Consider the following 144,179-nt stretch of genomic DNA (forward strand, 5'->3'; position numbering starts at 1 on the left):
TGCCAGTTCATGCTGCTACTTGATTGACTCGCTGCCAGACGTCCTCTGCGAGGCCCTGATGGAATGTTTAAAAAGCCCTCCTGTGAGAAGCAAGGAGATTTACAGTTAATTTTTATTAATGAAGGATGACAGGCATCTCCGCTTAGCCAACAAGATGTTACCAGTCTAAGAAAACACCCCTGTGATTGTAGCTGGTATCTATACTCCAGTACCATCTCTCTCTCATCTCCCCCCCCCCCGCCTTCTCTCTCTCTCTAGCCTCTCTCTCTCTTATGCACACACTTTTTTATTGAATCACCATGAAATAGTTACATAGCTGTTCATAATTGAGTTTCAGTCATACAACAATGGGACACCCATCCATCCAGTAGTGTACATTTCCCACCACCAATGTCTCCAGTATCCTTCCCACCACTCCACTTCATCCCTCACACTTTTAAGCAGACAAACAAGCCCTAAAGAATGAAAAATCAGGGGCCAGAGCGATAGCACAGCGGGTAGGACTTTTGCCTTGCATGTGGCTCACCGGGTTTGATCCTGGCATCCCATATGGTCCCCTGAGCACCTCCAGGACTAATTCCTGAGTGCAGAGCCAGGAGTAACCACCAAGCATTGCTGGGTGTGACCCAAAAATTAAAAAAAAAAAATTTAAGAAAAATAATTTAAAAATCCCACAAATTATTAAACAAAAGAGAACATCTACTTATCAGCATATAGATCCTTTGTATTTCATAAAGTATCAAAATCAGAAAGAGTTAGATGTAAGATAGATGTGGATGTGAGGGCAACCTGGCTGTGATCTCTGTCATGCCTTTGATTGCCAGGCTTGATTCTGTCCATCTGGCTTCCTCTCTCGCTGCTCCCTGTGCTTCCCTCAGTTGAAAAAGACAACCTTCCCCAGTAGAGATGGGTAGATGTTTCTCCTTCTGATCCAGGGTAATGAGAAGCTGCACTCCCTTGCTAGAACCTTCAAATTCAGAAACAGAGTTGATGGTCTCACAGGGTAGGGTAGAGGTTTGGGATAGCAAATGCTTCTCATTTCTCATGTCTTCTCCCATTCTCTGTCTTCTTTCTCTTCACCTCGACCCATTTGTATTCACTCTTGTCATCATCATTACCATCACTTGTCATCCTGTTGATCTTCGATTTTCTCGAGCGGGTACCAGTAAAGTCTCCATTCATCCCTGTCACGTGATAATGTAGCCCAATGGTATCTGCTCATTCCAGGAACAGGAAGAGCCTTAAACTGTTCATTCATGGTTTTGACAAAGAAGCCTGACCATCTTGTAGGCAGGTGGCCACGTGGTCTTTTGACATGCTGTGGAATTCAGTGGATAACAGCTCTAGTTCAGCAGTCCCCTCTGAATCACATGTCCAGCCCATCTGATTTTTGATGCCTTGGCAAACAAATCATCATTGCTGATTCTTGATGGTCGATGGAGGTCGGAACTCCAGATTCATTCTCTCACTTGAGTGAAATGTGAGACTCCAAGCATAACTCTTTCAATTCCTCTTTGGGAAACCTGAATAGCGTTCTCATCCTGTTTGTGTAGGGCACAGGTTGCTGAGGCATATATTAGTGCAGGAAGAAAGGTGGAGTCAAAAAGATGTGCCAGAGGTTCTTTTTTTGTTCACTCAACCACTTCTTCAAAGCTCTTGAAGGCATTACACACTGCTTTCTTCCTCATGGGAAATTCTGGTGCCAAGTTATTCCTCATGATGAGTTTTTGACCCAGGTACACATAGCTGCTGCATTTGGAGATGTCCGTTCCGTTGAGAGCAAATGGAATGTCAAGGACCAGTTTGTTTTTCATGAACATTGTTTTGGTGAGATTCAGCTGCAGTCCGACGTTTACACACTCGCGGTCAAAGTAGGCCAGCATTTGTGCCGCTTGGATAATGTTTTGTGTTACTACAATAATGTCAACAGCGAAGTGGAGGTGGTGTAATTGCCAACCATCTAACTTTACTTTCATTCCATTGCATTCCAGTAGACGCATGAATTTCTCGAGGGTGGCACTGAAGAGTTTCAGTGAAATGGTATCACCCTGCCAACCCCCGTTTTTGACATCAATGATCACTTCCTTGTAGAATGATGAGATCCTGGCCGGAATCTGTAATACAGCTTGTGCAGGATCTTGATGTACTGAGTTTGAATGCCCTGTGTGGCTAGGGCTTCGATAATCACTTCAGTCTCAACAGAATCAAAAGTCTTCTTTAAATCGATGAACCTTAGACAGAGCAGCATCTTGAACCCTCTCAAAACTTTAATGATCTTGGTCACTGTGTGGATATGGTCGATTGTGCTGAATCCTTTTCGGAACCCAGCTTGCTTGCATGGTTGTCCTTCATCTAATGTTCTGCCTATTATATTCAGGATGACTTGAGTGAACAACTTATAAACGACGGATAACAGGCAGATTGAGTGATAGTTGCCATGTTGTGGATATCTCCTTTCTTGTAAAACAGAACGGTCCTGCTTCTTTTCCATTAGGACAGAACCTTGCATTTGGACAGGTAGCGTGTGAAGAGCTGAGCCAGTGTATTGATGAGTACTGGCGGCAGATTCTTCAGGTGTTCAGGTCTGACCTTGTCTTGACCAGGTGCTGTACGAGTCTTTACTGATGAAATGGCATGTCAGATTTTGGAAGGGAGGACGTTGGGAATGACATGTCCATCCTGCAGAATTTGGTATGTGGGCAGGTGGATGTGGCTGTCAAAGAGATCCGAGTAGAAGTTGTGAATAATCCTCTCCATTGTCCTTCTGGGAGATGTGGAGATGTGATAGATCCATCAGGATGTCAGAGGGCAGACATCTTGGTCTTGTAGTTGGCAAAGGACAGGAGAGCATTGTGAATACTTTTCCCGGCTTCTGCCTCAATGGTTAACACTGCTGCTCTTCTCTCTTTGAGGTCTTCCTTTATTGCTTCTCTGAATAGCTTTGCGAGCTCCGATGTTAGCTTGTGGTTGCCTGAAGCTCGTATCAAACCATGTTGGCGAATGAGCTTGAGAGTTTCCAAGGACAGGCATCTGTTTGTGGCTTTCCCACTCTCGGCATTCTTCGTGCAGTCATGGAGGTGCTGAACTAGTTGATCTTATTCCTCGTTGATGTTGTCAATGATGGCATCTTCCCACTTTGCTGTAATAGTGACAAAGAGTTGGTGGTCATTCTGGGAGTTCTCTTCTTAAAATTAAACTTTGCAGATCTTTCTCGCTGCTCTGTGAAGTAGAATTTTGCATAAAGGAGAGAGTGGTCCGATCCCATTTGGAATTTTGGGACAACAGCGACATAGGTCAGGCAAAACCTTCGGTTAAATATGATGTGATCAGTTTCATTGTGGAACTGTCCACCAGGAGACTCCCATGTCCAACATTTATATTCGGCCTTCTGTAACTGTGAGTTACCATGAATAGTCTTGATTGACATGATGAACTCAGACAGTCTCTCACCCTGTTTGTTCCATTCTAGGCCATGGTTTCCAATGTGGGGTTTATCGGGCAATTTTCTCGGTTCTATCTTGGCTTTGCAATAAGCGGCAATAATCTTGTAGAAGGTGTGGTCTTCTTTAGAGAACTTCTCCAGCTCCTTGTAGAACTTCTCAATTTCTTCTTCATCATAGTTGGATGTTGGTGCATAGATGATGAAGATAGAAACTTCCAGCACTGAGCCACATCTATTCATGCGTAATCATCCAATTCATGTTGTCAGCTCACTTCAGACTGATTTAGCAACTTGAGGGTTTTATCCCCCAAGGTAATATTCTCCTTTATACAGTTGACTATTAATATTTTCATCAGTGTTCAGTTCAGGATATATACATATTTTTTTCACTATTGAATGAAGGCCTTGTCATTTAAGTTATAAGTCAAAGTTTAACTTATTCATATTGGTCTCCTATTAATTCTATCCTTCACTGTTCTACACCTACTAAAAAGGTGACTTGTCCATTTCATTCTTTCCCTTATAATAACCATAACACATACTTTGTTGAGAATTTTACACATAATAACGAAATGATTTCCCAGGAATTATTTTTGTAATTTCATCATGTCTTTTTCATACTACTTACACAGTTTTGAAGAATAATATCACCATATTTTCACTTACATAATATTATTTGGTCACTTTGCTTTTCTAACTCTAAACTAGATCTAATATTCAGTTCTTATTACTCCTCCTAATCATTCAACTCTGACACAATAGAAACACATATGTTCAAATATACACCAGACATCCAAGCACTAATTTATTATAGTGTATATTATACTTAATTTTTGATAAAATTCTTATAATTAACTAAAGTAATAAATTGCTTCTTGTTTATACACACCTTTGGATCAATATCACAAAATAGTGAAACATTCAGATAATATGACTTATATATTTATTTTTATTCACTTATTATCAGTAGATTCAATCAATTTGAAGTTCATTTCTCAATCACAGGAAATACAACTTTACTTATTTAAATCCTGAGAAGTGCACACAAAGTTGAAATATTATCACAACTAATATAATGCATGGAATATTTTCATGAACCCCAATGTTTTCTTGTGTACCTCAAGATTGACCCACTTTTTCTCCATGAACACTCTATGCCAGACAAATAAAGATCTAATTGGTCAAGTTTGTATTTCTTAGAAATTCATATAAATGTCAACTAGTCACTGTCATCCCATTGCTCACTGATTTGTTCAAACGGGCACCAGTAGTGTCTCTCATTGAGATATTTATTGTTATTGTTTTTGGCATATCCAATACGCATGGGTAGCTTGCCAGGCTCTGCCGTGTGGGCTCCATACTCTCAGTAGCTTGCTGGGCTCTCCAAGAGGGGCGGAGAAATCGAACACGGGTTGGCCACGTGGAAGGCAAAAGCCCAACCGCTGTGCTATCGCTCCAGCCCACAATATAAATGTAATCTTATTAATTTTATAGTCTTTATTAATCTTTATATATATAAGTTATATATATATATCACTGTATCACTGTCATCCCATTGCTCAGCGATTTGCTTGAGCGGGCACCAGTAATGTCTGCATTTTGATACTTGTTACTGTTTTTGGCATATCGAATACTTTACAGGTAGCTTGCCAGGCTCTGCGTTGCAGGCGGGATACTCTCAGTAGCTTGCAGTGCTCTCTGAGAGGGATGGAGGGATTGAACCTGGGCCGGCCGCATGCAAGGCAAACTGCCCTATCTGCTGTGTTATTGCTCCAGCCCAAATTATATATAAATCTTATTAAATATTATATGTATATAGTCATAACAGACCACTTTAACTCAGCAAACTTTAAACATACCACCATTTTGTTTTGTCACTAGTTTATAGAATTTTTGCTAAATAGTATTCCATTATGTAAATATGTAACATTTTGTTTATGTGTTCACCTGTTGATAGGTACTGAGTTGGAAAATTATTACAAATAAAATGTCTATGAACATTTGGAAATAATTTTTTGTCTATAGATGCTTATATTTCTCTCAGGCAAATAATGAAGAACAAGATTGCTAAATTTTTGGTATATTTTTAACTTAATGGGAAATTGCAGAATAATATATCTAAGTGGTTGTGTCATTTTCCCATTTCTATTAATAAGTATAAACTTTTGTGTTCTGCTCGACCTGGGCGGCCACACTTTAGTGCAGCCGCTTTGCTGCTGATTGACCATGATCCGGAGGCCAGCTAGACTACTTTTGGTCCCAGAAACTGCTTGCAGCCATGTCTCTAGACTGTGAACTAAGCCATTGCCCCATACTGCCCTAGGAAGGGAAATTATGCAATTTCTAACATAAATCTCCCTGGACTTAATTACTAAAATACTAAAATACAGAAATCCTAAACCGCGCGGCCGCTACCGCGGCAGTGTGACTTCATATCTCTTCATTCTCAGCAATGGAAAACTAATTATCAAATGCTTCCTTGTCAGTAGGGTTCTTTTTTTTGCGGGGGGGAACTCTAACAACAATAGTGAGTTTTGTGTTGAAATATGGGATGTAATCAAGGTAAAGAGAAAATGAAGTGCATATGTATAGCAAACTAACATGAATACATAAATAACTGGGTTCAAGTTTTAAAGATAAGCTAGATTGCTTATTAATAGGCTAGGTTGCCACAAACTTTCATAATCTTTAGAAGAGTAAGTTCACAATTTAGTCATTTTAAATTTCCTAGTTCTTTGTGGATTCTGTATTTTATTATTTTGGTTGAAATTCATGTAGCTATTGGTATTTTAGAAATCAAAGCAATACAATATTCTGAAAGCTTTAAAACACTTGTGAATATTTATCAACTACTAATACAAGAAATCTATTCTGAAGGTAGGAACCAGTTGTCAATCTTGATTCTAGATCTTTAAGGACTTCAACAACAGTGTCATATGTCCAAAATCTAGAGAAGGTGGCTTGTGGGGGATATTAGAACATTGTTGCTTTGAATATAGTTGGTTGATCAGTGTGTTTACTCCTTGACCACCCATTAGCATTCTCAAATACCAGTTGGTTCTAGAATGAGTTAAGTCTGAATATGTAAATATTTTTAAATGAGGAAAAGCTAAATATATGCAAATGAATGACTGAAGAGAAATGTACAAATGAGTAGTCTACTCACAAATGAACCCGTTTGATCTCAGGGCTGCAATTCTGTTCCCCTAAGCACTTCCAGGAGTGCACTGTGAGCACTGCTTAGTACAGCCTAATGTCCCCACCCCCAAAATATGCAAATAATCTTTTATTTTTCTCCTACTTATTTTATTCAATGTATACAGAACAGTTATATTATTTGCAGGGTTTAGTGAAAAATTACAATGTGATATTGATTTATACTTAAATTTCTATGAAGTTCTAGAGGTTTAGCTCAGATATGAAATATTTGTATGTATGAGTCCTTAGGTTTGATCTTAGGCACATCAACAGAAAATAAAACAAATGAACAGAAATAATTGAGAACATCACCATTGAAAAAGTAGAATATTTAACTAGGTATGGATATAGTTAACTGTGAGGTTCTGCACAGGTGATATTTCCATGAAGTTGTACCTAAATTCTTATGAAAAGCAAAATAATCACCATTATGCAAATGAAGAAACAATAAAAGAGTTGTCCAAATCATCTTATATTAGGTGATAGTCATGAAAGCTGCAGAGAAAGGCTTATAGGATCCAAACAAAGACTGCATTAAAACTTGTGTTCTACATTCCATACCATATTTTATTTTATTTATAAAATAAAATAAGTTGAGAAAAGTAAGGAGGAAAAAAGAAAGTGCAAGGAAGTCAAAGAAAGAGAGAATTAAAATAAATAAAAATAAATAAAGTCCACCTCTAAATCGCTTTGGTGCAATTTAAATGTTGGAAACTAACTTTACACTTAACAGTTTATTAGGAAAAAAATAACGTGTCTGCTTACTGAGAGCTTGGAGTATTATATAGATCGTCATTTTTCATGGATGCTTCACTAGTATCATTCATTCAAGCACATGTTGAAAACCAGATTACTGATCTCTGAAATAGACACACAGGATTAAAATACCACTGTTTTACTCAGGAAGCACAAGTAAATGGTAATTCTCCCAAAGAATAATCATGCAGTTTATTGAAAGTTATCATGTCTATACCCAAACTGTGTCAACTGTAATGGAAATGAGGTTTCTACATTTTAGGAGCAATCTTCCACATCATGAAAGGAGCCCATAGTGCACAAAACAGTCAAAATCATGAAAATTTTATGAGCTTTTGCTATTCCAAATATATGAAATAAAAGTAGACATTAAAGGAATAACAATGGTAGAAAAAGTTAAAGTAAAATAAAACCAAATAAGAGAGAACCCAAAAGTTTCTGAGGGAGTTTGCTCAAAGATCAAAGTTTGCTCAAGGATAACCAAGCTTTTGTAGAAATACTTGGATAAAATGAAAAGCACAGAACTCTCCTAGAAGTATTAACAACAAGGAACAATGTTACATCATCTCCTCCACAACAATGCCTCAGCAACACTTGCAGCATTTACTATTGAGCGTATGCACTTTACATTCAGTCTTTCCATAAAGGAAAATACATGTAGAGAAGAAAAATAAAACAAAATAAGGCAATAAAATCACAGCAGAACTTTTGCTCTGTCATTGTCTCTGCTTTGGGGCTTCTTGCACTCACTGGGGAGAACATCGGGGAGCATGTTTGTCAGCCCAATGTGGAATCAAACACGCAGCTTCTCCTCAGAGAGGCTTCATTGGCAGTCACACATGGATCCGCTCCAGAACCAGCAGATTCCAGGCCCCCGGAGAGATGTGAGATTGCAAAGGGCAGGGAAGATTGGCAAAAATATTGACTTTGATATTTCATCACTTCACGTTTTCGAAGAGCAAAATGCACTGACAACTTCACCTTTCTAATGGATGTACCAGATGTACCAGAGGTTCCCAGCTAACACATGCACCAGAGACAATAGTAACAAAGCCCCCAGCAGAATGACTTATATCAGAACACAGTAATCAGCAGCATTTCTGCATGCTCTCTCTCTCTCTCTCTCTCTCTCTCTCTCTCTCTCTCTCTCAATCTGTCTGTCTGTCTGTCTCTCTCTCTCTCTCTCTGCTTGATTTCTCTATATACCTTTTGGGGTAACACTTTACAGTTTCCTAATATGGAACTTCTTAACGTCTGGCCATTTAAAAATTCTAGTTTGACCTCACTTGTCTTATTAAGGCACATATAGTTCCCCTGAATGTTTAGCTCAGCATGGTGGTAAGAAGCATTCCACCTTCTTCTTCTCATCACCTCATCTAGCATTTTTACATGAAGAGGAAGAGAAGTCTTAAATACTACATGCTTGATAGTATGTATTTTTCTGAAAAATAACTTTTAGGGGACTCCATAATTTCTAAGGAGAGAGTTATGAATAAAGTTAAAAACCATTAAAAGGTAGAAACCAAAATCAAGCTACTTCTGCTTCTTATAGGAATTATTTTTGTTATGAAACAATTATAAGTTACTTCTTTTTGTTAATTAAAACTTTTGCATGTGAAACATTAGCTGAGACACTCAAAAATATTCTACTTAAGTTATTTTACCAATAAGATATGAATGATTCGTTTTAATTTTGCCCAGTCATTTTCTAATACATTTTTTTGTTTTCATTAAATCTCATAAAAACATTTCTTTTTTCTATTATTATAGTCTTTCCAGCAATCATTTCTATTATGTTTCTATTTACCAAATAGGGCTATTCTTTTATTCATGCCTCAAAGTCCAGACCTTTTGTCTTTCTAAGGAACATCACCAAAGAAATACTTTGCACATTCCCAACAGTTTGTACATCCCAGTATTAGGCACTAATTCCATTAATAAGAGAAATATTAGAATTTGCTTTTGAGTGCCTGTATCTCATATAAAAGGACTGATCTGTTCTCATTTCATATTGTATGCTCACATAGACACTCTCCAAGGCTTAGTACATACTAGCTGTTCACCATTTAGTTGTTATTTTTACGTTTTCACTTGTAAATGTTTCTCTGGGCTTGAATTGAAACAGCATACCTTGGGAACGAACACCTAGGAGCTCATTAAATAAATTATCTCCATTCTATGCATTCCCTTTACCACTCCCTCCTCATAGTTTTTCGTAAGTTTTGCTGAGATCCACATGCTTTATTTCTAGCATTTCCATCTTTCTCTTATTAAAATCTGTTCTCCAAAGCTGCCATCTGGAAAGAATTTGGAAGGGCCGTTCCCACAAAAATGATACCCCAGGGTAAAATTGCATTTGAACAAGGAACACTGATGAGAGATTTCAAATGGCTCTAGAAGAGTATCTCAGAGCAAGGACCTCAGCCTCTATCCTTCCTAACATGCACAGCTAGCTCTTGGGCCAAGGGTACAAAAAGAGATTGACTCAACATATGTCTAAATATTTATACATATGAATCACGGCAACAAACTTTGAGATTGCATTAGGGACTCCTATTTAAAAAAAAAAGTATCACCTTCACAACCTAAAAATGGTATACATGAGATTGTAAATTCCATTATTCTTTAGTGACAATGTGGGGAGAATTTACTATGCCTTTCTCGTCCTCTCACGGATTTTATCTTGTAGTGCAGCATGACACATAAATATAATCATAAATTTATATAATACCTGCATATCAGCTTTTAATTAATTAATTAATATTTTAATTGGATCACTGAGAGAGAGAATTGCAAAATTGTTCATGGTTGCATTTCAGTCATATAATGTTCCAATGCTCATTTCTCTACCAGTGTAATTTCCCAGCACCAATGTACCCAATTTTCCTCCTACCCCTTCTAACCAACCCCCACCCCAGCCTGCCTCTATGGCAGGCACCACTCTCCTCTCTCTCTCTCTCTCTCTCTATATATATATATATATATACATATATATATATATGTACTCTCTATGTATATGTATATGTATATATGTCCATCTCTTTCTCTCTTTTTCTCATCTTAGGCTTTATGGTTTACGATACAGAGACTGAAACTTTATCATGCATATCCTTTTACATGCTTTCAATACTCAGTTCTTGTCCAGAGTGATCATTTCCAACTAGTATTGTCATAAAGGACCCTCCTCTGTCTTAACTACCCTTCATCTCCCTCACCATTGACCAACGACTGACTAGTCCTCCTGGCCCATTTTCCCTGACATATTAGTATCATACTGTATTTTTCTAATATCCCACAAATAAATGCAGTCATTCTATAACTGTCCCTCTCCTTCTGACTCATTTCACTCATTTAACACATCATGATACTCTTCAAGTCTATCCATTTATAGGCAAATTACATGATCTCATTTTTCCTAACCGCTGTGTAGATGTACCATAGTTTCTTTATCCAAATGTCTGATCCCCAACACTGGGGTTGTTTCCAACTTCTGGCTATTGTGAATAGTGTTGCAATGAACAGAAAAACTGCACATAAACTTTTATCTGCACTTGTTCCAAATAATTTCCTTTTTTCTATGCGTGTGCTTTAAAGGAAAGTGAACTGGTGATTTTCTCAGAGACAAGGTAGATTTGTCTATATAGAGACAAAATTTCATCAAGTTTAAAGTGAAAGAATATGAGTATTTAGACTGTGTAAAAGACTACATTCAAACTTGAGATAAATATTGACAAGAAAAAAATTCCTTCCTTAGACCACCCTAAATATCAACCATGATTTACAGAGTGGAACCGAAAAGTTTGTATAATTTGTTGAAATTCTTCCAAAATCTCTATTGGGGGAATTTAGAAGCAACATTGATTGCTAGAGAGGGAGAAAAACGTGTTAGAATCTTTAGGGAAGGTGGCGCTTCTGCAACAGATGGACTGATTAAATTTTTTAAATGATGATTTTATGCCACTGGCAGAAGTTTTCAATGAAATTCAGGAAAGAGAAAACAGCATAAAGACAACTGATACCATTTTTTAAGAATGGTTTGTAAAGGACATCAACTCTAGTTATTAGAGGTCCTAGGTAGAAATATTTGTGAATATTTGTCGAAAGACCTTGACATCAAAATGGATAGACTAGGTTTCAAATGATGTTAGAAGTTTTGTATTGAAGTTTCACATTGGTGGAATGCAGTTAGGTTTCAAATTGTATTGGAATTCCACATTGTATTGGACAAGTACAGAAAATGAATTTATCTGAGAAGAAAAGTAAGCAAAATAAATAAAACAATGTCTTTCACTAGCTCGTTGACTTTTCTTATTATTTTACCACTTTTAATTGTTGTTGATGACTTTTTTTCTGTTTCCTAAGTCTACGATTTCCTAGTGATCCTCTTAAAAACATTTTTCAAAGTAGAATATGAATTCACTAAGCACTTTGAGTTTAGTGAATTACCAGTTGCATTTGAATCTTAAAATGCATAAAGCATCTTATGAAACAAGCCTCAATACATCAAGTTGGTCAAATTTTCTAGTTTAATATCTTGAGTATTTCCCCTAAATAATAATCAATAATACAAAATTATTGATAGGCATTCCTTTTTAAGTCACTGTTTCTCTGCATACTCTTCCTTTTACCTAGATCACATTTTCCTGCTACACTTGCCCTTTATAATTTTTCATTTACTAATTCTTAGTTTTCAATAATTATGAATAGTTCTGAGCACTTTACCATTCCAAGGGAGAGTTACTTCTTTATACTCTGTACACACATTGGACATATTCCCAGGAGGTCAGCATACTTGCTATTTTAGGTGAATGATTACTGACTCACTGCCTTCTTTCAGTTTCAAAGAACTGTGAAAATTTTATATATGCAAAAACAGGAAAAACTCATAGAGTCAAATGTATATGTTTCCTTTCTCTCTCCTTAATGCAGACTTTAGTTTTCTTTTAGAATCTAAACATTGTTACTTCTTCGATCATGTGTTGTCACATAAGCCTATCACTGTCAAGCTTAGAAGAGTTAATGTGCTTATAGGATTTGGGGTTTTATCTTTTGTAACAGATGAATATAAGCAGAAATATTTTGAGAAAATAGGTAGGTAGATGAATATTAGTAACTTTCAGTATTTATTTTAGACATTAATTTGCTTCATCCAGATGATTTCTACTTGTATCCTCTCATACATGGACATTGCATTGTCACTGTCACTGTCATCCCGTTGCTCATCAATTTGCTCGAGCGGGTACCAGTAACGTCTCATTGTGAGACTGGTTGTTACTGTTTGCATACCAGTCATACTCAGACCACCAACATTACAAACAACAATGCTCAGCAAGCCAGAGGGGTGGAACTCCAGACCTCTGGATACAGTATGCTCTTGTTGTTTGAGCTACCTCCCCAAGCCTTAAACTTCTTAATTTCATTAAAACATGATAAAAGTACCATGATGCTATGTGAAGATTAGTAGTAAACTTTTGTGACAAAAGTTTTCCAGATTTATGGAATACTCCTGTGGTCATTTTTATATAGGAATGATTAAAATGAATAGCATTAGCAGTCTCCAACCGCTCATAGGCCCTGGGCTCTAGGGAACTCAGTGGAAGGTTTGTCTATTATCACTGAAGTAAGAGTTCTGAGCGAGCTGAAGTGAGGGACAAAGGCTAAAGAGTACATTTTTGGGTAAATTCAAAACCAATACAATCTAACATGTTATGGTACGCATTATGAATGAGGGATGTTATATTTGTCTATCCTGTTATTGCTGTTCATGTGCACTTGCATGCATTTTAATTATTCCCTCTTTAGTACACAATAGAAGCTGTATTGGTAGTTAATGTTGCTATGTACTCCATAGCTTATAGATGATCTGGTAACATCTGTGTGGGATTATGATTGAATTATAGGAGAAATATATAACATATGGAGACTGTGGATTTCAAGACAAATAGCACTTAAAGAAGACTGTGAAATTCCCTGTGGATGAAGAAAATAGGGATGTTTTTGAATTGCCTTTCTGCCTCAAGGTAATGATCATATTTATGGTTGTTGTCATAGATTATTTTAGAGAGAAACATCCTTGAAACTCTTATATATAAGAAGAAGAAAGGCAATGGATGATGGACAGACAATCTATATTACTATTTTTGAGAACGAACTAATGAGTCAACAGCTGATAAAAACAGATATATATTGGACCCATTTCAGAAAAATTAACAATACCTATGATTAATTGAGCATCTGTTTCTTTATGAGCTCTATGAACCAATTTTCACAAAATTAGAATGGAAGTGTTCTTCAATCATAAAACAGCCACTGGTTAAATCAGGATAAGATACTCTCGTGATTCAATGATAACTGGGCCTGATTATGCATGATGAACAAAAACATCTTCAGTCTTAAATGAAGGTACTGAATAAAGTTAATGGAAATTAAGTAAGCCAATAAGTCTAGCTTCTCCCATAATTCGGACTAAAACTTGGAGAATTTTATACAAACTGGAAATAAAAGTTAAAAATGAATTAAAGCAGAATTGAAAAAGCAAGTTCCTTTGTCCTCCTTGTCTGAGATTAGAATTGTGTCATTAGGATCTAGGAGGTATTGATAACCAGAGACTTCTTTTACTTCATTTACTTTTTTTACTTTTTTTACTTCATTTTTTACTTCATTTTTACTTCATTTTTTACTTCATTTACTTCATTTACTTTTTCACTCTGGCAAACAAAAGCAAAGAAACATGCCAGTGAGTTTATAGTTTTGTGGATCTAAATCAAAACAGCTTTGAAAATAATTTCCTGAATAAAATTGTTGACATTAAGGTAATAATAATATGTGAAATTGCATGCCAATATGTCCTAGATAATATTTTATTTGTAGTATAGCAATAGAAACTTGGGAAAAATAACTAACTTAATTGGGAAAAATTCAAGATGATGGTGATATATTGACCATACAGTTAAAGAAAATACGTAATCATTACATATATTTACATTCATATATGTATTTACACTTCATTCAGGAAGTACTTATATAGAAAACAATTGCTTGTTTTTGTATCACACTTCCAGAAGTTTTAGGGAAAATACAGAGAAAAAAAATTTCCTCTTCCTGTGGGAGGCACCAGCCCCTCCCACCGCCGAGATGTGATCCCTGGGGCCGCACATGTGTGCGGCCTCTCCGCAGCTGCACAAGAGTGAATCCAGACCCAGCAAAACCTCTTTCGGCATGGGAATCTCCTCGCAGAATGTCTCCAGCCTGAGAACTAAGCCTCGGCCCCGTGCCCGCCCAGGAGGGGAAAGATATTTCTCTTTCTCTCTTTCTCTCAGGGGATGAAGGGCGTGGTGTCCGCCATATTAAGACGACCACAGATTGGGTTTTCAAGCCTGCAATGATCCAATATCTGGAAGAAATCTCCCTGGACCTAGTGTTAAAGTACAGAAATTCAAAACCGCGCGACCTCATTTGTCTTCACAGTAGGTCTGAATCTAGTGGGGTACTCCTAACAACAATAGTGAGGTTTGTGTTGAAATATTGAATGTAACCAAAGTAAACAGAAAGTAAAATGAAACTTAACAGTTACAAGGTAGGGGGTGTGGGGGCGGGATGGGAGGTGTACTGTGTGGGTTTTTTTTTTCTTTTTGGTGGTGGTGGTATATGGGCACTGGTGAAGGAATGGTTGTTTCAGCATTGTATAACTGAGACCTAAGCCTGAAAGCATTGTAATCTTCTACACGGTGATTTAATAAAATAAATTTTTAATTAAAAAAAAATTTCCTCTTCCCTATTTTCTTAAGGTTGTTCAGATCATAATTTATAAAGAAATAAAAACAAGTTTAAGTAAAGTCTAACCCAGTGGATTGATGTGAAGTGATTAAATCATAAAACCATATATATTTTGATTAGGAAAAAATTTAGAGTTCACCTCAATAGAAATGCATGAGATAGATAAAGTGGTAAATGAAAAAATAAATGACTCTAATAACACTCCTTTCTATTGAAGGTATAGATTCTCTTATACCCTCAAATTACTTACTGTCTTATATCTATTAATGAACATATTTATATCCTCTTTCTCACAGTTTTATAATGCTTTATATATGATACTGTTAGTAATTATCTTAACAACAACAACAAAAAGCTTTAACCTCATGGTTTACATTGTTGTTCCTAATGCAATTGTTTCAGTCATTCAATGTTCCAGTAACAACCCCTTCACCAGGGTTACATTCCTTCCATCATTGTCCCCGTTTCTTACCCATCCCCAAAGCCTGTCCTCTTGACAGACACAAAATATTTATTTTATTTTGCTTGTTACAAGTGGCAAATGGACTTATTAAAAATTAGTTTAGTAAAACAAAATTGCTAAATTTTTTTCTATCTTATAACAGGATTGTTACAGTCATTGTCTGAGTGTTTGTTGAGCTAGCTGAGCCTTATATGTTATTTTAATTTGTTTGTTTCTTGAGCTTAGTTGTCTTCCATGCTACTTTCCTGTCTAATTTTCTCTGCTTCTACTGGGTTGATCAGTATTGTGTAATTTGGAAGTGACACATGCATGGCTGCTACATTATCCAGAATGTACAATATCTGTAGAGATGAGATAGCTCTTGGCCCTTCAGCAGCATACTCCCAGAATTTTCAGCCAGAAGACTGGTGTACCCATGAGCTGCATCAGCTTGGTGTGGCATCTGTCTCTTCTGAGATTAGTCCCAATGCTTTGAAGCCGGGCCATTGTTTACATGCCAGTAGCTGTGGAATGAGGATGTAGCTGTTGGGGCTTTCAGGAGTATGGGAGAGAGCCTTCCTGCCCATATTTGGAGAAGATCCCTAATATTTTCAGCTCTAAATCTCTGTATACCTGAGAGTTTTGTCTGTTTTGTGTCTCTGCAGAGAATATTTGTAAAGTAGTGAAGTTGGGTCATTTGAATGGTGGTGGCTGTGGTCTGAGTGTGACTACGAGGGCTTCCACAGGGTAGGGACTTGGCCCACACCCCTTCTGAGGGCCCTTGTGAGTTGCACTGAGTTTGGTTGGCATCTCTACCAACATTCATCATAAAGCTATGAAGCTGGTTCATCACTGACAAGGGACTGCCTGAGTACCTTGTGGTATATCTTTATTAAACTTGTAGTCAGAAGGTCTCTATGACCAAAGAGGATGGAAGAGTGTGGCACATGGTGACAGACACTGGAGCAGATAAAACCTGACCTTGCAAAACAGCTCAGAAACAAAGCCATGCAAGAGGGAGTATCTAGGCAAAGGTGGCGAGCACAGAATGTCAGCCAGCACCAGGTGTTTGGTCTTGAGCCTCACTCAACCTCCTAGTCACATAAGCCCAAGACACAGAAACTGTCATGTGTGCTTAGGAAGTCATCCTAACTGCAGCATCTAGCCTTGATTGGGATTGGACTGGGGCAAAGCAGAGTGGAGAGGTGATAGGCCAATAATGCTTAACTTTATGTGATTGAACCATCCTTCTAAGCCGAGACCCTCTATAAAATATGTGTGTATTTGGCAATAAAGTGAACATCCATCAGGGGCTCCCAGAGGGTGTTTCTCTGTGCACCCATCATCTTTCACCCTGTGTCTGCCCAGACCCAGTTCGTGACATGTCCAGGCCAATGAAAGAATATTTTTTTAATCAATTAATTAGTAAAATTTGTTGACTTTTTTCTGAATGATACTAATGCAAGATACATAAAATAAAATAAAAGATATTATTTAAACGTGTGTAGTTCTGGTATCCCTAAGAAGTCTCAGTCATGGTCCTGATAGCAACCGGCGTTCTGAGACCAAAGTTGTGCCACATCACCGAATATTAATAAACACGTAACAATCAGGCTCACACATCTGGCCAAGTGTCAACATAAGTGGTACTGCAGGATACCTGGGCACTGCTTAAATAACCTCTCCTGAAAAAGAGAGAAAAAGTAAGGAAGAGAAAGAAAGAAAGAAAGAAAGAAAGAAAGAAAGAAAGAGAGAAAGAAAGAAAGAGAGAGAGAGAGAAAGAAAGAAAGAAAGAAAGAAAGAAAGAAAGAAAGAAAGAAAGAAAGAAAGAAAGAAAGAAAGAAAGAAAGAAAGAAAGAAAAAAGTGAAGTAGGAAAAGAGGGAAGGAGAGAGTAGAAGGGAGGGAGAGAGAGGAAGGGAGGGAGAGAGAAAGAGAAACACAGAAATAAACAGGCAATGATTTATTCAATTTATAGCCACCAACCATCAACTTTGCATGCCCTGATCAATAGACTAAAGGATTGGCTAGACACAAAATATGAGAGTAAAATTTAACAAACAGAAGAAATAGAATGCAGAATGACATTCTTTTCATGTTATGTGTTTTGTAATGGCCGACCAATACAGAGAACATCCCATTCAAAGTTAATAGATTTAGATGACCTGTCTTGGCTAATTTTGTTCCTTCACTTTAAAAAAGGCTTTGTAAACTGTCATTTTGCAAATACCATATCAAGCACAAATTAAAAAAAATAAAAACCTATAAATATGTAATTTTATATTTATGGGTATGAACTTGAAATTTCTTCAAAAATCATTTAAATGGTTTTTAAGATTTCAAGAATAAAATAGACTTTTGGTTGTTTTCTTTTTCTTTTTTGGTTATGACATGGGAGATCAGGAAATAGTATTGAACAAACTTTGGAACTGTTAGCCCAAAGAAAACAAAATACCCTAGAAACAAATAAAGTATGTCACAATACTCTCTGATTTACAATCTCTTTCCCAAATAGCCGGTTGCCCCTTAGCAATTCCTAAAGCAGAAACAAACAAACAAATCTTTTCAGCATATCTTCATGAAACTGTCTGAGATGTGACAAAACTTTGAGAAACAGTTTTGTGATAATGGTTTTGTACTTTATTGGTACTTCTCCCGAGAAGTTGGTGAATGGCTGCTTCCAAGTACATAGAGCTATCAAAGGCTAAAGTCAATAAAAGCCTCAGTAGAATAATTGGGGAAAGAAGAAAAAGGGTAAAATAGTTTCAAAGAAATGAAAAAGAAAGGACGAACAATAAATATAAAAATCTAAGAAGTATGTTTGGGGGAAATTGATGATGCAAACCAAAAATGGTATAGTTATTGGAGAAACCAGAAAGGCAAATAAAACAATGAGATATATGGTGCCTATCCTATTGCTTTCAGTCCAGCTCCCAAACAGTTATTCTTTCCATCTAGTGTAGATGAAGGTCATCTGACTATTGCCAGAAGAAAGTGCGTGGATGTGCTGACAGTTTTTCACTGTCAAAAGAAGCAATAGGTTGATGCAATTCAAAGACAGATAATATAAATTCTTCAAGAACAAGACAAAAATATAAATTGAGTTGTCAATGAGTGAAGAGCCTTTCTATTTTTCACATTTTTCCAATTGAAGTAGCACTAGAGTGTCATAGAAGCAGTACAGGAGTTAGGGCACATGCCTTGTGTGAACATCACCAATTATAGCCCTAGAGTCTCCAGCACTGTTGAGTGTATCCCTTGGGGTTCCGAGCACCACAGGTACCAAGCACCACCTAGCAAAACCGTATCCAAAGCCCACAGTCATTAACCTAGGTTCAGTTAACCTAGAAGCACTGATAGTAGATGATTGGACTTCCGGAAAAATGTTTGGAAGATCCTTCAAAGCAAAATTGTGGTAATAATGATAGCTACCACATCATAAAAAATAAAACTTGTATGTCCGTTAAAATCATAATTTGATCGTAATCAATTACCAAAAATATCCTTGATAATTGGCAGGGTAAATGGCAGGAGTTAACTTGGGTAGTGGCATGCGCATACAAATTACCTTAACTGCACAAGTTCAGAGCAGAAGGGACTATCTTGGAAAAAATATGATGCACAGAGCAGGAAGATAACTTGCCAGGTTAGAAAATCAAAGAACCTGCTATGAGTTTCAAGGCAGGCTAACTTAGTATAAACTTGATAGAATAAAAATGATTCTAGCTAACATGAGCACTCAAAAACATGGATCACCAGATGCTTGTGATACCAGTTTAAAGCCAATTTATAGAACATTTACTCATTGAAGATTAAAAGAATTCTATACAAATATCAAAGTAATTCTGATTTCTTCCAGGGAGCAAGAAAAATAGGAATGTTCTCTTGTTGGTGAACGTATAAGGGGATGAACGGACAGAAATACCTTAATAATTTGAAAAGATTGAAAAAATTGGAAAATTGGAAGTAAAATTCTAAGTATAATAAAATTCGGTGATTTCACCTTTGAGTTCACTTCTTGGTTCTGGCATTAACCAGCTCTGTGACTGTGAATAAGTGTTGGAACCTTTTCTATATGACTTCCTCATGACTAACAAGAGGACACAACTAAATATTTTCAAAGTATTGCGGTATGAGAGATATTACAGCATGCAGAGCACCCCATAGAGTCCTGTGAATTCTCCAGGAGTGATTAGTTTCGAGTAGTTTTAAGAGCTGGGCCAGGAGTAAGCCCTGAGCACTGTTGGGTGTGACCCCCCCCCCAACAACAGCAACAACGACAAAAGCAATATATATATGTATATATATATATACATATATATATATTCCCAGACTCAATGACCATTATTTTATTTTCATGACAGTATTTGCAATTACATGATGGTTTGTACTTCAAAATCTATCTAATTGATAATGTTTTTTCTTCCCCACATGCCTGTGTTAGAAAATGAAGACAGAAATATAAGATGACTTTCTCAAGACTCCTTAGCTAATTAGCATCAGAGCAGCCTAGAACTATCGGTTTGCTATACTTGCAACTACATCACTTTATCCTTCAGACATTATTTCAAATATTTATCTAAGTAAAATAATTTAACACTTTCATTTTCTTCTGTTGCCTTATAGTGACAATAACTATGGATGTCCTGAAAAAGATGAGGGAGAAAGTCAAGCTTCAGGAAAGCATGTACTCATATATAGTGTACAAAACTATAAGTTATATAAACAAAAAATTATTCAAAAGATTTTTATTTAGGTAGAAAAGGTGCATGATCTCATGAAAGCTGAGATGTTGACATACACACACATACTCTACACACACACACGCACACACTCATATATACATGTATATTGCTTATATATACATATTTATGAATACTGGCTTTTTTTGGTCACACCCAAAGCATACCCAACAATGTTCAGGGGTTACTCCTGACTCTGCACCCAGGAATTACTTCTTGTGGTTCTCAGGTACTATACAGGATACTAGAAAATTATCCTGGGTTGGCAGCCTACAAGGCAAATGACCTACCCACTATACTATTGCTAAGTCTCCAGTTGACATATATTTTTAAGGCAGCATGTGTGCCCAGAAATAATTTATATAATCTATCCCTGACAAGATACCTGTGGCATATTCGATATGCCAAAAACAGTAACAACAAGTCTCACAATGGAGACATTACTGGTGCCCGCTCAAGCAAATCAATGAACAATGGCATAACAGTGATACAGTGCTACATACTGAATATATTAAGCTATAATTCTGTCACTGTCACTGTCATTGCTCATTGATTTGCTCAAGCGGGCACCAGTTACATCTGATTGTGAGACTTATTGTTACTGTTTTTGGCATATTAAATCCACCATAGGTAGCATGCCAGGCTCTGCCGCGCGGGCGTGATACTCTCAGTAATTTGCTGGGCCCCCCGGAAGGGGTGGAGGAATCGAACATGGGTCAGCCACGTGCAAGCGAACGCCTTACCACTGTGCTATTGCTCTAGCCCATTAAATTATAATTATTATTACTAATATTATTATACGTTGTAGATTCACCATCATGGTGATCAAGGGTTTCTTTGGGAATGTTGCTTGGAAATTCTCCCAGCAGTTCCATAAGAACAATGTGATGCCAGAGGTTGAAGTCTGCCATGCAAACCACGTATTCTAGCACTTGAGCCTCCTCCTCAACTCTCAGATTTCTATGATCTAAAGGAAATATATATATACATATATGTATACATATATGTATGCATCTTTTAAAACATGGAACATGATGTATAGTTTAGCATATATATAATTTTTTAACTTAATTTTAAAATGTCAATAAAAGGTCTAATAAAATTAATTTATAGATTAGTCAGGAAAAAAATTCATCTAAAATTCCAATGTCTAAGGTTTTTGATAAAGTGGGATGTCCTGAGAGTTTTTAGATATAATAAATATGTCAAATTAAGCAACACAGTTTGGTCAATAAAGAAAACCAGAAGTAGTTTACAAGATGTGCTTTAAGAGATGCCCAGAAAGAGAAATTCTATGCAGCTATTTTATAGGAGCGGCCACAAAAGAATATCTCATACAAAATGTTCACATCTTTTCTTATTTCCATTTCTCTTTTTCCTCACCTTTACTAATGAATGAATTTCTGCTTTTAATATATCCTAGAGAAGATAATAATAACCTGCATTTAATGATCCAGATCATCATAAAGGGAAGTCTAAGAGCAAGTTTAGTGAAATAAGATACACTCCACTATAAAATATCCTCAAAGAATTCTTATATTAGTATAAAACATTATAGGTTGATGATCTAAGTAAATCCATCATCGAAAGTATAAATCTTCCTCAGTTAATATTGTAGGGAAATTTAAAGAATGCTGTAGCAATTTTAGGCATTCATAAATAAAGATTCATAAATTTAATTGTAAATTTATATTTTGGAAAAGGAAAAGGCCAATAGTGTTATTATACTTGCATTAGTATGCATATATTTTATTTTGTGAGACCAGTGATGTCTGGAGCAACAGCACAGCAGGTTGGGTGTTTGCCTTGCATGTGGCCGACCTGGGTTCAATTGGTCCATCCCTCTTGGAGAGCCCAGCAAGCTACCAAGAATATCTTGCCCGCATAGCAGAGCCTGGCAAGCTACCCATGGCGTATCCGATATGCCAAAAATAGTAATAACAAGTCTCACGATGAAGACGTTACTGGTGCCTGCTCGAGCAAATCTATGAACAACAAGACTACAGTGCTTGCTATATTTTTATTTTAAAAAAATAACTGAATTAAAAAGAAATACTTTTAATACTTGACTGTTCTGAAATTGGCATGATCATGTTATTCAACATTTATTGAAAAGAATAGAGAATTTGGTTCAAAACTCTTAGATTCAAATTCTAACACTGGCACAAATTAGCCCTTTACACTGGAAAAAGTCATTTCATTTCCTGGACGTCAGTCAAGTGAGCAAGTTGGACTAGCAACAATTTTAAAATCATTCACTGTAAAGCAAGAATCTCAAAAAATGCTCTTTGAAGAGAAAAACAGGTTCTATAATAAATATCTTCAAGTAAATATTCATATATCATTTCTAACTTGTAGATGCTCAAGAAATAATATGAATTAAAATCCCAGAGATGCAGGGCAGAAGAGGATGTACAGTGGATCGGTGCTTGTTTTACATACCTTGAGCCCAGGTTCAATCCCCATCAAGTCCTGGTGGCTGGGGTCGCCTGAGCCCACCAGGTGTGATTTCTGAGTACAGAGCCAGGAGTAAGATCTGAGCATCACTGGGTATGGTCCCAAAATATATAAACAAATAAACAAACACAGAATTACCTTGCAGTAAATATTTTTTAAATTGTATCATAGTATTTCCCACTCATAATACATCTGGAAAATTTTTACTCCACTGATAATGAATATTCTTCTAATAGAGTTTCCAGTAGAACTCTTTATTGGAAACACTATCATTAGAGCTTAAAATCCAGAGATTCTTATGTGTAATATTGCCTTACTCGAAGAATCTAAATGGAATTTGAGATCCAGTACAGCTAGAACAACAACAAAAACAACAACAACAACAACAACAAAAAACCTGAGAGAAGTAGGCAACATCCTATAATTGAAAACTCAGGAAGAAATAAAGAAGTGATAGATTTTTTTGGTCAGCTAACATACTTGAAGTACTGACAAGTGAGCTAAGACTTAAATTTGAAGAGTCAGTGATGAGTTTACTAAGTATTTATCATAGTACTTCTCATGATCACAGAGTAAAAATGTTGGAGTTTTTCACCTTCTGAAAAGTCAGTCAGTACCATGAAGACAGGAGAATTTTGCAACAGTTCTTAAATACTTTCCCAAGAGGCAATATACTTCATTATTACTAACATTTTTTTGCTTAATGCAAGAAACTTTCATTTCGAGGTTGCATTGAAATGCAATTGTCATATGCCCAGGAAAGAGGGAAAATTATCTTGCCTCACCAACCAAGTTCTTTATGATAAGTAAGGAAATATGAGCAAAAATCTCTTAAGGCTAAAATGAATAGCAATTGGTTAATACAAGTCAAACATTTATGACACTGTCCAGAATATGGATGTCATGCAATCAATGCTATGTATAGAAATATATTGTTACTGGAACATTGTTCACCTTATGACTTATGTTGTTCTGCTACCCCATTAGCACTTTGTCTGGAGTTTTGTACCATATAGTTACTCAATAAATATTTGTTAAATTGAATTGAATAGTGTCCCAGCAACATGGCTGGGACCACCCACCAGCTGGCAGACCAGGCGCATGTAGGTTTATCTGTTCCATTTCCCCTGCCAAACACCAATGCACTCCACTAAGCATCCCTCAGCTGTGATTCTCCATTTTGGCAACCTAATTGACCTTAATGTAAATGTTTCCAGCCACATAAAACATGTTGTGAAGTGTACAACAATGGTTGCAGTTGACTGCCAGCAGCCATCAAGCTAAATCAATGCGATTTATTTCCCCATAAGTTCTCGTGAACATAACAAATAACAATGTTTTTGTTAGAAACCACCCAACAATTGGTCCGCAGGACACACGTGCCACATTACCATGGTCAGCAGAAAAAGAAAAGAAAAAAAAAAGAAGAGAAGGAGAAGAAGAGAAGAAAGAATTTAAAAACAAGGACACACAATCTTTTATAGGATGTGGGGAGATTGATGCATATCCAGTGATTCTCAGGGTTGCTTCCGACTCTACACTCGGAAATTACTGTTGTCAGTGCTTTGGGGATCATATGGTATGCCTGGGATTGAATCTGGGTTGGCTGAGTGCAAGGATTATGCCCTATCCATTGTAAGATGACTCTGGTCCCAAGGGCACAAATTCAAATCAAAGTATATAGACACCTGGGTTTGAACTTAGGAAAGTGCCATCACCTTTACAGATGCTATTGGTATATCCTATCCTATACAGCTCCTTTGCATGAGCTGTAACTATGGTCATTAGTTTATGCATCTGTCAAATGGGATCGCAGAACATATTTTCAAATGTCAATGAAATTAATTTAAATAAAAATATGTGAAGAGATCAATTATTTTGTAAATATTAAGACACATTAGTAAAATTATTTATTTTTGTATTTTCTCATATTTTCTATTTTTATTCTCAATATTATACGGGAGAATTTCCTGCCTTCACTTAAAATTATGTGGAATGAGTAACAAGAGAAGCAAAAAGGGATCCCTGATATCAGTTATATGCTGGGCAGAGCCCCTCACATGCAGTGTGCTTAAATGCAAGATCTTAATAATGATAGATAGGCTTGTATAATCTATGTTAGACTAGATGATTTCTTTAATCCCATCTTTGTGGAAAATGTATTTTAAATGATTAATCACTAGTGATTTCCAGAGATGAAAGCAAAATGAAATGTGTGACCACTGAGAAGTGCTGATCACTGAGGAGTGTGTGCATCCAAATGCCAAGGTACTCAAAAGGATGCTTGGTTAGGATGCTTTGTTACTCAGTGGGAAAAATCTTTTCTAAACTTGCTGACTCTTCTTCCATTGGATTTTGACGCTTGTGTATTGCACCCCTTTTTTTGTTAACCTCTTGCTAATCCTACAATTATGTAGTTCTCTTGTGCTGAATTTGTGTTAAACTTCCAATTCCCTTGTGAGGTCTTCGCCTCTATCAACATAAATGCCTCATCTCTGTTTTTTTTTTTTAACTACAATCCACTTTTATGGAGTATTTTGTCTATTAGTTTGATTAATTTGGATTTGGGGCGACTCGAGTGCAGAAGTCATGGCTTACTCCTGGCTCTGCTCTCATAAATAAGTCCTGTCAGGACTTTAGGGACCTAATAGGGTGCCAGGGATCAAACTGGGATTGACCCTGTGTAAGGCAAGCACCCTACCACACGGACTGACTCTCCAGCCCTAAATATTACCTTTTAAAGTAAATCAGTAAGCTATGTTGAACATACCCAGGGGGGGCGGAAATATGGAGAAAATAGCATTGTCTAACAAAAATTTTAAAAGTGGTGGGACAAAGGGATAAGAAGCAGGAAGACATATCTATAGAGAAGACTAAGAAAATAGAAAGAAGTAATGCCAGCAGAGGTGGAGAATGGGGATATAAAGACATAAGATGATAAGTCAGACACATGTTGCTGAGTCTTCTCCAACGTAGCCAGCAGGGAAACAGGGACTAGCATGGAGAAGACAGAAGAGACAAGCAAGTAGGATAAGGAGCACAGTCAATGAGTTTCTGAAAGGAATAAAACTAAGATGTAAGCTGGAAAGGAAAAAAAAACATGCCCTGCCCCAAACCCAGCCTCAAAACTCAAACAATTAAGCCCAGAATTAAGATCAGCCTGAGGTTCAGACTCAAAGTAACAGGGGACCAAACACAAATTAATGACTGGATTTCCTCTGGCAACAAATCCAGAGAAATTAAGTCTGAATTGCACAAGAATCCTTTCTCCTGGACAATACCCTGACAAAGAAATTTCATCTACATAAGAAGCCCTTAACCAGAAACCCTTCAAATTAAATTTGCAAGATAGGCAGTGTGAATTCCATTTTGGAATTACCTGCATCCTAACTTGAAATGCATAATTCACTTCTTGTAGCCAATGAGTCTCCTTTCTCTGTCACAACCGCCCTGCTCATGGCTTTCTTTTTCTCATTTCCACCTACGACTGGAATATTTGAGTAGTTGTTCATAAAATTTGTAAAAACGGTAAGCGAAACTGGTCACACTCAACAACATTGAAGAGGGGGTAGGGTGGATCATGAGAATCTTCAGCCTGATTTTGAGGACCTGATGATTCTTTGCTCTTGTCTGTGGTAGTTGGCGATCACCAGGGTTACATTCAACTGTGCTCAGCAGACGATGCTGGGGCAGTGATTATACTCAGTCCTCACACACCAGGCATATGTTTACCACTTGAGTTATCTGTTTGTCTCTTTGAACAGTTTTATGGTTTCCATTAGAATTGGCTCATCATAGGAATCATTTTATTTGGAATTTGATTATTCATTTCTTATATTTGAACGAATAAATTTCTAGGTAGCTGTATTAAATATTTCTAACATTATTAAACACAATGATTATTTCAAAATCACTACACAGAATTAATTTTTCCTTTGTTCCCTTTTCAATTTTTCAATCTTGCCACTTCACTATCTAAATTTATTTTTCCAAATAATCTTCCTAACAAAAAGTTATTTTCTTGAGAAAACTTTATTTTCTTTTTATATCGTCCTTCTGATACAACTGAAAGCAATGACAAGAAAAAGAAGCACAGTGCATATTGACTATGCATTGTTTCCTAATTGTTGAGTATAGATTAGGCTAAAATATAAGCAGAATGTATGTATGCTGCTATTTTCAAAAAACAAAATCTGAGTGACAGGGTTAACAATATTTGTACTAAATACTATTTTTTTCTGGTTGTTTTGTTGTTATTATTGTTGTTTTGTTTCTTATCTAATAAATATGATGGCATCCATGTGGCCTTTTAAGTCTAAATTCAAGTTAAATTAAAAATATTGTCCCACAAGTGAATCAACCATATCTTAAGTTCACAATTGTTGTATGTACTGAGTGGCTTATTTAGAACATAGGCTTTTCATCTATTTCCACTGATTTTTTTCTAAGGATTCTTAACTGTACGTATGTTAAGAATTTTATACTCTTTTGTGACGAAAATATTTTACTCAAAAAATACCAATCAATCTTTGATTATTTAAATGCAAGGGAAAATGAATTCTGTGATGTTCATGTCTAAATCCTTGGTAGACCTTTGCAAAGTGGTTGGTTAAATTTATGGGCACAGCTGGTTTGCAGTTGTAAAACCCTATATTTTTTAATGCAAAATGGCATCTGTGCCTGCTAATTGGATACTTACGCATACACACATAAATTGACTGGGAATTAGAAAGGTATATTTCTTAAATCCTGCCCACATCTTGCCATTTTAAGAATCATTGCTAGGATTCATTTTTTCTTCTTGTTATTCTTATAGAGAGGGTGGAAAAAAATCCTTCATCTTTCTATAAATAAATATTGCCTGTTGAAATTATACCCTACCTTCTCTTAATCCAACTTAAATCCTTCCAAGCTCTGAACTCTGAAACTACTGTCTGCTGATGGAGCAGCCACGCTAAATACACTTGGATTCTGTGATCACTGCCACCTGTCTGGTGCAAAAGGAAAATTCAGAGCTATAAATGTCATAGCAAACCTCTCTTAGGAGTTAGATTCAAGTGTAATGCAGAAGCTTTATAAAACCAGTCACAACTAAGTGTTGTCTATTCTATGTGTGAGCATTTTAATTCTTCCTTCATATTCTCTAGTTTGGAATGTGTGGCTACATTAGAATCTAAGCATTTTCTAAGCATTTTACACGTTTCATGCAAAGTTTATTAAATTTTCTCTCATAATTATTGTGAGCCCTAGAAAGGAGTTTTTGAGCAAAGGAGTTTATAATTCTCCCACCTCAGCAAATGCTTTATCATTCTTTCCTGCACTGGTAATTTCCATTAGAAAGCTTGCTAACCTAGTATTGACAATTACAAACCATAATCTGAGGTGAAAAAGATTCCCCCACTCTGATCTGCAGCAAAGCCAATACTAGCTATCTGGGAATAAAAGAAACAGAAGAAAGTAAACACCAAACTGCTGGTATATCTGCCTTTGTACTGTGAGCACTACAAAGTGTGAAACATGAATGCAAAGAAAGAGCATGATTTCAGAGATCTAATCCCTTTAGAATAGAGAGCTTTGCTTGCTGTTTAAGAAGCCTTTTCACCTCAAGGTCACAGTTTGAATCTCATCTAGATTTATGTATACTGTTAGCATTCAATTATTTTTGAGCTCTTTCTGCAGTATCCTCCCCTTGCATTGCATATATAGTTTAATGCCCATTGAGCCTTTTGTACATTGGTCCTGCTCATTCTCGTCTACTTTTCTGGTAAATACATGCTGATCATTTAAATTTGCCATTGGGTAATGATGGATGAGTTTATCTTCATTCTTTCTTCACCCCATTATAATCAAGGCAGAATCAGATTTTCTAACCCTGGATACTCAGTATGAACAGGAATATGTCTATATCTATATCTCTATGTGTGTATGTGTGAGTGTGTGTGTGTGCACATACATGTTGTACTCCTGAAATAGGATATAGATTGATGGATCTTGGCTTTTGAAAGTACTGAATACTTTGACTGTTTTCTACCTGCACAGAAGAATCAGATAATTTTTAAATGAATACTTGAAATTTAAAGAGATATATAAAATTATAGAGATATCTGAGGAATATATAGAATAAGAATGAGGCATTTGAGGAAGCTAGAAATTGTAAATATGTGTAGGGTGGACTGTGAACTGTGGAGTAGGTGAAATGATTGACATGCGGGTCAAAGCCTTACAGGAGATAGTTCGGAGGTTTGGAGACAAATTTAAAGCATTACATTTCCCTTTTCTATACACCCAGTCAATCCTTCCCCTCTGTCCTCATTCCCTTGCTCCCCCTACTAATAAAAGACAGCAGATGTAGGACAGCAGCCCATCCTGCAGAATTCACAATCCTTTCGTTCTGAAATGCTGAGATAAACCTTTGAAGGCTGCAAGACAAGGAGCCCAGCTGAGGATTTTAGCAGAAGAGAACCAAGTCTTGCAGTGCTCAAATTGTAGTTTGAGGCTTTACATTTTTCTTCCCCTTTCTCTTAGAGCCATCAATCGCCTTCTACAGACATTGAATTCACTTACAAAGTTAAAACAGAGAAATAAAGTGGAATGCAATGATCAGGAAATTCCATTTGTTTTTTTCTCCCTCCCTTTCATCATTTTGTTGAATGTGTGCAGAGCTATATGAGGTTATTCATTTGTACCCAAACAGGAATATAGGATTTGCCATATTGGATCAGCCCATTGGTCCATCAATGTTGTATTCTCATTGCCTCTGGCACCAGATGATACATGAAGCACTAGAGGAGAGCAAACTTCAAACTCCTCCTTCTCCCCCCACTGCCCCCCCTCCACATACAAAAAAGGAAGTCAATTGTGCGGTGAAATATATGGGGTGAATGTATTAGCTGCATGGAATAGGACTATATGAAAAGGATATGGATTTAAAAATGTCTAAATAGAGCAGAAGCTATATCAATTTAGGCTCAATTTAGGCAGTTCTTACCTCTAGAAATTTTGTCCAATGTCTCCCTTCTCACTTTTAATTATAAGAACTATTATTTATCTTACAATAATAAATTGAAGTAGTGGAACTAACCAGGCCCATTGCAGAAAGATGAAGCACACTATGGTAAGTGACATATTGCTGCTTTCTCTGTAGAGAAAGCATAAATGTAGTCAAAATTAGAATGTGGCCTAATATGCAAGAATCTGATCCCTCTTTTTTGGTAATTATTAAAATAGGTTTGCACTTTGCTTGATTACTTAGCCTATTCATACATTCACTCATCAGGAGCAGGGAAGATTATATTTATAGAAGTTTATCCAAACTGGAGTACTACAAGATAGGAAGCTGGGACTTGATATAGCAGATGTGTTCAGGCAGCATGAATAACTACAATGCTGAAAGGCACAGTCTATGCCATAGTATGGGTCTGCGCAGGAATGCATGCACTGAGAGAAATGAGCAGTCTATTCTTGAAGGGATATGATGGCACAAACATATCCTGATACGTTCTTCCTAGAGTAAAACCTGAATAAAATATAAAAGAATTGATCTGACATGAGCCAGAGCAATAGCACAGTGGGTTGGGCATTTTGCCTTGCACGCGGCCCACCCGGGTTCGATTCCTCCGACTCTCTAGGAGAGCCAGGCATGCTACCGAGAGTATCCCGCCCGCACCACAGAGCCTGGCAAGCTACCCGTGGCATATTTGATATGCCAAAAACAGTAACAACAGGTATCAAAATGGAGACATTACTGGTGCCTGCTTGAGCAAATCAATGAGCAAAGGGATGACAGTGACAGTGATATAGTGATAATCTAACATTGTTCAGAATCAAGTATTTGGGAAAGCTAAAAAATATTATTTGATTTAGCAATAAATTGCCAGGTGAGATTTTTCTTTTGGATTGCAAATAAGATAGTTTCTGAATGTATGTTTTAGTTTTGAAAAAATATAGTATCACAGGGGCTGGAGGGACAGCACAGTGGGAAGGGCATTTGCCTTGCACGTGGCCGACCTGGGTTTGATTCCCAGCATCCCTTTGATTCCCAGCATCCGATATGGTTCCCTCAGCACCGCAAGGGGTGATCCCTGAGTGCAGAGCCAGGAGTAACCCCTGTGCATCATCAGGTGTGATCCAAAAAGTAATATATATATACATATATACATGTAGTATTATCTATCTATGTTATTAAACACAAACCAATTCATACCCATTGCCAATGACAATAATGATAGTAGGGCTAGCTTCGTATTTTGTGTACTAAGTGTAGGCTAAAGTTTCATGGCCCTCAGTTCAAAATGAAGAGAGAAATAGCCATTGGAGATACTAAAATACAAAATGCAATTTTTAAGTTTATGGCCCCTTTTTCAACTTTTTAGACTTGCTTTGTTTTCTTTGTGGTTTAATTCTAATTGTTAGAAAATAAAATTTAAATAATTAGCAAAGTGTTTACTATTCTTTATATTATACTGTGTGAGTTTTAAATGCAAATATAAAGCCCTTTTGCTTGTATGTGAATCACCGATATCATAATTAATATTCTGAGTAGATATATCTATATATTATTTGTTCTTACAAATATTGTAAAAACATTACATAAAACTAACTCAATTGCTTTCATTTCATTTTTTGATATGCCAATACTCTAATTATTACTTGATAGTTTTAAGAAATGGAGTGATTGTGCAGCAGGTAGGACTTTTGCCTTGTATGCGGCAGACCCGGGTTCAATTCCTCCACCCCTCTCAGAGAGCCTGGCAAGCTAATGAGAATATCCCGCCTGCACGGCAGAGCCTGGCAAGCTACCTGTGGCTATTTGATATGCCAAGAACAGTAACAAACAGTCTCACAATGGAGACATTACTGGTGCCCGCTTGAGCAAATCGATGAACCAAGGAATGAAAGTGCTACAGTGCTACAGGTTTACAAAGAGGTAAGTTAAAAAGTCTGGGTTGCAATATCTTTCTTTCTCAGGCATACTTTAGTGTAAGTGGCATATATATACAACTCAGTTAAGAAAGGATATGATATGGCTCCTAGAAAATTGATGATTCCCACACAACAGTTAATCAAGTTCTAGCCAAAACAAGAAAGGTAGCCCGCTGGGAAAAGTATCCTCTCACTTAGTTGTAGATATAACGAATGTACCTTGTATTTTTGAGTCTTACAGAATTTTCATTCACTTGTAGTGCATTAAAATTCCCTATTTTGACAGCTTGTAAGTCATAAATACAAATGGTCACAAAAGTTGTTATCAATGATGCATAGTTCTATGATCTCCTCTGCTCAAATGAATGCCCTATTTCTCATAAAAATTTGCTTTTACAGGTAAGTTCTTTTAAAATATCAGAATTTAAAAATAAGAATAAAAAGATCCAGAGCTGTGGTGTGAGAAACGGACCCTCTGCTCCTAAAGACTATGATCCGAGAGGTCTTCTAACCCATTTTGGCACCCAGAGCAGCTTCTTACAGAAATCCATCTAGACTGTGAGTTGTGCTACAACCCCGTGCCATCCGGGGAGGGATTTTCCTTCTCTGCTCTGTTTTTATGCGTGGAAAATGGCGGCGGTGGCAACATCCACATGGCGAGAGCCAGCTTCTAAGACCCCCAACCCAAAGGTAGAACTTTTCAGTGACGTATCTTGTAGGCGGTCCTGGGGGGGGGGCGTTACCGGCACGCCTTCCGCCCAGATAAGATCCGGAGCTGCAGCACGAGAAATGGACCCTCTGCTCCTAAAGACTATGATCCGAGAGGTCTTCTAACCCATTTTGGCACCCAGAATGGCTTTTTACAGAAATGCATCTAGATTGTGAACTGAGCTAAAATATCAGAAACCCAAAACCTTGTGGATGCTGTTGCAGCCATGGGAGCTCATAGAGTCTTTACTCTCAGCAATGAAAAGAAATTATTAAATGATGCCTTTTCAGCAGGACTGATTGTTGGGGGGAAATTCCAAACAATAATAATAGTGAGATCTCTATTGAAATATTTAATGCATTCAAAGTATTGAGAGAATAAAGTGAAGATCATTAGCTACTTAGGTGGGGGGGGCGTGGGAAGGGGTATATTGAGGTTCTTGGTAGAACATGTGCACTGGTGAAGGGATGGGGGTTTAATCAGTATATGACTGAGACTTAAACCTCAAAGCTTTGTATTTTTTTTTCACGATGATTCAATAAAATAAAAATGAAAAATAAATAAATAAAAATGAGAATATAATACTTTTGAATTAAAATAAATATGGTTCTTTTCAGATTTCTGCATAGCTGCATGGGTTCAATTTCATAAAGATGGTCTGAATAATGGTATTAAAAAAAAGAAAACTAATATTTCTTATTACAGTCTGTATGGTAAAGCAAGATGCCATGCATTCTGTACAATATACATTTAACCTTCAAAACAATCCATTTTGCATATGATAATGTCGTTCACTTATTTACATGTAAAATAGCCAATTGACTATAGATCCTTAATACTTAAAGTATGGCTCTTTGGAATACATCAGTATAAGCTGAAGATTATGGGTAAAGCTGATCTGAAGCTGATCATAGACATCCTAAATAAGAACTTATTTTTAACCAATATCTAGATGGTTTGTGTGTACATTAAAGTTTGAGCAACATTATCTGGGTTACTCTGCTATGAGTAGATGCAGCTGTGATTTATACCAAGGCTTCTCTGTTTTACAAACTCAAATATGAACCAAAACCCTATTGCTTTCCATAACTTAAATTTCTCCCAGTGGGTCCCAGTTATGTGTGTTAAAAGCAAGTCTGAATATGGAATATGATGGAGTATCTTGGATTATGGTGTACCTTCTCGAAATAACCATATCCTAGAAAATCCTGCCCTACCTTTCAGTTTTGCTATCTATGGTAACATGTCTAAGTAACATTCTTACAGTGCCAAACACAAAGATGAGAAACATCTTTATGAGCCAGCACAGAATAGAGCAGCTAGGCATTTGTGGCTGGATTCTTGTCACCCTAGGACCCTATGAGATGTGGGCCTGGAGGCCTCATCCTCACGGGATAGACTGGGTATTCCGGGCAATGTAGAACCTGACTAGCATGGAGTCCTGGAAAGCCTCACATTGAGACAATGGCCATTGACCAGGGGTCACTTCTGGCATCTCCAGATACCCTGATCACTGCTTGGGAGAAACCTCTAAAACCTCCATCTCAAAAGATAAGAAGCAGAGAGGGAGGGTTTTATTTCTGAGGATAATGTGACGGTGATAGAAGATGATAGGCTTAAACTGGGTAATTTCATTTAAGCATGAAAAGGCGGGAGAAATATTTGCAAAAGACCTTTCCAGCTGTGAAGTACTATGCTAGAAGAACAATGACCATATAGCTTTCTACTCTTCCAAGTACTATAAACCTTTTATAAAGGTACACATACTTCCCTCTAAGTGAAATCAGTCAGATGTAGACAGGGAATTTTGAGTCATGGAAATTAATTCACTCAAGTTAATTATATTTTATGAAATATATACTTATATTTCAGAATGCAAAGATTCTGAACATCAATGCATAGATAATAACAGGCATGTTATTAACAAAAGAAAACCCTTTTATCAAACATTCAAACATTTAAGTATCGTATGACGGAAGTCTATACCAAATATTTAACTAATATATAAAGAGCTTTGGAGCTATTAACATATTCAGTTATTATAATATCATTACAAGAAGTAAACTTATTTTTATCATTAGCATCAAAGATTATAGAAAGGTTCAGAGATATTTTATAATTATACATGTCCACAAGATTACACGATTTAACAAGATTTGACAAGATTTAACAAGATTTAAACGCAAAACATGTTGTTTTAGAGTTAATTCTCGTAGCTTTCACTCAATATTGTTCCTAAATCATGTTTATAATTTCAATATAAAATCAAACTACAATAGCATGGTACATTGGGATAAAGAATATATTTAATATAAAAATTGCTATGACAAGAAACAGATATTGTAAGGGACAAAAGGGTGGGCAATTTTATTTACTAATATATAATATAATGATATAATTTGAATACCAACATATTTTTCTTGAAAATTAATGTCACACATGGGGAACTTTAGTTCTTATTTTCATTCATATGTGTATTTATGTATTTACCAAGAAGAATTTTCCCCCAATTTTTACCGACTTGCCTTCTTTATCATATTTGATATGCCAAAACCAGTAACAACAATGGGCCTCATTCACCTGACACTGAAAGAGCCCCCAATAAAGCAGCATTAAGAAGGATGTGTAGGATAACATAGCCTCAGGTAGTTTAGGTTTATTGGGTTATTCCCATCACAGTGCTCCCATTCCTCTGTGCTTATTTGTAGCTTCTTTTTTAATGTTATGTTGACTTGTATATGTTGTTTTCTCTTCTCCTTGAGTCTTTTGCATAGTTTATTCAGAGCCATGTCCTTTTGTATGGATACAGAAAGACTGTAGCAAATGCTATGCTTTTGTAACCTGGGAGTCATTTGACTCTACATGATATTTTCCTCCTGGGCATCTGTTCTCTAGACCTAAGCCTCAGCTGCCCTCTCTCGACCTAAGCCTCAGCTGCTCTTACTTCTTAGCACCCCCAAAAGCAGGGTCCTGATGAGGGATGGGATGGACCCAGGGCAAGTGGTGAGTTGTGTGCTACCCTGGCATCGAGATGGGCCTGGCCAAAGTGCCTAATGCTTAACTGTAAGTTAAGAGCTTGATCATGGACAAATGCTGTCATGATCCAAACAGTGATAACTAGATTCAGACCCTGCTAGGGTGAAGAATGATTAATCTGGCCTGAGTGCTGTAGTTGAGTCTGGCAAGATGTTGCCAGGAGAGCTGCCTTGCAAGCCTCAATATATCTCTTGCTATGTCCATACAAAAATAACTAGTATTAAGATGTTAATGAGTGTTTGGAATAATGAAAGGAGAAAAACACCTTAAGAGTCAGGAAAGACTTTGGAATGCCAGACCCTCAGGAAGGGCTTTCTTATGTTGATTTTACTACCTGGCTGGGTGTAGCCTAGAGGGCAAGGTGGGAGAGACAAGTGGGGAGAGGGACAGAGAGACAGGGGATCTAGAGAGGGCTGCAGTAGATAGAGAGAGAGGATGGAGCTGAGGGTGCGGGAGATGAGAAAGATGGAAGATTGAATAAACGGTAACTAATCACCAACCAATTTGGCCTTCTTCCTTTTGTCGCCTGCCCTTGACCAACAGCCACACACAGCGGTTCCATAGCACCGAACATGGGCGGTGAGACAGAGCCGCATAGAGAGCCCTCGAGTGCACACGTCCTTTGGTGTGCCTTAGTTTTTTACAGGATGAGCAAAGAGAGGCTGATAAAATCTCAAGGATGAATTAGACTGCCAAAACTAAGTAGGACTAAAATGATTGTCTTTACTTTCAATGCATACATGCTGGCATCGGAAACAACCATCGAGGACCTGATGGTGCAAGCACAGAAGATCAAGTATGACATCATTGATCTGACCAAAATGAGAAGACATCAATCGCATCACGCCATTTTTGACACTGGAGAAGGACTGTTCCTCGGAACATGTGAAAATAGGTGGCATTGGTGTCCTTGTCAACACGAACTTGGCCATTGGCATTGATTCATTTGAATGCCTAACAACCTGAATCTGATGATTATGCTTGAATAGATGTGACTCACAGCTGGCAGTTTCTATCTTCGTCCTCTATGCACCAATATTCAACTATGATGAAGAAGTAATTGAGAAATTCTACATGGAGCTGGAGAAGTTCTATAAAGAGACCACACCTCCTTCTACAAGTTCATTATCGGTGATTTCAATGCAAAGATTGGACCCAGAAGATCACCAGAAGAACTTCACATCAGGATCCATGGCCTAAAACGGGACGAACAGGGTGATAGACTGAATTCATCATGTCAACCAAGACCATCCATGGTAACTCACAGTTACAGAAGGCCGAATCTAAATGATGGATATGGGAGTCTTCTGGTGGACAGTTCCACAATGAAATTGACCACATCATATTCAATCATTCCTTTTGCCTGACCAATGTGGGTATTGTTCCAAAATTCCAAACAAGATCAGACCACTGTCTCCTTCAGGCAAAATTCTATTTCACAGAGTGGGGAGAAAGGACTGCAATGTTTAAGTTTAAGAAGAAAACTCCCAGAGTGACCACTGACTGGGAGATCTTTGGCACTATTGTGGCAACATGGGAAGATGCTGTCATTGTTAACACCGACGAGGAATATGAACGACTGGGTCAGCACCTCTATGATTGTGCAAGGAATGCCGAGAGTGGGAAAGCCACAGTCAAACTCTTGTCTTAGGAAACTCTCGAGCTCATTCACCAACATGGTTTGGCCAAGCCTCAGGCAACCACAAGCTAACATCCAAGCTCGCAAAGCTGTGCAGAGAAGAGATAAAGGAAGACTCAAAGAGCAGCAGTGTTGGCTGATGCGGCAGAAGCTGGGAAAAATATTTGCAATGCTCGCCTGTCCTTCACCAACTAAAAGACCAAGATGACTGTCCTCCAATGTCCTGATGGATCCATCACATCTTCCAGAAGGGCAATGGAAATGGATTATTCATGACTTCTACTCAGATCTCTGACAGCCATGTTCAAATTTCGCAGGATGGATAGGTCATTCCCAACGTCCTCCCTTCCGAAATCTGACACGCTATTTTGTCAACAAAGACCCATACAGCACCCTGTGCAGACGAATTCAGACCGAAACACTTAAGGAATCTACCTCCGTACTTATCAATACACTGGCTCAGCTCTTCACACACTACCTGTCCAAATGCAAGGTTCCATCCCAATGGAAAACCAGCAGGACTGTCCTGTTGTACAAGAAGGGAGACATCCATAACAGTGGCAGCTATCACCCAATCTGCCTGTTGTTTGTCACCTACAAGTTGTTCACTCAAGTCATCCTGAATATATTAGGAGAACACTAGATGAAGGACAGCCATTCGAGCAAGCCGGGTTGCAAAAAAGATTCAGCACCATCAACCATATCCACACAGTGACCAAACTCATTGAAGTTTCTTGAGAGTTCAAGATGCACTCTGTGTAATATTCATCAATTTAAAGAAGGCCTTTGATTCTGTTGAGACTGAAGTAGTCATCGAAGCCCTAGCCAAAGAGGCCGCTCAAACTTAGTACATCAGGATCCTCCACGATCTGTATTATGGATTCACCACCAGGATCTCACACGTCTACAAGGAAGTGATTATTGACGTAAAGAAAGGCATTTGGCAGGGTAATACCATTTCACTGAAACTCTTCAGTGCCACCCTCGAGAACGTAATGCGAGGACTAGAATGGGAAGGAATGGGAATGAAGATAGAGGGCCGGCAACTACACCACCTCCACTTTGCTGATGCCATCGTTGTAATAACACCAAACATTAGCCAAGCAGCAAAATTGCTGGCCGACATCGACTGTGAGTGTGGAAAGGTCTGACTGCAGCCAATTTGATCAAGACAATGTTCATGAAAAACGAACTAGTCCCTGATGTTCCATTTGCTCTCAACGGAACAAACATCTCCGACTGCAACAGTTATGTGTACCTGGGTTGAGAACTCATTATGACAAAAAACTTGGCACCTGAACTGCACAGGAGAAAGAGAGCAGCGTGGAATGCCTTCAAGAGTGTCAAAGAAGTTGTTAAGAGGACGAAAAACCTCCGGCACATCTTTTCGACTCCACCGTTCTTACTGCACTAACATATGACTCAAAGACCTGGGCCATATGAAAACAGGACAAGAAGGCTATTTGCATATCCCAAAGAGGAATCAAAAGGGCTATGCTTGAAATATCACATTTCACTCAAGTGAGAGAAGGAATTTGGAGTTCCAATCTCCGTAGGCGATCAAGAATCAGGGACGCTGTTTGCCAAGGCGTCGAAAATCAGATGGGCTAGACATATAATTCGATTTAGAGATGACCACTGGACTAGAGCTGTTACCGACTGGATTCCACGGGACATCAAAAGACTGTGTGGCCGCCCACCAATGAGATAGTCAGACTTCTTTGTCAAAACCCTGAGCAAATGGTTTGAGGCTCTTCGTGTTCCTGGAGCGAGCAGATAACATTGGGCTACAGTAGCATGCGACAGGGACGAATGGAGATGTTACTGGCTCGGGCAAATGTTACTGGCTCGGGAAAATCGAAGATCAATGGGATGACAAGTGATACAAATGATACAAGAGCCTTCTTTTAAACAACTGGTTCTGACAAAGAACTTACCTTGGTAGCTCTAGCTTTAAGACATTGTTTTCTAATGAGCAATTTTTAATTCATTCTGTCTAGTTATAAGAATTATGAATCCATAGCTTTATTTATTTTTTGTTTTGGGGGTTACACCCAGCAATGCTCAGGTGTTATTCCTGGCTCATGCACTCAGGGTTACTCCTGGTGGTGTTCAGGGGACCGTATGGGATGCTGGGAATCAAACCCAGGTCAGCCGAGTGCAAGGCAAATGCCCTACCTGCTGTGCTATTGCTCCAGCCCCCAATGCTTTAAACCAAAACAATGAGTGCATTTATTATCAGAATCATAGGCATTGAACATGCTACTTTAACTCAATGAGTGCTTTAGTGATTCAAAAGTGTAGAGACAGGTAAGTTTCTTTCAAAGACTGAATTTGCTGCACTCTTAAAGTGCATGCAACTTATTCCACACATTAGAATGAAATAGTGACAAAGTCGATGTAGAACAATGTATTTCAGGGCATCGTATTTTAGCTTTCATTTAAAGTTTATGTGAGCACACCCTTGCTTACCCTTTGCTGTGTTAAATAATTACCAAAGAATTCATGCCCACTTAAAACTGTAGATCATAATCTTATTGAAAAATAGACTCTTTCTGGATACAGCCATTTAATTTGAGATCAGACTGGATTTAAAATGGATAAGTTTCAGTGAATTTTATGAATTGCATGAGGAGAGGAAGAGAGATTATAAATGATGCCCCAAATGTAATAGACTATAAATTATTTCCATTATTTTGTTTTATTTGCAGTCACAAATAATATGCAAATTAAACAGATATAAGATATCTGAATGACATTTCCTTTAGGAGAAGAAAGTCAAGGAGCTGGAGAAAGGCAGGAGCTAGAGAACTGTTGACCAACCCTGAATTAGACAAGAAAAAAACTCCAGGTGGGTATGAATGTGTCCACAATCAAGAAGTAACAGAGATGATGGAGGGATACTACAAAGGGTAGGGGTAGGCTCTTGTCTCACATGAGGCCAAACTGGATTGGACCCACAGCACCTTGTATGGTTCCCTAAGCTTGACAGGAGTGAAACCTGAGGGCAGAGACAGAAGTAAGCCTCACATAATGATGATTCTATCCATATACAAACAACATGAAGGGAGAAAGTTTGTGTGTGTGTGTGTGTGTGTGTGTGTGTGTGTGTGTGTGAGAGAGAGAGAGAGAGAGACAGAGACAGAGACAGAGAGAGACAGAGAGAGACAGTGAGAGAAAAATAGAGAGAATTTTCCAAATCTAAGAGTCAGGTACAGTGAGAATCAATGCACAGACACAGACTAAAATCAGATCTTAGGGGTAGAGTTCTGCTACAAACAAACTTCCGAAGAGTAATCATGTCCTATTTGATGGATTTCTTTTGCAAATTAAAAAGAAATCTTCTCTCTTTAAATTTGATGTTCTGAAATAATTTTTGTCATTGCTAAAAAGTAAAAACTTAATCATAAAATGCCTATTTTTAGAAAAAGTAATATTAAAAGATAATTAATATTATCAAAGAGATTCATATTAACAATAGTGATTGTAAGAAAACATAGAACACAAAAGAAAATTCTCCTGCAAACAATGTTTGTCTCTCAATTGTTGCATGGAGGCCTGCAGTCAGTTTCCCAGCTGTAATTCTTTTCGACACCAGGGATATTAAGAATGTGAAGAAAGTGCTCAAGTAGATTATAAATAATAGTGTGAGACCCAGTGAATTATATTTTCTAATAATTGGCATTACATTATAGGATTGGGAGATGAAATAAAGAGAATATGAATGCAGGGAGCCAAGAATTTCTCAATTCTTCTTAGGAGTGGTTGAGTACATGGAGGAAACTTAAAAAAATGAACTGATAGAAAATAAAGACAGACTATGACAGGCAGTGAGAGAGGATATGGTGCCGGGGAGACAGAGAGAGAGAGAGAAGAAAAATAGAGAGAGATTGGTAGAGTAAAAGAGAGCAGAGACATAGAAGTAAAAAGGAAGGAAGGAAGGAAGGAAGGAAGGAAGGAAGGAAGGAAGGAAGGAAGGAAGGAAGGAAGGAAGGAAGGAAGGAAGGAAGGAAGGAAGGAAGGGAGGGAGGGAGAGAGGGAGGGACGGAGGGAGGGAGGGACGGAGGAAGGGAGGAAGGAAGGAAGGAAGGAAGGAAGGAAGGAAGGAAGGAAGGAAGGAAGGAAGGAAGGAAGGATAGAGGAAGGGAGGGAGGGAGGAAGGAAAGGTGGATATTTGTGGTCATTATTGATGCTGTCAAACATCTGACTCAAATATACTAAAGAAAATAGAAATGCAGGTGAGCCTGCAGAGATAAGAATATGTCTGTCACCATAGGAAAGTAAATTCAGTTTCTGTGGAATGAATGATTTCAAGTGTTTTTTCTCTTTGAAAATAAAGAGGACAATCGTAACTTTATTGCATATTAGCAGTTACTATTCCTACTTATGTTACATGAAATTACTTTAATGTAAACTCAGAGGTGACAGTAAAGACAGAGATACAGAATCTGCTCTTAATTAGCATATTTAGTCATTAGCCAAACTTCTCTGAAACAACACTGCTTTACTGTCTCCTTCACACAATTTGAGGGATTATCTAACAATACAGAGAAAGGCACTTCTCAAATGTAAAACAAACTTCCTGTTGGGATTTCAATACATCTGTTTTTTTTTTAATTTTATTGAATCACCATGTGGAGGGTTACATAGTTCTCAGGATTATGTCGGTTATACAATTCTCAAACACCCTTCCCTTCACCAGTGCCCATCTTCCATCACCAACCCCCCCAGTATACATGCTGCCCCCTCCCACCTCCCCAGTCCCCACCCTTGTAAGTGATGTTTCACTTCGTTTACGCCTTATCTCGATTACATTCCATGTTTCAACACATAACTCACTACCGTTGTTGGGGTTTCCCCCAAAAAAGAAAAGCAGTCCTATTGCCAAGGAAGCATTTGATAGTTCTCCACTGCTAAGGATATAGAGATATTAAGTCCCGCTGTTTGTTACCTAACTTTTCTTTTTCCCCCTTGCCCCGCGCCACCGAGTTCACGCCTGTTTAGTAATCGCCACGCTGCCTGACAAGGGAAAAAAAACCCGAAAAGGATGGTTATTTCCCGTCATCAGCAGGCGTGGGGCTCTGGCTTAGTTGATAGACTAGTAGAGTGTCTGCAAGCAGTTTCTGGAACCAAAGGTCTCGCGCTGGTATCGGCTCGGGCTCGAGATTCCACCAGCGTCCCACTGTTCCATGTACATAATTTTTCCCCTTATATCCCATTCCCACGCCACCAGGTCTGTTTGTTTAATGGACATCACACTATGTTTGACACCATGCCGCGTTTCTTCCCGAGAAAGAAGGGTATTTCTTCTCAGACGGCGTGGGGATATAGCTTAGTTCAGTCTAGAGAGATGGCTACCACTTTGATTGCCTTCAGTATTTCAGCAACAGACTATTCTTGATAGGATCTCCCACAAAAGTCCGACCTGTTAAGGAGGAACCATTACATATTGCTGATGCTAAGATGACATTAGGTCGCGCGGCCGCGCGAGCGGCCGCACGGTTTTGGGTTTGTGTATAAAGTCCAGGGAAAGTACAACCAGAAATAACATCACTACAAACTTTTACCCTTATATGGTGCTCATAAGATGGAGAAACCTAGAGAGAGGCTCGGTGTCTCCATTTTGCGCTCAGGAAAACCGCGGGCCCTGCGCTGTGTTCAGAAGGAGTTGAGAGAGAGAGAGGTTAAAAGAATTGGGGGATGCCTGGTTCCCACTGTTTCAGCGCCGTGGGGTCTCTGGTCCCGTGCCGGAATTAGTTCAGTGGGCAGCTTGGAATCCAAGGGCGCTTCCTTGGGCTCTTCCATCGTGCTGGCTCCGCAGCAGGATCCAAAAGGATTTCAATACATCTTAAGAGGGCTGCTTAGGAAGATATTCCTCTTCTAACAAAAGAGTAAAAACATTATACTTTTTTATCATAGCATTATGAAGTGAATTGTTAAAGAAAATCATATATATATACATATATATAAATTTTATTAGTGAATCATGGTGAGTATAGTTATAGACTTACAAACTCTCGTGTGTGTGTTTTAGTCATACAGTGGTCGCATACCCATCCCTCCTCCAGTGCCCATTTTCCATCACCAATGATCCCAACATCCCTCCCACCATCCCCACCTCCTCCCCTTCACGCTGCCCCACTTCTGTGGCAGGGCATTCCCTTTGCTCCCTCTCTCTTTTGGGGTGTTGTGGTTTGCAATAGAGGCATTGAGAGACTATCATCTTAGGTGTATAGTCTACTTTTGGCAGGTATCTTTCAATCCGAATGGATCCTCTTAACATCCTTTACTTGGTGTTCCTTTCTCTATCTGAGCTGTCTTTTCCTCCAGCAGGTGAGGCCGGTTTCCAAGCCATGGAGCAGACCTCCTGGTTTTTATTTCTACTACTCTTGGGTGTTAGTCTCCCATTCTGTTACTTTATATTCCACAGATCAGTGCAATCTTTCTATGTCTGTCCCTCTCTTTCTGACTCATTTCACTTAACATGATACTTTCCATGTTGATCCACTTATATGCAAATTTCATGACTTCATCTTTATCTTTTCTAACAGATGCATAGTATTCCATAGCATAGATATACCAAGTTTCTTTTTTTAATACACCATAGAGTTTATTAATCAATTTGATACATTAATTGGATTTACTGCACACCTCCCTAATTGCTAGAAACACAATTACTTTTTCTCTCCATCCACAATCTTCATTTGCCAATAGTCATGATCTACCTTATAATTATAGTAGAACATGAAATGATTTGGGTAATAATAAAATTGGCACAGAAAAACTGAAGTTTAGTCAAAGTGTATTAATTGCTAAAAATTTAAGTCTTTTAAATTAAGAAAAATAGATTCTTTTATATTTCATGCTAGTGTAATGGAAAAGTTTGTTTTTTGTCTTTTCTTTTTTAGTTTATTTATTTATTTATTTTTTATTAGTGAATCACCATGAGGTTACAGATTTACACATTTTCGTGCTTGTTTTTCTGTCATACAATGTTCGAGAACCCATCCCTCTGTGGCAGGGCATTCCCTTTTTTTCTCTCTCTCCTTTTATGGTGTTGTTGTTTGCAATAGGGGTATTGAGTGGACATTGTGTTCAATCTATAGTCTACTTTCAGCATGCATCTCCCTTCCCGAGTGGGCCCTCCAACAACATTTTACCTGGTGTTCCCTTCTCTATCTCAGCTGCCTTTTCCCCCAGCATGTGAGACCAGCTTCCAAGCCATGAAGCCAACCTCCTGGTACTTATTTCTACTGTTCTTGAGTGTTAGTCTCCTACTCTGTTATTTTATATTTCACAGATGAGTGCAATCTTTCTATGTCTGTCTCTCTCTTTCTGACTCATTTCACGTAGCATGATACTTTCCATGTTGATCCACTTATATGCAAAGTACATGACTTCATCTTTTCTAACAGCTGCATAGTATTCCATTGTATAGATGTACCAAAGTTTCTTTAATCAGTCATCTGTACTCGGGTACTCGGGTTTTTTCCAGATTATGGCTATTCTAAACATTGCTGCAATGAACATATTAGTGTAGATGTCATTAATCATGACTATACTTTTTAGCTTCTCCGGGATATATTCCCAGAAGTGGTATTGCTGGATCAAATGGGAGCTCAATTTCTAATTTTTTGAGAAGCATCCATACTGTTTTCCAAAAGGGCTGAACCAGTCGGCATTCCCACCAGCAGTGCAGAAGGGTCCCTTTCTCCCCACATCCTCTCCAACAGCGGTTGCTTTTGTTCTTTTGGATGTGTGAAAGTCTCTGTGGTGTGATGTGATATCTGATAGTTGTTTTGATCTGCATCTCCCTGATGATTAGAGATGAAGAGCAATTTTTCATGTGCCTTTTGGCCATTTGTATCTCTTCCTTGAGAAAGTTTCTGTTCATTTCTTCGTCCTATTTTCTGATGAGGTTTGATGTTTTCTTCTTGATGAATCAAGTTTTCTTTAACCAGTCATCTGTTCTCGGGCACTCGGGTTTTTTCCAGATTGTGCCTTTTGTAAACAGTGCAGAAATGAACATACAAATGCAGATGTCATTTTGACTATACTTTTTTGCCTCTCCGGGATATATTCCCAGGAATGGTATTCCTGGGGCAAATGGGAGCTCAATTTCTAATTTTTTTTGAGAAGCATTCATACTATTTTCCAAAAGGGCATTCCCACTACCAGTGAAGGAGAGTCCCTTTCTCCCCACATCAGCGCTAACACCGGTTGCTTTTGTTCTTTTGAATATGGGCCAGTCTCTGTGGTGTGAGACCTGAAAACTTACTCCAAAGAAGTAAATGGGTTTCTTTGTGAGCAAAAGTTGGGAATTATTTATTCAGATAATTTTTCTATATAGTCAAATCTCAACAAATGAGGATTACACTTGTTAAATTTTACTATCTTAGCTATAAAAACTAAAGTACAGTGTCAACAGAAGTGGAATCACCCCCATTGCCCACCTAATTCTACCCACTAAGGACAATGATTTCTCCAGTCAAGTCAGAAGGCTTAATGGTATAGGAGACATTTTTACAAGAAAAAAACCCTTCAATCCCATCAAAAAAGGGAAAGAAGAAATAAACAGAAACTTCCTCAAAAAAGAAATATAGGGGCTGGAGTGATAGCACAGTGGGTGGGGCAACTGCCTTGCATGCGGCCAACCCAGGTTCAAATCCCAGCATCCCATATGGTCCCCTGAGCACTGCCAGGGGTAATTCCTGAGTGCAGAGCCAGGAGTAACCCCTGAGCATCGCGGGGTGTGACCCAAAAAGCAAAAAAAAAAAAAAAAAGAAAAAAATATAAATGGTCAAAAGGCACATGAAAAAAAATGGTCTACATCAGTAATCATCAGAGAGATACAAAACGAGATATCATCTCACACCACAAAGACTGGTCCACATCAAAAAGAAAAAGAGCAATCAGTGCTGGCACAGATGTGGGAGAAAGGGACTCTCTTTCATTGTTGGGGGAATTGCAAGTGATCCAGCCTTTCTGGAAAACAATATGGATATTTCTCAAAACACTAGAAATTGAACTTCCATATAACTCAGCCATACCACATCTGGGAATATATCCCGGGGTTGCAAAAAAGCACAGTAGAAATGACATCTGCATCTGTATGTTCATTGCATCACTGCTCATAGTAGCCAGAATCTGGAAACAATTTGAGTGCCTGAGAACAGACAACTGGTTAAAGAAACCTTGGTACATCTACACAGTTAAATACTAAGATGAAGTTATGAAATTTGCTTATAAGTGGATGGACATGGAGAGTATCATGCTAAATGAAATGAGTCAGAAAGCAAGGGACAGACATAGAATGACTGCACTCATTCGTGGAATATAAAATAACATAATATGAAACTAACACCCAAGGACACTAGAAACAAGGGCCAGGAATATTGCTCCATGGTTGGAAGCCTGCCTCATGAGCTGGAGAAGAAGGCAGCTGGGATACAGAAAGATCACTCTGGATGGTAGATGTGTGCTTGAAGTAGATAAAGGACCAAATATGATGGCCTCTCAGTATCTGTATTGCAAACCATCACTGTCACTGTCACTGTCATCCTGTTGCTCATCGATTTGCTCGAGTGGGCACCAGTAACGTATCCATTGTGAGACTTGTTGTTACTCTTTTTGGCATATTGAATATGCCACGGGTAGCTTGCCCGGCTCTGCTGTGGGGGCAAGATACTCTTGGTAGCTTACTGGGCTCTCCAAGAGGGGCAGATGAATCAAACCCGTGATTGCAAACCATAATGCCCACAAATAGAGAATAAGAGGGAAATTATCTGTCATAGAGGAAAGGGGAAGGGTGGGAAGAAGGGACCCTGGGGACATTGGTGGTGGAAAATGTATCCTGATGGAGGGATGGGTGTTTGATCATTGTATGACTGAAACTCAAACAAAAAAGATTTGTAACTGTATCACACAGTAGTTTAATTAAAAAAATGGAAAAAAAAGGAAAAAGTAGACAAACTGGAGAAAAATAATGATATTAAAAGGTGAAGATCAGAGGAAAAGGAGGACACAATAAAATAGATACAGACAACTGGAAGATGAGATAATGCTAGAAAAAGAGCAAAGAATCTAGAACTGGGAAAAAAGCTTTTAAAGACTGGAACACACACTTTGCACAAATTCATCCAAGCACTGCCAGAATTGAGTCATAATGATGTACCAGGAGTGAATGCCTACCACTCCCAGATATAATAACCCCCACGCACCCCAAAAAAACAAATCTATTAAAAGTAAGAGGATAATGAGAGATTGATTGACCATTCCAATGTAAATACAGTCTTCCAAGACTTAACATTAAACTTATTTTTAAAAGTGCCTCAAATCATTGTGAAATCCCATTTTAATTTTCCAATAAACCATAATATTACTGACAAGTCTAAACAGGTTCTGAACTCTAAGGGAAAGGCACATAAATAGAGAACCAGTCCTTTGCTTTGTGGGTTTCTTTTCCCTTTTTGGAGGGTGGGGTTTAGAGGGGTTTGGACCACATCAGGCTGTGCTGAAAGCTTACTCCTCACTTTGTGCTCAGGAATCACTCTGAGGATACTCAGCATCCCATATACGGTGCTGGGGATTAATTTCAGTTCAGCGGTATGCGAAGCTGGCAACTAACCCACTATACCATCTTTCCGGTCCCTGATTTTGGTTGACAGCATTGTGTTACACTCACAGAAGTGTCACCCAACAAGAGTGTGATTTAGAGTAATGTGGAATGGCATCTTTCAGGTAACTTTAGGTAACTCATTCCTGCCTGCATTCAACTTCAGTCCTCTTCCTAACCCTTTTAATAATTATAAAACAGTATACCTGTGGCTATTTAGATGATAAATTCATCCATGTACATAAGAAGCAATCGGTTACAAATAATTAAGAATTCAGTTCAGGAACATTGTCGTAAACTAAAGAGTTTTGTTGACCTTTACCTACTTTGTTCACTTCCCCTCCTCCTCATGCAAACATTTACAAACACTGCTTAATAATTCATCTTTAATTCAAATTTCAATTGAAAAAATAACAAAGTGTTCTATTAGAGACCCCGAGGTAGTCAAAACTGCGTGAGTAGCAAAGGAAACCTACAAAATATAATAATAATTAGAGCTAGTATTTTGACTGAATAGATGTGCAGAATGAATAATACTTTATCACTCCCCCATCCTACATTTACAAACACATGCTTCTTACTGGATTGCACAACTCAGACTTGGGTGTTAAGTTGTTGTGTACTTTACGAAATTTGTGACCTTACTCTGCCACAGGAAATGAATCTTGTACAGTGGCCATATTTAACAAAACATGATGGGAAAAACATTGGGTGTTATAAGATTTATCTTATAGTTTGTACTCACAGACATAGAAAGGGCCAAGTCATTTGCCTCAAAACTAGCTTTTGGGGTATAATTGTTAAAATTATGAGTTCTGAAGTTACCTGAAAGATGTCATCTTTTGAAAAAGAGTGACAAGCTTAAAGATAAAAATGGATAAGAAAATCCCTACTTGTGGATTATTTGTCCTGAAACTTACAAATTCCCAACATCTAAGATTTAAGATTTCAAAGCTCATAAAATAATAAAGCATCTAAAGTTTCTGTCCTAATCTTAATTGCAGAGTTGTTTTTTGTCCTTGCATCTGTGATTACACTGATACAAAAATCTGAAATAGTATGCATGAAATGTATGGAATATTTTGAGTAAGTACACAATGTCTTCAATAAAGTTATTAGTAGTTCTAAGGAAACATTGTACAAAACAAGCATGGCTCTCAATTTTTTCTAGTAATTATTAGGCTGAGAAAATCTAAGATTTCTCAAGTTAGTAGTTTACGAAGACAGATACTCATAGCCAGTATAAGTACCTCATGATCCATCTTACCCATGAACACCATGAACACATGTTTTGCCCAGTAATAGTTATTGGGAATACTAATGTTACTGAAAAAAGTGATAACATGCATTTCAGCCATGGCTTTTATGGCCTGAGGAAAAATGATTCAGTCAAAACAGAACAGGAGAGAATGACAGAAATCTTATTGAAAGAAGAAACAAAACTATTCTGGATTTCCAATCTTTGAATATTCTCCAGGCTTATTACTGCTGCATTGTGTGCTAAGTGTGTGCTGACGTCTTCTCAAGATTCCCTAAGAGGAAGTCACTGGCAGAGTGTGAGAAGTAGGAGAGATGGATTCTGAACTGTGATGTATCACTGTATCACTGTTATCCCATTGCTCATAGATTTTGCTCCAGCGGGATCCAATAATGTCTCCATTGTGAGATTTGTTGTTACAGTTTTGGCATATTAAATATGCCACAGGTAGTTTGCCAGTCTCTGCTGTGTGGGTGGGATACTCTCGTTAGCTTGTCAGGCTGTCTGAGAGAGACAGGGGAATCGATCCTAGGTCATCCAAGTACACGGCAAGTGCCTTACCCGCTGTGCAATTTAGATGAGCTTACTAAGGCTGGGGGTCAAAGTCTGGGCTATTTGTGCTCCGTGGAACAGAGGTTTCCGTGCCAGATAGTCTTCTACTCTTACATCTGCTTATCTATGGGATTTCAACTTTTTTGCCATTCATTGGCTTTGAGCTTCAACCTCTGAGTCCTCTAGTTCTAGGAAACCTGCGTTAACTGTGTCAACATTCCAGGTGGCCTTTAGACCACCGTGACTTGGTGAGCTTCCCACTTCTGCTCATGCAGGACTAAACTACTTACACCTACATAATTATAGCTAAATTATGTTATTTTTTATAACTCGTTCCCATAGCAAAAATGTTCAAAATCTTCTACGTGAGACAACCTTCTTAGTGGGAAACAGTTTTTTTCATAGCTGTATATATTTATTTATTTATTCAAATATGTTTAGACATCCTTCTATTATTATTTACTGACTATACTCATTTACTCACGCACTCACATATATCTAATAAGTTTCCATTTGCCAGATACTATTAAGACTGGAGAGAAGATAAGGAGTAAGGAGAAATTGTCCGGGTCTCACAGAAACTCTACTTTCTCCACTGCCCTTTTCTTATCTCATGTTTCAAGACTAGTTTTGGTAGTTGAGATATCTCTGATGGAGTGTCTGACCCAACTTCCAACAAACACTGCCCCCAATCCAATGAAGCATAAAATAAATTTAGTAACACCAAAACTGTTGCTGATCTTACCATATCATGAATGATTTTGTCATCCTACAGAATCTTTCCCTCCAAGCTATCTATCCTATACACATTTGTTTTGCTTTTGCTTCCCAATCTAACAAAGTCACAGTTTAAGGGCTAAACAATTAACCCTCATTGGAAATAAGCCATTTGTGAGGAAGCTGATACTTAAGTATTTCCCAAGAATTTGCATAGAATTTTGCATTACATCTAATAGTAAAATTATTTTTAAGGTAGACTAAAATAAAGAAGGAAAGCCAGAGGAAACAAATCCTATACTATTCGCAAGATCGTATAGGAACAACTGAATAGAAAGATGGGCTTTATACGCAATAAAAATCATAAGATGAGAAAGAAGTTCACCAAGTGGGTTGAAGAACAGTTTCAAAGAGAGTTAGAGTAAGAGCCTGATTTTGGGTCCAGCAGAGATAGAGTGACTAAATAGCTTATACATACTCTAGTAGAGTTTCAGGAAACTCATACATATTCATGAGGAAAAAAGGCAAGCATGTGCAATTGAAGACCAGTCACCAAACACAGAAATTTTGAATATACAGAAAATGGTAGAGAAAAGTCATGGGGATGGTGTATATTTCTGTATGTTCATGGAGAGCAAGGATGCTAACTGTCTAGAATAGTTCTGCAGTGCAAAGCCCATTGTTTGGTACTCTCCAGTCTGGAGCTTGGGGGTTTTATCTATCTGATAAAAACTAAAGGAATGTGACTGGGCAGCTACTCCCAGAAAAAGGTTGACACATTCCAAACTGTAAGTCTCAGGTTAGACTGTTTTAACTTTTCCTATTCCCAGGAAGATTAGGTGAATGAGAAAGAGTGAAGTTGCAAAGACATTGACAAAAAAATGAATGATAAAGGGAAAAGAAGAAATGAAGGGCGGGAGGGAGAGAAGGGAGAGAGGGAGAGAGGGAACTTGATACTAGACAGTAAAACTCCACACCTGAATATTTACTGTGTTCAAGCATCAGCATCTTGTGTATAACTGAGAAAAGATAAGAAGAGACAGAAGAAAAAAAAACACTTGGCACATTTATATTAAAAATGCCTTCTTCATGAAGGTTTAAACAAATTTACTTGAACAAGAGGGAGTGGTATGCATATCAAAAACAATTCTTAAAACTAAAGTGAACTAAATTTTTAAAGCAAAGGAAAAATCATGTTCTGGCAATATCATGTCATACTAATTTCTTCCCACTACGTGCCCCTTTTAGGAAAGCACTTTTCCTTTTACCTTGGGTGATTATAGAGATGCAATCATCATGAAGGCATTCTTGGGTACTAGAAACAAGGGTAACTGTTGCTTCTCATATTTAGAGTAATTTCTGACTTACTTTGATCTACAAGCTGATATCTAGAAATGAGTGAATCTGACCCTAATATGGATGCATGAGAAAATAGCAGCAGTTGGAAACTTGCGATAGAACTTCATGGTTTTTGCCATCAAATCATACCAGTTCAGCTCATGGGAGCACCATCCAATCTCTGTATGTATGGTATCTCCGTAAACTACAAGGTAAGATTGAAATCATAGGCCATGTTCAAATAGAGAGAACGGTGTTCATGGAAAAGAAGAAACAAATCAATTCTGTCAGGATTTAGTCACAAGATTGAAAGTTACATGGCAAAGTTGGAACGGAGGCAAGAGGTTGAAGAGTAAACAGAAACATAAACATCTTAGAAGAAATGAACATTTAATGACCTCTTACAGTCATCACTGACTCAGTTTCCAAGGGGGTTGGGTAAATGCAACAATTTTGAATCAATGCAAGGATTTGGGGATGAAGATGCTCTGGTTTCAGAAAATTCCAACTGCTTTGAAATCTCCCTCTCACTCATATGCATATTACACTAGGTGCACAATTTCAGAGAGAATGATTACTCCAGCTACTCTAATTTTATTAAAATGATTGCACTAAAGTATAAATATTCTAACTGTTAACTTTTAAAAGTTGCAAAAATCAAGTGCTTGTTTTTCTCATCATTTCTGTTTGATTACCCCTCCCAGAGATAACTATTATAAATAAATACAGATTTAATCTCTGGATTTCAGTACCAAGGGGGAAATGTGTAGTACCAGTGAATGTAAGAAAAGAGACATAAAAAGATCTGTCTGCTGATCAAACCTTTCATTTTCAAGCAGAAATAATTACAGTGATGGTCAGTGGGGAAATTTGAGCAATTTACAGAGGTAGAACAGCAGTTCCTATCAACATGGTTTTATATTCAGGGCAAAGCATAGAAACTCTAGGTCCTGAAGCATTGCCTATAATCTTTATTTCATTTTTAGATGTTATGCTGTAATAAAATGTAAAAAGGGAATACATAAAAAGTTATAGAGGTGGGAAAAAACATGGTTTGAAGTTGTATGGCATTTCTTGACAGGGCATGTTCCTAAGGATATGCAGAGAATAACAAATGCCATTTGAAATAAGTACACTAGAGATCTGAAACTAGATTGAAAACCCAAGTCAATTTTCCTGAGTGTCATTTGATTAGCTTTCTTATATAGAATGGAGGTTTAAACAATGCTGGGATTCTGAGCGCAGAGGTGCTGGAGATCACAGTAAGAAATGGGTTCCACCCACCAATTTCATTCCGATAGCTTTACCACATTATCTTTTCACATTCTTCCTGTGTTTTTGCAATAATCCATAAATGAAGCAATGTCAGAGAAAATGTGATTGATTGTGGTGAAGCACACGCACACATATCCGCACGTGCAGTAAGTTATTTTTCTATTCCCTTTCCAATTTGTCCCAGAGTTGCTCCAGGCAAATACCTGTAGCCTATTGCCGATTTTTGGTAGGGAGATAGAAACAAAGTTCTCAAGCTCGAGGGGAAATCTTTGCACAGGTAACTAACAACTCAATTGTGCCTACTGGCTGTTTTCATATAGGGAAGAATTTCTCCTATGTTTGCCATGACGTTTATTCTAGTTTCTTGAGGCAGATTAAAAAGTCAGGGCTAGCACAAAGAATAACAGTTAGAATAGATTTTGACTGTCATTGCCCAAATCCTTCCATTTCCTTTACTTTGTGACTAGAAGAAGAAAAAGAAGAAAAAAAAGTGGGCTTCATAATGACCTTGCTTGCTAGTCCCTAACCAGTTGCAAAATGTTGACTTTGTCATTAATTTCACAGTTTTTCCATTTATAGCAAGTTCTGAGAAAATATTATTCTCTTAAAAATTTTGATGAAAACACCATGATACATAAAGTTATCTGTAGTTCAGTTTTAGACATACTATTTGCATCACTGATCCCTCCATCCATGTCAACTTCCCTCCACCAATGTTCCCAGTTTCCCTTCCACATGCACCTCCGGCCTGCCCTCTCAATAGGCACCTTTCTATCTTCGGTTGTTCAAGTTTTGGTCTCTTTATTTTAGTGCTGCTGGCACTGTGCTTTGGATATTTGGTTGTATCATTCCTTACCCCCCACCTTTCTGCATTAGTATCCTGATCTGGCCTCTGATGCTCCTCATCTTTCTCTTCTTCCTCTTCTCTTGACTCTGCCTTTTCTTCTTCTCCCTATAAACGGGGGCCCTGGTTGATCTGAGATTCCCCTCTTTAAACCATTGCATTTGCTTGTCCAGTTTTTCTAAACACAACCTATAAGTGATGTCATTCTGTGTTTATCCTTCTCTTCAGGCTTACTTCATTTAACATGATGTCTTCCAGTTCCATCCATGTTGCAGTGAATTGCATGATTTCATTATTCCTTCCAGCTTTGTAGAATTCCACTGAGTACATAACACAACTTCATGATCCACTTATTTGTCTTTGGAAATCAAGGTTGATTCCAAATCTTAGCTATGGTGCTGAGCACTACAATGAATAATGGTGGGTATATATTATTTTGAAGAAATGTGTTTTTATGTCCTATTGATAGTTACCCAAATTGCTAGGTCATATGGGAGCTCAATGCTGAGTTCACTGAATATTCCTCCATATTTTAATTTTGCTTTTTAATTGCAATGGCTTGGGTACCACATCCTGAGATGCTCAAGGGTTACTACTGGTTCTGCACTTGAAAATAACGTCTGGCAGACTCAGTGGACCTTGTGGAATGGTGATGTTTGAACTGTAGTCAGGCATGTGCAAGGCAAATACCCTACCCAAAGTATTATTTCTCTGGTCCCAAAGTATTCTAACCATATTGGTTTCTTCCCTGAGAAAAATATTTGAATTTATGCCTTGTAACAATTAAAACCCTCTCCTGAATTCAAAAGCCCTTGCACCTTTTATGCATTTCCTCAACATTTAATGTGTTCCTGTCCTTAGGATTCTATTCTGAAGGAAATGCTACTATTACTATTATAATCCCACAGACTGAATGTCTATGTCTAAATCTCAATATTTGAATTCTTCCAACCTGTTGATATAAAATTTTGAAACCAATATACATACTCTTCACTAAAGACTACTGAAAGCTTTAGACAATTCATTTAATAACAGTGCTTTCATGTCCTTGATTTCTTATGAAATATCTGAATTTTATTTCACTAAGGTGCTTTCTAAATAAATCTATTACCATCATCAGACTATACTTTATGGAATCTGAGGGAAAACTAAACAAAGCACATTCAATACACACAGACACTCAGTGCTGCAATATCAAGTTGCAGCATTTTAGACAAGATTTTATTTTTTTTTTAATTTAAAATCAGTCTCTGGGTTCAGAAAAAAATATTACATCAGGGTAAGATGCTTGCATTACATGGAGGCAACTGGGTTTGAACCCAACATCCTTCCTGAGTGTATAGCAGAAGTCAGTCCTGAGCACAGCTGATTGTGGCAGAAAGAAAGAAAAAGAAAGAGAGAAAGAGAGAAAGGGAGAAAGAGAGGAAGAGAGGAAGGGAGGAAGAGAGAAAGAGAGAAAGAAAGAAAGAAAGAAAGAAAGAAAGAAAGAAAGAAAGAAAGAAAGAAAGAAAGAAAGAAAGAAAGAAAGAAAGAAAGAAAGAAAGAAAGAAAGAAAGAAAGGAAAGAAGGAAGGAAGGAAGGAAGGAAGGAAGAAAAAAGAAAGAAAGAAGGAAAGAAAGAAAGAAAGAGGAAGAGAGAAAGAGAGAGAGACAGAGAGAGAATGAGAGAGAGAACAAGAGAAAGAGAGAAACAAAGAAAGAGAAACAAAAAAGAAGGGAGGGAGGGGAAAGCGAAGAAGAAAGAAAAAGGAAGGAAAAAAGGGAGGGTGGGAAGGAATGAAGAAAACAAAAGAAAGAGAACTGTTACTGATAACAGAAAGGACATTGTCTAAAATAAAAATATGCAGATGGCATAAAAGAAAATCATCATCATCATTATCATCTCGTTGATCATTGAATTTCTCAAGTGGTCTCAGTAACATCTCCATTCGTCCTAGCCCTGAGATTTTAGAAGCCCCTCTACTCGTCCTTTCCAGTGGTGCCACATTGGAAGCTCTTTCAGGGTCAGGGGAATGAGACCCAGGATTATTATTGTTTTTGGCATATGAATACACCATGGGGAGTTTTCAACGCTCTCCCATGTGGGCAGGAAACTCTTGGTAGCTTGCCAGGCTCTCGCAGAGGCTATAAGATGTAGCTTCTGGGAGCTTGGTTTTAAGTCTCTGGATGTTGGCCATTGGTGGGATTTCACGGTGCCTGGGGCAGTCCTTGAGTGTGACTGCCCAGCTACTTGGAAATGGGAAATCTGGGTGGAAGAGGCCCAGTCCCATTCCGAGCAGGCTTGGTGGTCTCAGCCCTGGGTCCCACACACCTAGGTTCCTCTGCCGGTTCCTTCATGCGTGAGGCTCGCTCGAACATGTGAGAAGGGCCTTGAGCATGGCTGTAGCTATGGGTTGGGAAACAGCCCCCCCCCTCCAGGGGCCCTGGGGAAGACAGCCAGGCACAGTGTGTGTGTGTGGGGGGGGGGGGTAAGAGACTCTCTGCATAAAAGAAAACAAAAACAAATATTCCACTTACTTATACAAACTTCAAAGCCATCTGAAGATTTGACTTTACAAGTAACCAGATTTACAACTATCTGATCTGTAGATATTTGTAGCTAACAGATAGGGGTAGAAGACACAAAAGAGAGGTTAAAGATAAACATTGAGAATTAGGAGTGCCCAGGGGAATTGTTTCTGCCCCCAGGAGCACTTTGGTGGATATAACTTAACCAAAATAAACTCTCTCTGGGAGGAAAAAGGACAACCCAATGTTAAGTCTTAGATTCTTGAAACACTATTCCAACAGAGGGTGAGATAAGGAGTGGGGGGAGGGTGAAAGAAAGGAGAAAAGGAAAGAAGGAAGGAAGGAAGGAAGGAAGGAAGGAAGGAAGGAAGGAAGGAAGGAAGGAAGGAAGGAAGGAAGGAAGGAAGGAAGGAAGGAAGGAAGGAAGGAAGGAAAGAAGGAAGGAAAGAAGAGAGGGAGGGAGAGAGGGAGGGAGGGAGGGAGGGTGGGAGGGAGGAAGGGAAGGAGAAAGGAAGAAAGGAAGAGATAGAGAGGAAGTAAGGAAGGAATATCAATGTCATTCTGTACCACCCCACACTCCTTTGAGGAAGTGAATGCTACTGAACTCCTAAGGTATATGAAATTTGGGTAAATTTCACAGATTGACACTAGCCCGTAATGGTCATTTTTATTGTGGTTTTGTTGTTTATTTATAACTGCCACGGAAATGTACCATCTTCTTTATTCTCACATTAGTAAGCAATAAGAACAAAAATATTCAGTAACTTTTTCCTTCACAGTCTGTTTAGGGGAACAATTACGAATTGTTCTTCTTCATGCCAGTCCACTAAATTGGTCCATGACCCAATGCCTGAGATTCTGCAGTTAAACCAGAACCAGGGACAGGGTTAGATGGCAGCTTGAAAGGGGAAACGACACGTCTAATAACCAACAGAAATAGAGAGTAATTAGCTGAAATGACAAAAATTAACAGAAATGACAAGTCTAATAAATTTTCACTTAAGTGTTGTCATATGGCACTTCGAGATTTTTAAATTTTTATTTTAAATATTAATCTCAATGGAATTTACTTTAGATGAGAAGTCATATCAAAATGGAGATGGAAGCAATTCGATACTCACACTCCATCAGATACTGTTTTATCACTGTCACTTATGCCGTGATCAGTAAAGATAGATTAAGACCTCACATTGTTCCCCTAAACATATATTCTTTTCTGTTTATACCTCATTTATGCAGCTCAGAAACATTCAGCCATAAGGATCAGAGGAAAAGTGGTTGTTTTTCATTTTCTTTGATATCTTCAAAGATAAGAAGTTCTCACCCCTCCCCTTTTGTCCCCTCTTCAGCAACAGATAAAGAAGGTTAAATCTTATTAGCATGTCCTATATAGCTAGTTGTAACCTAAGTGACCTGTCATGGCACTAAATGCCTACTAGAACTTTCTCTGTACTTGCAAGATGGAAATTTTATGCATCAATGCTTTTATGCATGCATCTGATTTGGGAAGTTCACTGCTTTATGGATATGAACATTGTGATCATGTAAATTGATCTACATAATGGGATTTTGTGTGTGTGCGTGCATATATCTATATGGATATGGATGTATGCAAGTGTATTCTAAAAGGAAATATAATACATGAAATGTTAACTTTAATGATATGAAATGCATTAAATTCCAACTACCTTGCATGTGTATGCAGATTCATTATGTCTCTATCATTGTGCTCTGCAGGGATTTAAGACAGAAAGAAATTTTCACCATATAGTCTGATATGCCGTGCTAAATGAGAGTGCAACATGGCACTGTTCTAGGCAGAAAATAAGATCCAAGAAAACCAAGACTTTTGAAGTTTCTAAGGATGGTTCTTATCAAAAATGTGTTTAAAAATAAAATTTTATTCAAGGTAATGCAGTGTTTCATTTCAGGTATCCTGACAAAGATTCCTTCGTCTTAAAACTGTCACCTGCTAGAGACTAAGAGTTCTAAATTTTCAAGTTCTGATAAACAAAAAGTATATTAAGTTGTCAGCTTTCTTCCTGCCAGAATTCATTTACCATCAAGTCTCATTATTTCAAAGTCAAGTAGATGTACTCAGATAAACTAAATGAGATAAAGCACTAATTTCTTAAGACTTTTCCAAAAGCATCCTTCCTTAACTCACATCCTAATATAAAATACCCTTAATACAGCTTGTTTTTGTAACCCTAATCCTTGAAATTAATTTCAGATCATTGATGCTCCAAGACAATTGCATTCAATGCATTTACTACCTTCCAAAGTGAACGTTGCATCCTTCTAATGAGCTGAAAGATGTGTATTATTTTATTTTTCAGAAGTGGATTCAAATTATTCACCACCATACCCACCATCATTGACACTGAGTAGATGCTCTTTTTGTATTAAATAAGAATTCAGATACAGTTAATAATGATAATTTCTAAATAAGGCTCTATTGCAAACTCATCAGAAATGCATCCATATTTTCCATATTAAAAATAATATAATACATAAGATGAAATAAAAGATTAAAGTAAAAATAAGCACGTTTAGATTATATTTCTAGTTTTGATCCTTATTACTATAGCAGCACAATTTTGAAACTGATAATTCCGTGAATTCAATCTTTGAAGATGCTATTTGCTTAAGAATAATTTTATGTATCTAATTACATTGCTCATTTGGGAAATATTTTGTATCTACAAATAAAGTGAAATCAAGAACAAATAAGAATTGCTTTCATTTTTTTTCCTAAGCTGCATAGAAGATCAACTCTAACATAGAATAGAGGCTAAATATAATGTCATAGTCATCTTGTTTGTTACATTGATCACATAATTATATGCATAATATTTGAAACTTGGAACTATATTTCTGGGAGTGCTTGTGTATTTGGTTAGATAGTGTCCTATAAAATTGATATCCAACTAGAAGCTCAGGTTACATTTGACTCTAAATTAGATGACCGCTATACTTATAAAAAAGCCATAAAAAACAACACAAAAAAGAAGTTTCTGGGACTGGAGAGATAGTACAGCAGGGCATTTGTCTTCCATGTAACTCACAAGAATTTGATTCCCGGCTTCTCATGTGATCACCTGAGCACCTCAAGGAGTGATCCATGAGTGCAGAGCCAGAAATAAATCTTGAGTTATGAAAAAATGTGTCCTTGCAAACACACACACACACACACACACACACACACACACACACACTGATCATAGGGAAATGGAGGGTGAGTTACAAGTATGTACATAAAAACCGAAGAACACCAAGAATCATTAGGAGATAACAGTAGCAAAGTAGAGGCAAAATATGATTCTTTCATTAAGTCTTCAGAGGGTGCATATCCCTTGGCAACTTCATAATTTTATATTTCTAGTTTCTTGATCTATAGAATAATATGTGCCACACAATTTCTGCAATTAAATATGGAAGCCTTAAAAATTTTTAGAGCTGATATGGTTTATTGTTGTTAAAAAATACTGTATGCCATTTCTCAATAAATATCTGACTTATATGTTGGGGTGGGCAGAATTTTAGTTTAAGTATAATTTGTCTTCAATTTAGTATTATTCTCAAAAATATATGCAATGCCTATATATACAATTAATTTTGTTTCCATTTAGAGGTGTTTAGATGATGATTATTTCTATTAGTCATAAGAAAGTAGGTTATGCTGTAGTAACAAATATCTTTGTCTTCAAAATTATTACTCTTGATTATGACATATTGCGTCCTTTCTGTGTGAACAGAATTTCATTTGTTGTACAATCACGCTGGAATCCCCTTAAAAATAGATTTCACTCTCTATATTACCAACAATTTTGCAGATTCACAAAAACATAAAACTTGTTGATTCAGAATGGTTAGTAAAATATCTTCTTTCCACTGCAACCTGCTGGATCTACACTGAAGTGGAAACTTGTCTACAACTACAATGCAGGAAGTGTGATTTCAATCTTAACCAAAATTCATCACTGTCACTGTCATTGTTCATCGATATGCTCGAGCGAGCACCAGTAACATCTCCATGTGAGACTTGTTGTTACTGTTCTTGACATATCTAATATGCCACGGGTAGCTTGCCAGGCTCTGCCATGTAGGCGGGATACTCTCGGTAGCTTGCCACACTCTCTGAGAGGGGCGAAGGAATTGAACCTGGGTCAGTCACGTGCAAAGCAAATGCCCTCTCTGCTATGCTATTGCTCCAACCAAAATCTAGGAAGAAAAGCTGTGTGGCAACAGAACATATGCCCATGCTTTTTTGCCCAGAGTCCTCATCAAATCCTCACGTTATATCTTTTACTTCCTAATAATCTATGCTTTAAGGCAGAGTGGTTCTCAAATTTTGTTGATTTAGGTATTGATGGATTGTACTTATCAGGTTGACTAATCAAGGAGCATATTTTACATCTCTGGATAAGAGAAGTTTCTATTTTACATCTGTGCTTGTAATTCTAGATGCCTTAAAGCTGAATTACATTTGATAATGTCATACCATTATGAGAAATATTAACAGGAATTCACATGCAATTTGAGATGTTGATATACAAAGTAATAAACCAGATATTTTCCCCCTTAATCTGCATTTATTACTTCACATTTAGAATTTTTGTAATTGCAGTTACTTTTTACAAGATGAGAAAATAGTATGATTTTTTCTAACAACAGAAACAGTATTATTAAAGAAACTCATAAGAAAATTAGTAAACTGATTTCCTACACCAAAAAATTAAAGTTCTTCTGTGTATGAACAGTGCTTCTTGCAAAAAAAAGGTGCAATATAGCTAGAATTTTAAATTATTATTTTTTCTCCATGTCATAGAAGAAATATATTTAAATGAACACTTACAAATAAACTCACAATAGGCTTTCCAATTTAGATAAAGGTACTCATGAGATGTCACAACAATGCTATAACTAAAGCAATATTAGATAGCAGGTAACTTGTAGAAAGAATCCTCAACATCTTGAAAGAAGTCATCTCCTTCTACTTATTACCAAATAGTAGAATTTGTTACTATTTGTTCAGAGAAAAATAAAACACATTTTCCTCTGTTCTTTCTTGCCTAATACCATAAGATGGTTATCTTATGGAATGTGTTTAGAGGATGTCACAGACTTACTACATAGTAAAATAAAGTTGAAAATTATTTTTGTTTGTATTTTTGCTGTCCAACAATCAAAATTCACAGCAATTGAGAGTAGCAAACAATTTTGACAAATCAAATTGTAATTTTACTCATTATTCTGTGCTCTTAAATAGGAAAAAGATTAGAAAGCTTTGACTTTCCTATCTTTCCCCCGTCTATCCTTTCTTTTCTTATTTTTTTTAGTATCATTGAACCTGCAATATTTTGTTTGTTTAAGAATAAAGAGGCAAAAACCTGGATTTAGAACAACATCACAAATGCATGGTTTTTGAGAAGGCTATGTATACATACATGAGCACAGACAAATTTTATTGGTGACTTTATTTTTGATATACTTATTTTTTTCTAGGTGAGAAGAGAACAAGATTGTTTTAAATATAAATAAGCATTGTTGTTATGATATAACCCTCAAAATAACATCAGCATTTATATCAGTATCAAGGGAGGGTGGAATATTGGAGAATGGTGGGCCAGTTTAGAGGGCAGGCCTCTGGGAACCACTCTTTTCTATGTCATTTACTGCCAAAATGACCTTTGTCAAGTCATTACAGTTCCCTGGGGTTCACTTTCTGTCTTTTTCAATGGCTACATGTAATGAAACTGCTATTAAAATAACTTTACTAAATATCACTTACAGGTTATTCTATACTCTTCAGTCATTACAAGAGCAGGTAATAGGAATGAGGGCCAAGAATGAAAATTTATTATATGTTTCACTTGCCTTCTTTATTCTGAATTATTCTATTTTGATGATAGTATAATGCAACATCCACAGCCCTAGCAAATTCCTGATACTGTATTCTATTCCAAGAGGGTTAAAAATACAGTTGTTTCTAGGAGGCTTTTGTGATCAATACGGAAAAGGCATATGTTTTTAGATATAAATTTCCAACAACTTTCTGTCCTTAGAGTTTGATAGTATAATTAACGTAAAAGGGAGAGACAGAGCAGTAGGGGTATGAAAAGTGGAAGGAAAATAAATAAGAGGAAAGGATTAGGGAATTAGAAAATGAAGAAGCATGGTGGTAACCTATGAACACTTAACAGCCTAATGTCAAAAGCTCCATAAAAACTCTTTGCTTTTATGTAGCACTGCACTGTTGTCCCTTTGTTCATTGATTTGCTGGAGTGGGCACCAGTAACAACTCCATTGGGAGACTTGTTGTTACTGTTTAGGCATATTGAATAAGGCATGGGTAGCTGGCCAGGCTCAGCTGTGTGGGCAGGATACTAGCTTGCCGGGCTCTCTGAGAGGGATGGAGGAATCAAACCTGGGTTGGCTGCATGCAAGGCAAACACCCTACCTGCTGTGCTATTGCTCCTGTCCTATTTTTATGTATTTGAGAAAATTGCAGCTATTTAATATCTCAATTTTATAATAACTTATTACAAAATTTTCAAAATTGTATATGTTTTTATACCTTACCCCGCGGCCAACCTGAGTTCAATTCCTCCGCCCCTCTTGGAGAGCTCGGCAAGCTACCGAGAGTATAGAGCCCGTGCGGCAGAGCCTGGCAAGCTATCCGTGCATATTTGATATGCCAAAAACAGTAACAAATAAATCTCTCAATGAGAGATGTTACTGGTGCGCATTCGAACAAATAGATGAGCAATGGGATGGCAGTGACAGTGACAGTGAAGAAAATTAAAACGAGAAGATTCTTTCAAAATACTTAGTTACTGAATTGAAAATGACTAATCTCAAGGTGAGGGAGTGAGCACATGTGTCTGGGGGCAGGAGTAGAAGAGACGGATATCCCTTTTGTTCTGATGTGTTTTGTTTTCAATTACAGCCAAAGTGGCCTATTGCTTTAATAATTATGTTTTATTTTGTGAATTCACCTATTGATACAAATAATTTACCACATTACATACCAAGCAAGTGAAAGTTTATCATAAAAAAATGCAAGTGGTGCTAGACATTATCCATTTGCCCAAAGAAATTCAATTTGTAGGTAAAACGTGAACAAAATCCAATTCAAGTGGAATAACCCACTTGTGGATATGCTTATTTTACATTTACATTTAAAATTGATAATGTAGGGATTATATTGATAACAGGTAGGACATTTGCCTTGCATGCTGCTGACCCAGATTCGATCCTCAGCATCCCTGAGCACTGCCAGGACTAATTCCTGAGTGCATAGCCAGAAGTAACCCCTGAGCATCCCAGATGTTGCCCCTAAACCCAATAAATAAGTCAATAAATGAAAATTGATAATGCAATCAGACTTGAAGATTCTTTTTCAAATACAGATTTTTCAACTATAGGCAGTTTTTATAATCAACAGTGTTTGAGTCTGGTATGACGGGTGGAAAGTCAATAATATGCAGTGGATAGGATATCAAGTTGTCAGAATGTCATAGGTCTTAGTGACAAGAACTATTCAAACATGACATATAGGTCCAATACTAGCAGAGCAGGAGCAGGCGGCAATAATGTAGAGGTACTGGGTAAGACATCTGGAAGAATAAGGGAGAATCACGTCAAGGGATGCTAATTTTATTTAGTTTCCTATGTAGAAGGTTTTGCAAGGGCTTATATCTAGGTACTAGTGAGCAAAGCTGTGTTTTTAGATTCTTAGTTCAAGTATGTGAAGTATTGATGTGTGAGAGAAGCTTGAGGAAGAGAGATGTAGTATTATAAAGGTCACTCACATATGTGGTCAGCTGTAATTTTCAAGAGCAAAATATCAACTGTGTAGCCATTTGTTTATCATGTTGAGTATTGTGAGAACAATATTTTAAAGCACAAATTCATTATCATATGAAGACCACTTTTTTAAAATGGGAAGGGCAGATAAATCTGTGAAGAAACTTATTTTGGTTCATCTCCCTCCCTTCTTGTCACAAGTTTGAAGACAAATTTCATGATGGAAGAGAATCTAAAGATAAGATATAAATCAAAGAAGTAAGAACACTACTTCTAATTATCCTTAGATTTTTAGCCTTCTAATAGTATAAAGATGATAAAACCTACAATAAAAAGCCAGTGTATGAATAATTAATAATTAGAGGTGTTATACCTGATTGGGAATCTGCCAAAATATGATTTTAGAGAAAATTAATGACATGTAATTATGATTCAATGTAAATCTTAGAGTAATGATTTGAAATGAAGATAATTTTTAATTTAGTTTCATGATTTTTTTCTGTGTACCTTTCCATATATACATATATACATATATATATGCAGCAAAATCATGACATAGAATCTCATTTGACTGTGTATCTTGAGTATTGGCTTCATGTTAAAAATCAATCTTATTCCTTATGATAGTATGTCTTTCACATATCTTAAGCCAATAAAGCCATTTAACCTGTAGCAAATGAGTCAGATTCTCTCTACTATCTTGTCTCTCTTGGTGTCTGTCTGTCTCTATCTTTAACTGAGAACTCCCAAAGGATCAGCACTATTTATAAGAGAAATACAGGTGATATAAGATTAAGTAATTAAAATACATTCATCAATAGCGATTGATGAGCGTACTTTACTATTTGGTTTTCTTAGGCTTCCTCTCTATCTCTTCACTTCCATCGGAGACATGAGTGACTGTTTCATTTTGTTCAGCCAATTTTCTACACAGAAAAGGAAGCAAAGTGCATTTTGGTTTAGTTTAGTTCATTTTCTTTTCCTTTTTTAACTTCGTTGTTTACTTCATAATAGTCAGTGTATGTACAAAGTCTGAACAGAGTGAAATCAGGCTGTCCAGAGGTGCAAGAGCTGAGTGGCGGGCTGGCCTCCTACACCTACTGAATCACTCACTCCAAGCACAAGTGATTCAATTTTGTGCCTCAGCAAAACTGCAGATTACTACATTCTATAGACCAGTGGGTTTCAACCCTGGCTGAAAATTAGAATTCCATTGAGAAGTACTTTTAAATACCAATGTTTAGGCCCTGTCTGTGATGTGAAATCAGATTTGTTTGAATTATCTTGAATTAGTGTATGTATGTGTGTGTGCATGTAGTGTGTATGTTTATGCATGTGTGTTCCTGTTTGCACGTATAGATATGTGAACATTGGTGTGTCTGTGTCTGTTTGGGGTGGGTTTTGTGTGTGTGAGCCTAAGTACTTGGGATTTCAGGTGATTCTAATTTGTTCAATGATTCTAAATGCATACATCTTCTATAGATAATTCCAGTTGTGAAATATTTGACTGGTACCTCTATGTACAATGAATATGCTGCAGCTAAACAATAAATTCAGAATGTAGAGATGAATATATACAATTGATTAATGAGTAAGAACAATGAATAAATTACCACCAAATTAATATTTGGGGCCAAACTCAAGGTTTCCTTAAAATACTTATCTGGAAGAGCAAAGTATCACTCAAAAAGCTGGTTCTATGCTTTACCAGCTGGAGAGCTGGAATCAGTGTGCACCCTCATGGGAGTGACTCCAAGGTGTTAAACCAGGAGTACCCACAACGATTGCCAGTTTGTCTGTGGTGGTGTCCCCATCTCTCTCTCTCTCTCTCTCTCTCTCTCTCTCTCTCTCTCTCTCTCTCTCACACACACACACACACACACTCACACACACACAATGCTTGTCTGCATTTCTCCCAACATGCAAAGAAATGAGTAAGCAGTATCTCCATGTTCTCTATCAGACTCCTTGCCACAAATAAATCTGTCCTAAAATATTTAAAAAGTTTAGTCATAATTATTTACCTAAAACTGAGAAACATTTCAAATAAGTATACTCAAAAGAATGCACATCCTAAAGAGCTTTTCAGAGAGCACTTCTTATTTTACTGTATATTTTTATTGTATTTACACTTGTGCAGTGCATAAAAATTATAGTATGAACTTGCATTTAATTTTTTTATTCTATAGAGTTCAAAGTTGATCTTTCCATATGGTATTATAAAATAATATTTTCTCTGGCTCAATTTGAATACCTGGTCCTCTAGAATTGTCTCATTTCAACCAGCTTCTTTCTTTCTTTTTTTTAATTGAATCACCCTGATATACAGACACAAAACCTTCATGATCGAGTTTCATTCATATAATGATCAATTTCATTCATACAATATCACTCCACCAGTGTACCTTTCCCACCACCAATGTCCCCAGTATCCCTCTGCCATCCCTATTCCACCCCATGCCCACATGGCAGGCACTTTCATTCTGTCTGTCTGTCTGTCTGTCTGTCTGTCTGTCTGTCTGTATCTCTCTCTCTCCTTTTTGGGAATTATGGTTTACAATTCAGATATAGAGAGGCCATCGTGTTTGGTTCTTTGTCTACTTTCTACCCAGCTTCTGATTCATGAAAGTTTCTCTTGGGCAACTAGCACACAATTCATGGTCATTATCTGTGTAATCATGAAGTGACTAGGAAATCCTGTGACTTTTTCTCCTCCTGCTCTCGGTGGTCTCTCGCTGCTCCCCCTCCCGGGACTGTTGATACCATGGGCAGATGAAGGAGGAAACGAGGGCCACGCTGGTTGGTGATCAGTTGCCATTTATTCCATTTTCTCCACATGCCTGTTCCAATTTCACTAAGGCCCCCATTCCAGTCTCACACTACCCTCATTCCTGTCTCCTCAGATCTTCCCCCTTCATCTCTCCTGACTCCCTCTAGCAGCCTTGATCTCTCTAGTACCTCTCAATTCCCCCTTGGTGATAGCAACCACACGCCCAGGTTAGATAGCACATGAACACATCAAAACCCTGCCTGATTCCCCCATCAGGCTCAAGGGCAAAATACCACTTGTGGTTATTTTTCCTTTCATTATAGTCCAATAACTTAGCGTTTTCATTAACATCTTAATTCTATTTCTTAATATTAGTTATTTTGTATGGACATAGTAAGAGATACATTAAGCTTGTAGGGTGGTTCTCCTGGGGACATCTCACTAGAGATCTCAGACTACAGTGCTCAGACCAGATTAATTTTTCCTAACCTTTGTAGGGTTCTAATTCAGTTGTTACTTTTTGGATCATGACAGAATTTGTTTATGACCATGCTCTTAACTTATAGTTAAGTATTATGGTGCTTGGGCCAGGCCCATTTCAATGCCAGGGTAACTCATAGCTTGCCCTAAGGTCCATCCAGTCCCTCACCAAGACCCTGCTTTTGGGGTGCTAGGATCTAAGGGCAACTGAGGCTTAAGTAGAGAGAGCAGATGCCCAGGAGTGAATATCATTCAGAGTCAACTAACTCTGAAGTTATAAAAGCATAATATTAACTGTCTTCCTTTGTCTATACAAAAAGTACATTGCTTTGAATTAACTTAAGGAGAAGAGAAAAGCAATATTTACAAGTTAACAGAGCCTGATTAGGTGATAAAGGTAATTGACCAGTTGGGGAAGCAGAGCACAAAGAAAGAGATTACAAATAAACACAAAGGAATGGGAGCACTGTGATGGGAGTAACCCAATAAACCTATGCTCTCTGTGGCAAGGCAGAAAGGACAAAACCATGTTATCCTATAATTATCCTCTCCAGAATTGTTAGTCCTGAGCTTCTGGGACTATGTTATGCAGTTCAAAAATCATTTCTTTTAACTTTTATTGAATCATTGTGAGATATATACAAGCTTTCATGTTTGGGTTACAATCACACAATGATCACTCATCCCTCCACCAGTACACATGTGCCACCACCAATATCTCCGGTATACCCCTCCCCTTTCCCACCCTCCTCCTGTCTTCATGGGAGACAATGTTCCCCATACTCTCTCTCTACTTTTGGGCATTATGGCTTGCAACAAAGACACTGAGAGGTCATCATGTGTGGTCCATTATCTACTTTCGGCATGCATCTCTCATCCTGACTGATTCCTCCAGCCATCATTTTCTTAGTGATCCCTTCTCTACTCCATCTGCCTTCTCCCCTCCACTCATGAGGCAGGCTTCCAGCTATGGAGCAATCTTCCTGACCCTTATATCTACTGCCCTTGGGTGTCAGCCTCACATTATGTTGCTTTATACTCCACAAATGAGTGCAGTCTTTTTATGTCTGTCCCTCTCTGACTCATTTCACTTAGTATGATTTGTTAGTTAATGTTCAGCTTCTTGTGTAGGTGTGTAGGTGTGAATCCTTATATAGGTGTGTTTTATATGCTTAGTGTTCTCTTGTCCCATGAAGAGAATTTATTTGTTGAAGAGAATTATCCTTTGATCTTATCCCAAATGAACATTGATTCTATCCATGGAACACATCACAGAACTTACTTGGCAAACATGAATTTGCAATCCTCTGGGAATGATAGTACTCTACTTGCTTACACTTGAGACAGCAAAGATTCCATTTCACTTGAAAATCCAGAAACTCAATTGAAGATCATCAAGTGCTAGGTCAAATGTTTTAATATTTGCAGATATTATTTTCCACCTTGGTAGGTAAGTGAAAGAGTAATAAACACTCTATTAAGCACCTAGTACTTTTCAAATTACTCCTTTTGTTACTGTCCCTTAAATACAAAAGCATATTGTATATGCCATAGTATTTTTGATATAAAAGTAATCTCAATTACCGTCCACCAATAAACAAATCTGAGGCAGAACACAGGCTGCCAAACAACCATTTTCATTACTGTATCCTCTATATGTATCTATGTAGCCAATTCATGTATTCACATAAGCAATTCAAAAGCCCAATAAATCATTTCATTCTAGCAAGAACTTTTCTTCAGGAAGTCTGTGCCCCTGACCTAATTGAGACTTGATGTAACTCCTTTCTTTCATGAACTCAAGGTTTAATGGGCCAAACACAACAATGGCACAGATGAGCAATTTCAAGGAGTTCTCATTATAACTAGGATCTGCATTACAGAGATTCAGAGGACACTTGTCAGAACATACCTCCTGCCTTTAAAGGCATTCTTTATGCAAATTATTATAAACAGTGAAGCACGCACACAGCTCTTTCTAAAGGTCAAAAAAGGTTATGACTCAAATGCCTGTGTGGGTAGACATTTAAAAGTTTTATCTTCCAGAAAGTTAACTTCAATAAATGTATGCTCTATTAAAATCTGAGCAGTAAGCTTGAACATCTGGAAGAATAAGATCAGAAAGATTTGGGCTGTAGAGATAATTTTAACTAGACTGAAAGCTAAAGAAAACTAGGGATTGTTTTTAATGCTACAGTACCTCTGAAATGCGTAGGTTTCTATGTTCTCTATGCTCTTCCCACTTTTCACTCTCCTCCCTTCTTTTCTGGCTTCTTTCATAATCTCTTTCCTTGTTTTATCTGGAAAACCACAAATGAGAGCTAGCATTGGTGAAGTGTGCTTTAAGATGAGGCAGCTCTATCAGGAAATGCAATCTGCCCCCCATAGACACAATATCTGTGGAAACTTGAAACAAAAAAAAAAAAACAAAAAAAATTCTTTACTGAATCAATATTAACCACAGTAGCCTACGTGAAGGAAGCAGACACACATTATCGCAAAGGCTAAGGAGCATAAAAACCACTGATCCTGCAGATACCGGGTCATAAAATCCTGTTTTCTATTTGAAAAGCATTTAATGGTGGACATTTTGAATGCCTCTTTGCAGAGATAGCCTGGGTACAAGGGACTGAATAATTTCATCTCACAAAATATGGCGAATTATCATGTCTGATAAAGCAGATGGTCTCCCCACCAAATATCCCAAATCCAAACAAGCTCAGTATTTTTTTTTTGACAATTTGACAGTTGATAAAGAAAAAGGCATTTCACTCTTAAATCAAAAGAGAAACCAGGACCTCTGGAGAAGCTCAAGTGTCTTCGTGAACTGAAGTGTAAATTCCCATCTGCTGATATCTGCTGTGGGTGGGGATAGGACTAGACCGGCCACCCAGAGTGCGCCATGTCTACTGCTACTAAACAGAGCTTAACAAAATCTTCTAAAGGGATGACAGAGTTCATGCTCATTACAAGTCGCCTATCACTTGTGTGAAGAGAGAAGTTTGAGCAAAATTTGAATAGCCAATGAATTTCTTAGTGCAGAATGGTGTCCTGAATATTATAATTAAAGTTATTAAAGTTGCCACCTAGAATATGCTCCAAATCAAAACTCTGATTCTATATTTAAGTGAGCTAAACACATAATGACAGCATATTTGATATTATTAGCAATTATAGAAACAATTAAAAAATTCTCCCTTTGATGATTAGATAGCTTAGATTTCTCAAATAGAGCATTAGAACTATCATCCATAGAACTGATATTAAATCCTTGATCCACATATAGAATAAAATGGACTTATTTGTACCCAAATGATATAGGACCAGAGAATATGTTTGATGTATCTCTGGATTTATCATTTAGATTGTGAAGTTAATTGCCCAATATAGAGAAAGAAGAATATTTCTCCTACATGCAAATATTAAAATTACAAAAATTAAGTGAGAAAATAAAAGTTACAATAAAAACTGAAATTGTGGTTAAAATTTAAATGCCCCCAAACAAAATTATTATTTTCTTTTTAATTATTCACTGCTTCATTGGTAAAGTTGTCCATGTATGAGGCTATGTTCACCACAAATATACTGAAAACTAATGAGCCCATTTCCAAATAAGAATTTTAAAAAATCAAATTATTCATTTACATAGAGGGCCTCCTCCATTTTTCGCACATTCCAATTTATACTTGTAAACATTATGTGACAGATCTCTTTTTCCTCCTTGTTAGGTTGATGGAGAAGGGTTGATGGAGAAAGTTATCCTCACAAACACTTAGGAGAATGTTTGCCTTATTTTTCTTTTATTCACTTTATTTTTCTATTTACTGGAGACAAATATTTTATATCACTTTTGAGAATACTATAACTCATAGGTTTAATGAGATAACTTTTAGTTGCATTAAGATAAAGCAAACATCCTACTACCAAATGAGCCATAGAAAAACTTATTCCACATTTATTACAAAATAGTGTCCTCATCTTGTTTAAGTATCACTTGGTATTTGCTTCTTACCTTAGAAATGGTGTTTATTCTCTGGACTGAAATTCTATTCAAGGAAGTCCTCAAAAACTCTCTCTCCTCTCTCTCCTCTCTCTCTTCTTTTCTCTTTTCTCTCTCCTCTCTCTTTTCTGTCTTCTCTCTCTCTTTTCCTCCCTCTTATCTCTCCCCCTTCTCTCCTCTCTTTTTCTCCCTCTTTTTATCTCTGTCATGCATTGAATTTATAACTGCAGCAAGAGGTCAAAAGGAGGTGTTCTAAAATCTGGGTATCCAAAGGTTATTCACATTTTATTCACTTCAAACAGTTTATTAAAGATTATTGCTCCACTTACACATGAGATGATTCTATCTCATCTAAACCCTGCCTCATACAGTATCTTGATGAATTCTACCTGTCTCTTTCTTACATTTTAATAACGTACAGAGAAAATTCTATTACTTTAAAACTATTTTATATGTTGAAACCATTCTGTCGAAGAAAAAGTTTTGTGTATCTCATTTCAATCTAGATGTTTTTCCCAGCCATTGTTGGCGCATAGATTTGTGGGTAACTTTCCCAAAAGATGGTTCCTCCTTGTAAGTTCTAGCCCTTTCAGAGTTAAGAGCAGGACAAGAAATAGAAGTGGGAAAAATATCCCTTATCTTACAGGTATGATTCCTTGAACTGATGTGATATTAACCTACTAATGTTTGCTAATTTTCGCTGATCCTTGACTGATCAGATGATGATGTTTGGCAGGTGAACATATGTTGCTAATACTCCTGCAGTGTGACTTATCTATGCAATGAATGGGCTTAGTACACCCTCCTTGCTCAACAAGAAACTCAGTAAGGGGCTGGAGCAATAGCACAGTGGGCAGGGTGTTTGCCTTGCACGCAGCTGACCTGGGTTCGATTCCCAGCATCCCATATGGTCCCCTGAGCACTTCCAGGAGTAATTCCTGAGTGCATAAGCCAGGAGTAACCCCTGTACATCACCGGGGTGATGACCCGAAAAGAAAAAAAAAGAGGAAACTCAGTAAGTTGCCCTCAGTTCTCTCTTGCTTTTTGCAATTGGGAGCATTCACTCGTGAATCGACTCAGACAAGGTGAATCATCATTACCTCCCTTGGTGTTCTCTAGTATTCAGTTGCTCGAAAGACATGATCTAGATGTCTGTTAAGCCAGCTGATATAATTCAACATGGTCCATTTTCTCTACCTCCTTTCTCTCTTCAGTTTGCTTCTCTACCTCTTGGATGGAAATTTGACTACTATGTAGGCATTCAACAAATAAATAAGATTCAGTCTCCTTTTCTTATAATCTCCTATATTCAGTAGAGATGTTCTTAGAACTCCAGGAATTCCCCTCACAAGAATACTGAGTGTTTTCTCATCATTATGAGTAGTGATTTTCATACTCTGAGCAAATTTAAAACATTGAGATAACAATATTTTTCCACTTTTTAAAAAACATGGTTTACAAAATTGTTCATGGTAATTTATTATGGCATTCATTATTCCAACACCAGTCCCACCGCCACTGTCACCTCCCTCTATCACTGTTTCCATTTTTTCAACCAGCCCTCAGCCTGCAGCAAAACAGACTCACAATAATTTATTTTATATTGCTTGTTGCCACTAAATGGCTAATGGAATGAGCAAAACACAGTTTAGCAAAAGAAAATTTGTGAAAAACTGTTGGGTCTCACCATGGGGACATTAAGTCCTTGTCTGAGGGCTTGTTATAAGTGAAGCTTCCCGTGTTTATGTTTTTATTAAATATTAGTTGACTTCTATGTTAGTTGACTTCTGTGTCAGATTCCCATCCAATCTGGTGTGTTCCCCCTTGCATGTTAGTATTGTAGAGTTTAGAGATGTGGAGGCTGCACACTACAGAAGAGCCATGATATTTAAGTAGATAGTCCAACCTGTGGCATGGAAACAGGCGTTAGGGTGTGTGTGTGCTTCTGGGGCTTTGGTAGGACAGGAACTTGGCTCACCTTCATACCATGATGGCCTGGGAGGTTTCAGGAAGTACTGAGTATCTCAGTAAATTTTGCTGCTATTGATATCTTTTGGGGGTTTATTTATGAATCCCTGGAACATGGCTGCTTGGTGATCTTACGGGGCAGTAACATTGGGGTGTGGGTGTGTCTGCCAGGGCTTCTCAAAGTACAGGGAGGTGGTGGGGAGGTTGCCCATTGTAACACTGATAAGGACTGGAGTATTTTTCAGCCAAACAAACCCTCTCATGTACCTGAAATTTTTGGCAAGTTAGCATCTTTGTGGTGGTCAGTCATGAGGCAGGAGACAAAAAATACTGAGGCAGGATCATTGTTCTAACTTTTAATAAATTCAAGAGAATTTTTAACCTTAACTTTCTGTGGTCTTGTTTAGATTGTAGGTAGCTTAGTGATTTTCATATTAGATGTATAAAATTATTTATCACATTCATAATCCGACTTCCATAAAGCAACCATGGAAAATATATTAATCACTGTAATAACCAGGAATATCAAGGGATTCTGTTTAGCACTCTGGGGAATATCATTTAAGTTATTTTTCAAATAAATGAACTGTCTTGTATGCATATGTACATAAATGTATGATAGCTCATTCAAAGTAATGCTTTTATATAAAATATAAAACTAGTATGTATAGGATACTCAATATAAATTCTACACAAACATAGGAGTGAGTACAGCACAGCAGGTAAGGTCTTGCCTGGCATGAAGCTGTCTGGGGTTTGATCCCCAACTCTGGAGCCCACCTGAAGTGATCCCTGAGCACAGGGACAGCGGTACACCCAGAGCACCACAGAATTTGACAAAAACTATAGCACTGTAGCATTGTTGTCCCATTGTTTATTGATTTGCTCGAGTGGGCACCAGTAACATCTCCATTGTGAGACTTGTTGTTACTGTTTTTGGCATATTGAATATGTCATGGATAGCTTGTCAGGCTCTGCTGTACAGGCGGGATACTCTCGGTAGCTTGCTGGGCTCTCCAAGAGGGATGGAGGAATGGAACCAGGGTCCAGCGCATGCAAGTCTAATGCCCTACCCACTGTGCCATCTCTCTAGTCCATGACAAAAACAAAAAACAAAATAAATACATTATTCTAGAGTCTATTTCTATGTGAAGTTACATATTACATTTTATTCACAGATGTTTTTCTATTTGCATTTTTTGTTAATTATATTTTCAAGCTATGCTTTGTGATTTTTTCTATTTCTAGGGCAACAGTGTACATCCATTCACCATTTTCAATGTTGTAGCTTAGCCACCCCTTCTAGCTAGAGCCAAGTGAGGTGGTACTAGGCAGCTAGGGATTAATGACCAATGCTTGGCTTACTTCTATGCATTTATAAGTTTTTAGGTTAAAGGACATTCTTTAAGGTCCTTCTCTGTCTTTGTGATGAAGTTAGTTTGCCCCCTTTGCCCTTTTATAACTCACATCATACTTGAAATTACTTGCTCACTGATTCTGTTCTCTGCTCAATTATATGGTTCTTGAGGATAGGGGTCAATTCATGGTTGTATCTTCTTCACTGATAAATCTTTAGCACCTAATCCATTACCCTAACAGCTGCTTATTTATTGAGTGAATTGGTAAATGTATGAAGAATGGAAATACTGTCATTAATTTTTATTAGATTTAGCAAATAATTGTTCAACTCTTCATTTGACTCTGTCCTTAGGGCTAGCAAAAAACTTATTGACTCTACCCTTCTTCACCTGTATTGATTTGCCTACATTTCTTAGTTTCTATGTCAAGAGAGATTCTTTGTATCACTTTACTGTACCATTTTTCCAATATTGAAGAAGTTGAAAATACGAAATACTAAAATTATAAAGTAGCATATGAGTAATTTCAAATTAGATGTATGATGCCAATGAATTTAAGAAGAGATAGTTATGAGTTTCTTATGTCTTCTACAAATTCAATCTATTATTTCTAAGTACATTTTGTTATTGATGTTTCTTAGCCAAACCTGGAGGGCATGTGTGTGTGTGTGGGGTGGGGGGCGTATACTACCAGCTCGCTGTTCCATGGTTGCTTCTCTGTTGATCTAGGAGGACCATGCATGACTCAAGTAATATCCAGATCTCTGGTTTGAAAAGAATATGCTCCGGCCTATTGAGCTATCTCACTGAAAGTCCTCAGTATATTTTTCAAAAAGCTCCTCATAGCATAGTTATTGGGTTGGTATTTGTTTTGTTTCGTTTTTACAAAATTTGATATGGAAGGCTTGAATATAAGCCACAGGTTTTGATGTTTCTTTATGTGAAAAATAAGAAAGTATTTGTTAAGATACCTTCCTTTTATAATCTGTTTTTAATTATTTTATTTTTAATTTCATGTGTTTATTTATTTTGGCTTTTCTGGTCAGACCGGGAAATGCTCAGGGGTTACTCCTGCACTCAGGAACTACTCCTGGCGATACTAGGGGAGATCATATAGGATGCTAGGGATTGAACCTGGGTCGGCCACACGCAAGACAAATGCTCTCCCAGTTGTGCTAGTGCTCCGGCCCCAGAGAAAGTTTTAATTTTACTAAAAAATGAAATTAAAAAAAGTTTAAAAATATTTCTTCTCTCTGGAAAATAGTGAGTTTCTAGAGGATATGTTTGGGCAGTTCAGTGGGTGCTCTGCTGTGGTATTAGGGGGTCATACAGAGCTAAGGTCGTACCTAGACCTCCCACATGCAAAGCATATGGTCATTGCATATGCTCAGCATTGCCAATACTCCACCATCCTTTACCTGGCTTGCCATCATGCCAGGTTTTCGCTCTAAACTTTGTTGATTTACCTAAACCTCAGCATCCTCATTGCTTAGAGCTTCTTCCCACCATCTGTCAAATCTCTTCCCTCTCTCTTTCAAGTTTCCTCTTACTAGTTTTACTTAGATAGTCAGTTAATATTAAATATGTAAACACCCTTACTAGGAAGAATCTCAGAGTACACATCCACTGTCTTTTTTCCTCCCTATTTTACAGATCACTCACCCGAGATCCCAAGGGCAATGCTGGTCTTTTTACAGTTCAGTGCTGGTCAAGGGAATGTTAATGTGGCTGTGTGGGGCTTCTGGTCCTGAGGTCACCCAGGCCAGTCTCTTCATACCATGGCCACTTTGACTGATGAGTTCTGGAAGCAATCTATTGAATCTGACTTGCAGTTTAAGTGCAGATTAAAATGGAAAGTCTCAGCCATTTCAATAGGAAAGCTCGACTCTCACAAAACAGTGAATCAACTTTGCCACGGCACATATAGAAGTAAGCCAAGGACCAGAAATACAGAATTATTGAAACATAAAACACGTGTAGAGAATATCATTCTGTAATTTCAGGTAAAGTAAAAGACAATGAATTAAAAAAATAAGTCTTTCACTGCCCTTAGTTATGACTTTCTGTTTGTCTTGTGTTTTCTGTTTGGTTAAACTTCCAACCATTCAATTGCTCTCTTCTCACTTGGTCTTCAGAGAAAACATCAGAATTCAGCAGCATCTCTGTATCTCCCTGCATCTCCCTCACAGCTGTGTCCCATAAAGGTAATCATTCCCGAACTGTCAGAGAAATACCTCCTCCCAGAAATGGTAGTGGGATATATTTCTCTCTGAAGTTTTCTGGAAGTGGTCAGATGCTGTCACTAAGGATTAACTGTCTCCAAATACCCAGAAACATAAATCAAAGTGGGTGCAGAAGAGACAGATCCTCCCTCACTAAGTCCAGGCAGGAAAAGGAAATGTGTCCTGTAGGCTTCTTTCATCTTCTCCGCCACACCCACACAGAGAGAGTGGGCTGCATTAGCACATTCATCTTCAAAGGCAAAGGACAGCAAAGATTGGGGTGGGGGTGCAAGGAAGAAAAAAAAATCCTGATGACTAATTGGCAAACCATCTGTCTATATGTGTTATCTCCCTATGTTACCTTCACAATTCTCCTTTTTAAGTTCTCATTGATCTGAGCCCAAAGACATTAATGTGTATAATATATTCTGCTCTGCTTATCAGCCTCTTGATGTACCAGAGTTAGACAGACCTGTGTCACACACCGTCACTTAGAAATAAAGAAGAGTCAGGTCCAAAAGTCAGAATGGATCTGAGAATTCCTTTAAATGCAGGACTACAGATTCCATATTCTGACTCTTGTCATTCAGAATTATAGCCAAGATTAGATATTACATATTATTTTATTTTTACTGTACATTGTTCTGGACTAGAGTGATAGCGCAGTGGGTAGGGCATTAGCTTTGCATGCAGCTGACCCGGGTTCGATTCCTCCGTCCCTCTCAGAGAGCCCGGCAAGCTACCGAGAGTATCCCGCCTGCATGGCAGAGCCTGGCAAGCTACTTGTGGGGTATTTGATATGCCAAAAACAGTAACAACAAGTCTCACAATGGAGATGTTACTGGTGCCCGATCGAGCAAATCAATGAGCAACAGGATGACAGCGACAGTGACAGTGACAGTATGTTGTTTTGGGCTGAAGCGATAGCATAGCAGGTAGGGCATTCACCTTGCATGCAGCTGACCCAGGTTCGATTCCTCCACTCCTCTCAGAGAGCCCAACAAGCTACTGAGAGTATCTCGCCTGCATGGCAGAGCCTGGCAAGCTGCCCGTGGTGCATTTGATATGCAAAAAAAAAAAAGTGACAATAAGTCTCACAATGGAGACATTACTGGTGCCCTCTCGTGCAAATGGATGAGCAACGGGATGACAGTGATATAGTATGTTGTTCTGTGTCAGAAAAGCTGCCTTTTCCACCTTTCTAACTTTCTCCCATCTAAAACCCCTTTCTAACCAAGTACACGTCTTGGTCTTTATCCTCATTTCATCAACACTTTGCAAAATTTGAAACTGAAAAAGATTGTGCATCTGTTTTCACCACGAAAGATCGCTAAGAACCCTTCGCCACCTTTCCTGAGGGTGTATTCGTGCTTAACAGTGTACGCTGGGGAGGAATAGATGATTATTTTGTCTCCATTAGAGGATTTGGCAACAGAGTGGATTGGTGAAATGGGAGGGATGCTTTTTGACACTCCAGTCTCTGAGCTACTCGTATGTACCATTAGTAATATAAAATAAACTTATCATGTTAATTTCTACAAAAGTATGTGGGGAATTGGTTAATAATTGTAAGATTGGGATGTTCAATCCCCTAGGGTAATAACTTCCTGGAAAATCCCTTCAGCACAAAACTGCATTCTCCAATGTAATACAGAGCATTCCTACTTTTATAAAGAAGAGGGTAAAATCTCTCTCTCTCTCTCTCTCTCTCTCTCTCTCTCTCTCTCTCTCTCTCTCTCTCTCTCTCTTTCTCACTCCTCTGTCTCCCTCCCTTGTCTCTCTCCCTCTCTTAACCTGAATAAATGTATCTTTTGTGTCATTCCCTTTGTTTCCATTTTAGGGTCTCTCTACTCTGCCCAAGACCTCCTGAGGACTCAGAAGAGGCAACATCTGTTTCTCTGTTTTGCTCCCTTTTACAGAACCTGCTAAAATAGGGAAGTAGCTAAATTTTTAATGTTCCCGAAGCTCTGTGTGTGAAACGATGATATTGGGTTGCAATTGAAGAAGAGTTTTAAGACAGGCAATTTTATACCAACTTACATAATGCATGCCAAAGTGTGAGGCTGTTATGGAATCGCATCTGCAATTGTGTGCTGCATAATACAGCAATAGTATTTGAATATTATCAGATTGTAAATGGCGGAAATGCGGTATTAAGTGTTGTGAGGAGTGAATTATGCCCTATTATATCACAGAGACCCTGGAAGCAGTGGAAACAGCCGGTGAATGGCGGGTTTCTCTGATTTATTACCGAGATGAGTTGACTGGGGTTGGGGGCAGATCATACTGATTTCTATGTGTGACACGTTGATCAGTTCTGAGACTTGACTCTAAAGAGGATGTATACAGTGAGGAGAGGGAATGGTCTCATACCTCCTCTCCTGCTCGCCACAGCAGCTGGAAGAGCCAATATTTAGATCTCTTTAAAAGGAAGTAAGAAACCTAGAGAAATAAAGAATGGAAACTTCTGTAACTAGCCAGAGAGGTTGTAGAACATCAGAGATGTGGAAAAAGAAGACACAGAGAGAAAGTGATCTCAGATTTTAAGTACATTTAAGGTGGTCTTATATACAAAGCGTAAAGTTTCTGGAGAGCCTCTGATGGTTGTTGGAATTGGTACATGACCTAGAGGAAAGAAGGAAGACTGGGCAAGACCAGAAAGAAGTAAAGTTTCTAACAGAAAAAAAAAAAAGACAAGACAAAGCAATAGATTGCCAAGAGTCATTGCAGATACTCAAGTAATAAGGTAGGTAAAAGGCAGAATAGGAATTAGATCGTGAGGATGAAATGGAAGCAATAACTGGGCTTTAGAGTATTTGTTTCTAAAGATATTGTTGCAGTAATAGAAGCAAATAATTTCCCAACTGAATGATTTACTAAATCTTTACTTTTGCGTGTCACTGTCACAAATAAGCAGCAAGAATTACAAAGCTTGCCAGGTGAATGCTGCAACTAACAGCCATAATGACATTTTTTTAAATTTTTTGACATTTTTTAATTTTTAAATTGTTTTGGTTTTGGGATCACACCTCTTTGACATTTTTTAATTATTTTTTTTTGGTTTTGGGATCACACCTCTTTGACATTTTTTAATTATTTTTTTTTGGTTTTGGGATCACACCAGTTGATGCTCACAGATTACTCCTGTCTGTGTGTTCAGGCATCATTCTTGGCAGGGCTCAAATTCACACCTCATAGGGTTGCCTGACCTCATCAGGAGTGACCCCTGAGCACACAACCAGGAGTAATCCTGGAACACCACTGGATATAGTCCCTAAGCCCCTTCAAAAACAAATACGTTGAAGTGACTGTAACCGCGAGCTGTCAGGAGCAGCTATCGGCGATTGAGGAAGTGATCCAGTGGCATGATTTTTCTTCTTCATGTTTCCTTGCTCTCAAATCTTTGTCCAAGAAGTGAAACAGCAGTGATGCCTAAACCCAACAACCCTGATGAGTCTGAGCACTTGCGACAATGACAATGACAAAAGACAGTGACTTAGGCAGTTGTTAAACCTCAAGGTTTAACATAGAATCTGCCATGGCAGAAAGTTAACAATGGATCCTCAAACAAAGAAAAACACAAGCCAATATAATGTATGGAAATACACACCATAGTGAAAAAAAAAGGAATAAAAGCAAATCGATAATCATAGACTCAAAAACAGAGTAACAATAAGAAGCAAGATAGTTCAAATAAGCAAATTCTGTATCAGTCCTCTGAGGAAAAGGCAAAGCTATTCTGAAATCGTTTAGGTTTGATTAAAAATTTAGCAATTGAAATTTTAACTCTTGGAGAAAATTATGAAAAAAGTTTTCATGTTTATAGAACAAATTGAATAAAAATTGAATTAAAAGTTATCCAAATGTTAAAGATTAAACACATTTTTGGCAGCAAGAGAGATTGAGAAATTCTTGCTACTCCTAGAATATAAAATCCCAAACGCATGAAAACAGATGTGCTTAAATATAGACATATGTCCTGTAGTATCTAGAAAGGATCATCTAAAATGATAAGGCAAGTAGATAAAATAAAATGTCTCAAATCTGAAAAATAAATGTTTCTGGAAGTGAAGAATCCACCAAATGCTAAATAAAAGATATCACAGAGAAATAAGATGCTGACAATTTAAAACTCTGAAAAATAGGGACTGGAGCAATACCACAGCAGGTAGGGTGTTTGCCTTGCATGCAGCCAACCTGTGTTCGATTCCCAGCATCCCATATGGTCCCCTGAGCACCACCAGGAGTAATTCCTGAGTGTACAGCCAGGAGTGCACCCTTGTGCATCGCCAGATGTGACCCAAAAAGAAAAAAAAAGCCTCTATAAATAAATAAATAAATAAACAAACAAACAAACAAACAAATAATAGAGCGACTTTAAAAGAGAACTGGTCTTCAATAGGAAGCTTGCCACTGGGACAGGGGGAAAGGAATAGTTTAGGGAAGGGGATACTAGGACAATCCAAGGGAAGGTACGCCTGCCACAGAGGCAGACTGAGGGGGGGCAGGAGGAAAAGTAGGAGGGCCACTGGTGGAGGGTAGTGAAGTGATGGCTATTGGAACATCGTATGCTTGAAAGGCAATCACAAATATCTTAGAAATGTTGCAATTCATGGGGATCCAACAAAATAAATGTTTTTTTAAGTTTTTAAAAATAAATATTTTTTTTTTAAATTTAAATTTTATTGAATCACCATGTGGAGGGTTACAAAGTTCTCATGATTATGTCAGTTATACAGTACTCAAACACCCTTCCTTTCACCCGTGCCCGTATTCCATCACCAACCACCCCATTATACCTCCCGCCCCCTCCCACCCCCCCAGTCCCCGCCCTTGTAAGTGATAAGTTTCACTTCGTTTACGCTTTATCTTGGTTACAGTCCATGTTTCAGCACATAGTTCACTATTGTTGCTAGGGTTTCCCCCCAAAAAAGAGAAGACAGTCCCACTGTCAAGGAAGCATTTGATGGCTCTCCATTGCTGAGAATGTAGAGATATTAAGTCCCGCTGTTTGTTACATAACTGTTCTGTTTTTTTCCCCCCTCGTCCCGCGCCACCGAGATCACGCCTGTTTAGTAATCACCACGCTGCCTGACAAAGGGAAACAAACCAAAAGAGATGGTTATTTCTCGTCATCAGCCGGCGTGGGGCTCTAGCTTAGTTGATAGTCTGGTACAATGTCTGCAAGCAGTTTCTGGAACCAAAAGTAATACGCTGTTATCGGCCCCGGCTCAAGGTTCCACCAGCGTCCCGCTGTTCCAAGTACATAATAATTTATTCCCTTGCATCCCATTCCCACGCCACCAGGTCCGTGTCAGCTTAATGGACATCATACTATGGTTAACGCCACGCCGCGTTTCTTCCCGAGAAAGAAGGATATTTCTTCTCAGCCGGCGTGGGGATATGGCTTAGTTCAGTCTATAGAGATGGCTACCACTTTGGTGGCCTTCAATATTTCAGCAAAAGACTTACTATTCTTGTTAGGATTTCCCACCAAAGTCCGACCCGTTAAAGTCCAGGGAAAATTCTGCCTAAAATTCTATCGCTACAATCTTTTACCCTTTAACAAAAAACTTAGTACTATTGTTTGGAGTTTTCCCCCACGATAAGCCCTGCCAAAAAGGAACATTTACACGTTGCTGACAATGAAACAATCAAAAGATATTAGGTCACGCGGCTGCTATCGCAGCCGCGCGGTTTTGGATTTCTATATGAAGTCCAAGGAAGATTCTTTTGGTAATTGCATCTCTCGCTGGCAACGCCTGGGCCAGAAGTTCCCAGCACACAGTTTGGAGGCATTTTGGGGGCGCCGCTCGTGTCCAAAGTGGTTCAGTTGCCTCCGGGGTCGATCTCGCGCGGGGCCGCAAAGGAGCGTCCCCACATGGCTCTCTGCTTAAATGTCGGCCGGCACAGGGCGGATCCGGGAGTCCCGCCCATCGGCTATCCCGGGCTTCCTGTAGAGTCTAAAAACCGGCTATAGCCTCGCTGCGTTCAAACAGAAAGAGTTGAGAGAGAAAAGAGCATACCCTGCCGGCAGCGCCTGGGCCAGAAGCTCCCAGCACACAGTTTGGAGGCATTTTGGGGGCGCCGCTCGTGTCCAAAGTGGTTCAGTTGCCTCCGGGGTCGATCTCGCGCGGGGCCGCAAAGCAAAAATAAATATTTTTTAAAAAATAATTGCCTGAGGGACTGGAGCAGTAGTGCAGATAAGGAATTTGTCTTGCAGTGACTGAGATGGATTTAATCCCTGACCACCCATATGGTTTCCTATACCCTGTTTCTGAGTGAAGATCCAGGGAGGAGTTAAGAGCTGAATACTGCTGGGTGTGCCTCCTTCTCCCCCCAAAAAAAATTATAAAAGAAGTGAAGTATGTAAATGGAAAATTAAATAAAGCATCTTAGCATCACCTCAGATTTTCATAGAGGACACTCTATACAAAACAAAAAAAGCCTCTTCCTCAAAAATTCTTGGAAAAAATATGCTTTATACTATTATTTACTATTTAGGGAACAATAAAGACATTTTTCAGAGGTTTTTTCTTTTTTTTTTTAAGAATATTGGTATTTTTACCCTCCATAATTCAAGTCTGAAAGAATTACTAGAGCATACATTTCAGCAAGTAAAATAAATGAATTCTGGAGAAAGAAATAGAGTTTTAGAAATAGCATTGAGCAAAGAAATCAATAATATGAATTGCTAAGTCTAAATAAGCATTGATACAAAATATCCTTCTACAACTAAAATCACATATGACACTGATGTAAGATAATATCGCTAAGCATGTAGCAAAGAAGAATTTACACAGCAATGTTTATTCAACTGGTTGATTTTTGTTCTTTTTTATTCTTTCTTTTATTCATGGACTTGGAGAGTCTCATTTCTATTTTTCTGGTCATAGAAAAATTTTTATTTCTCTGATAGACTTGCAGATAAAATTCAATTTGTTTTTAGATGTTTCATTTTCTATTTTTTTAGTGATTTTAGCACCATATCTATTATAAACATACACAAAGGAAAACTGATTTTTAAAAATGCAGCAATTAAAATATGGAAGAGTATCTAAATGAGCATTTCACCAAAAGGACATGCAGATGGCCAACAAGGACATGAAAAGATGTTCTAAATTACTTACCCTTAGAAAATGCAAACCAAGATTAGAATGAGAATTCACCTCACATGAGTATTAATGGTTATTATTTAATATTCAAGACTTATTAAATATTCAAGAATTGTATATATATATACATATACATGTATAATGAGTCCTTCATTATATGTATAAAATGAACCCTAATATAGAACGGAGACATTCACTGATTGGAATTCAGTATGGATTTTTCTTTAAAAATTAAAAACTAAAACTATCATATGATTCAATAATCTCACTTGAATTTCCACAGAATGTGAAAATGTCAAAAAAGATAAAATGCACCCCTTTCCATTGCAGTGCTATGCACATTAGCCCAGATGGAAACAACACAAGGCCTCAAGGATGAATCAGTAGAAAAGGATATGGCATTATAGTGACAGTGGAATACTACTGAGCCATAAAAACAGACAAATGGTTCTAGATGGGATCATGGTAAGCAGAATCAGCAAGATGGGAAAGATAGTGATATGATTTTGCTCACCTATTGGATGTAACAAAACTTTGACAACTGTACAGTGGTTGAAAGAGCAAGGGGACTAAGGTACGCAGATGTCCCAACTTCCTGATTCTTGCATTTTCCCTGATGGTTTTAATAAAGAGCTCACAGGATCAACAGCAAAGCAAACTTGAATTAAAAAGAAAAAGGAAGCAAATCTAGCATTTATTTAAGAAGAAAGAAAAACATCCCATGGAATGTGTGGATCACCTGAAACGAGAAAGGGAGACTTGGTGGGGTGATCTATACTACTATCTTTGTTTCTCTTCTTCTTATGCTTTGTGAATTCATGCCAGCCCTATATTGCCCCACTCTCTCCAGCAAATGGGTGGGCTCTAAGGCTCTGACCATATTTGGCCACTTCTGGGAGTAGCCATGGCAACAGGAATCATCACAGTGCTGCTGGTATGATCTTTCATAGGTGGGCGTGATTTTTGATATGTTAAAGTATTATAATGATTGTATAATGAGCTAGAGTTCACTCGGCAGTCACTTAAGGCTCACCAAAGTTCCCTCTTTCTGAAACAAAGGGAGAGATCTTACATGTGGTCATCAAATTTTGGTGAAGTTTTCTCATTATCATGAATTAGATTGGATACCTGGCATGGACCTTATTGCCCGGCAATCTTCTAGCACTGCTATTCCCTCTTCTGCTATTACCTCAGGTCCTCCTGGCTCCATTCATTCCGTTTGCTAGCTATGGACAATGCGGTGATTACTAGATGAAAAGCATCTGATAGCCTGAGGAAGAAGATATGGGGCAGTGCTTGAAACTGGTAAGGGATTTATTAGATGATCCAGAGAATGATAGTGGCTATCACTATCACTGGGGTGATGTAATTGTTGCTGTAAGAAGAAGCTATAAGCCTGATTCCAATACAATATTATAAATTAATGTTACTTTAATTAAAGAGAAAATCTCTGTATGAGAATTGTCATTGCAAAGGTCCTGGATGGCAGCTTAAAAAAATAAGTAATTTGAGAATTGGACTGGAGCATAGCACAGTGGGTAGGGCATTTGTCCTGCATGCGGCTGATGCGGCCGACCCGGGTTCAATTCCTCTGTCCCTCTTGGAGAGCCCAGCAAACTACCAAAAGTATCCCGCCCACACAGCAGAGCCTGGCAAGCTACCTGTGAGTATTCAATGTGCAAAAAAAAGCAGTAACAACAAGTCTCACAATGGAGACGTTACTCAAGCAAATGGATGAGCAATGGGATAACAGTGCTACAGTACTAATTTGAGAATTAATGAACTAACTTATAAAAGGGAATGGGGAAGAAGTAAGGATGGTCACAGAGGTGTCCCTCAATTCCCATTCTCTGCAGACCAAGGGTGAAAACTGGCTTTCCTGGGGACTAGTTAAAAAGGCAGCTCTGGGAAGGAGCCCTGACCAGCTGTTAGGAGAGATAAAGTCATGAAATTTGCTTATAAATGGATAGACATGGAGAGTATCATGCTAAGTGAAATGAGTCAGAAAGAGAGGGACAGACATAGAAGGACTGCATTCATTTGTGGAGTGTAGGGTAGCATTACATGAGGCTGAAACGCAAAGACAGTAGATACAAGGGCCAGGAGGATTGCCCCATAGCTGGAAGACTGCTTCATGAGCAGAGGGGAGAAAGCAGATGGAATAGAGAAGGGATCACTAAGAAAATGATGGCTGGAGGAACCAGTTGGGATGGGAGATTCGTGCCAGAAGTAAATAATGGACCAAACATGATGACCTCTCAGTGTCTGTGCTGCGAGCCATAATGCCCAAAATAGAGAGAGAATATGGGGAATATTGTCTGCCAAAGAGGCAGGGGAGGGTGGGAAAAGGGGGGATATTGGTGGTGGGGAATGTGCACTGGTGGAGGGATGAGTGTTTGACGATTGTGAGATTGTAACCCAAACATGAAAACCTGTGACTATCTCATAGTGATTCAACAAAATTTTTTTCAAAAGGGGGGGTGGGGAAGGATGGCCACAGCTTCTTTATATAAACAGTAGTCAACAATGAGGATAGTGGACAATGCCTCAAAATCCCCAGTTCCCCTAGGTAGAAAATGAGTTAAATATTTCCTATTTGATTTAATGTTACACAATTAAAAATGGAATATATTCTAATTTGAAAAATGTAAGGAAATATTTTTTATTTGTACTTACTAAGAATTCAACTTCAAGACTGGAGTCAATCAAGATATGACTAAAAAGCTAAAATTAAAATCTTGGCAGTGTGCAATGTCTGTATCTAACTATAGGTTTTGACTAAAACAAATATGGGACTTAGGTAATAGAATAGAGGTAAAGTTATAGGTGTGAAAATATAAAGTTATGTAAATAGCCTATTTAAAAAATCTATGTAATTGGAAAATAGAATGAAAATAAACTGCTTGAAATTTTTTAATTAATGTGAGGTCAATAGGAAATCATAACTGTCAGAATTATTAGTAAGTAAAATTTATTAAAGGAAACTATTTGAAAGAATTATCTAAAATAAAATACAAATACAAGGGGTTGGAGTGATAACACAGCAGGTAGGACGTTTGTCTTGCATGTGGCTGACCCAGGTTTGATTCCCAACATTCCATATGGTCCCCTGAATACCGCCAGGCATAATTCCTGAGTGCATGAGCCAGGAGTAACCCCTGTGCATTGTTGGGTGTGACCCAAAAAGCAAAAAAAAAAAAATACTAAGCTCATGTATGATTATCATGCCAATAAATTTAAATCGGTTAAATCATCCTTTAAAGATAATCATAAAATTTCAGATGCACTTATCAAAAATTAAAATTCCAACTCCATGTATTTTCTGGCAAAGCAAAAAAGACAAACACACACAAAAATAATAGGCCTGGGTGGTAGTATAGCGGATAGGACACTTGCCTTGCATTCAGCTGATCAGGATTCCATACCTGGCATCTGATATGGTCCACTGAGCACCACCAGTAGTAATTCCTGAGTGTTGAGCCACGAATAATCCCTTAGCATTGTTGGGTATGGCCCACAAACAAAAACAAAACAAAAAACCAATGTTGTATGAATAGGATCTGCATAGATGGTATTTATCTTTGGAAAGATATTTCCAAAGATAAGGAGAAATTAGATAACTAAAAAAAAATTAACAAAAGTAGAAATTTAAAAATTACCACAGGAACAAAAATACAAATGTCCCAAAAAAAATATAAACATTGTTGCTAAAAGATAGTTTTGGTTAAACTAGCCTCCCTTGAGAGCTGAATTCAAACTTAGAATGAAAAAAGGAAATAAAATAAAGGACAAACTAAACAAAGATTAGTAAAGGAGGTGGGGGTGGACATGGCAACACAGAAAAAGAAAATGTGTGGGAAGGGAAGGGAAGAGATGTGAAGACAGAAGGGGAAAGGGAAGGGATGGGACGGCAAGGGGGAAAGGCAAGAATAAAGAACTGGAAAGAGGAAAGAAATGGAAAGGAAAAACAAAGGAAAAGAAAAGGAAAAAGAAAGGAAAGGTGAAGGAGAGGAATTGAGAGAAGACAAGGAGAGGAAAATTAAGGGATGGAAAGAAAGTGAAAGGGAAGGGGAGGGCAAAGAAGGAGAGAAGAGGGGAGGGGAGGAAGGAGGGGAGGGGATGAGTGGCCCATATGTGATTCTGGGGACAGATTTCAGGTCAGCTTCATGGAAGACCAAAGGCCCGCCCATTGTATTATCACTCCAGCACCTAACACTTTATTTTGATTTGCAGAAAAGAAGCAGTATACCAACAGGCACCAACTTACAGGGGAATTGATCGTTAATTATGGTACGCAAAGGCCTGCAACCTACAGAAAAACCTACTTCTCCATTCTCTTTTTCTATAACAATCACTTCTTGTGACTATGCATACAAGACGGTTAATTTGAATGTCGTTCACTCTTTTCCAACCTGCTGGCTTTTTTGCTGAATGAAATTCCTTCTCTTCCATTGCATTATCTCTCATATCTTTACTCATTGAGTAACAGTGGAACCTGAGCTTCGGATTGCATTTAAACAAGACCAGCCACTGGTGGTGAAATGTAAAGAAACTTTTTAATGATCAGGTGTCTCTGAACAAACAGCAAGTTTATTAAAATGAAATGACAATCTATTTCACAGTAATAGGAACATATAAGTAGAGAGAAGAATGCCCAGAGTAGTTGTGGTAAGCTGCTTTTTTCCCCTCCTAAAATGAAGAGATGAAATAATGAATCAAGGGTGCATAGTAACTGGGCTTTCTTGGTAAACACCTTCATGTGATTTAATTAGGTTCCCACCACTTTTCTATCCATTCATGAACTGCCATGGGGTTTTTAGACTGATGCAGGAAAAGGAAAAGTTTCTTGCTTGATGCTAGAGGAGTTAGAACCCTTGGTAAATTATTATGATGGGTTGAACTTTTGTAGATAATTGTAGAGGTTCTTCCTCTCACTCCTGGTGTATGTGTCATGGGTTGGCGATTCTTTTCTTTTTTCTTTTTGGGCAATGCACAGGGGCTATTCCTGGCTAATGCATTCAGGAATTACTCCTGACGGTGCTCGGGGGACCATATGGGATGCTGGGAATCGAACCCGTGTCGGCCGTGTGCAAGGCAAAAGCCCTACCCTCTGTGCTATCACTCCAGCCCCGAAGGTTTGGCAATTCTTTATCAAGATAGCAATGGTTGGGGACTCAGTTAACAACGAATCTGTGGGATGGCTTTTCTACCAGAACTAGAAGTTGGATATCTTCACAATGAGATTAAAGTACCCTCTTCCTAAGGATAGAGTTTCTTTTTCTAGAGTGGCACATTTTTCCTATTCCTGTAAATAGAATATGTGTATAGATAATGTTTAAAAATACATAGAATATATTAAAATAAGTATAATGATGGGATTATGTGTGCTAAAATAAGACAAAAATAAAACACAGAATGTAAAAGAGAATAAATAAAATTAACTTAGAATGCATAAGTATAGAATAATAATCATGTAACAGGGAATATAGTTTCTCATAAGTATCTGTGTCACATTCACAAAAATTGATCATAAACCAATTTAGGTAAGCATCAGCAATTTTCATAACTTATAAATAAGCACAAAGCTCTGACAGTATTAAAATAATACTACCAATTAGTAATAGCAATAGAACCAAAAATAAAAGGTGTTTCCACAAGGAATACTTAAAAAACATTTCTATTAACTAACTCTTTAATAAATGAGGAAAGAAAATTTAAATTTCCAATTTTTTTGGAAAAGAATAATTATGAAAATACTCCAACTCATAAAGTGTGGCATGAACTCAGAATGTTCTTGAGGAGTAAGTAGTGACCAGAGGAAAATTCATAGCATTCAGTCTTTATATCAGTCAAGGTGTAAAAATTCATAAATAAAATGGATTCCCGCTTAAAAACTAACTCAAAAAATGAGAACAAAGAAAATATTCCTTTCATGAACAATAACCCATGCTTTAAACTCATACATAAACACACACACACACACACACACACACACACACACACAAGAATAGGGAGGACAGGGGGCTGAGTGATAGCACAGTGGGTAGTGGCCAACCCTGAACTCATGAGCCAGGAGTTACCCTGTGCATTGCCCGGTGTGACCCAAAAAGAAAAAAAAAATAGGGAAGATGGAACAATAGTAGGAAATATAATAAAGAAAATTGAGAAGTAGATCTAAGGAATAAATCAAAACATAGTTTTATGGAGGGAAATAGAAAAAATAGATAAGTCCCCACCTTAAGAGTTAAAGAATGCAAAATATACAGTATAAGTCATGAGAAGACCTAATGATGGCAGTAAATGGAGTTTTAAATGTCACAAGAGACTATATACAGACATCTTAGCAAATAAATTTCAAAGCCTAGGATGGTATTTCAGAAAAAAATACTCGTGGTGCACAAAAGGTAGGGTTTTATCATAATCAAGTAAATTGCTCTAAAATAAAGTGAATATACATCAGAAAATAAGGAAACTTCTGAATGTTTTTCTGAAATATATACATATAAATTTATTTTAATCAGGATATAGTCAAATGCTTATATTTATTCCTCTTCCTGTTCCTTGATCCAATCAAATCCATGATTATCATGAGCCTTTAATCCAATCTTTATTCTGAATATCTCTTGGACCCTCTGTATTCTGGAGAGTGTCCTTCCATTCTTCACTTTGTATTCTGTGAGATAGAGGAATACAAACACAAGCTCCTACGATGAAGATCAGTTTAAGAAGGGAATGGATTTACTCTACTAACATGCAAAACGTTAGTGACCGTGTATATGAAATTCCCCAAAGGCTATTCATTAAGCCCAAAGAAGACCCCCTGCTGTGGCTCCTCTGGAAGGGATGACAGGCCAGTGTGTCCTAGAAATGGTTCTCCCACTGGGAGTGAAGGACATTCAAACTGATTCTCTGCCCTCAGGGCAGGAGTCCCCTGAAAGACCCCATGAGAGGGCTTGACTTTCACATCTGAGTGGTATGAATATATTTTCCTGTCATTTCCATGTTAGTCAGCCTACAGCCATTGAATTGTACTTTTTAAAGCCACCAGGTAATGCTGAAGGTCATTAATATTTAATGAAAAGTTATTGACCAAAATGAAGTGATCCTTGAATATAACTAATAATTATTAAGACATTACTAATATTTACTGAGCCTTTGCTGCGTGCCAGACACATGCAATTCTTTCTTTCTATTATCTTGTATAATCTTCAGTGTAGTTTTATGAGGAAACTGAAACACAATTGGTATTAGTCCATTTTATGTTTGTAAGTAGATGAAGAGTTATTATTTTAAAGGATAATTTTTTTGGTACCACTTCAAGTTTAATGAGTTATTTGGTCTACCATTTTGATTTTTTCCCCTAAGAGTTTATGTCATCATTATTTAAAATAATTCTATAGAATTCAAAATCCATCAGTAGAGACAGGTGATTCCACTAGGTACATGAAAAGGCCATGAACACACTGAGGCATGGCATTACACAGCTCTCTGACATTGTTCAGTGTATGTTCAATGGAAGAATGATAACTTTGGCTCTTCCCTTGGTGTTTAAGTAATACCATGTTTTATGAAAAACAACTGCTTATTCTTTAAGAAGAGAAGATGGGCAGAATGTACTTTCTAGTTTTAATTCAATGGAGTGGAGGTCAATCAAGTCTCCTTATTCAAGATTTGGTAACTCTTATGATTCAGAGTAAAACTTAAAAGAATGAAGTGGTCACTGATAACTCAATTAGGAAACAAAAAAAGAATAAAGATATGTGCCCATTTTAAAAACTATTTAATACTGAATTTTCTCTTATTGTACTTTTTTGAAATATCCCCCACACTATTTAGCACTCTACAGAAACCCTACCTGGATGGGATTAAGAGAGTAGGAGAGTTCCAATTCATACTCAGTTAGCAAGCTAGATCCATTGTGTCTTTCACATTAGTCAAGCTGCTTCTCATCATTGAAAAAAAAGAAGGAAACTCTGAGTACTAACAGAGACTTTAAAGGACATATATATATATATATATATACATATATTTTAAGTGAGTCTAGAAGAGTACTTATTTATCTCACTGTGAAATTATTAAAATTTACTTTTTAGTGTTTTTATTGACCATTTGTATTGTTATCAGAAATTATAATGCTGTTAATTATACTTCTCATGTCTACATGATTCTAATACAACACCCGACACTCAAGTTCCCTCCTCTGTCCACCAGTGTCTTTGGGCCACTCCAACCCATTCGCTTTTCCCATTTAAACTCAGTTCTACAGGGAACCCCCTCCCAGCTCTGACTATGTTTGCCATTGAACCTCTTACTATGTTGAGATATATTCCATATATAAGAGAGACTAATTTTCTAATTTATTGTGAAGTTGGTAACACCCACACACATATAGATAAATAAAGCAAAACTCACTCATAAAATTCCACAAAAGATCCATTGATAAAATATCTAATAAAAATAGTATATAGAATAGTAGTCCCTTCCCTGACCATACAGTGATGATTAGAAATTATCATTCTGGACAAGACTTGAGTGCTGAAAGTAGGTAAAGGGATAGACATGATTACTTTACAGAACTTGTTTCGCAAATCATAATATCCAAAAGGAGAGGGTGGGGGGAGAAGGGATGGAGAGAGAGAGAGAGGGAGAGAGAGAGGGAAGGAAGGAAGGAGAGAGAGAGAGAGAGAGAATGTGTGACAGAGAGAAGAAAAGTGCCTGCCATAGAATAAGACTGGGGATGGCAGGGAAACTGAGAACATTGGTGGTGGGAAATGTGCACTAGTGAAGGGACAGTATAGGAATAGGAACATTGTATGAAACATTGTATGAAACATTGTGTGAAACATTGTCCTAAAACCCACTCATGGGCAACTTTGTAACTGTTCATCTCACAGTGATTTACCACTTTTTAAAAAATAGTATATCTTTCTCATTTTACTGCTATAAATTTAAAAACACTTATTATGAATGATTCTGTCTGCACTGCACTATAGCACTGTTGTCTCGTTGTTCATCAATTTGCTGGCGTGGGCACCAGCAGTGTCTCCATTGTGAGACTTGTTGTTACTGTTTTTTTTTTTTTTTTTTTTTTTTTTTCAGTATCACATTATTTATTTCAAACTTATACAGTGTTGAAAAAAGGAAAAGGAAGAGGGAAATAAAAAATTATAAAACGTTAATAGTTAATTGTACCTCAGTAATTTTTTTCTTTTTTTTTTTAATTGAATCACCATGAGAAAAGTTACAGTTTTCAGGTTTAAGTCTCAGTCATACAATGATCAAACACCCATCCCTTCACCAGTGCACATGTTCCACCACGAAGAAACCCAGTATACCTCCCATCCCACCCATCCCTTGCCTGTGTGACTGATGATTTTCACTTTACTCTCTCTTTACTTTTTTTTTTTTTTTTTCTTACAAGTTTTATTTTATTTTTTTGTTGTTGTTGTTACTGTTTTTTGCATATCAAATACGACACAGGTAGCTTGCCAGGCTCTGCCATGCGGGTAGGGTACTCTCGGTAGCTTGTCACGCTCTTTGAGAAGGATAGGAGAAATCGAACCCAGGTTGATTATATGCAAGACAAATGCCCTACCCGCTGTGCTATGGCTCCAGTAAATTATTCTATGCCAACAAATTTTAAATTTATACTTTAGTAAGAATGACTGTAGTCGAATTAAGAAAATTTTAAGGGAAAACTGAATAGGCTTATAAAAATACAAAAGTGTGGTTTATCCTAAGAGAGGAATATTTACTTTATGTTAGAAAATATTGCATTATAAATAGTGCATGAGTGTATGAATTGATAACTAAAAGATTGAAATAAAAATCTTCATATAAAGAGTCATCTAAACAGACATAGAAAATTCAATATAAATGAAATATTCAGTCATTGTTGAAAACTTACAAAACCCTTAGAAAGCTAGCAATAAATAAACTGTTCTTAATTTTGTAGAGGGCAACCTCAAGTGACATGATAGAATGCCATATTCAGTGGCAAGGTGCTAAGAAGTTTGTTCTGTCTGTTAAAGAAGCTTCTTTAATATTTCTCGAAAAACTGGTTTCAAGGCTATGAATTCCCTAAGCTATTGTCTGTCCATGAAGCTCTGTCTTATTCCTTCAAAGCTGAATGATAATCTAGCCGAATATTGAGGTTTTACTTTTTAATTTTTTACTAGATCCCTGTATATCTGCTGTGAATCTTTTGAACTTTCTAATGTATGAAAGTTCCTTTATTGATCTTACTGCTTTCAATATGCTGTCTCTGTCCTTGACTTTTGTCATTCTGATTATAATGTGTCCATTTTTGCTGGAACCTTTGGGACCTCTTGAATCTTGATGTTTGTGCTACTCAACGCTGAGAAATTCTTGTCTATAATTTCTTTAACTTGTGCTTATTTTTTTTTTTATCAAACTTGCCTTCCTGTTCTCCAGTGACTTTAATGGTTCTTATAGTGTTCCTCTTGGACTCCTTTCATAGTGCTCTGGTGTGCTATATTTTTTCAATCTTTTCCCCATTTTCTGTTGTTTTCTAGAGATTTTCTACATCCCAGCTAAGAATCCCTAATCTTTCCTCAGTTGCTTTTATTCTTCTACTCAAATCATTTATTGAAATTTTTATATCACCTACCATACTCTTCATTTTGTAACTTCTTTTTGTAGTTTTGTTTTCATTCTCAAAATGTCTAATGCTTTGTGGACTACATGAATATTTGCTTGAAGGCATTAAGCATCAGAGGGTAATATGTTTTGCACTAATCCAAGTTCCCTTTTTTGCTGTATTTCCATATTAACCTATTTTGCTGGTGAAGTAATGAATTGCTTTTTATTTAAGGTCACCATATCATGGCAGCAAAATCCTAGAACAAAGGAAGCCTTATATTTGCTTGGTAAATTTAAGAATTTAATATGTAAACATCTTTATTCTGTATCATATATCACTGTCACTGTATCACTGTCATCCCGTTGTTCATTGACTTGCTTGAGCAGGCACCAGTAACATCTCCATTGTGAGACTTGTTGTTACTGTTTTGGGCATATCAAATATGCCAGGGGTAGCTTGCCAGGCTCTGCCGTGTGGGTGAGATACTTTTGGTAGCTTTCCAGGCTCTCCTAGAGGGATGGAAGAATTGAACCCGGGTTGGCTGCATGCAAGGCAAACTCCCTACCCGCTGGGCTATCGCTCCAGTCCATGAATTTTTTTTCACATTTCTCCCTGTATAATATAATAATAATAATATATTCTCATATCATATATATATATAAATTTGGAGATATATATCTCCTAGCACTTTATGAGAGGATTTAGGAATGGAGCAATATTAGAACAGGTAAGATATTTGCCTTGCATACAAGTGACAGGTTCAATCCCCAGCACTCCAGCAGGAATTCCTCAGCATGAAGCCAGGTGTCCTAAGTTCAGCTGTGTGTGACCTTTCAAAAATTCTAAACAGGGGTTACAAACTTTTTCTGAAGATGAATACAGCAAGGACTTTAGCTCTGTTGTTACTCAATTTTGCTGCTGTACCAAAAAATAAATAAATAAAAGGTAATAAGTAACCAGATAATACAGTAGGTGACTAATATTCCAATTAAAATTTTGTTAGTGATTTCTCAAGTGACACACAATTTTTGAGTATGAAGACATTTTTGTGACTCCATACAGTATTAGACCCAACAAACTTTGTAAAGACGGAGGTCGGGGTTGGGGGAGGGGTAGGAGAGTCAAGTCCAGCTACAAAGACTCGATATCTTGTCTATGTAAGTGAGATACTTATAGATCGTTAACCTCAGCTGACATAGACAGAGACAGTTACAAAGTGAAAGAAATGAAAGCTTATTGGGAAACTCTAAGAATCTCGAATGAAGCTGGGGTAGAGCTACGCCCTAAGGGAGACTAAGGGGGCTTTTAATTTGTCTTTGGTGGAAAAAGGGGAGAAGGGAATAAGGAGCACCGAAACCTGTGTGCTTGGTTTGGCCTGTTATCTATAGGGGATGGGTGCGAGGAAGCATGGGTTGCAGCCTGATGGCTTTCCTGTCGCCTAGTTGGAAGTGAGTCCTCCCGTCTGTGCTGGGGGCTGGGTGATCTCTGATTCCGGGAATGTTGCGGTCTCATCAGCAGCTCGCCATTTGGTCCAAACAAACCTCACAGATACATTGTCTACGTTCTGGTTTAGAAGAAATCCCTAGGGAAGTGTGAAGTCTGTCCTCATACTGAAAGATAATCTTTAATTTATAGCCCCTGACATGAATCTGACGCCCTTTAGTGTGATGTCTCTAGGTTTGTCTTAGAAAGACACACACACACACACACACACACACACACACACACACACACACATAGAGTACAGTAATGACTTTAACTTTCACTCAGGCACTTTAGTTTAATTAATCAATGAGTGCTCCATAACAAGAAATTTTTTTTTCACCCATTTTGGAAGAAGTTTGAATGCTGTGCTTTTTCAAAGTCTGTAGTGACATCTCAATCTGAAATAATTAGAAATCTCATTAATTAGATTATTTCACTCAATGGTATAGTTTAATTTCCACTCCCCTCCAATGCTAGTGAACTCAGAAGGAATCCACAAAACAAGCCAATGTTATAGATGTGCTTCTTCAATTTTTCAATGACTTAAACAATGGGCATCAAGAAAATGATCCGTGTGCCTAGTGTTCTGGAATATGGACTTTACTGACAATCAGTAAGGGTGGGCTTTCGTTCACGTCTCCCATTTCATTCATGCTTACCTTGTGTTTTTATTTCACAAGATATTGGTATTTGTTGTTATATGAAAATGCTTTAAATTATTATCAAATTAAATCTTATGATTAATTTAAAATGCTTTAAGTTATTATTCAGTCAGCTTTTTATATTTTTATGATAAAAATTAAGAGCACAAAAATGTGTCCAATGTTTATCACTTCACATTATCTCTGACTTATGTGGAGTTTACACTAGTTTTGAAGTTTATACTTTAGAAAAAAAGTAAACCTCTCATTCTGGTAGAATGTCTGATGTGTGTGTGTGTGTATACACATATATTAGACCTTGTGGCTAATCTTTAAATCTTTGAACACTCCTCCCACCTGAAGTCTCCTCCCTAAAGATATAAGGGTATTTACATCACAATTTTATTTAAGAAATGATTTTAATATGGTATTAAAAGGTTGCCTTGGCATAATTACTATCTGAACTTTATTTTCTATTTACAGAGAGTTGGTCTTTAAATCAAATTAATAATTGGGGCACCTTTAATATTTTAATAAGCCTATAGGTATAATGGAGTATTAGAAAGTCCTGGAGGTGACCACAACCCTCATACTTTGCCTCCTCAACTTAATTTATTTTGTATACTATATTTAATTGAAAATAAATGCCTAAAGTTGCATAAACTGCTTTTTGTAAATAATGTACATTTTAACCCAAGTGTTAATAAAATAGGTAGAATTGAAAGCTAATGGTCTTTTGATGCTTTTGTTTGCCTTTTCTTATAGATAAAAATCTTTTATTAAATCATAAATTTGAAATTGAGTAAGTCTATCCCTTTAAAAGCTGAACTGATTTTTACCTGTTATTTCATGCTTTTGCTTTAATACTTTTTATTCAGACACTGTGATTTACAAATCTGTTCTCTATAGAACTGTTTCAGACATGCATTGTTGCAACACCGATCACACCACAAGTGTCCCCAGGGCCCCCGCCATCCCCTAACTTGTTTCCCTAGCAGGTGTATAACAAATTTATTTCATGTTGCTTGCTTGAACAAAACTTAAATAAATGGCAAATGGAATTATCAAAATTTAAATCAACAAAAGTCAATTTGTAATGATTAATGCTACATGATTTTAACCTATGAAAATAAAGAAATTCAAGGTATTTAATATAATATAGTATGCTGCCTATTCTCAGTTACATAAATAACTTTTCAGCTATGGATTCTAAGACATTTTACACTGAATTTTATTTTGTCCTTGAATCTTGTTGCAATAATCATCATATATTTCCTAACATAAGTGAGGCTTCTTTGTTTTTTTCCCCTTTGCCAGCATATAACACATTTATTTCATAGTACATGGTCCAAAAATAAAAATAAAAAAATTTCACATAGAATTATTAAAAAATGAATTAAAAAGTCAACTTGTGATGATTAATTGATATGTGTTTTTAACATTTTTTTAATCTAGTAGCGGACAACCATATGCATTAGTAAATACCATATCCAATACCACATGATGAGAAATGTCTCCTATCATTTAAATAAACTTTTTCATTTTCTTGAAAAACTGGTTTTAAGTCTATGAATTCACTGAACTATGGCCTAACATGAAACTCTGTATATTTCCTTCAAATCTGAATGATAATTGAGCTGGATGGAGTATTCTTGATGAGGTGTTGGGTTCACTGACATTTTGTACTTTATTTTTCCGTATGCTTCTGGTTTGTAGAGTCTCACTTTATAGATCTGTTGTACATATTATGGACTTTCATTTGCATGTAACTTCCTTCTTTGATCTTGCTGCTCTGAATATTCTCTCTCTCACTTTGGATTTTTGTCATGTTTCATATAATGTGTCTTGGAGTTTTCCTAACTTGGTCTACTTTCAGTGTGACGCTTTGGGCTTCTTGGGTCTCAGTGCCTATAATCCTCGAATCTAGGAAGTTCTTGCCAATGATTCCTTTAACATTTTTTTTCTTCCTGTTCTTCAGGGACTCCTATGATATTTTTTAAATTTTTTAATTAAAAAATTTTAATTGAATCACCATGTGGAAAATAACAATGCTTTCAGGCTTAAGTCTCAGTTATACAATGCTGAAACAACCATCTCTTCACCAGTGCCCATATTCCACCACCAAAAAAACAACCCAGTATACCTCCCATCCCGCCACCCCCCTGTAACTGATAAATTTCACTTTACTTTCTCTTTAATTTGGTTATGTTCAATAATTCAACAAAAAACTCACTATTATTGTTAGGACTTCCCCACTAAAGTCAGACCTGCTGTGAAGAGAAATGAGGTTTTTAATTTTGTACTTTAGCAACTATGTCCAGGAAAATTTCTTCCAGATATTGGATCATTGCAAGCTTGTAACTCTCATCTGTGGTCCTCATAATATGGTGGTCACCACACCCTTCTCCCCCACCAAGGAAAAGGTGAGAGAGAAAAACCTTTCCCCTCCTGGGGCCTCGGCTTAGTTCTCAGTCTGGAGATATTCTTCAAAGAGCTGCAGGTACCAAAAGTAGTTTAGCTGGCCTCTGGAATCATACTCATGCAGCTGTGGTGAGGACGCATACGTGCGGCCGGCCCCCAGGATCACATCTCGGCGGTGACTCCTATGATTTTTACATCATTCCTCTTGAACTCATTTGATTCTCATTTCATTTGATTCTCATTTTTTCTTTCATGTTGTTGATTATGTGTGCTATTGTTCCTTTGAAGTCATTGAACATCCTCATCATAGTGTCATTAAAGACATTCTCTGAGGATTTACTGGTGTTGCTTATATCTTCAGAGATACTGTTTTAGTATTAACCCCCAGGAAAGTGATGAGGGATTAGCTAGAGTTTGCTCTCTATTTTTTCTGCCTGTCCTCACAGAATGGAAGAAAAAGTAACTGGTAGTAGCATGCGATTTGTAAGCAGCCTTGCACTTCAGGAGCTGTGTGTGACCTGGTGGGGCTCAGGTCAGGTGTGAAAGTTGCTGGGACCCACCCAAGAGGGTGGGGCTCTTCCTCCAATTGGAACCTCTGGATCCCATTTGGAACAAGCCCAGTGATATTTACCAGGGACCAGTCTCACCTGGGATGGTGGGAAAGCAAGCCAAAGGTAAGGCTTAAGCTTCAACATTTTTACGTAATAAAGTTTAAGAGATCATATGAAAGAATATTTGTTTTAACCCACCATACCATTAAAAACAATGTCTATAAAGATTTTTATTTATTTAATTTTGGTCTTTTCAATGCCAAGAGGTTCTCAGGGCTTATCCCAGGATCAGTGCTTAGTGTTCCCTGCTGGTGGTACTCAGGGGACCATATGTGGTTTTTGGAATAAAACAGAGGTGGGATACTTACAAGGCAAGTGTCTTAACTCTTATACTACCTTTCTAGACCTATAAAAGGTTCTAATTTCTTGAATAAACATTGTGCTTGCCTAGCATCACTCATTTATTTATGTTTGGTAGGGGAGATAGACTATTGAAAATCACAGAAACGAAACAAGCAGAAAGAACAGAAGATGACAATTCATTATTAATAATAATGGTTTCTCTAGATGATTGAATCTGCAAAGTAATAATTTGTGGCTTAGATGGAAGAATTACTAAATATTCCTATTTTCTGTGGGAAGTGTGATTATTCTGACTGATGGATTTTCAGACCCAAGTAAAGGAAGGACAAGACATTAGAAAATCAAATGGCAATTTCGGTGGTGCCAAAGTGAATCATTTTATAAGTATGTGTACCAAATTATTGAACTCAGAGAGTAGCTTCTTCAAATGTTTGCATTACGTTGCTCACTTGATTCATTTTCATCCCCATCTGGATCTTCAGTTATTTGTTAATATAGAAATCTCTACCCAAAGAAAGACCAACCATACGTTTCAAACAGCTTAGCCTGGCTTTTTATACCTACTGTGCATGGATATAAGCAGTCTCAATTTTCACACTTGAAATATATTGCCTTATCACAGTCTTATTATGGACCTACAAAAATGAAGGGACTTCTTGCCTTTCTTTGCCTCTGATACACTAGACACACTAAGACAAAGTTCCTGTTCATAACTACTCTTTTTCCCAAACTACTTCCTTGTAGTAGATATTGTGTCATGTCTCCCAGCTTTCATCACGATCCTTCACCTCCGTGTTTAGGATTTACTATTTAGCTACTGGAAGAGTGGATATCTGTGAAATCTACCTACAATCTACTTACACAATTGCCTATGGTAAAAGACAACTCTAATATCCAAAGTTTCATCCTCTTCCCAAGACATCTTGCATCGTTTGCCAATTGAGAAATCAGAATTAGTAATTAGTACCTGTACACAGCTAGACATAGTCCCATAAAAGCAACCAAAATAAAAAAAAGACAGGAAAGAGAAAATACAACCCCTGTAGGTTAATATGTCAAAATAAGATCCCAAGTTTCTCATGGTCTAAAGATTGCATAACTTCTACATAAGCAAATATTGTTGCACTACCAACATACAATTTTTTTTGGAATGAAACTTAAAATCCTTTTTTTTCTTTTAAATAAGCAATACACAAACCAAATAACCTTTAGAAATTACCTTATTAGATATCCTGACCTTATTTCAAAATGTGTAAAATGATAACCAATAGAAAACCTGACACCTGTTTTTCTAGACACAATTTTTATTGGTATTTGAAACAGATGGAAATTAATCACTTTTACATATGAATGCTGAATATTTCTGATTTTCCTTTCTGATACAAATAAAAATTATGTGCATACTGCTAAAATAATAACATGTCATAGACAGCAACAAAGATAAAGGCACCAACTGTGTTTGGGAATATTACTTTACTGACTGGCATAGTCTAATATCCTCTTCTAGGAATTTTTTGGACTCTGAAAATTCCAAATTTATCACAAAATGTATGATCCACATTTTCAAATATTTGTATTTTTAAGGGTGGCACAAATATATCCTACAGTGATAAAATATTATTTCTGATTTATTACTTGCCCTAGTATGAAAGGACAGTGTTGAAGTTTATCAGAAGGCATTTGCCATGATAGATTTATCTTCCACAATCCAAGGAGCAAATATCCACTCTTACAATGACTAATTTTACTTCAAGTATAAATCTGAGGACCAGAGAACTCAGTACTGGGTGAGTCTATGAAACTAAGGATCCTTTGTGAATCAAAACTGGTCCTATATTGTGTTTATTCCCTGTTTATTATGTTGTTTTTCAATTTCACTATAACAATTCACTGGGGGATTGATGAGGTTTTGAGCAGCAGTACTGATATCTTATTGTTAACAATAATAAGATCTTATTATTAACATCTCATTATTAACAATTTCAAAAATGTTTACTCTTATTTTCTTACTTTATTGTAACAGTTCTCTTATAATGCCAAAAAGTTGTGTTTTTTTTTTTTTGGTAAGAACTTAAAGTATAATTAGCATATATATATGAGGTAGATTTACAATATTCTTTCTCTTGGAAGCCCAGTCTCCCTCTTAATAAGTTCTAGGTATGAAAACCAAATTTAAAAATTAACATATTCTTAGAGTATTTATCAAATGATGACTTCTGGGTTCTTCCTTATCTGTTCTTGATTTATAAAATAATTTAAAATGAAAAACATCTTATATCTTACTTCTAGTGATGCCATATTCTATTAACTGTGTGGATTTTGGTGATAAACAGCCTTATAATTTTATCTCCTTATGATACTTTTGCATTAAAAGAAAATATTTTTTGGGAAATAGCACAATCACTTAGACATGCTGCAGTTTCATTTATGAAGCAACTTTATAAGAAATATATTATTGGCTTTATCAACTATCCTACATCCATTGACATGCTTTGCCAAAATAAAATTTTATAATAATATTAGTTACTCTGTTTCTTTGTCTTAAATCAAATTTGTTCTTTTGAGCAACTACTGCTATGCAAATCACATGTCACTTTCATCCCTGCTTTCTCATCTGATATACACTATTTTTATGGTCAATTTTGTGTTATAGAGGCTTCCATCTGAATCCATACAGATTTTTTCATAATAAATAAGAAGATACCTCAAGAATTAGGAATAGACAGCAAATAGTTTATTACACAGAGCATGTTAAGATCAGTCTGTCTTAATTACATTATTTTTCTCAAAATTTATAAGAAGAGCTAAAAAAGCATGTTATTTTTCAAAACTTACTTTGGAAGTATATATGTTCTATATCATCTAAATGTTTAATTTCTGTATCTTTGCTTTTTCAGCTCCCATGATTAAAATCTTTAGCCAAGAACAAAATTTTTATATTTCATAAAATAAAGTTTTATATACTTTAATGTCATTAAATGTAGGCATGCATTAGTAAAAATTACATATTTAAATATTTATTTATGTTATTTACTGTAACATTTGCCAGTACACTGCCACTAATTCTGATCTTCTTAAAGCTGCCAATGAGGACCGATAATTCAGCTAAGGGATCTGAGAAAAAAAGGATTGTCTAAGTATATACAAATTAACAAAATGGGTTGTGTTTACTGATATCAAAGGGAAAAAACTGAGAAATACCTGGAAGTTAAAAAAAAAAACACCTGTAGAGGACAAAGGTGACCAATAATTAAATTATATAATAATGAACAATAAAGACTCTAAAGGGAGCTTCTCACTCACTGTTTCAGCTTAACAGATGATAAAACAGAAGTTTCTCAATGGTTGAGCCAAAGAAATTTCTAGAAACCAATTCTAAATACTATTAGGGTTCTTATTCTACAACAGATGGTTCCTTCACAAGCTCAAATATGTATCTCCTTCTCCTATGTTTATTTACCTAAATTATGTTTTAAAATAAAAACCAATGTTCAAACAAATACTTGATTAAATGATGGTTTTATTTTGCCAATTAATAATAATTTAAAATTACTTTTATTTGCATAGTTTATGTAGTTTTTTTTTGTTTTTGCTGGATACTTTCTGTTTGTTTATTTTAGGGCGAGACACACTTCACTGTGCTTAGAGCTCTCTCCCACTCTGTGCTAAAGATTTACTCCTACAGATTTTCTCATTTATTCTCACACTTCTCTGTCTTCAGAATAACAATTTATATTTTGATGAAAATATTAACTCTTTAGTTAAATGGGCTGGAGCAATAGCACAGCGGGTAGGGTGTTTGCCTCGCATGTGGCCAACCCGAGTTCGATTCTTCCGTCCCTCATGGAGAACCCGGCAAGCTACCAAGAGTATCCCACAGCAGAGCCTGGCAAGCTACCAGTGGGGTATCCAATATGCCCAAAACCAGTAACAAATCTCAGAATGGAGACATTACAGATGCCCACTCCAGCAAACTGATGAACAGAGGGATGACAGTGCTGCAGTGCTTAGTTAAATAGTTAAACTGTTCTTACTCAACAATTTTTTTTGCACTGTGTTAAACAATGGTGAATATGCTTTACTATATATATACTATATATATATGTATATTTTGCTTTTTTTTGGGGGGGGGCTCACACCTGGTGATGCACAGGGGCCACTCCTGGCTCTAACTCAGGAACTGGAGGTGCTCAGGAGACCATATGGGATGCTGGGAATCGAACCCGTGTCAGCCGCGTTCAAGGCAAACACCCTGCCCACTGTACTATCACTTCGGCCCCTTTACTGTATATTTTTTACAGTAAATTAAAGAATATAGGTTTAGTGAACCTTTCCAGGGTAATTCAGGTAGGTAAACATAGTACTGCATTTTAAAAGCAGTTCTGTTTCATTCTAAATTCTACTGTTCTACTTTTTTTTTTCTTTTGGGTCACGCCTGGAGATGCACAGGAGTTACTCCTGGCTCTGCACTCAGGTATTACCCCTCTCGGTGCTCAGGGGACCATATGGGACCCTGGGAATCCAACCTGGGTCAGCCTCGTGCAAGGCACATGCCCTACCCGCTGTGCTATTGCTCCAGCCCCTACTTTTTTTCCCCTGTCCGCTGCCATGCTACTTTATCTCTTAGACATTTGTATTTAGAAAAAAAATAGTACAAATATTCCCATAGCTGTATGAAATTCCCGATGCATATGTGTGTCATTTGCCATTTTACATCACATTCAAGTAAAATTAAAATGTCAATCATTTTCAAGGCCACTCATCATTGTAGATATTTGTCATTGTCATGAACTATTTAACTTGGAGTAGGTCCACAACTGAACCTTCATGTTATCTTCCAAAAGATAGATATCCTGGACGAAAATAAGGAAACTGAAGACAGTGTGAGAGAACACTTAAGGTAATGAAATATGGAGCCATTAGCACTCTCACAAAGTAACATAAGCAAACTGACAGCACAGAAGGGAAGGAAATTCTATTGTTAGTACAGTGGGAAAATAAGATACTAGGGGCAATGCAGAAGGGCTGGCAAATTTGAAACAAATTAAAGGCAATAACCTTAAATATAGTGATAATAGGTCTGTGGGATTCACTACTGTAGGACATCTTTAAATCAAATAACAATGTTGACTACAGGGTAGATAATTTAATGACCAATAACCTTGCTGGTGTTTTGGCTGAAGAAGATACACAACATCTCATGGGCCTGATCTGATCGGCCCAAGGGCAAGGAGAATTTAATTTTCCCATGAACCAGATAAAGTATTCATCAGAGTAACTAGAGCCTGCTCTCTCATATTACTAGGACTTGTCTACTGGATTCCCAGCTCAGGTATTAAATATTACTTTGCAATGAGCCCCATAGGAAAGTGATAGAATGGTGTCAGTGTAAAAGATAACTTTAATTTCCTTCTCTAGTAGTGGGGGTAAATTATATTGAACCATTCTAATATCCTCTTCTAGTTGACAAAATTTACTAAATAACTGGCTCAAGGGTGAGATTTCAGTTTGTGACCTCGGAAGATGAAGAACACTAACCAACATGATTTCTTTTGCATCCAAGAAAAGCATATAAAAATATAGACATACATACACAATAGCTATTAATAGTTTTCTTAATTATCCTGTGACTCCTTCGATCTCAGCACATGAAGTACTACTTTTAAAAAGTCTTCTTTTTTTATTTTGCACCTAAATATTTGCAACTAAATGCAACTACATATTTATAGAAACATAGCTACGGGGAGTCAATAGAAATGTAGTATATTTTAGCTCCTTTTTTAACACTGACAACAAATATTGCATATTCATTTGTGTGTATATGCATGTGCAGGTTTACATGTATAATGCAGTATTTTGATAGATTTCAAGGTCACTGTATATATGCTTCTTTCATAATGGTAGATATAGAAAACGTGACTAGCAAAATGGTAACACCAAATTGCACTACTATCAAGAATAGGGAAATGTATTTTCCCTTATATGCAGACTTTTATGATATAATTCTGACTACTGAAAGTTGAAGACATTTATTTTAATACTTGCTGTTGCTTTAACGTACATGAGGCTGAACATCATTAAACATAATTAAAGCTATTATTTTTTAACTTTTTTTTGTAATTTCATGGTTTGAGCCTCTTCATTTTTTCCTGTGGCACTGTGGTACTGTCTTCCTGTTGTTCATCGGTTTGTTCGAGCAGACACCTGTAACGTCTCCATTGTGAGACTTGTTGTTACCGTTTTTGGCATATTGAATATGCCACGGGTAGTTTGCCAGGCCCTGCCATTCAGATGGGATACTCTCAGTAACTTGTCTGGCTCTCCAAGAGAAACTGAAGAATTGAACCTGGGTCAGCCTCATGCAAGGCAAATGCCCTACTTGCTGTGCTATTGCTCCAGTCCAACATTTAAACACACACCAAATCCAAGCCCATGGCAATTTGCTACGTGCTTATTAAAAACACCGAGCTAAACATGTGGGATCTTTTCAAAGTAAAACATTAGAGAACAGGAGAAGTATTTTTTTGCTTCCATCTTCTTGGATGCTTTTTCCATGATCTGGTCCCAGCCCAAATTGCCCCATTAGAAGGCGATCTGTTCCCTCCCCTTAGAAGACAATCTCAGGTCAATCTGTAATCAGTCAGTTGGGGCAACTGATCTCAATAATATTTTAAAGGAAATGATTAAGACTCGCTAGATATCTCAAAGGTAAATTATTAACTAGATGTCTAGTGGAAAACTGATAAAAGAAATAATACAAAACACTGATAAAAAGTAAGATTTGATAAGATTTGGGCAAAACAATGGAATTTTTCTTGTTTTTCAATTCAGATCAGAATTCAAATCATGTTTTCCTATTTTATAAAACCTTATTCTTTCAATTTTCTGTATTAGTTCTTGTTGGAACTTTCTAATCACTATTTTTGCCTCTGTATCTCCAGGATGCCTCCCTCTTTGTCACTGAGGTTATTCTCAGAGGTGCTCTGGAGACTATGTAATGGCAGGTATAGAACTTAGAGGCTCGCATGATAGGCATGATTTTTACTATTTGGTCTGTGTTCCAGGTCCCTTCAGGAATTTCCTAATAGGATTATATCCAATAAATCCATCAATCATCTAATCTATTAAGGAATTGAAAGTAATATTTGCCTAATTGATTTTCTGGTATCTCATTGAAATGACAAACAAGAGTGTCAAAGTCAAATATCAGAGAAGAAAATGAATTTAAACTTAAAGAACGTAAATGATAAATTTTTATTTATTTATTTATTTTTATTTTTTGCTTTTTGGGTCACACCCGGTGATGCACAGGGGTCACTCTTGGCTCTGCATTCAGAAATTACTCCTAGCAGTGCTCAGGGGACCATATGTGATGCTGGGAATTGAACCCGGGCCCATTGCGTACAAGGCAAATGTCCTACCCGCTGTGCTATCACTCCAGCCCCCATAAGTGATAAATTTATTCACTTATCCATATACAGTTTCATTCAGCAAACATTTTCTGAATTCTTAGTAGGTGTCACATTTACAAAAAGAGTGGAAAATGTTTTCATTTTAGTATGTAAAGTATATTTATAAGCAGTTCTAAAATGCAAAAACAATTACAATCAATTGTAAGATAAGTTGCATATTTTCTAAAAATTATATTTAATGAATGCTCATACTGAAGGTGTACACATTAGGGATTCATCAAGATAACAAAAGTAATAGTGAACTGGAGCTATAGCACAGTGGTAGGGTGTTTGCCTTGCAGGTGATCCACCCGGGTTTGATTCCTACACCCCTCTCAGAGACCCAGGCAAGCTACCGAGAGTATCTCGCCCACATGGCAGAGCCTGGCAAGCTACCCATGGCATATTCAACATACGCCATTCAAAAACAGCAACAAACAAGTCTCACAAAGGAGACATTACTGGTGCCCGCTGGAGCAAATCGATGAGCAATGAGATGACAGTGACAGTGAGTAAAAGTAATAGTAGTCGTTTATTTTCCCTATGGAGTTTATCAACCAAAGACAGACGTAGCACTTTAGAACTGCTCTGGTAGGTTTTGAGTTATGGAGTCTCCTAATTTTCTGCTTTGTCATTCTTATGAATGGTTTCCATTTTAAATTCTCTTTATTGTCATAAAATTGATGCTAAATTGCCTGCATCACATAAGTTCCACACAGCAAGCAAGTGAAAGAATCCAGTAACTCAAGCAAATAAGGCATGAGTTCTACTCCTAACTTTCTTAGACCCCACACCAAATCCTTTGAAAGTTTCCCTAAATATCCCATACACTAGTTTCCATTCAAATCTCATTTAAATGTGTTAATTACCTTAACTATAAAAATTATTTAAATTGCATCTAAAGTTTCCATATGCCCATAACTATATAAAGCTTTTATGCTCAATTATCCTGCAGTAAGACTGGGAAACATGTCCCACCAGCTTCTTTATTAGCAAGAGAGATGAAAGAAATGTGTTGATGTTTTTTACTCATTTTGCTTTTTATTAAGTTGGATATGAATATTAGAGGAGATCATGGCAATTAAGTAGTAAAATTTGCCATACTATAAATAATACTTCTTTAGGAAATACTCATTCAATTTCAGGTGCTCATTCAATTTAATTCTGCATAAAGACACCGGTAAACGGGAGATTGTGCCCCTTCCTTGGCTTCAATGCCTTCACTAAGGCTTCCAAGTAGGAAAAATTCACTACTTTAAACATAAACTACAGGCACTATATTCCTTGGTGTTTTCATATCTTAATTTTTATTTCTCTTGGTCTTTCCTCCCATCTTTCGTTCAAAATTTGAACCTGAGTCCAAGTTATTTTTCTTTCTTCTTATTGAGGGTAATGAGGGTTGGGCACCACATCCCGTTGTGCTCAGAGATTATTCCTGCTTTCTGTGCTCAGGAATAATCCCTGGTGGTACACAAGGAACCACAGTTACATGCGTAATTTTGTAAGTGCTGTTACAAATAAACCAACAGCCTTAATCTGGGCACATAAAACTTGCTAGATCTGGAGCGTCTTGTGTGAACCACAGTGACCCGCTTAAAGGGTTCTGAATTCTAACTCTCTTCAGACAATTATTTTTCTTTCCAAAAGTGTTCCAAAAGGGGCTGAAGGGATAGTACAGCGGGTAGGGCATTTGCCTTGCACGCAACCGACCCGGATGTTTGATTCCCAGCATCCCATATGGTCTCCAGAGCACCGCCAGGAGTGATTCCTGAGTGCAAAGCCAGGAGTAACCACTGAGCATCGCCAGGTGTGACCCAAAAAGAAAAAAAAAAAAGCAAAAGATAAATAAATAAAATGATTGAAATTTCAGTTAAAAAAAAAAAAAGACTGTTCCAAAAGATACTTTAACATTTCCCTTGTCGAACAAAAAGGCTATGTCAGCCCCTGTTCCTTGTTACATTTTTTCCTATGGAAAAGTGACTTTCATCCCTGAACACTCGATTTCCAATCATCTCTTTTATGTTCACAATCATTGTTTCCATATTGATATTTCATGCATCATAAATGTCCACTAGCTGAAGTTCTTTTAGCTCTGAACACATAGTAGGTTGTCCAACATATCTGTTAGCTGAATCTAATTTTTCCCCCCTTATATTCCTTTTGTGATCAAAAGTCCCTCTTCTCATTATGCTTGCCTCTCAATTTCTAACCAAAATTGTATTGGGGCCCAAACTCCCACTCTGATGTTCCACAGAGTCAAACCGCATTTCCCAAAGAGGTCAAGGCATTCCACAATTGACTGACTATTAGCATAAAGCTGGGATGGAACTGAATTATCAGCTCCATTTTAACTGAATGATTTCCACTGGGTTTTATTTTCTGTTTGCTTCTTAATAGAAATGCCCATAGGCAGTGGACCCAGATCAAAAGTATAGGCCTAATAAAGTCTAAAAGTTCATGTTTAATTTTAAAATCAGACTCCCTTTAGGTTCCTAGCATTGCCAAAATTCATCTGGAAAGCAGAAAATGTCATTTTCCTTCTACCTTCAAAAGCAGCTGAACAAAATTTAAATACATCTGGTTATAACAAACAAGCTAGAAAGTGCACCACAATTGGGACAAGCTTGTGCCCAGATCCAATTTTTATGACTGAGTTAGAAAGCCCTTGAAAAATGGGGCTCTTGGAGCAATCCCTGCTGGGGCTTTAACTGGAGCCTCTTTGGCAAAAAAAAAAGACTGAAGTAATAAGTATGAGTGACATTTTCCCAAAGCAGGTTAAATACCCCAATAGAAACCTAGAAGAAATTATACTTAAAGGTTCTCCCAGGCAGTTTGAGTCAATTTGAAACCTCTTCTTTGCATGTGAGTTCCCTGTATGGCAAATTACATAATCCAATTTGTGGCCTGATTAGGTGGTTTTATAAGTGTTAATGCCACAGCATCTGGAGCTAAATCGATGTGACAATAATAATAGAATTTCCTTTTCCTTGTTTGTTCAAAATTTCCCTTCTAAAATGTGAAAAGGGATTATTTGAATGAAATTTCCTCGTTGGCTATTCTCATCTGTGTGATTACAACTTAGAAAGAACAAATGAAAGATTTTGTCATGTGTTGTGTGTATATTGAAGCAAGGTTCTTGTTCATTTTGAAGATTAACTTTTGTCCATGGGCTATGGTATGAGTTGAGTTTACCTTTCAAAATATTCCCTTCTGGTGAGTGAATCCTTATTCTAGGATATAACAGATAGGCTGACAGAATAAGCAATGCAGATTTTCTTTGCAAGAATATTGATTTATTTGCTCATAATAATTTCTATCATATTCATAGTGGTCTAGAAACCTTGTTCCAGTAGACTGTGAATTCCAACCACTGTTCATTATGTAGATCCAGTATAAACATTTACTAAGAGGCACTAATTTTTGGTTAAATCTAAGTTCTACTACCTAAGAGATACAGAAATTTGGGAATACTAAAACTCCTTTGTTTTAGTTTCATCATCTTCAAATTGGAATAATAAAAATGCATGAATTGAGAATATTATTAGTATAATAGATACTATTATTTTTTTGCCTTGCTTCCCGATAGAAACTGTCTACTACAGAGCAATAAAATTGAAGTAGGCCCAAAGAAATTAGAAGCCGAATTCACTGTTAGAAACCAGATAATGATAAGTTGAGAATGTCGAGAATAACTTTTCCTAAAGGATAAGTGGATGGAAACCTTAATCAGAAATCTTTATTTGCAGTCACATCGAAGTGTGCCTGAGGGATTCAGGCCCTGAGTGAATTTATTGATCACTCTGGCATCCACCAGCCTGTAACCCACCCTTCCAAAAAATGTGCTTCCCTGTTCTCTTTCTCTATAAAAACCCTTTCTTGTGATTGTGCAGAAAACATGGATTTTTGAGGTAAGAAGTTCACCATCTTCTCAAGTTGCTAACACCTTAATAAAACTCTTTCTATTTCCTGCATCAACTTTTGTCTCTCTAAGTAATTGGCCTTTGAGCAATGAGCACCTGAACTTGGGTTCAGTAATAAAATCTACTCACAGACTTCCCCATATCCTGCATTTAAATTGTATTTGGGCTTTTTCAAGATTTACTTTGGAAAAAATACACTTATTTTTCAGCTAAGCATCTTTTTATAGTTTCTCATTTTATATAGATGTCTTTTTTTATTTTTATTTCTCTTATTGCAAATTTATAATGCTTTTGATCAGGACCACTAATTGACTTTTTTTTCTTTGATTTTTCATTCATATCTTGACAGTTCTTTTCTGAATAACCCTTTTCTGACTGTAATAATAATAATGTAGAATTATGCTTATTTCTTATGTGTTATATATGAATATGTGTAGTGACTAATATTTTAATAGCGTTCTTAGGGGTTGGAGAGATAGCACAGCGGGTAGGGTATTTGCCTTGCACACGGCTGACCCAGGTTCTATTCCTCCGTACCTCTCGGAGAGCCCGGAAAGCTACGGAGAGTATCCCTCCTGCACATCAGAGCCTGGCAAGCTACCCGGGGCATATTCCATATGCCAAAAACAGTAACAACAAGTCTCACAATGGAGACATTACTGGCGCCCGCTTGAGCATATCGATCAACAATAGGATGACAGAGTGACAGAGTGAGTGAATGTCCTTAGACTATAGAACCTGAGTTTTCTCCCATTACCTTCTAGACTTCCTCTTCACTTACCAAAACAACTCCTCACTTCAATCAGACTTGGTAAAATTGCATGTATTCATGATGTAGTGGCATTGTTTGTAACCAGAAAGAAATTATTTGACAAAAACATAAGAAGTCATCTCTTTTTAGTACTGAATATTAAAAATGGTCAGAGAACAAGCATTTTGTACTGCCATATAGAAAACCTAAGGTATCTTTTGTATGTTATTATTTTAACCTCTTCTGTACTTCAATTTCATTTTCTGTTTCCCCCAATACTTTCATGCCGGTTATTGGAAGAATATATCCTTTGTCCTCATCACCCTGCCTAATTGGAGACTATTTACTTGAATCAGTTTTTCAGCCAATTCTGACACCAACAAATAATTCTATATTTCACCTGGCATTGGATGGGATTTACTGTTTTCTAAATTAGGTGATACCATCCTTCAAGAGACCTTGGAACAATCCAGCAGGTGGTTGGGGTACAACTGGGTGTGTTTTCTACCTGTTTGCACAAAGAAAATATATTTCCAGTGAGCGCTGTGTGATTTCTTTTCCTGAAAATGTGGGCAATAAGCTAAACAAGTTTAGGAACTTCTGCTAGATAAACTTGCATTGCTCCACGAACTTTCACGGCAACACTTGACAAATTTGTTTTATCTTGCTTACTTTGAGTAAACACTTTGTAGTGCTAAGTATGTTTATGATTGCAATGGCTCACCATGTGTAGACTTATTAATAAAGGTGAATCTATCATCCCTGATAATTGCTCCATTTAAGAACATTATTTCTATTTATTTGACTCAGTTTCTGCTATTATGTGGTCATCTCCACACTGCCAAGTGTCTTTTCCCTGTCCTAAACATTATTTTGCATAGATCTGTGTATATCCTAAATACTCAAGTCCTCACGGAGAAAATAAATTCAGCAAATTCACAATTGTTAGACATTTTAGTAACAGAAACTATTTATTACATGACATTTCACACTTCTCCAGAAAATTATGTTGAAATTCTAAGTAATATTTTGTCATTGAAATTGCAGTACATATATTGGACAGGTAAATAGAGTGATTATTTTTCAAAATAACTTTAACAACAGCTAGTGCATGCTAATTTTCTGAGAATTACTACCTTGTGTATATAATATTTGAGAATTATCTTTATTTTAATATCATAAAAAGAATAATACTATATGAACAGGCTTTATTCAGTGTTCTATGCTATTTATAGTTTACCCTGAGTAGTTTGAGTCTCAAAAGTCACTATATTAAACTACAAAGTTATAAAATAATATATAAGTTTACTGTGGAAACATTTTAGCAATGGGAAGGAAAACGATTCTAGAATACATAACTTAAATTTTATACCATATTTTCCTTATCATAAGCTCATATTAACATGTTTCTACATGTACCCAATTCTGGAGAAAATTATTAAAGACAACACCAGTTGTGATATACCATTGGAAGTACCATCATGCATATTTTTATTGGTGTCTTTACTAGTTTATTTAGGTGGCCATATTTGAATTATGTTTCTTTTCAGTATCCTGTCTTTGTACTAATATACCCTTTCTGGTTCCTCCTCTCTTTCACATTTTTCACATTCAGGCCCTTAATATACTAAAGCAAACATAGAATACATAGCAAAAAATGCATCCACCACACCAATAAAGAGATTTGAGCTTGGGATTCAACAAACACAACCATCGCTTTACGAGAGCAAAAATGTGCAGAAGAGGAAAGAGAAAAATTTATCCTGACTGTGAAAAGAGTTCATTCCTGTTAGAGACTTTAAAATAGATAAAGCCCGGGGAAGAATGTCTGCATGTATTCAAATCAAGAAACAAAGGGTGGTTAAGATTTTGGAGTAAGGTTTCCTATTTAAAAGTTCAATTGGCAGTGAGTCAGCCTGCACTGTCACAATGAGCCTTTGTACTTTCCAAGTGGCTTTTGTACAAAGATCTCAGAAGGCAAAACACTGCAAAGAATACCCATTCTCATTTCAGATGGATGGCAACTAAATCAAAAAGAAGGGGGCAGGAAAAAAGTAGGTTTTGAACACTTTATTATTGCTCCTCAGTAACTTTTATTTTATACTTTTTAAAATGAAGTGTATTTTACAAAGCACTAAATGTACAGACATCAAGTCAAAGGATTTTAGGAAAATGGTCATATCCATAGACCCTTGATGCCTATCAAGATATAAAACATTTTTTTAACCCAGAAAGTTTCTCATGAACAGAAAGTCAATCTACATCCATTCCCCCCAGAGGCCATCACTACTGTAATGATATCCTTTCATTATAGATTACAATAGTCTATTTTAGAAATTAGTATACAATACGCGACACGTTTGTTCATGCTTATAGTTTTTCATCTCCATAATGCTGTTAGTATTTTTTTGACTAATAATACATTTAACATGTTAGAATAATACAGCTAACTCCCATATTCAGGACTCCCACATACCCCTTTTATATTTCATAGGAGTATGCTTCATTTGTTGCATTTAAGGAACAACAACTGATTCAACATTTGTAGGTAAAGTCAATTCTTTATTAAAGGTTCCTCAGTTTTAACTTAATGTTTTTGTTCTTGTTGTTCTTGTAGGATTCCATTCAGGACTCCACATTAAATTTAATCATCCTGTTTTTTCCTTGCTTATGATGACCTTGACATTTTTAAAAAAAAATTATTGAATCACAGTGTGGAAAATTTCAATGCTTTCTGGCTTAAGTCTCAGTTATACAATGCTGAAACAACTATCTCTTTACCAGTGCCCATATTCCACCACCAAATAAACAACCCAGTATACCTCCCATCCGCCTCCCTCCCCGTAACTGATAAATTTCACTTTACTTTCTCTTTACTTTGGTTATATTCAATATTTCAACAAAAACTTCACTATTATTGTTAGGAGTTCCCCACTAGAGTCAGACCTGTTGTGAAGAGATATGAGGTTGCGCGGCCACAATAGCAGCCATGTGGTTTTGGATTTCTGTATTTTAGCAACTAAATCCAGGGAAATTTCTTCCAGATATTGGATCATTACAAGCTTGTAACTCTCATCTATGGTCCTCATAATATGGCGGTCGCCACCCCACCGCCCCCCCCGGCAAAGAAAAAGGCGAGAGTGAGAAATACCTTTCCCCTCCTGGGCAGGCATGGGGCTGTGGCTTAGTTCTCGGTCTGGAGACATTCTGCAAGGAGCTGCCAGTACCAAAAGTAGTTTAGCTGGCCTCTGGAGTCATGCTCGTGCAGCTATGGAGAGGCCACACAATTGCGGCCCCTGGGATCACATCTTGGCGGAGAACTGACCTTGACAATTTTGAAGATTAGTGGCTAAATACTTTCTAGAATTTTCTTTAAGTGGTGTTCATCTGGTACATTTGACACCAGACTAACATTATGTGTTTAAATTAATTTACATTTTCATTCATTCATTCTATTGTACACCCTTTTAATTGTAGCCACTCTACAACATAAATAGTAAGATATTTTTGTAGGTAAATTGTTATTTACTTTATGAAAAGTGCCATAGAAAATTTTTCCTGTAATTAAGATATAACTCTAAAATATAAAGTGCCTGTCATTTTCTGCTTGCATTTTATCCACTCTGAAAATCTCTTGTTCCATTTTAAATTTTAGTGTAATAGCTTTTAAAGTAATTAAAGATAGAACTTTATTTGTCTGTCAACTTGTTATTGGTTTTCTATTTTTTTCATTATAGCTTGTTCTATTATTTAATTATATGTGCTATGAAAATTTTAAATACAAAATATAAAGAACCTATTACTGATCCTGGTTATTTTATTTTATCAAAACCTCTCTTCTAAAATATAACTTAACTTAAATATTACAGATAAGTGACCTATAAGATTGATTTAATAAATCACCAATGATGTCTTATATACAGATGCCAAGGAGTAGTGTGTAAAACTTACCAACTTTTGTATATTTCCTCACGCAACTCCCATATATAAATGTATAGCTTATATTTTGTGACCCTCTCATATGTTTTTAATCATCTTTAGATGACTTCAGTAACAAAACTATAAATTGTTTGCAGATAGTTGTTATATTAGATTTTTAAGTACTATTATCAAGGGGTAAAGTTTGCAAATCTCTTAATATGGATACAACTACAGTAGGTCTAATGGAATGGTACACTTTTTGTTTGTTTTTTATTTTAAAATACATTCAAAGGTGTTCAGGGCTTACTTTTGTTTCTGCACTTAGGGATAACTCCTGTTGGAACTTGGGGGAACATGTGGACAGAAACAGCATAGGTCACATGAAAAGTAAGCAGCCTACTCGAAGTACTATCACTCTGGTTCCTTAGTATGTATTTTTGACTCGTGGGTTATTGAATCTAAGGAGGTAGAACTGACAGATATGGAGAATGAATTTTTATATAAACAAAAACAATACCTAAAGCCTTCTATAATGCATTATATTGCAGTTTTTCTGAAATTAATTAAAAACAGAACGCCCAACGTGGGGCTTGAACCCAGGATCCTGGGATTAAGAGTCTCATGTTCTACCAACTGAGCTACCAGGGCACTGGAGTGATAGCACAATGGGTCGGGCATTTACCTTGCATGCAGCCAACCTGGGTTCGATTCCTCCATCCCTCTCAAAGAGCCTGAAAGGTACCAAGAGTATCCTGCCCGCACGGCAGAGCTTTGGCTACCCAGGCGTATTCAGTATGTCAAAAACAGTAACATCGGGGCTGGAGAGATAGCACAGCGGGTAGGGCGTTTGCCTTGCACGCGGCCGACCCGGGTTCAAATCCCAGCATCCCATATGGTCCCCTGAGCACGGCCAGGGGTAATTCCTGAGTGCAAAGCCAGGAGTAACCCCTGTGCATCGCCAGGTGTGACCCAAAAAGCAAAAAAAAAAAAAAAAAAAACAGTAACATCAAGTCTCACAATGGAGATGTTACTGGTGCCCACAAGAGCAAATCGATGAACAACGGGATGACAGTGACAATGCTACAGTGCTAATTAAAAAATGATTTATAGTACCTTAAATTTTCTATGAAACACGAAATAAGTTCAGTTAATTTAACATTATGTAGATAATTTAATTACTAAAGTTTAAAATATAGTGTTCACTGGTACCTTAAGCTACTAACATCTAATATTGATAAAACAAATTTTAATTTTTGAATCTTTATGAACAAGTCCCTTTATTTAGATTAATATTTATTGTGTATTTTAAAAACATTTAATACACATTCTAACATTAACAACATGGATACATATACTTGTTTCCTTATGATTTAGCTATATCATAATCCATTACCATTGCAAATTTAAGCATTATAAATAAATTCCCAGGTAAACATTTTATCCAAGAAAAAAAAACTTATAGAATGAAATATGCCTCTATAACTCTAAATACAATTTTAACAGTGAAAATAATTCATCCTTGGGTAATTTAACTGCTTCTATGTCCTAATTTCTGGTGAGTATCAAAATAGGAGGAAAAAGTTTATAATTTAACCTTTACCGAGGGTAAAACCATTTTAAAATTTTACTGCCCCCTGCAGGATGAAAACAAAATATTTAACTAGAACTCTTTTTTTTTTTTTTTTTTTTTTAATTTCGGGGCCACACCGGTAGTGGTCAGGGCTTACTCCTGCTTCTGTATTCAGGGATCAGTCCTGGTGAGTTTGGGGGATCGTATGGGATGCCAAAAACGGAATATGGGTGGGCTGTGTGAAAGGCAAACCCCCTAACCGTTGTGTTATCACTCCAATTTCCTACATAGAACTCTTTTATATGTAATTTAAAAGAACTATGACTCAGAAAAGGGAAGGAAAATTTAGTTTTCTATAAAATTTAGTGCATTTATGAAGATGTACGGTACTCAAGAAGATTTTCTCAAAATGAAAATAAAATACGCCACAATAAAATGAGGTGCTAGAACACGAAAGGTTATATAAATGCTTCAAATGAAGGGGGGCTCTGTGGAGATCAGAAAGACTCAGGGACACAGAACGAGGAGAAATGTTGTTGAAAATGAGTGGGTGTTATTGTTTGATCTCATTTTCCCCTCCCTTTACATTTAGTTTCACTTGATTGCTAAAATGAAAAGTGTTTGCAAAATGACGGATTAATTAGAAGAAAATGCATCCGTCGCTTTAGCCGTATAAGATCCCATCGAAAGCCTTCACTCTCCTCCACAGTGGGTTTTGAAAGTCATTAACATAATAGCTAACAAAAATGTACTCAGCAAAACACGGGGCTTTCTAAACACAGGAGATAATTATGTTGGAAGAATGATATTCCATTGCCATCTACATTTCCAAGGTGCAGTTATTCTCCCTGTACATCGCATAGAATCAAACACATATTAACATACACTGCGTAGGTGTGTACCATTACAGTGACAAGGTACGGAGAGTTGGGTTGATGGGGGTTAAGGCGGAGCAAATGCCAGGATAAGAGAAATATTGCATTCTATTCCTGGCATATATGTACCACCTGAACAGTATTTTTCATTAGCTCCTGCACTGGGAACGTTCTATTATTCCACTGGGAAGTCATAGCAGAAGAGATATAATTATCAGCAGAGTAATGGGGACGCTCTTGCTAATGGCCAGCTATTCAAATATCTCAATATAATCGTCTTGCCCAATCTCTCCCCATTGCATACTCTTCTGGAGAAACTCATCATTTTTTCCACTTACTCCAGCATAATGAATTCATTTTGCATTTTCTTTGTGAGAAATTAAGAGGAATCACAATATAATGTGTTGACATTTGAAATTCTGCACAGAAAAGTTTAGGCTGGCAATTTAGTTGAATCGCTAGCTAGCAGGGAGAGGCTGATTATTCAATTAGTTCCCTATGTACAGAACGTGTATTTTCTTTGTAAACCTTTGCTTTTCTACCTTTGCTTGTACTTACTTTTATTTTTTCTTATTCTTTCATAAGCCCTAGTCGTGTCAAAAGAAAAAACAAAACAAAAAAAAACAGGCATTCCAAACTGAAATACTGTGTTCTTTCACCATTCTTTTAGTGGTCTAAATTGTAGACACTAAAGATGAACATTGAGAGTGAGTGGGAAGATAAAAATAAAATAAGTAAGATGTAGCCCTCAGGAAAAGTCACCAAATGATTCTCTTTTTCTGTGACTATTAGAAAGCCATTAGAGTTGACCAATCTGAGAATAGTTTCTTTCTCTTTATTAGGTTGAACATTTATTTCATTTATTTGCTTTTGGTCATCTTTTCTGTGTTCTTTACCTCTTCCTTTTCTTTTCCGATTTTCAAGTCATTTTCTCTCATAAGACCTGTAAACTTCTAATAAAACAGCCTTTTCACTTTCTCTAGGGAATGCCAGATAGTGAGGCAGGTGATAACATGAACAAGTTATGAAAAAAAAGAAAAAAAAAAACACTTCTCTGGTATCATTGAATTAGAAGACAGGTTGGCTTTCCTCTTATCCCATCTGAGAAGCTTAGCAAAGTTCAAGCATTTGTGGGTGGCAGACAAGGCTAGGTGTGAAACCTATGTCATCATTTGATGAGATGCAGAGCATGGAAATTAAAATGGTTGCTGCATTTTTATTACCTTCCTGTCATGTCTCATAATCTTGCTATTTGCTCTTCTAAAGTATTTTCATATTTGAACAAATATTGTGCTAATATAGCATGCTAAACATTTTTACTGAAGGCACAATTTTGAAAAAAAATACTAAATACATAGCATTCTTTTAACTTTCTCTAATCCTCTTAGAACTGTGTTCATTCAGAACTCTCACATCTACTTCTGAGTCTGTCTGAGGACAAGGAAAGGTAACATGGCTTCCACGTCATTAAAGGTCAATAAAAATAAATCTTAGAAACTAACAAGCAGGTGCTTTAAGTTTGGGGCCTTTGTGAAAGACCACCATGTTCTTTGGATGTTCCCATTGGATTCCACCATGTCCTTCAAATCTGACATGATGACAATCAGATTCTACTATGTCTTTTGGATTTGATACCAAGCTATCCACCCCATTTCTTTCTTATCTTATCAGAGTATTGAATTGTCTTTTACTTTTTCTATTATCCTGGATTCTAGGGATGTTTGGCATCTCAAGTTCTTCTTTAAGATTAGTCTAGGACCCAAAGAAAAGCCCAGGTACTCGGGATTAGTGAGGACAAACTCCAGGCCTCATGGGATAAGGGATGAACCAGCCCTTCCCATCTCCCTGCCACTATGGAATACTGGATGTCTTACCCACAAGATGCCTCCAGTGACTATTTAAGCTCTTTAATGGCCACAATCAATCCAGAGACACACAAAGGAGTCTCAGAATAGAGCAGTTTGCTGCAGAGATTTCCCCAAACCTAATTATCTAAAGTTTTGGATTTCTAGGAGAACCCTATGTTATTCATAGCAGGCAATGCAAATAGTTTATCTAGCACCTACCTGTACAGCAGGTTTGAGTGGAGGTGGGAAATTCAAAGTAATGGTGGTGGAAAGGTGTGAAGGTGGTGAAACTGGTGTCGAAATATTGAATGTACCCCATTGTTGTGAACAACTTTATGAAAATATATAAAAAAGATTAGTCTAGGGATGGAGAGATATTAAAGGGATTAAAGGCATTTTCTTTGCATTTAGAGAAACCAAATTCAATTCCTGACACCATGTATGGATCCTGAACACCACTTGGAGAAGTAAGCCCTGGGCATGGCCCAGTTAAGCTCAAACCCCCCCCCATCCTAAATAAAACAAAATTAGTCTAAAATTTTACAACCACATTTTCCTTACAAGTCTCTTTCAATCTTTTTGCATTAACATTTCTTTCAATGTCATTATTTCTCTTTTCTCCTTATTCTGCATATTATCATAATAATAAAATCTACTGCCATTACTTCAACTGTCAAATAGTTCCACTACCAAAATTATTTTAATATAAAATGTGTCATTATGTTTGGAAGATGATCTCAGCTTAAGATATGGAAATTTCACTAAGAAAGTTGTGTGTATCATTTGTAAAACAGACGTTACACAAAAAGTATCTCAATTTATGCTTGGGAAATTCTGTACGCTAAAAAAACAGCTGAAAAAAAGTCATCACAATCCCTTAGGAGCAAGAGTTATACTGCACTATATGTTTGTTATTAACAATAGTGATGTATTGGGGTTTTCAAATTCCAATTCATAAACTATTTTTCATTACTCATCCCTCAGTTATATTTTGAGAAAACACTCATCAAAAAAGAAGCTCAGGTTTAAAATCTAAGAGGTAGTATGTTATTATCACAAGAAGATTTGATCATAAGCAACCTGTATCCTAGTCTTAAATCTAGACCTAGTTAACTAGCAAGCTTTGTGACCTTGAGGCTATGAATCAGAAGGCCTCAAACCTATCCATAAAATGAGAAAGTTATATTTGATAGTTGTGAAATAGCTCTTTCAATTTAAAGCTACTCTAATTACATTATGTGGACTTAAAGTATCTTTCTGATAGCCAGGGTATTAATGGAGAATAGAAATAAATTATTATCCATAGTCACTTTCTTTAAAATGATTCATTTTTGAGAAGTTTCTGATAGCAGGTAAAGCAGAGATTATATAATTACTTAGGAGAGACTCAGTGAAAAAATATGGCAAGTGATATAATGTAATTTATTATTTCATTTAGGTTTTATTATTTTTAGGTATTTATTTAATATATTTGGCATCAAATATTCTGAAAGATAAAAATCATTCTAAAATATTTGAAATGGGCACTTTTCAAAGTGCCCATTCAAATAGGTAAAGCAAAATCCTTAACAAATATGCAACAATGAAGTGACAGACTTAACAGTTCTATGAAGAAATATTATAGAACTGAGGCCAGAGCAATAGTACAGTGGGTACCTTACATGTGGAAAACCCGGGGTTCAATCACTGGCATCCCTTATGGTCCACCAAGCCCTCCGGGAGTGATGTGATTCCTTAGTAAATAATCAGAAGTAACGCCTGAGCATTGCCACATGTGGTCCTAAAATGCAATACATAAAATACATATATATATGTATATATATGTGTGTATATCTATACGTGTGTATATATATACATCATCATCATCACTGTCATGACTGTCATCCAGTTGTTCATTGATTTACACAAGCAGGCACCAGTAACATCTCCATTTGTCCCAGCCCTGAGATTTTAGCAGTGTCCCTTTACTCATATTTACCAATGACTGGGGGCTCTTTACAGGGTCAGGGCAAGATATATATATATATATATATATATATATATATTAGAATATCAGATAATGACATAATGAAACAATACAGATCCAATATATTTTTTCGAATGTTTGGCGGTAACAGCACTAACATAATATTTGACTGCAGGATTGAGGATGAGTGGAGAGAAGTGTATTCTTCTAAACTTCTCCAAATGTTTCAAGTTAGGTCTAATGTGGCTAGCAATAATAGGTATATGAAGAATAAATCCTACACACAAATGGGAACCTTTAATTATTTGAATATACTTTGGAGGAATTGATGGTAATGGGTATAAAAATGCACTGATACCATTATTCACCCCTTCATCTATCAAGATGGACAATTTGTACTTTGTTTCCCTAAGACTTTTCTATTGAGCTGCTCTTGGCAGTACACAAAATATACTGCCTTTTTTTTACCTCCAAATTTAGGTCTCTGATCAAAATTCATGTATAACCATAGCAACATATAAGAATATAGGTTGTTCTTTATTTGTCCTTCATTTCTTTCCATGTTGTGGTTGTTGTGTAATATTTTTTCTTATTATAGAGCACGCATTATCTTTTAAAGTAGCAACAGCTGAAAATCTTAAAAAACTTCTCTATTGAAATTTATTTTTTTTAATGAATGTGTATAATCCATGCTTGTTTCTATAGAAAAATGCAAATATAAGACCAGAACAATAGGACAGTGAGTAGGGTGCTTGCCTTGCACAAGACTGTCCCAGATTTGATCCCTGGCACCCCATAATATAGTCCCCCAATCCCCCCTCCCAGTAGTGCTCCATGAGTACAGATGCAGGAGTAAGCCCTGAGGGTTGTGCCCAAGTTTCAGATCCCCAATTGCGGAGAGACCAAGTCCACACATGATAACGCAAAAGCAAAGGAACTTTTTTACTAGCCCGAGCCAGCGCTGGCTGGAGCTAGGGTTCAAGTCTCATCCAACACACATTGGAGTCTTGACAAGGACCCGGACACTGAATGAATCACAAGCAGTGAATAGGGTTCAGTCAAGAAGCAGTTTATAGACCGACCTATGTTTAGCATTGCCCTATTACAACAGTGGTCAGCAATTCGACAGCAGGTACCAATAACGGTTTGGGGTTCTTTCCAAGAAGGGTGCAGTGACCCCTCATGACTGGCCAGATCTAACTGCCCAGTTTCTTATCTAGGTGAATCACTCAGTGGGGAGTTTACCAGAACTGCAAGTCCTGCTTTGGGGAAACAGAAACTGAGTCCTAGCTGAGACTTAATGTTAGCAGCAGCTCGTCATGGCTTCTGATGAGCCTGCTTTGGGGCCTCTCATTGGTACTGCTGACTAGGAAACAAAATCAAAACAACTGCAACAAAGAGAAAGCTGATAGGCATTTCCTGAAAATTTCTTGTACTTCTTTAGAACATTCAGTCAATAATCATGACAGTTGTTTTAAACATTTTTGTTCATGTACCATTAAAAGTTTTTAATGATTATTTACTCTCACTTGCCTTTAGGTTGACATTATATGTTTTCATCACTATCTTATATATATGATATAAGTTACAAATAAGTGCATTCTAATGTTAAAAAAAGTTTCTACACAAAACTTTTTAGTAATTCTATTAACTGTATCTAATGGAATCAATTCTATCAGGATACTCTTGGTAGCTTGCCAGGCTCTCTGAGAGGGATGGAGGAATCGAACCTGGGTCGGCTGCATTATTGTTCCAGTCTACAATTATAATTGTTTTTGAATCCAGCGATCTATTCTTGGACACTTGGATTATTGTCAGATTTGGGCTATTATAGTAGTGCCTTAATGGACATAGGAAGTGTAATATTCTTTTGAAATAGTATTTTGGAGACCTTCGGGATAGATATAGACCGAAAGAGTAGCTGCTGGAAACTGATTTGGAAGCTGTAGTTTAGGTTTTTTAATAGTGTCCAGATTGTTTTCCGGAGAGTTTGAACTAATCAACATTCTCACCAATAGTTAGAGTCTTCCTTATACACCACATCTACTCCAATATAGTAGTTTTTGTACTTTTTGTTGTGTAGCAATTTCTCTATCTGAGCTATCTCCTTGTACCAATTTGCATTCCCCTGGTATAAGTGATTCAGAATATCTTTATACATTATAGATCATCTGTATGACTTCTTTTAGAACATATCTGTCCATCACTTTTCTTCACTTCTTGATAGGATTGGTTGCATTTTACTTCTTTTTATATCTTTTTTTTATATCTTGAATATTTACCCTTAGTCAGATAAATGATAAAGAATATTTTTTCCCAGTAAGTGTGTTTCTTACTGTTCTAGTCATCACTTCTTTTTTTGATGTTGTTCTATTTGTTTATCTTAGCCTCTGCTTGCTTGGTCAATGGCAAAGCATTTTATGCGTAAAAATATTTTACTGTAATATTTCTCTGAAACAAAGCAATGCATTTTAACATAAATTAATATATAAATTCCTTGACTATGGAAAACCAAGTTTTCAAAATTGATTCTCAATGGAGTTATTATTATGATTATAATTTTACAATTAAAAACAAGGATTGCAATTTTTGATAAATAAGAAAAATAAAGAATTCATTTAAATTTTATTCTTGTTTTCTAAGTTAATAATATAGTTTTTCTTCATCACCATTGGTTAATTAATTATTTTTTGTTTTGGTGCCAACACTTGGGGGTGCTTTGGTCTTACTCTTAGCTCTGTACTCAAGGATCACTTGAGTGATGGTGCAGGAGGGACATATGGGGAAGCCAGGAGCAATCCTGGGCAATTGCATGTAAGGAAAGCAAGCTACCTGTTGGACTTTCCAATTCTGGGTGGCTATTTTTATTGCTATTATGAATATAGTGCCTTATCATAAATTTCCTCTCTCATTATCTTCTTTAAAAAGATACAAATGACATAGAGCCAATGAGGCATTGTATGGCTTACATGTACAGAAATTCAAGTATCAATGTAAAATAATCATTTCGATTTTTTAATCCTTTTGTTAGAAATGTTTATTTATTTTTAAATTTAGGTATGGTTATAAATGTGTTTAATCCACACAAATCCTCTGAATTTCTATTGTGATACATATTGTCTGGTCAACAGATATCCATATGAATAGATTCAATTTACAAAAAATCTTGATACATTTGTATGGTCTAGGTGAACAAAATACCACTGCATTATTCTTCACTTAAGTTCTCGTCTCTTTATTCTCATAGGATCTTTCTGATGAAGCAATATGCTTTTTTGGGTGGTTGTTTGAAAACATAAAAGACAAGGTCACTAAATGAAAATTAGCACACCCCTATTATTCCATATACTAGATTGAGAACATTTCAACTTAAGCTGAAGTGCTAAAATTCTCAGCCCCATCCTTGTTCATAACAGAACCATGTACAGGCAGTGAGATAATAAAACTATCACTGTACATTAGAGATAACAGTATTTTGAGTTAACTTGACAAGTTTTTAAAACCCATCTGATGGTATATAGATAGGCAGTATTCTGGTGGGATAAATAAGTTGGTAAACATCAGTTGACATGAAGAACTGACCTCAGAATTTTCCTTGTGAAGATAAATTTTGGAATATACAACATGTATGCAAAGTTTAAAAATCTGGAAATTATCATCCACAATTTATATTAGGAAATACATTATGCATTTTGGCATTATAAATGTATTCTCCAGGAAAATGCATTTGTGAAAAGAAGACCACACACCACCCACATGAACAGATTTTACTTTCATGAAGAAAATACTTGTTTTGTGAGCTCAGCCTGATGCATTACGGATCCGAACAATGTGCAGCATACTCTAAATCTGTTGTGTAATTTAATCATTCTTATTCTTCCAGATCATTAAACTGGTATTATTATTATTTACAATTTATTCCTCTGTAAAACTGAGACTCAACAAGGTTAAGTTGTCTTTGATTTCATTTAAAAGGCAAATAACAAATCCGACCAAATTTCCTGAATCCAACAATCTGCACCCCAAATCTTCCAGCACTTCACATAATGAAGAGATTGTGCTTCATAATTCTGGAAGAATATATTGCTTTAACATTCTAAGACCTATAATAGAAGCTGGAGATGAGCTTTTACTGACACTGGGAATTTAGCCTGAATATATAGCCAATATTTGACTGTCTTTGAAAATGCAATCTCAGCTTTCTTCAGCTTCTTACTCAACATGATCATTATAATTTGGGTTATATTGACTTTGTTTTCTTTGTGAAGTTAAAAAACGTATCCTCACACTGTCCCCTAACTTGCTCAACCTTATCTTCTCCAGTTAACCTAGGCAATGCGAAATATTCTTCAACTGGAATTTGAACACATATCACTATAATATTTCTATGATTTGATGGCCATGAATGGTAAAAATCTTGCTGCTGGTGCATCCTACCAAGAAACAGTGAGAATGTGTGAATATAAGTGTTGATATAATTTTAAAAGTAAATAAGGAAAAGTTTTGATTTTAATGATTTTAAATGATTTTAAATTTTAATGATTTCTTTGCCCCACAGCAGAGACTGGTAAGCTACCCGTGGCGTATTGGATATGCCAATAACAGTAACAATAAGTCTTACAATGAGAGACGTTACTGGTGCCAGCTCGAACAAATCGATGAGCAACGGTATGACAGTGATAGTGACAGTGATTTCTTTGATTTTAATGATCTCATCAAAAAACCCACAAAAACTTTTCCCTGAGAAATTCTCAGGATATAGCAGTTAATTTTGCGCTCTGCTCTTTTTAGAAAGAAAGATCCACTCATATTCACTTCCAAACCTTAGGAAAACAATTCTAATTTTTTAAGCTGTTATTTTCGTCAGCTTCATTTCCGTTTCTGTTAATGATCAGGTGAATTGCATACAATGTTCCAACCCCATATACAGCACGAAAATGATCACAGCCTTCCGTCATTGTCTCAGGGTCTCTGATAAAACCTGCTCTACAAATCCTGCCATGGTAAGCTCAGTTCTGTAGACCAGTTCTCAGGTTCTATTGTCTTTGGCATTTGTTATGCCCATGTTCTGCTTCTTTTATCACTTACAGTAGAAGTAGGGAACTTTTTCTTTCTCTCCCTCTCCTAGCTGATTTTATTCAACATGACAATGATATTTTCCAGTTCCATCCATGTAGAGGCAAATTGCATCACTTCATTTTTTCTGATTGCACAATCTTATACTTTGGTATAGAACATAGTTTATTTTTGTAATTTTTTGGGGGGGTTGTGTTTTGGGTCGCAACATACAGTGCTCAGGGCTTATTCTTCTCTTGCACTCAGGGATCACTCCTGAGAGGGCTCAGGGAACCATGTGCCAGGGATAGAACCCTGATAAGATCTATACAGGGCAAGCACCTTACCTACAGTACTATTTTTCCTGCCCCACAATGTATTATTATCCAGCATTTCTCTTTTCTTGGACACTGGGGTATATTCCATATTCTGACTATCATGAATAGTGCTTCAACGAACATCGAAAGAAAGCAAATGGCTATTGTGAATAGTTTGTGACTAGAAAGTGGAATTGCTGAGTCATAAAAAAACCTCAATGCTCAGTGTTTTGAGAAGTATCAATATTATTTTCCATAAAGTTTGAAAAGTCAACATTCCAACCAACAGTGGATGAGAGATCCCTTTTCTACCATTTACCCTTCAGCACTGGTTGTTTTAGTTCTTTTTGATATGTGATAATCTCACCTCTGTGAGGTTATAGTTTTCCTGTTTTAATTTGCATTTCCCTGATTATCAGTGATGCAGAGCATTTTTTATATACTTAAGAGCCATTTATATGACTTCTTTAAAGAGTTTTCTGTTCTTTTCTTCTCTATATTTTAAATATTTTATGAACTCATTGGCCAATGGGTAGTGGGTAAAGAGCTCTCCCAGCCTGTGGAGTATCTTTTGATTCTGGTGATTTTTATTTTCATTTATTTATTTATTTTGCCGTGAAGAAGTTTACTATTTGGTGTAATTTTATTTGTTTGTTTTTTCTTCTGCTTGCTTGTGCGATGACACTTTATCTTTGAAGATGTCTCTAGGTTTGATGTCTTAAAGGGTTTTCCATATTTTTTCCTCAATATATTTTATGAATCCAGATTTGTATGAAGGTCTTTAAATTTTGAATTAAGTTTTGATTATGGCTTGAAGTAGGGTTCTGGGTTCCTTTTTTTTCTCACATCTAACTAACCAATTTTTCCAATACCATTTGCTAAAGAGACTTTGCTTCTTTCTCTTCACATTCTTGACTACTTTGTCAAAGATCAGATGACCTTATACCTGATCATCTATCTCTGAATTCTGAATTCTCTTCTCTTGTTCTGGATCTCTGTCCTTACATCATTACCACTTGTAGATACTATAGCTTTATAGTATAATTTGAATTTGAGAAAAAGTAATTCTTGCTGATTGACAATTTTTAAACTCAGTTTATTAAAGCTGGGACCTCTTTTCCAATGTACTTCAAGGAAAAATCAACAATCAATTGCTTTATGTATATATATGTACATATATATGTACATATATATTTTAAATTCTAATGACAAAAATAAATTGGTACTTTAAGCAGTTAAAATTCAAAACACCTCATTTAGTGCATTGCACATATCAATAAAAAGCAAATAAAAAGGAGTGTGTAATTGGAGCAAAACAGAAAAAGTCATACTATAGAATTTGGTTTCTTAATATAAACATTATCATCACTAAGTTGGATCATAGAAAGTAGAATCCTCTGGGCCAGAGAGATAGTGTAGCTCATAAGGCGCTGACCATGTACACTGCTAATCAGATTCAATTAGAGCACCCTATGTGATCCCCAGGCCACCAAGGATGACCCAGTGCAGGGCCAGGAGTAAGCCCTGAGAAAATCCCAGTGCGACCAAAAATCAAGCAAACAAAAATAGTAGAATTGTTCCAAATAGTGTTTGTGTATTTGTATAAAGATATATGTAGCCTCCACAAAAGACCTAATATTTTGTTCTCAAACTGAAAACAACCTGAACTCTCAGGAGTTATTTCTAACAACTTCTATTTAAAATTTTTTCAGTTGTAAAAGTAATTATTCTATGTCTTTTCCTAAATGTAAATATATTTAAAGAAAGAGAGAATGTAAAATAAAATCATCATATTAAAGCTTATTTTCTATTATCTTTTTACATTGTTTAAACTTTTCCTCTACATGCTCTCATCTAAGATGCAACACAACAGAAGAAACCAGAAATTGCATAGGTATTTAAATCATAGCACTCTCCAATTTATGTAATTTTTCTCAGATGACCATCTCCAATTCGACTTGGCAGCAGTGGGATAACCTTCTCCAAGAGGCTGGAGCGATAGCACAGTAGGTAGTGTGTTTGCCTTGCATGTGGCCGACCTGGATTCAACTCCTCCATCCCTCTCAGAGAGCCTCGGCAAACTCCCGAGAGTATCTTGCCCACATGGCAGAGCCTGGCAAGCTCCCCTTGGTGTATTGGATATGTCAAAAACAGTATCAACAAGTCTCACAGTGGAGACATTACTGGTGCCTGCTAGAGCAAATCAATGAACCACAGTGCTACAGTGCTACTAGAACCTTCTTCAAATTATTGACTTCAGTGGCTTCTCTCCCTTTTTCCTCACTTCTTTTCAATGACTCTTATTTTTATCTCTCTATTTTTTATTAATAAATCATGGTGAGGTACAGTTATAAACTTATGAACTTTCATGCTTGCATTTGGTTTACATTCGTCTGCCAGTCCCCATTCTCCCCCATCAATGTTCCCAGTATCCCTCCCACCACCCCCACCCCAACCCCCACCACCCCACCCTGCCTCTGCAGCAGGGCATTCCCTTTTGTTCTCTCTCCTGTTGAAAGCTGCATACCAAAAGTAGACTATAAATGACTCTTTTTAAGGGCCAAGATTTCACTTGTTTTCTATGAAATAAAACCAAATCCTATGACATAAGTATGCTAGTGATAGAGAACAGAGTATAAATGGTCACATCATAAGAATGACACATACTTTTATCACATGATTTAACTCCATAAATTTCATACTATGTCCTCTTTGGGACAGTTTCTTATCAAAACCTTCTCAAAGTGATGATTAAGGGAGGATGAAATAATGAAAATAGGAATTCGAAAGTGCCCATTTTATTTTAAGCTCTATTGCCACTTTTGGTATTGATAAAAGTAAAATTGTGAGTCTCAAGATCCTTAATAAAACTCTTACCTCGACCTGTTTCAGTTTCCTTTCATTTCTTGCACTTTCTCTCTTTACTACAACTAATGGGATCATAATTATGCACCTAAGTTGGGTAAATGTGAGGCAAGACGCAAACTGATTTGTAATCAATATGCTATTTACTCCTTGTGACATTGCTTGACAAACAATGAAGGACCTAACATTCTAGTAATTTCTATGTGATATCACTCCTTAGAATTAGAGCTAGTGGAGGAAAAGGATACGCGTCTGACTGAGTACACAGACCCTTATTTGTAAAGTCTTCACTCTGTTCTAAGAGGTTCCTTGAGAGACAGAAAGTTCAAACAGAAAAAGTTTTGTGTAACTTTGAAAGAAACTGAATGTTGCCTCTATAATAAATCGTCTCATTTCAAAAAGTGGGAGAAACAAGGGGGAACCAGTTTCAATAATGGTCATTTTCAGAAACAAACCAATATATCTGAAATGCAAACCATAGAATGGAATATTAAAAGCATAGATCAAAATGGTTTTATTTTATTCTATTCATTTTTAAATGTTTTAATGAATCACAGATCCTGACAAGCTACCCACTGTGTATTCAATATGCCAAAAACAAGTTACAAGAAGTCTCACAATGGAGAAGTTACTGGTGCCCGCTGGAGCAAATCTATGAACAATGGGATGACAGTGCTACAGTGCTACAATGAAATACACAGTTACAAAGTGCTTCAGGACTAGATTTCAATTATATAATGTTCCAGCACCCATCCCTTCACCAGTATACATTTCCCACCACCAATATCCCCAGTTTTCCTTTCCTTCCTGACACCCCGCTAACACCTACTGCCTCTGTGGCAGGCACTTTTCCTCTCTCCCTTTCTCTTTCTCTTTCTCTCTCTCTTTCTTTCTCTTTCTCTTTCTCTTTCTCTTTCTCTTTCTCTTTCTCTTTCTCTTTCTCTCTCTCTTTCTCTTTCTTTCTCTTTCTCTTTCTCTTTCTCTTTCTCTTTCTCCATCTCTTTCTCTATCTCTGTCTTTCTGTCGCTGTCTCTGTCTCTCTCTCTCTCTTTATCTTTCTATTTTTCCATTTCTGTCTTTTTCTCTTTCCTCTTGGTCATTTTGGTTTGCAATACAGATACTGAAAGGTTATCAAGTATAACCAACATGATTTTAAAGTGATTAATAAAATTTTGTTGCAACTGGTTGACTATTCGTCCCACATTTTGCTCCCTGTTCAGTGAACCTGAAACAAAAATGTTGCAACATTCTTATTTAAGATTGTATATACTACAGAATTATTTGTAAAAATACACAATATTTATAGAACCAGGAAATAATACTGAAAGGTGAACAATACAATGAAACAGAATGTTGAACAGTAAGCAAATTTGTGAATTGTGTAGTTTAATCTGGAGTGATAGCACAGTGGGTAGGGCGTTTGCCTTGCACACAGCAGACCCAAGTTCAATTCCTCCGTCCTTCTCGGGCGTTTGCCTTGCACACAGCAGACCCAAGTTCAATTCCTCTGTCCTTCTCGGAGAACCTGGCAAGCTACCGAGAGTATCTTGCCCGCATGGCAGAGCATGGCAAGCTACCCATGGTGGATTTGATATGCTAAAAGCAATAACAGCAAGTCTCACAATGAAGACATTACTGGTGCCCTCTTGAACAAAAATCGATGAAATTGAAATCTTGATCAGGGAATGTTCAAAGTTCTGGGTATATAAATCAAAGAAAAGACACAGTATTTCACAATATGAAAGTTTAGAAAAATTTCTCTTCTACAATATCTAAAACAATAAATCACACTGATGATTACTATAGTACCATAGTGCTTTATTTTCAATATTGATGGACATGGGTTGTACAGTATTTAAAAGAGTCATTGGCTTTCTCTAACAGTAATTTTATATGTTGTCTTCCTGCCCCTCTTAGACCATAGCATAAACTATTGACTTTTGATGCCAAAAAATATTTCCCATCTTCCAGTAGCTAGGAGGTACACCCAGGGATTGCCCCGACACTGTGTAATTCCAACGACGGCCAACTTCCAGAGACTTTAAAACCAAGCTCCCAGAAGCACGAGGTCAAAAAGCAGCCACATGACATCTTATGGCCTAATTCTCCTTCTCGGAGAACCTGGCAAGCTACCAAGAATTTCCTGCCCACATAGGAGAGCCTTGCAAACGTTGCATGGCATATTCATATGTCAAAACTAGTAACAATGATGGGTATCATTCCCCTGACCCTGAAAGAGCCTCCAGTGCAGCACCATTGGAAAGGACAAGTAAAGAGAGGCTTCTAAAATCTCAGGGCAAGGATGAATGGAGATGTTACTGAGACCGCTCGAGAAATTCTATGATCAACAGGATGATGATGTTGATGATGATGATGATGATGATTTTATTTAGTCATTCACTACATGACTTATGCTAATGATATTTTAAACTGATTATAACTATAAAGGTTTGATGACACACATGCAATGTCTAACATATAAACAATAAATAGGTAAATTAATATAATTTGCTTTGGGGAAGTAAGTTTAAAATAATTGGCTGAACAAGTATATGAGGTGCCATCATTTTTAAAGCTACCATTGAATAGGAAAGGTGTTTAAAATTAGATGGGTCAGACACATAATGCAATTTGGACTAGAGCTGTTACCGACTGGATTGCAAGGAATGTCAGACAGGGACAAATGGACATATTACTGGCACTCACTCGGGCAAATGGATGAGCAATGGGATGATAAGTGATACAAGTGAATGAATAGTACTGAGAAGGTTGCTTGATAGGCTGGGAACATGCTTTGCATAAAAGAGCCTCGGTTTGGTCCTTTGTGAGATGTGTTCTACCAGCAGAGCTATACGCACGGAACCCAGGAGTAGGTAGAAATCAAGCAGTGCTGGACATGGCTCAAAACTCAAAAGGGGAAAAACAGTTACAATGAACTAGTAGAAAACATGAAGAAAATTGTGGCAGGAGCAATAATAGGATAGCAGAAAAGGCTCTTGCCTAGATTTGGCTGACCAGGATTTCGTCCAAAGTACAATATGTGGTCCCCTGAGCCTGCAAGATAATTCCTGAGGACAGAGCCAAGAGTATTCCCTGAGCACTGCTGGATGGGGCCTCAAAAATGGAGAAAATATTTAATTTTCACTTAACATTGTATGTCTTGGAGAGCCCATCAAGCTACCAAGAGTATCCCACCCGCATGGGCAGAGCCTGGCAAGTTACTCGTGTATTCAATATGCCAGAAACAGTAAAGATAGGTCTCATTCACCTGGCCCTGGAAGAGCCTCCAATCATTGGGAAATATGAGTAAGGAGAGGCTGATAAAATCTCAGGGCTGGGAGGAATAGAGACTTTAATGGTGCCCACTCGAGTAAATCGACAAACAACGGGATGACAGTGATACAGTGATATTCAAAGATGTAGAAATAGTCTGGCAAGAAGGATGCTTATTACACATGTCTAGAAATGTGTAGAAATCAAGAGTAATTTTTTATTGTGTAAATAGTTTTTTTGATAATTGAATAATAAACCTGCTATATCACTATAGAAACCCTTCATATTATGAATGCTAGTCATTTATTTCTGTGCTTCTTCTTATTCATCCATTTAAAAATAATGAAAATATGATGAGAGGATTTTTAATAAAAGAACTGAATGCTTGTAGTACAAGTACACTTTAGAGATTCAATTTTGAGAAATGAATAATCCAACTTGAAAAATTTGACTAGACAATAAAAAGAGAAAAAATGGGTCTTTAGTGGAATATAAATGATTTATGTCATAACTCTAACTCATATTTGAGACAATAAAACAATTAATCATTCTTAAGTTGGGGAAACAAAATGGATGTGTCTTGAACTTATGTAAATGCAGATTTTGTTTTATGATATTGCCTATTATGAAAGATAAGTTTAAAAATATATTGAAAATTCTGTAGAATAGCTCTAATTAATATACAATTTTCAACTAGCCATTTTTATTCAGAATTTGAACTTTTCTGTGGGTAATTTAAAGGACTCATTGATCTCAATGAATTGCTCAAGATTTAGTACAGCTATTGTTAAAATAGGTAAAATGTCTTCAAACTACAGAACTTTCTCTTTAGCCTAATTCTAAGTTCCTTTTGCAGTGTTCTTTCTTCCCTCTAAGTTGAAACTTGAATGGAGGTGGGTGGAGAAAGACATGCCAGGAATTAAATTCTGATTTTGTGAATTCCTTTAAGAATTGTGATTTGGTTCTTCAGAAAAATCAGCACAAATGAGGTAATTTCTTTAAAATAAAAGTTATATGGCTGTAATTTGCATTCCATTAATCTGGTCTTTAAAAGTTTCCTTTTCTCTCCCCTCTTTCCAAACTGTCATATCACACTATCATGTTAGAAATAAATGCTCTCTCTTGCTAAGTATTTCAGAACTTTAGAATAAGAAGAAAAAATAGCGTTACTCTAGTCAAATACCCTCATTTTCAAATGTGAGTATGGAGAAAGGGGAAACTATAGAAACTGCAAAGATCTTTATCAAGGGCCCTGATGAGGTCTCTCTCAGAAGAAGGCCATAGCAGGGACCTTGACAAAGGTCCTATCAAGGTCCCTTGAGAGGAGAAGTCCTAAAGGACTATAAATACAGCATTAGTAGGTCCACTGGGACTGACATTGTGAAACAATATGGAGTGTTGGTGTTAACAGAACGTGCATGACTGTGCCTATAACTTGCATTGTGAGCAAATACTTGATATATATAAAGCTGCGTGATCAACTTTGACACCTTTTGCTGTGTTACAGCATAGTAACTCTACTTCAGTTTCTTTGAAGTTAATGCTTTTAATAAATAAAATAACCCTCATCATAAAGTCATTGTTAGAGTGTTGATTTAAATTTACTTTTATGCCAACTTATTTTGCCTCAGAGGAAAAAAATATTTCGAACAAAGAACCCAGAACTTTTCTTAGGTTCAGAAATTTATTTTTTTCAATATTCAAGTATTCATAAATAAATCAAGCTTTGATTAAATGCTTTGTTATTATTTAAAAGTAGGGACTAGAGAGCTAGTATGGTTTTTTGCATATGGCTGACACAGGTTCATATACACAGCACCACATATTGTCCCCTGAATACTCTCAAGAGTGGTCACTGAGTGCAGAGTCAAGAGTAAGCCCGAAGCATATCTAAGTGTGGTCACCAAAACAAAACAACAAAAAACTAAACACTTGAAGATAAGTTAGTTCCAAAAATTATTCAATAACAGAATATTTTTAAATATTATTTTACAAAAGATCTTTAAATCTAAATTTTTCTTGTTGCCCACTATAATATTTTTTCTGCCTTTATTTTCCTGGAATATGTCATCTGGCTCTAAGAAGATATTTATTATTCCCCATTAAGAGAGTTTCTTGATATGATAAATCTCTTTTTGTTGTTGTTGTTCTTGTTCCAGTAAGGGGGCACGATGCCCGGCTGTGCTCAGGACTTATTTCTGGCTCTGTACTCAGGGATCACTCCTCGAAGAGCTGTGGAGCAGAACCGGGTGCCAGGGATGGAACCAGGGTTGCCTGCATGCAAGTCAAATATTCTTCCTATTGTACTCTCTGTCAGGATCATGACCATTCTCTTCATTATAGTAAGTTCTGTAGGTCTGCCTTTAATTTTTATGTCTGTTTGCGGACAGAACAGGCGGTGCCCAGAGGCTACTCCTAGCTCTGCACTCAGGAATTGTGGTGCTCCGTGGACCATATGGAATGCCAGAGATCAGACCTGGTACTCAGGTAACATTTTATTTAAATAGTTTGAAAATACTACTACTAATATATGAAATTTTATGTAAATAATCACTTCTGCTCTAAATGCTTTGCTTTGCATTTGACATCTTCTACTATTTTTAGGCACTTACTTGCTCAGAGTTCAATGGATGAAATAAATCTATTTTTAAAATTAAAAATTTAGGGTTCAAAGTGTTTCTAATGAGAGTCACTCTTTTTATAGCTTAGAAAGCAGTGAAGACTTGGTAGACAGGATAATAGGCTCAAGCTGATTCTGTTGAGTGTACACTTGGGATAGGGATCTAGTCTCCGGAGTACAAGGCCAAAACCTATTTCACTATCTACTACCTCACTCCAATGCCCAGAGATCATTAAGCACAGAAGAAAGAGCAATGTGCCTTGAAGAACTGACGCACATATCTTCTGGATGCAGGACTCTCGGGCGAGGCTTCCAGAATGTCAGCTCTAAGCTTCTTCAAAACAATACCACCTGAAATAAAGCAACAGGAGGCGAGGAAAGCTGTCAAGTCCCAATTTGCAGTTTCTAGTAAAGATCATAGCAAAAAATAGACTTCAGATTCAGCTTGTCTTTATTTCAACTCCTCAAGGACTCAGCACTAGCTAACTGCTGGAATTCTACACAAGCCTGTTGACCACCTTTATACTTGCTTCTCCTTCTGCCTGGTTACCCAATTAGTTCCTTGTTAACCACACACCTGCAGTGTCTTTCCCCTCAGGCTCTTCGCCTGTCTGTGTAGCTTTTAACCCCTTCTGTACACATTGTTTAAAACACTATTAAGATGCCCCCATGGAAGCCTGACAGAATCATTGGTGCCCCTTTGGTTGCCAGAGTAATTAGCTTACGGGGACATCTCATCCAATATCAGTGTAAATTCAGGAATAGATTAAACACCCCTGCTCCCCTGCTCGCAAGAACTGTGTGGGCACTGAGAATGTGATTCTATTCATCCTGGTAATCAGGTAACACAGCCACACAGAGAATGTCAGAAGCTAGATGCCCAGAGACTTCAGTGTTAGGGAAAGGTAGGGAAAGTTTCATGAGCTCCAGAGAGAAAAATGCTTTGCAAGTCAAAAGCCAAACGTAAAAGATGATCAAGATGAACATCTTGGTGTTGTATTAAAAATATTCTCACAGCTGCTTCTGCCCTGGTGAACTTGCTAAGCTTGGAATACATGTATGCTTTCAGGACGAATGTGTAAGACTGCACTGGGGAAGAGGAATCTATGGAGGGAAGGGATGACAGTACTTCTAGAAAAGTCCTTGATCATCTGATCAATATCTGCTCACTGATTGGACTAAATTTGGAATTTAGGACATAATTAGAAACCTTCTTATTTTTCTCAGTTCTATCAAAAAGTAAAATGGCATTAGGTAAACTTTCTTAGTAACAAATTTCATGATCTGAAATTCTCACATGAAAAACTACTTTTCAATTTAATTATTTAAGATAGAAATCTAACCTAAGAGGGTTATTATCAATAAATTTTTTCTTAAAAAATATATGAATGAATCAATGCTCATGGCCAAGTTAGTGTTGACAAGGACACTAACACCACCAACGCCTCTGTTGTTGCATGTTCTGAGGAACATTTCTTCTCCAGTGTCGAAAATGGCGTGATGTGATCTATGCCTTCTTGTTTCGGTCAGATCAATGATGTCATACTTGATCTTCTGCGCTTGCACCATCAGGTCCTCAATGGATGCTTCTGATGCCAGTGTATGTGCATTGAAAGTACAGACAATCATTTTAGTCTTTCTTTTGTTTTGCAGTCTGATTCATCCCAGAGATTTTATCAGCCTCTCCTTGCTCATCCTTCTTAACACTGCCATACTGGGGGCAGTTTCGGTGTCAGGTAGATGAGGACCATTGTTGTTACTATTTTTTCACATTGAATATGCCATGGGAAGATTTCTGGGCTCTCTGAGAAGGATGGAGGTTTTTAGGGCAGCCTCTAAAAGCATCTAATCACCCTTACAGGTGTTCCCATAGTTCACACCATATTTGAATCTCATCAAATATGGTGCAAAAAATATTGAAAATGGGTATTAAGTGTCTTATGGTGTCCTGAAGATGCATACAGCACCCCGTCCAGACAGGATCAGACTCGAACACCTGAAGAATCTGCCATCAATACTCGTCAATACACTGGCTCAGCTCTTTACATACTACCTGTCTGAATGCAAGGTTCGGTGCCAATGAAAAACCAGCAGGACTGTTCTATTGTACAAGAAGGTGGACATCCACAACATCGGCAACTATCGCCCAATCTGCCTGTTATCCTTCATCTACAAGTTGTTGACTCCAGTCATCCTGAATTGAATAGGCAGAACAGTAGATGAAGGACAACCATGTGAGCAAACCGGGTTCTGAAAAGGATTCAGCACAATCAACCATATCCACACAGTGACCAAGCTCATTTAAGTTTTGCGAGAGTTCAAGATGCCACTCTGTCTAACATTCATCGATTTAAAGAAGGCCTTCAATTCTGTTGAGACTGAAGTGGTCATCGAAGCCCTAGCCAAATAGGGCATTTAAACTCAGTACATCAAGATTCTCTGTGAGCTGTATTATGGATTCACTGCCAGGATCTCACCATTCTACAAGGAAGTGATCGTTGATGTAAAGAGAGGGGTTTGGCAGAGTGATACCATTTCACCAAAACTCTCTTGTGCCATCCTTGAGAAGGTCATGCGGCAGCTAGAATGGGAAGGAATGGAGTGAAGATAGACAGTCGGCAACTACACCACCTCCTCTTCACTGATGATATTGTTCTCATAACACCAAACATTAGCCAAGCGGAACAAATGCTGGCCGACTTCAACCGCGAGTATGGAAAGGTCGGACTGCAGCTGAATCTCAACAAAACAATGTTCATGAAAAATGAACTAGTTCCGGACCTTCCATTTACTTTCAACGGAACAAACATCAGATTTCTTCATCAAAACCCTGAATGAACAGTTTGAGTCTCTTCCTGTTCCTGGAGTGAGCAGATACCATTGGGCTACACTACCACGGGACAGGTACGAATGGAGACGTTACTGGTGCCCACTCCAGCAAATAGAAAATCAAAGGGATTACAAGTGATGCAAGTGAAAAACAAAAAACAGGGCTGATAGATAATACAAATGGTAGAACCCATGCCTACTTGTATGAAACCCTGAGTTTGATTCCTGCCATGGTTAGAAATAGCCCAGGGCCCCTTATACTTGGTTTTTTTTTTCTTTTTGCTTTTTTGGGTCACAACCAGTGATGCTCAGGGGTTACTCCTGGCTCTGCACTCAGAAATCACTCCTGGCGTGCTCAGGGGACCATATGGGAGGGATGCTGGGAATAAACCTCTGTCGGCCGTGTGCAAGGAAAATGCCCTATCCACTGTGCTATAACTCCAGCCTGGCCCCTTATATTTAACCTTCTACTATAATTAGAAAAATATCTATTTTGTTCTGGTGAATTAAAATAGTTATATTTAAAGAAATCCATGGGTAGAGAATGATAGAAATGTATATATTCCAGAGAAGATATTGGCTTCGCTAGAGGGGAAAAAAATCAAGAGTACATAAGTTTAAAAGTGGGCTAATCTTCAGAGTGAAGAATAACAAACATTAATTGTAAAAGTAACAGCCTGAATAATAATGAGAAGAATCCTGTTTATTCTCAATAAGATAAACTTGCAAATATAGGTTCAGATTGTTGCAGCAAGTTTAATCAGGGAGAACTGAAAAAGTACTAAGAAACAAAAATTCTAATCGGTTTTCAAAGAGAAGTTAAATTGTGCAAGATTTAGGTTCTGGAATATTCACAGTAGCTGAAACCTAGAACTTAGAACCTGTGTCTCTAAGAACAAGTGCCATGACAGAACTAAAAAAGAAAACTGTGATATATACACATAATGGAGCGTTAGTTGGTTATGAGAAAATATTAATTCACACAATTTTCTTCAACATGGATGAAGTGGAGGGTATAATGTTTAGTGAAAACAGCCATCAGCCAGGAGCAGAGGGACAGGTACAGAATGATGTCTCATATGTGGGATATAAAGAAGCACAGAAAAGGAATAAAAATGGTCAAAAACAAGAGAACCTGGGGCCGGAGCGATAGCACAGCGGGTAGGGCGTTTGCCTTGCACGCAGCCTGTAAAAAACTAAAGAGCGCCGAGGGGCGAGTGTACTCGCGGGATCTCCGGGCGGCTCTGTCTCACCACCCGCGTTCGGTGCTCTGGAACCGCAGTGTGTGGACTGGATCGGGCCGGCCGGTGGTCAAGGACAGGCGAAGGAAGAACGAGGACCAAGCTGGTTGCTGATTAGTTACCGTTTATTACAGCAGCTGACCCGGGTTCGATCCCCGGCATCCCATATGGTCCCCCAAGCACCGCCAGGAGTAATTCCTGAGTGCAAAGCCAGGAGTAACCCCTGAGCATCGCTGGGTGTGACCCAAAAAGCAAAAAACAAACAAACAAACAAACAAACAAACAAACAAAAAAACAAGAGAACCTGAGAGCTGGTCTACAGAACTGAGCTTTCCATCAGGAGAAGGTAGTTAGGAGAAGGTAAATGAGAGTAAGACTATGTGATAATACGGAGGGAAGGGTGTGGGCTTGAAATGACATATGCATGCTTACCTGTCATTAACAATGATATATAGAATGAATAAAATAATTTTTAAAGGTTTGAATATTTTCAAATATTTATTCAAATAAATTCAAATAAAATATTTCTATACAATATTTTAAATTATAGCCGGGCAAGTATATTTTCCTACAAAACATCTGAAGTCAAAATAATTATATTTATTTATTTGTTGATTTTGTTTCCTAGGCTGGGAAACCAAGAGATGCCAATAACCATATTGTTAGATTTCAGTTAATTTTTTCTCATGCTGTATTTCTAGGAAGATGAGTGAAATATGTCAAATATTTTTTTAAAAAATGTTAGTACTGGTTTACTGTTGCATCTTTATTTTTATTTTATTTTGTGGGGAGGAATATTATGGAGTACTCAGCTGTGTTCAGGACTTACTCATGACTATTCTATACTCAAGGATCAGTATTGGTACATCTCAGAGGATCATATGTGGTGCCAAGGATCAAATTTTGGCAAGCATCTTACCCACTGTACTATCTCTAAAGCCTGATCATACCTCTGGATAACTGTCAATTCTGGTATTTTTTATGGCTAACAGCTTCTTTTTATATCCAGGGTTGAATGTATGCTATGTGATAGAATTTGAGTAAAGGGTGAGCAAGATCAAGATTGGAAGTGACAGACCTTTCTTCCTTTTCATAAGAGTACATAAGAATGACTTAATACATGAAAATATGCATACCAAATTGAAAGTTTATCATTCAATCCTTAGATTTTACTAAGTCAGATAAATAAATGATCAAATCAAAACTTTCACCTTAAAAAGTCTAGGCTGAAATGATGCATTTCATTTGCTGGCAAAATAGTTAATAGGAATAAATGTAAATTTTAAACTAGAATGAAAGCAGACACAGTGAATTTCTCTTGGGGCTTTAAGTTTTTGATGAGTCTAAGATGAGAGAAGGTTAGAAGGCAACTTAACTTAAAAATATTTAATGCAATCCTAAATCATATTTTAAGTTAATTTCTCTGTACAAAACAAAGGGGAATTACACTCACATGGCTAGATGAATTTGAATGCTTTCATGCCTTCCCAACACCCCAGTGTTAAAGAAAAATTATTTGGAATTAATTTAAGGGAGTTAAAGTATGGGATTTACTTGTTTGAAAATTCTATCATTTGCAAACTTCATAGCACAAAATACTTAGTTAAGAAAATAACAAGAAGTGGGACACAATTTCTATCAGAATGTGATGTAATTGCAGAAATATGTTCTTAGTACAAAACGAGGGTTTGTAGAAATGACAAAGATACCAATATAGTTGCCAATAAAGAACATCATACATATTCACCAACAGCATAAATTAAGAGAAGCTGATGCTTATCTAATTTGGTGAATACAAACGAACATTTCAAGTACACTCTGAATGAGGAGCTACCAGAAATGATTTAGAAGCAACTCAGTTAGGAAGGCTTTGGGTTTAAGTGGCAAGCTAGGATCCCTTCTAATTTTAACTCTAAATCTATTAGACAATTAATGGAGTATTTTCTTTTTTGTACTTGATTTCAGTAGAATGTTTCCTTCTGAATTGCTATTCTATGAGTGCAAGAATTGAACAGTTATTAAGTAGAAATGGTTTCTCCAATTTTTCATGCCTTGATCTATAGATGTTATCTTCTAATAGTTCAAATCCAATAACAAGGGAACCTCGCATCTTCAAACAAACTGCACTTTACCTCATTTAATGTACAAGGTTCAACCCAAATGTTAACTTTTTCTACTTCTTATGGATTGTGTAACTTCTTTATGTCCTTTTTCCCTTAGAGCAATCAAAATTGTTTTATTTTAGCAATATTTTAAATGTTTGATCAATTAAACTTGCAGTTTCCTTTCAATTTTCCCCTCTTTTTGAACAAGGGATTGGTGTTGCTGAGTGGGTCTTACCTGGTTATGGTTTGATCACTTCTGGTGGGCTCAGGGGGCATATGGGATGTCAAGGATCAAACCTCGACTGTCCATGTGAAAGGAGAGAGACATATCCATTGTGCTAACTCTGTGGCCCTCATTTTCGTTCAAATTTTGTAATAAAACCATGCAAAACTCATCAGGGCACAGTAAAAGAATTACCCCAAAATTTCTATAGATTCTTTAATGCTAAAATCATAAAAGGAGTCAAAAAATAAATAATTGTCATATGGTAGGTAAGAAAAATATGAGGGAATTTAATAATACAATGTATACCCCCGTTTATCTGTAAGAAAAACCAAGTAAGCACTTATAATTTCCCAATGTATACTGAAAATACTCTATTACATGATTTAGCTAATACCAAAGAACTCTGGTGGGGAAAGGAGGGATAACAGAGCAACATCAGTTATGGGTAGCTGTCAGGAAGGTACAATAATCAAAGATGAGAGATATGCAGATTTAAATTCTGTTTTCTTCTATAAAAAGTGTTTGAGAAATTGAGTTTCCCCCACAAGAGAGGGGGAAACAGATTAATAGAGAGACATCTTCCTCTATCTTTGTCTTCTTTCACGTATGTCTCTCACATATGGCAACCTCTGCCCAACCTTAGTACCCTCCTGTGAAATAAATCTTGGACCAAAAAAAAAAAAATGGTGGAGGCCAATCTCTGCTCACCTACAGAGGTGACAGTTTAGGAAATAGTGGATATCCACTAGGAATGTCGTCGTGATATTAATTCTCAAAGACTAATTTCTCCAGAGACTGATTTTCTCATTTATTTGCTTAGAAAAAGTTTGTCTCCTGAATGTGGGCTGGATCGATAACACAGCAGGTAGGGTGTTTGCCTTGCATGCGGCCAACCTGGGTTCAATTCTTCTGCCTCTCTCGGACAGCTTGGCAAGCTACCGAGAGTATCTCGCCTGCATGGCAGAGCCTGGCAAGCTACTCATGGCATATTGGATATGCCAAAAACAGTAACAACAAGTCTCACAATAGAGATGTTACTGGTGCCAGCTGGAGCAAATCGATGAACAATGGGACGACAGTGCTACAGTGTTGCTCCTGAATGTGCTGGATGAGGAACTGCATTTGTGTATACCCATCTGTGGAAGTGCTTGCACCTTCACTTTCTACATTTTTCCAGATTGATAAGGTAGACATAAACTTTCTTTTCCTTAAATTATATTTTCAGCAGAATTGCAGTGGGGTAGTCAAGTATGTCCTTTTTTATTGAATCAGTAATCACTTGGTCATCTGTTTGTCATTTTGAACATCCTCTTCACTTTATGTGTGGAGTCATTT

General features: G+C 37.1%; 1 non-coding gene across 1 annotated transcript; it reads right to left on the minus strand.

The window, feature by feature from the left end:
- Positions 1-116,630: 116,630 nt before the first annotated feature.
- On the minus strand, positions 116,631-116,703 carry TRNAK-CUU (transfer RNA lysine (anticodon CUU)). The gene has a single exon. It is a non-coding gene; the product is annotated as a tRNA-Lys (tRNA).
- Between the last annotated feature and the right edge of the window lie 27,476 nt (positions 116,704-144,179).

Source organism: Sorex araneus, chromosome 2 (genome assembly GCF_027595985.1).
Source record: "Sorex araneus isolate mSorAra2 chromosome 2, mSorAra2.pri, whole genome shotgun sequence".
Classification (NCBI taxonomy): domain Eukaryota; kingdom Metazoa; phylum Chordata; class Mammalia; order Eulipotyphla; family Soricidae; genus Sorex; species Sorex araneus.